At 45.0% G+C, this 129211-nt stretch overlaps 4 protein-coding genes across 6 annotated transcripts; 2 read left to right on the forward strand and 2 right to left on the reverse strand.

Moving 5' to 3' along the window:
• Window positions 1–9408: 9408 nt before the first annotated feature.
• Window positions 9409–33668, forward strand: sgce (sarcoglycan, epsilon). 3 transcript variants are annotated; one of them, XM_079570553.1, is made up of 12 exons: window positions 9409–9562; window positions 17763–17885; window positions 20441–20598; window positions 20995–21067; window positions 22292–22490; window positions 23203–23365; window positions 23979–24193; window positions 25548–25574; window positions 28217–28405; window positions 28496–28539; window positions 32894–32931; window positions 33494–33668. In XM_079570553.1, exons 1-12 carry the CDS (start codon window positions 9523–9525, stop codon window positions 33542–33544), a joined length of 1320 nt encoding a protein of 439 aa, XP_079426679.1. In that variant the 5' UTR covers window positions 9409–9522; the 3' UTR covers window positions 33545–33668. The 3 variants fall into 3 exon arrangements, with proteins under 3 accessions (XP_079426679.1, XP_079426681.1, XP_079426680.1); XM_079570555.1 differs by lacking the exon at window positions 32894–32931; XM_079570554.1 differs by lacking the exon at window positions 25548–25574.
• Window positions 33669–39646: 5978 nt separating this feature from the next.
• Window positions 39647–55277, reverse strand: LOC306973426 (N-acetylneuraminate (7)9-O-acetyltransferase-like; the record flags this gene model as incomplete). Its single annotated transcript, XM_079570349.1, has 23 exons — window positions 39647–39942; window positions 40011–40103; window positions 40180–40257; window positions 40329–40469; window positions 40542–40643; window positions 40715–40794; window positions 40873–41029; window positions 41087–41206; window positions 41282–41371; window positions 41450–41869; window positions 45203–45405; window positions 46796–46919; window positions 46992–47033; window positions 47243–47305; window positions 47382–47429; window positions 47508–47625; window positions 47690–47786; window positions 47865–48138; window positions 52651–52743; window positions 52846–53013; window positions 53104–53191; window positions 53240–53401; window positions 54745–55277. 23 exons carry the CDS (start codon window positions 55275–55277, stop codon window positions 39682–39684), a joined length of 3555 nt encoding a protein of 1184 aa, XP_079426475.1. The 3' UTR covers window positions 39647–39681.
• Window positions 55278–64748: 9471 nt separating this feature from the next.
• LOC306974242 (N-acetylneuraminate (7)9-O-acetyltransferase-like) lies at window positions 64749–70262 on the forward strand. The gene is made up of 18 exons (XM_079571417.1): window positions 64749–64902; window positions 65203–65299; window positions 66005–66122; window positions 66200–66247; window positions 66336–66398; window positions 66465–66506; window positions 66574–66697; window positions 67057–67259; window positions 67761–68180; window positions 68259–68348; window positions 68424–68543; window positions 68601–68757; window positions 68836–68915; window positions 68987–69088; window positions 69161–69301; window positions 69373–69450; window positions 69527–69619; window positions 69688–70262. Exons 1-18 carry the CDS (start codon window positions 64770–64772, stop codon window positions 69946–69948), a joined length of 2370 nt encoding a protein of 789 aa, XP_079427543.1. The 5' UTR covers window positions 64749–64769; the 3' UTR covers window positions 69949–70262.
• A 1388-nt stretch (window positions 70263–71650) lies between these two features.
• Window positions 71651–92768, reverse strand: col1a2 (collagen, type I, alpha 2). Its single transcript, XM_079570667.1, has 47 exons — window positions 92698–92768; window positions 91661–91717; window positions 91530–91574; window positions 91380–91433; window positions 91101–91154; window positions 90822–90875; window positions 90672–90725; window positions 89139–89192; window positions 87032–87076; window positions 86861–86959; window positions 86692–86745; window positions 86254–86352; window positions 86133–86177; window positions 85696–85794; window positions 85573–85626; window positions 85381–85488; window positions 85254–85307; window positions 85066–85164; window positions 84933–84986; window positions 84760–84858; window positions 84638–84691; window positions 84513–84566; window positions 84353–84406; window positions 84139–84192; window positions 84010–84054; window positions 83838–83936; window positions 83662–83769; window positions 83324–83377; window positions 83195–83248; window positions 82145–82198; window positions 81682–81735; window positions 80824–80931; window positions 80098–80151; window positions 79885–79938; window positions 79643–79804; window positions 79380–79487; window positions 79139–79246; window positions 79011–79064; window positions 78822–78929; window positions 78697–78750; window positions 78518–78625; window positions 78376–78429; window positions 77924–78031; window positions 77397–77640; window positions 74552–74736; window positions 73721–73963; window positions 71651–72079 (listed from the first exon to the last, which is right to left on the reverse strand). The coding sequence occupies exons 2-47, from the start codon at window positions 91661–91663 to the stop codon at window positions 71933–71935; spliced, it is 3810 nt and encodes a 1269-aa protein (XP_079426793.1). The 5' UTR covers window positions 91664–91717; window positions 92698–92768; the 3' UTR covers window positions 71651–71932.
• Between the last annotated feature and the right edge of the window lie 36443 nt (window positions 92769–129211).

Raw genomic sequence — 129211 nt, forward strand, 5'->3', positions numbered from 1 at the left:
CATAGAAGACAGTGGTCAGTCAGAAACTCCACATATTTTTCAAAGGTCATTTTCACACCTTCAGGGATCCTAAAAGGGCCTAATGGGGCCGACCAGCTCTCTCCCCATGATTCTGGCCCAAAACATGACTCCGCCCCCTCCTTACTGACGTCACAGCCTTGTTGGGACATTGTGGCCATTCACCAACCATCCACTACTCCATCCATCTGACCATCCAGGGCTACACGGCCTCATCAGTGAACAAGACTGTTTGAAAATGAGTCCTCATGTATTTCTGAGCCACTGCAGCCATTTCTGCTTCAGCTTCAATTAACAGTTCAGGGGAGGCTGGATAGAAGGTTTATGCACAACTGCAGCCTCTGGAGGGTCCTACCCCTTGATGTTCGGGAGACTCCAGAGGCACCAGCAGCTTCAAATACCTGTCTGCTGCTTTGTAGCATCTGTTCTCCTAATCTGATGTGTTTGTCTGGCAGAAACCGTCCATATTGTGCCATTATCTGCACAAAACGGAGTGTGCTCTGAATCATCCACAAATCTCTTATCAGTACGATGATTACGCTTAATCTTTCATGAAATATCGAAGGTTTTCATACCTCGACCAAGGCATTCAACTAGTTCACGCTTTTCATCAGCAGAGAGATCCTTTTTCTTTCCCATATTGCTTGAAAATGATGATCTGCTTAATAAAGTGGAGCGTCCTTTTTCAGTAGTTTTTCCCTTAACTCGGCTTAACCTGAAAACTAATCATCCCAGGTCTCTGAGATTAATGTCAGTGATTCAAAGAGTCCCAAGACATAATACCATCCATGAGTTTTTTTTGACACAAAAATGCAATTTGCATAATAATTTGGAACGCAGTGTATAATCCAGTCCGTGCTTTTTGTATATAAGTGTATATCCTCTGATCTGAATGCCTGGGCTCGGGAAAGGCCTTTCAAACCACAGCTGCTGCTTGTCATAAAGCTTTTCCTCCTCTTTCCAGATAGTGTTTCCGTTTCACTTGTGTCTTTATGATGTAGTAGAGGTGGCTATGTTGCTCCAAATTCAGAGGATCTATACATTTTTCCTGAATGTGTGTTTGGACTCCTGCCTCCTCACACAAGTTCACGCCGCTCTTCCGCATCTGCCTCCACGCACAGTCATCACTTTTGATCGAGTCATAACTGAAAATTTGGTCTGCAAGAAAAAAAAAAAAAGAAACTAAATGGAAAGTTACTACAATTGTCTTCTGTTGTAGCCACGACCATAGAAATCTTTGGAGTGTCAGTGTACTATTGCTGGTTCTGCCCCAGACCCACACGATGCTACTGCCCCCACTTCACTTTACAGACGGTGTTTTCAACTTTACTGTATTCTCTAAATGTGACTGCTATACATGTGTGAATGTCTTTTCTTTTTGACGAGAAAATACCAACTGCAATCTGAGCTTTGGAGAATGATGTACAAAATGTAAATAAATATATCATTATTGGCTTGTAATTTGAATGTGAGTCCTGTTGATAGGAGTTTGAATCACCTGGATGACTGAGAATCAACATCATTTTAGAGCACTGATGATAAGAGCTGTTGGTTTTTGCTGTCAAGATGTGTTACCATTCTGTACAGAACTGCTTTTATCTGGATCATGAGAACTAAACAACACCATTTGTAATTTTGAGTGAATAAACCCACAATTGCACCGGAAAAAATGTATTCCTATATTAGCTTAAATTAAATATATCAGCCGGTCATCTACTCACAAACGTGAATCTTGGGAAACCACAGGGAAACCAGTGTAAGTATAAGCCGAATGCCCATCTCAGGTCGCCCGTTGCATTATGGGTAATGGAACAGTATTGATAGTTAGCGTAAAGCAACGAAGAAAGCTCGGATTTGGACCGTTTTAACCGCTGTAAAGTTGATGATATAAAGTGCTTTTGTCGTCGCCGCGGAGCTTGTTACGATGTTAGCATAAAGTCTATTTTTTACAACCAGGGCTGCTACGGAGAGAGACAGAACCTGAAAGAACTGAACGTCCGTTCATATGTAGAGCTGCTGTCAAAGTGACGACCAGTCCTTGTTCACATAGTTGGAAAAACTATGTGAGAAAAACATTTCTGACCCTTGAAGGCCATTGTTGGACAAAGTGCAAGATCTGAAACTGTGGCCTCAGGTCATCGACATTTAGAACATTTAAACTGGAATGAGAAATAAACACGTAGGCTAGTTCTTTTTCTTTTTTTGTCAACAAGGAGGTGGACAGTATACAAAATCTTTGTTTTTGTTTTTTATTATTGTGACCAAAGAAATCCACGTACACATATAGACTATGCCATCTAAATTGACTTTATTTGTATATTATTTTACGAGTGATCTGATGGTACAACATGGCTAATCGATCGCTAATTTGACAGACGGAAATGTACCCACTATATTTAACATCAACACAGTTTTAAACTTTTCTCTGTGATTTCAAGACAAATTTAAATAATTTAAAAAGTGGTGTCGGGCTGATCCCAGGTCCTGTCGTCCCCCTGTCCGCTATGGTCCACTATGGTCCACTAGGGTCCACTATGGTCCACTATGGTCCACTAGGGTCCACTATGGTCCACTATGGTCCGCTATGGTCCGCTATGGTCCACTCTTCACTTTCAAGATATTAACAACATAAATATTTGCAAGAAATGTCACTTGAGACTTAAAGTCTTTAAACCAATGCCCGTCAGCCTCATGGGTCACGGGTATGGCTCAATATACTTCAGTGTTCACGCTCCGCTACCTGGACTCACTCACACAGTTCAATGGCGGAGTGAAATTAGGAGCGATTGACCCACACATGCACAGTCGAGATGGGCATTCGGCTTATTGTGAGTGTGGACTGCACTTAGAACGGCCCTATCCATGTGTTAGGGACTGAAGGTCAGACAAAAAGACACTTCAAAGCTTGAGGCTTTTATTTAGTCAAAATCAAAAGTTCAAGAATGAACAATAATTGGGACCATAAAAGAGGTCACATCAGTATAATGCTAACAGAAGAAGACTGACTGTAACTCCCAACAAAGCCCCAGACGACTATAGACACACCTGGGACATTAAGGCCAAAAGGGACGACAAGACAAAGCGATGGATATTAAAGTGATGGTCTGTAAGTTTAAATCTTTTACTCATTTAATAGATTGAGGATAATTGAGCACCTGTGTCTGAAATGTAAAATTAATATTAATAATATTACAAAAATAATAATAAACTAGAAATGCAATGGCTGCGCCATTGCGATTGACTGCGGAATTGCGGGAAGCGAATGCAGAAATTGCATAAACTGTTCAAATTGCATAAATTGCTTAATTTGCATAATCTAATTAGCATAAACTGGTAAAATGCATAAAATGTCATGTTGCATAAACTGTATAAACTGCAAAAAGTGGTAAAATGCATGAATGGGTTAATTTGCATAAATTATGTAAATTGCATAAACTCTTTAAAATTCAAAAGTCCTAAATGGCATAAACTCTTAAGTTGCATAAACGCTTTAAAATGCATTAACTGGTTAAATTCCATAAAGTGGTTAATTTGCATAAATTGTTAATATTGCATAAACTTTTATATTCCATAAACTGGTCAAACTGTTGAAATGGCCTCAGTGCTTGATTGGCAGAAGCACAAATGGCTGAAAGGCCTGGAGTCTCCCGATTGGCTGGATTCCCACATACACACCAATGCATAAATTTCAAACTCTCGTATAAAAAAACTGGAAAACTGCAGAAGGCCAATTTTTTCTCAAAACCCACAAGTTGCAGAAGCTGAACATGCACAAAGTGCAGAAATTGCATAAAATGCAGAAAAAAGTGCAGAAAAGCATGGATTTGCGGCAGCCCCATTAGAAGTCAATGGGAAAAATCTCCGACATTTTGGCCGATTGCGGAAAAACCGTAAGTTGCAGAAGTCCCAAAAGTAATAGCACCCTTCTCCTCAACATGCGGAACGTTTTGATGCATAACTTGCATAAATTGCACAAAGCATGAAGGTGCTGAAAGCTGGAGAAAATCGGGAAAAAGATGGAAGAGGAATAATAATAAAGAACATGAAAACCAATAATTGACTGCGGAAGAATTCCGCAGTCAATCAATAAAGTCCTTTGCTGATCTCAGACACCAATCAGAATCCCTGATCTCACACTTTGACCAATGAAACGCAGTATTGTAAAGGAAACTTTTACAATACTGCAATATTGGCTTGGTTATGAGTCTACTAAAAGAATTGGCCACCGTTTTTCCATACTGTGATATGTTGGTAACGCTTTAGAATACAGTCCGTGTTCCAGGTGTAAGTACGGGGTAACAAGAAAGAAATTACACATGTAAGTACAGGTACTCTTACATGTGCAACAAAGGAGAACAATATGTAACAAGGCAGTACAAAGTGTAAAAGGGAGAACAATATGTAACAAGGCAGTACAAAGTGTAAAAGGGGGAACAATGTGTAACACAGTCCCGCAACATTAAAATTAATGCACAATTTATAAAACCACATTCCCTTTTGCCACAACTATGTGTTAGCTCAGCACCATTAATTGCTCTTTGAATATCTGTCAGAAAATTAGGGTTAAAACCTTGGTTTTCCAATTCTGGAGAACGCTTACTTGAAAGAAACGACACAGAGATCAGTACTTTGGTTGGCTTGCAAGGGAGAATAGCAGTTCACCACAGCTACGCAGCGTGGTTCTCCTGCACCCATTCTCAACGAGTTATTTTCTGCACAGCCTTTTATTTAGTTTTTCTATAGCATATAACATACAGAGGTGGAGTTACATTTTACATTGGTAAATGGTAAATGGTCTCAACTTATATAGCGCTTTTCCACCTACATTAGGCACTCAAAGCGCTTTACAGCAAGGATCCACCCACCCATTCATACACCAATGTACGCAGACACTGGGGGCAATGTGGGTGAAGTGTCTTGCCCAAGGACACAACGACAATGTGCACTTTCGGGAGGTGGGATTCGAACCCGCGACCTTCCGATCATGAGACGACCCTCTCTACCATCTGCGCCACTGTCGCCCCCACATTGTCCAATACATCTCAGACACATGAATCACACTATTTTATCTAAGTGGGGAGGCCCGGTGCGTGCAAGGCCATCTGCTCTTAGTGATACACAGTCTAACTGTGCACGCTCCGGGGCCCCACTCAATGTCCTCTCGTCGCCTTGCTGTCTCGCTATTTCTGATAAAACAGTTTCTTACAGATATTACGGGAACAATGTGACACTTATGCTACCCTTGAAGATAATTTCAAATACTTGATTATTGCATCATTCTTATACCAATAATTTTATTGCAGTTAATTCTATATTTACAATTCTATTACAATATCTTCACTGCACCTTGACACGTAGTTACACTTTGTACTGCCTTGTTACACTTTGTACTGCCTTGTTACACTTTGTACTGCCTTGTTATACATTGTTCCCCCTTGTTACACTTTGTTCTGCCTTGTTTCACTTTGTACTGCCTTGTTACATATTGTTCCCCCTTTTACACTTTGTACTGCCTTGTTACACATTGTACTGCCTTGTTACACATTGTTCCCCCTTGTTACACTTTGTACTGCCTTGTTACATATTGTTCCCCCTTTTACACTTTGTTCTGCCTTGTTTCACATTGTACTGCCTTGTTATACATTGTTCCCCCTTGTTACACTTAGTACTGCCTTGTTACATATTGTTCCCCATTTTACACTTTGTTCTGCCTTGTTACACATTGTACTGCCTTGTTACGCATTGTTCCTCCTTTTACACTTTGTTCTGCCTTGTTACACATTGTTCCCCCTTTTACACTTTGTTCCCCCTTGTTACACTTTGCACTGCCTTGTTACGCATTGTTCCCCCTTGTTACACTTTGTTCTGCCTTGTTACGCATTGTTCCCCCTTGTTACACTTTGTGCTGCCTTGTTACACATTGTTCCCCCTTGTTACACTTTGTACTGCCTTGTTACACATTGTTCCCTCTTTTACACTTTGTACTGCCTTGTTACACATTGTTCTGCCTTGTTACACTTTGTACTGCCTTGTTACACATTGTTCTGCCTTGTTACACTTTGTTCTGCCTTGTTACACTTTGCACTGCCTTGTTACACATTGTTCCCCCTTGTTACACTTTGTTCTGCCTTGTTACGCATTGTTCCCCCTTGTTACACTTTGTGCTGCCTTGTTACACATTGTTCCCCCTTGTTACACTTTGTACTGCCTTGTTACACATTGTTCCCTCTTTTACACTTTGTACTGCCTTGTTACACATTGTTCTGCCTTGTTACACTTTGTACTGCCTTGTTACACATTGTTCTGCCTTGTTACACTTTGTTCTGCCTTGTTACACATTGTTCCCCCTTGTTACACTTTGTACTGCCTTGTTACACATTGTTCCCCCTTTTACACTTTGTACTGCCTTGTTACATATTGTTCCCCCTTGTTACACATGTAAGAGTACCTGTACTTACATGTGTAATTACTTTCTTGTTACCCCGCACTTACACCTGGAACACGGGCTGTATTTTAAAGAGTTACCGATATGTTCTTACCTGAGTTTAGACGAGTCTGGTCTTTGTGCCCGTGGAAGAGCGTGGAAGCTTCCAACTTCACCCCCGTTTGGAGCTATAGGAATATACTGGGAGAGGCCAAATGCTAACCACATCTTTGGTCTGTTTGTATGACTGAGGGCATACAGTTCTTCCATACTGTGATATAAGACCAGACAGGTACGCATCAACTCGTCTAAGCTCAGGTAAGAACATATTTCAGTATGGAAAAATGGTGGCCTGTTCCTTTAAAGTCTATCTAATCTGAGTTTTGAATCCCACACCATTTTTCATTTCAACAAAACCAAATCAAATGAAAACAGGAAACCTATGAGCTAATTATTTGTGACCACAAATACAAAGCTCTGATGTTTTAATTTTAAACAGTGAATTAGCAAGTTATGTTGGAGGCAGTGGCGGCCGCTGATGTAAACTCTAGGTGGAGCTGTTACACATCGTGACCTTTTTTCCCCCTTTTTCTTTTTCCCGATCAGATTTACTAAATCACAGGGTTTACAGAGAGAGCAACTTAAGTGAAAGTAAGCGTTTACTGCTCTCTAAAATAAATGAAAACATTTCTTTCTCTGGTCAAAAAATGACAGGAGGGGCTTAGCCCATAGCCCGTCGATACCAGCCGTCTCTGACTGGAGGTAAATAACAAATGTGCATTAAGGATGTTCAAAACGGTGGTGTGAAAGCTTCTTAGTCAAACTTAGAAGGGGAAATGATTTAGGAGGAAATATACGGTCGTGTTGGAGAGCGAGCCCTTGAGCAAGACACCATAATGGCTGATGTGTATAGTGAGTCTGAAGCAGCTGTGGGAGAGGGTCACATTCGAGCAGACTTTCTCCGATTTGAAAAGATACGTGAACAGATGGGAAGACAAAAGACAAAGACTACAGCCACATAAAGACAAAACGGGTAAAGTTTAAAAAACGTTCTCTAAAAACACAGAGCCAGCTCAGTCCACATGAGGCCAGGCCTAACACAGAAGACAGCACAGGGCTGTAGGTAGCACATGCACAGTAAACATTCTGAATGAGAAACAGAATTTCTATTTTTCGCACTCCTCGATGGATTTACGCTCTACAGAAGAGACGAGGAGATGAGTTTATTCTTCAGACGTAACAGGAGCAAAGCAGAAAAACTGTCAGTGACTGGACTTTCTGTGTCAATCCAAAAACACAGACTGAATGGAGGCTAACTCTGCTGTGTGTTTCTCCTTTCGCCGTGGCGCAGAGAAGCAGAGTAAAACTCATAAGGTCAGTAGATTATGGATAACAGTCACAACGCAGGCGCTGTGTCATCGTTTTAGAAAAAGTAACAATGGAGCCACGTAAACGCCGTTTGAGACCTTTCCACTCTGGGACCTGGTTTGGAAAATGTTTGTTTACAAAACACCGGTTTCGGGTGGATGATGCGCTAGATTGATTTAAAGTATTTTTGCGCTTAGTCCTGAGCTTGACTTCGTGTGGACAGGGCCCCAGAAAAGTTTTGCAAAGTGTTTTCTTTTCTCAGTTCTAGAGGCATATTAGTGCCTCTGCCTCAACACGACCAAAAGGGGGAAATCTGTGATGATGTTTGCAGAATGTGTTCAGTTTATCCTTTAACACAGTTATAACTACGGGAGCACAGAGCAGTAAGCCACAAAATGAATACAGTGTATTAATGGAGTGCGTAACAAACAATAATCAGGGAAACCATTTGCAAAATGTTACTGCCCTCTATCGAATTGGGATGTTTGTGTTCAATTTAGAGCAAATGCTTCACCTCAGATTTAGTTACAGCAACTATTTCCATTTGCAGAATGCAGTTCCTCTCTGCAGCCAGCAGGTGGCAGCATTTGTGTAACCATGGAACGGACAGGTTTTGGTTTCTGGTAGGTCTTTCCAATAGAGTGTAGTATATGTACATGGAGATGGTTCAATCAGCAGTGAAAACCTACAAAGAACAACAAACCACATCCTGGATCAGAAACCCTCAAACTGTGAATGAGGCGAGGGGAAGATGAAATGATCTCAAAATAATATGAATGTATAAAGTCTAGAGCACCGCTTTAGGCCCTGCAGAATGACAAGTAGCCTAACAAATGTTTTTCTAGGGCAGCCGAGAGTCTTTCACTTCTAGTTTGAGGGATTTTAGCCCTTTCTTCCAAACAAAAGTCTTACAGAGCAGAGATATTTCTGGGTTGTCTGTCACACACCGCTCTCAGTGATCTCCATGCACAGATCTTCAATGGTGTTTAGGTCACAGCAAAACCTTCAGGCAGCAGCTCTTGATGCCGTCGTGGAGCTGTGTTTATGATCATTACAACTGTAGAAGCCAATTGCTTTTATTCCTTCTGAATTGGTTGGAAATGAATTGAATCCATTCTATGGTCTACCCATGAATTGTTCCCTGTGCCACTGGCTGAAAATACAAACCCAAATAATGATGGACCTGCCCCCAGATTCAACAGTGAGACAGATGTTCTCCTCTGTGTGCCTCTATCTGCGAACTGACCTCACGATCTCTATGGAACTCCTTTATTGTGTCTCTAAAATGCACGACACTAAATGTTCTGCGCAATCCTTGGCATACAGTGTGGAACATTTGTGCCAGAACAGTTCAGAACACGACTACAGTCACAAAGTAGCCTGTTCTCTATTTATATTCTTTCAGCCTATATTTTTACTTTTACAAAATCATCAAAACTGACATGACTGTTTTTCGTGGGTTTATGACTAAAACAACCCCCTTTACTTTCGTCTTCTTTTTACCAGTCCGACCACCATCTTTTTCCAGACAGATGTTGGTCCAATCAGAGCGCGCTCCTGTTTCCACCGCGGAGGGAGGGAGGGATGATGATGATGATGATGATGCTCCTGCTGCCCGCCTTCCTCCGCCTGACTATGGACGCTGTCATGCCCCGACGCCAGGGGGAAAGCCGCGCCTTTGTCTGAAGGAGCGCAGCGGGATTCCGAGAGCCATGACCCCCGCAGCCGCCGCCCTGTGGCTGATGGGCTCCGGTACGTATCTGTCACGGCTCCGTTCGGCTCGGCGCGCTCGGGCTGTCGGGTTAGCAGGCTAGCTAGCACCCTGGCACCGTTACCCAGCCTGTGTTTTGATGAGGTGGTGCCGCGGAAAGATTGGACTGGCGCGGAGCTGAGCTGGAATGATTATTACGCACGGCCTTTCGTTTGTCAGTAGCTCTGGTGTGCGCAGGGGGGGGGGGAGTGTAGGCGCAGGGGGGGGAGTGTAGGCGCTGGGGGGGGAGTGTAGGCGCAGGGGAGCAGGCTGTCACGGTTGGAGCTGCACTTAGAGACACTTAGAATAAACTTACTACTGAACAACACACAATTGCAGAGGAAAAAATCATTAAAGGTCTGCCAACTCAACAGACTATTCTCCTTCCAGACACCAACAAAGCTATGTTCGCTTCGAAATGAAGTATACAGACTGGTTTATACTTCAGCAGCGCACCTGGCAGCCACTCAGGGGCCAAGCACGCGGACCCTGGTTAACGCGCGCGTGGACAAATACGCGGATTGGTTCTGTTTGAGAACTACGTGTTGTGCATTGTCCCCGGCGCGCGGAACGAACACCTCAGCGTGGCGGCTCCAATTCTCCTTTAACCTCTTAACCCCCACCGAGCACATTTAATCCAGTTCGGCATTACCCAAATCTAAAAGCATCAAACAAGTGAAGTGTAAAGAGCCACAAAAAGCGTGATTAAAACTTTAATATTTGGGTAAAGCTGAAAATGCGTTCGGTTAAGGCGGGGGTTAAGGGGTTGACGTGTTTACCAGAGCAGGTCTGCAGTGAGCAGACGTGCACCCAGGGCTGGACCAGCCAGTTTGGTGCCCGAGGCAGGATTGAACTTTTGCGCCCAAAAGGTGACATCACTTTAGGGAAACTGGGGGTGGGAATGTGGACAGTGGCATAGCAAGGGTGCCAACTTAAGGGGCCCCAAGCAAGAATGTCGGTAGGGGGCCCTCTGAGGGCCGCGCGGTGTACAGCGCACTGGGAGAGAGGATGTCATTTGGGCTGGAGTGGGTCACCTGACAACTCCCATAATGCAGTTCTCTGCATAAGTTTCCCTCAGAACAGAAGAATGAGGTTCTTTAGGTCATGAAGAGCGTTACAATAAACTGGTTTCACTATTAGAAATATAATCTGGTGGAGCCGTGAGTAAAAAAGTCTGTCCACTGTGCATTATAAATGAACATTAGGGAACCATGACTCACTAGAGCAGCAGCAGGATGTGGATAAACAGCGCCACGGAGCAGTGGTGGAGAGATGATGTAACTGTATCACCAGAATCATTAGGAAGACTGTGTATATGAGGTGTTTACTGCAGGCTTCTGAACAACAGGTTGGTTCATGGGGGCCCTTGACTATTGGGGGCCCCAGGCAGCTGCCTGCCTTGCCTTATGGCAAGCTACGCCTCTGAATGTGGCGTCGAAGGATGGGTCAAATGCAAAGGACACATTCTGTTGTACAGTTGTTATATAAATAATGACAAAATAAAGCACCTTGACATTAATGTGTAGTAAAATATTTGTCATCTAGAACCAGAAAACTGAATGATAAAAAAAGACTATTTCTTTTAAAGTAGTATCATTTATTTAAGCTGAAACAACCAAGTGACCCTTTAATCCTGTCCCTGGACCAACAGCATAAAAACTTTGATCTCACGCTGTGTTCCAGGCACATGTGTACCTGGCATCTTTCCCTCTTGAAAATTACGACTTCCAACCTCAGTTTAGCATTAAACTACAACGGTTAAATCATACGATGTTAACGTTATATAAACGAAAGGGGGCAGATAAATATAAGAATATTATTCTTCCATCTGCTCCTTTCTGATCATGGAAATGTAAAGAAACACTGAAAGTGAACTGTATGTGGCTTGTACAAATATGCATTTTCATGAAAGGAATAAAAAAAGGAAAAAAGAAAGAAATGATGGACATTCCTCCAAACCAGATATCACTAAAAACACGTGACATAACGTTATGTTGAAAGCTGTGACCAAAAGTAACCTTCACGTCACTGATGCAGTGGTTTTCTTACAGTCTTATCATTGGCTGCTCCTCCACTGGGGGGCGCCGTCATCTGGCATTCGAACTCGTAGCAATCTTGAGGTCTCCGAGTTTACAAGTTGTAATTATCACTTCCAGCAGCTTAAAGGGACTGTACAGAGTTTAAAAATGTTAAAACGAAGTATGTTCCTCCCCCTACATGTTCCAGCTCAGACCTGTTCACCACAACTGCCTCTAAAACCCTGCACTGTCACTCAGAAAGGTGTTAATTCGAGTCTGAAGTGCCGTCATGCACGAGCTTCATTTAAAAGCTGCAGTTACGCGTATGACCTGAGGTGGCAGTAGTGAGTATAAAATGACTAACTTGCATCTAGTCTCTTTAAACTTAAAAAGGTCTTCTGATCTTTCATATGAGGAAAAGTGCTGTCCTGCTAATTAATATTTAATAGGCCCATTAAACAATGTTATTTCTGTTTTAAATATTCCTTGTCTCTCTCAAAAGTAAAACTTCTTAATAAGCCATATTTTTAACCTAGCATTTTAGGTTTATCGTCCCCATGCCTTGAGCTCTGCTGTGAAATATATATATACATATCTCCATGGCAGGGCTCGGTGGTCACATGACCTGACATGACATATGTGCCTTTCTTTGTTATCATTTTGATGATTATGGCTCAGCTTGTAAAAAACCCAAATGAATAATCTCAGAATAGTAGAATATATTAAAAATGGACTGTAAGCCATAATCATCACAATTATAACAAAGGCTTGACATCTGTCACTTTGCATGTAATGAGTCTGTATCATTACTGCACCGCCCATAATGATTCCAGTAGTACCTGTATTTGGATACCATACTGGTGTGGTGTAACGGTACCCAGCCCGACTCACAGTGACTGCATATTACACCTGTGGTCACAGAAATGCCTCCATTTTCCTCAGTGTCTTTGATGAAGGGCTGAATGGCTGAAGAACAGCAGTGAAGTAGTCGGCTTGGTCGTTTCAGCTGAAATAAATGATCCAAAATGATTGATAAGAAATAGTCTTTTATGGAAGAAGTGAACTTTATTGCTCTGTTATCTGGTTCTAGATGACAAATATTTTAGTTTGGGCAAAAGAATACCCTCAGCGGGCAGTGGAGTGGTGTTGCTCTGTGAAGTGCACTCAGGCTGTTTAACCTCTTTCCGCGCCTTAAAGGGGCTGGAAGCAAGTTCGCCATTTTATACTCACTACTGCCACCTCAGGCCATATGTGTAACTGCACCTTCTATATTAAGCTCGTGCATGACGGCAATTCGGGCCGAAGTGACACATTTTTGAGTGACCGTACAGGATTTTAGAGGCAGTTGTGGTGAACAGGTCTGAGCTCATTCTACACATTAGGACATGGCTGGAACATGTAGGGGGAGGAAAATACTTAATTTTAACATTTTTAAACTCCTTATAGTCCCTTTAACCGAGTGCATTTTCTCCAATTCGGCTTTGCCCAAATCTAAAAGCTCCTCGAAAGACCCACAAAACTGATTGTAACTTTTTTGTCTCGTCGTTTTTCGATTTTCGATTTGGGTAAAGCCATGATGTTCTTGGTGGGACTTTAAAGGTTAATGCATGGCTCTGGGTTGTTTAATCCCACAGACTGAAACTGTTGATTGAGGCCTGTTTTTCTAAGTCCTGGGCAGGAGTTATCTCACTGTTTAAGCTGTTTTACCTGAAGCTAGTTGGTAGTTAGTGGAAACATCTGCAGAGGAGTGACATAGAATGTGATTTAACTGTTGCCGGACGCCGGTTAGAAGCTCACTGACCGTGGTGTAATGTGTGTTATCGCCTGCTGCTGTAGCTCTGGTAGTAGAAGCCATTTGGAACACACAGGCCTCAGTGAGTGAGCAGAGGAGACGGGGCCCCTACACAGACGGTGAGTGCACTGGTGTGGCCCCTGTAATGTGTCAGTAACACCGGCTATGCTCCTCCATTAATACTGCAATTAACAACTGCGCGGCAAAAAGGGATGTCTACAAAACTGAAAACTGGTGGTTCATTTCATTTGTTCTGGCAAATTTATATGGAAATAACAAAAATACTCTGGCTCAAAAGAAAGTGTAAATACATCTGAATGAATAATCTCTAATATTTGGCATTTGAACAAGCTCAGGACCAAAACAAGGCTAAAATGGATCCACATGTGTTTTTGCCGTGCAGATGCTCCTGTTGTGATCTGGTTTGGACTGATCCTGTATGACTCTGTAACACACTTTAAAGCAAGATTTTTGACATAGGGCCTCATTTCATAGTTATCCAGAATGTTGTTGCATCCTGGATATTATTATTATGTTTTTAATCATGCAGTCTTTATATTTGAAGAGTTTAGTGGCGCTAGGCTAGTGCATGTCTATGGTAACTAATAGCCTGCATTAAAAACAGTGTGACCCGCTCCACAGAGCACCTGAGGCAAATCACTTATAACACCAGACTAACCATATACATGTCTGTGTCCATAGAATAATTATAATAATTTTGCATTTAAAATAATTTATATTTGCGCAGCATCAGCCTGGTGTTTTGTAAGCTACACAGCGGCGGAGTGATCTGCTAGAAAATAGTCCCTCAAAATGGGGTAATTCATGTGATGCAGGTCAGTTTTCATATTTCAAAAATGATTCAGCCAACAGACATTTCTGTGGTTAGTCTGGTGTTATAAGCACTGTGCTTGCGTCAGACTGTTTTTAATACAGGCTACTAGTTACCATAGACATGCACTAGCCTAGCGCCACTAAACTCTTCAAATATAAGGACATCATGAATTAAAAAAGAATATCTCTCCAGAAATCAACAACACTGGATAACTAGGAAAAGAGGCCCTATGTCCAAAATCCTGAAATATCCCTTTAATAATCACACTGTCAAGCTTATGACTTAACGTTACTTTTCTTTAGATATTATATCTGATTATATATACCTGACATTAAGTAGAGCATATCCGACCATTATGGAGAATCACATGATAGGGCCCTGCAGCATGAATAATGAAGAATTACAAGCATCTCAGATGTTTATGGAAGATGTGGAAGATCTTTCATTGGATCGTTCATTTTCGGTTTGCAATTGCTTTTTTTTTTTTTCTGTCTCTGTATCCTGTGAAACTGTTGTATTTTGAAATTACATTTTTAAAATTTGAAGAATAAGTGGCTCTTTGTTGTGTGAAAGTAGCTCAGCAAGTAAAAAGGAGTGCCTTGATGTTTCACTGCACATTGTCAAAATTAGAAATGAATTTGACACTTCAATAAAGATATATTCAAAATTCTGAAGCAGAATTTAAAGGCCGAAAAACATATTTCAGTGTTTTATATGAAACAAAAAAGTTCACATTTGGATAATAATGGATCTAATCCATATAACTGTATATTCAGCTTGATCTCGGGAACTTGTAATGTTCAAGTGGGACATGACCCAACTCACTTAGTTCTGCCCTAAGTTAACAACAACAGGCAGGAAAAGGTTCTCATGGCGCCAGGGCTGCTGCTGCCATTTTGGTGCCATACACAGAAATGTATGGTGGATAATTGTTAATTGTGTTCAGATGTAATGTTGTGCTCCAGCTCAGACTGGTCTTGTCTCTCTCTGTGCCCACTCTCTTTCTTCTACAATGCCCTTCAGTCATGAAGGCCTCAGTGTGGTGTCCCTCGCAGCACTTGATACCCTACGCACAGCACGTTATGACCGTAGAGCCAACAGCACCACTGCAAGAAGCTTAGGAACAGAGAAGACTCTCTAACCGTAATGACCAGACTCATTTAAAGTCAGTCCTCTCTGACTTTCACTTCCACCAGGGCTGACCATTGGGAGCGCCGGGAGTTTTCCCAGCGGGCCGGTGTACTTTTGGGCCGGTCGGACCAGATGAGTGAACAGGCATGTAAAAATGTATAAAAAAGAGCAGCGCTGCGTCTTTATTTTAATTACAGCTAACATGTCATGTCTCTGGCCTGGAAGGATACTTAAACTAGCATGCATATTAGTTCTATTCGTGATTTCATTTATTCCTGCAAAGTTTTTAGGTTTACTAGGCCTACAGAAGATCAGTGCATCATGATGGACGATGATTTCGGAACAACTCTAATGGATATGGAACATAGCAGCTAACTTCCTGTTTGCCTTTAACAGTTTCCTTGCACTATTAGTTAAAATCTAATCAATATTTTATATAAAACTCAAGCCTTTCTCATGCAGTCGCTTCATTAACATGACTAGATCTGGGACTCTAACAGTAGTTTGGTAAAGGATGCTTTTTCTCGATGTACATACTATCCCTTGTGTTCCATTAGCACTGTCCTTCTCAAATAGTGGGAGCGATGCCAGGGGGGCGTGTACGACCGGGTGTGTTACTGTGTGTAAAACTGTTGGCAGCAGACAGCATGAAGCCAAATAAATGAATGTGTCACTTAAATACATTACAGCCCTGTCACACTGATAAGCCCCTTGAGATTTTCGCCAAAAATGATCCACTTTGTGAAAGTGTAGGTGTAAGTGTGCACGCCTTGTCAGAGCCCAGTGCTTAATTTGTAAATTAGTAGTTTTAGGAACACTTTTGGTCTGATGTGATGGATTCAGGGAACAGGCCAAAACATTTGTCGGAACACTCTCATTTAGCACCATTATATCAGATCAAATCTTTGCCACGTCCTCCTAAATATTTCTCGGATCCTTTACCCTGAAAAGCTGAAAATTGGGGGAATGCGTTCCCCCAAAGGGGAGATCAGATTGAGCACTGTCAGTGCCAGTTGCAGCCTGTGCACCTCAAAGTAGACGGAATCCCCGTAATTTAGAGGAAGTAGTGCACATGAACTATCTGCATTTTACTGTTTAGAGCAGGGGTTCTCAACGTGGGGGTCGGGACCCACTAGGGGGTCGCGAGACAAATTTGGGGGGTCGCCAGAGCATATAGATAAAATATATATTTTAATATTATTATTAAGGTGTCGTAGCATACATGCTCTTTTACCAGGGTGCCATTATTTGTTCTAAATTTAATTCATTTTTGTTTTAGCCATTGTTTTTTCTTTGTTTTTTAAGAGTTGTACAGGTTAACCTCTTAACTCCCGCCTGAACCGAGAGGATCTTTTTCCTCACGTCAACAGATTTTTTGTCCATCATTTTTTTGTTGGGTGTTCAACTCATTTTTGTAACTCTTTCATAATTTTTTGTCCATTTTTTCGGCATTTTTTTGTTGGGTATTCAACTCATTTTTGTAACTTTTTCATCAATTTTTTTGTCATTTTTTGTCACATTTTTGTAAATTTTTTATCACATTTTTGTAATATTTGTGTCACATTTTGTCAAATTTTTGTCATTTTTTTGTCACATTTTGTCAAATTTTTGTCATTTTTTCATCCATTTTTCGTCACTTTTTTCTCACATTTTCATCATTGTTTTCGTCTCAGTTTTGTTGCTATTTTCACAGCTTTTTTCTAGAAGCTTTTGGATTGGGGTAAAGCCAAACTGGAGAAAATGTGCTCGGTTAGGCGGGAGTTAAGGGGTTAATGTCCCCATGGTCTGACCCGGGTGGGGGTCACGATCCTAATTAACAGTTATAATGGGGGTCGCGGCTCTAAAAGGTTGAGAACCACTGGTTTAGAGATACCACAGTGCTGCGTCCTGCCCCTGTGCTCCATATTGGTGTTTATTTGGTGAAGATTGGTCAAATACGTGCGTATGGTCATTTAGCGGCATAGTGCAGGCAGGATTTATATGTTGGCATCCTGTCTCAATCTCGTTCTCCTGGTCACTCCTCTCCCTCGTGGTTAAATACACTGAGGCTGATACATGAAGCGAGAAAAAGGTCAAGAACCTTTGCAATAAAAGTTGGAAAAATGTTAAAGTTGATGTTACAGCGCTCTGTACAACCACAACAGTGTTTCCTTAACTTTGTGAAAGAAGTGAAACAGGGCCCCCAATTTGACCCTGGTGGCCAAAAAGTGTACTGCATCCATATTTACCATTGAGAATGAATGGGAGAAAGTTAGTGTTAACCATAGCAGCGCATAAGTAGGTCACTCTGGCGGGCCAACCGAATTATTTGGCCCGCGGACCCCACTTTGGGCACCCCTGACCTAACTGGAGCCTGTGTGAAGATGCCCTCACATGCAGACTGAACCCTGCACTGCTGAACTGGATTCTTCTGGGTTTGTTTTCAGTGGTGACCATCCTGTCCCGAGCCCACGCTGACCGGAACGTCTACCCCTCTGCCGGAGTGCTGTTTGTGCACGTCCTGGAGAGAGAGTACTTCAAGGGAGAGTTCCCTCCCTACCCCAAGTCAGGTACTCCCTCACCATCACACAGACCCCTTACCTCAAGTCAGGTACTCCCTCACCATCACACAGACCCCTTACTTCAAGTCAGGTACTCCCTCACTATCACACAGACCCCTTACCTCAAGTCAGGTACTCCCTCACTATCACACAGACCCCTTACCTCAAGTCAGGTACTCCCTCACTATCACACAGACCCCTTACCTCAAGTCAGGTACTCCCTCACTATCACACAGACCCCTTACTTCAAGTCAGGTACTCCCTCACCATCATACAGACCCCTTACCTCAAGTCAGGTAATCCCTCACATCACACAGACCCCTTACCTCAAGTCAGGTACTCCCTCACTATCACACAGACCCCTTACTTCAAGTCAGGTACTCCCTCACCATCACACAGACCTCTTACTTCAAGTCAGGTACTCCCTCACTATCACACAGACCCCTTACTTCAAGTCAGGTACTCCCTCACTATCACACAGACCCCTTACTTCAAGTCAGGTACTCCCTCACTATCACACAGACCCCTTACCTCAAGTCAGGTACTCCCTCACTATCACACAGGCCCCTTACTTCAAGTCAGGTACTCCCTCACCATCACACAGACCCCTTACCTCAAGTCAGGTACTCCCTCACTATCACACAGACCCCTTACCTCAAGTCAGGTACTCCCTCACTATCACACAGGCCCCTTACTTCAAGTCAGGTACTCCCTCACTATCACACAGGCCCCTTACCTCAAGTCAGGTACTCCCTCACCATCACACAGACCCCTTACTTCAAGTCAGGTACTCCCTCACTATCACACAGGCCCCTTACTTCAAGTCAGGTACTCCCTCACCATCACACAGACCCCTTACCTCAAGTCAGGTACTCCCTCACTATCACACAGGCCCCTTACTTCAAGTCAGGTACTCCCTCACTATCACACAGGCCCCTTACCTCAAGTCAGGTACTCCCTCACCATCACACAGACCCCTTACTTCAAGTCAGGTACTCCCTCACTATCACACAGGCCCCTTACTTCAAGTCAGGTACTCCCTCACCATCACACAGACCCCTTACCTCAAGTCAGGTACTCCCTCACTATCACACAGACCCCTTACCTCAAGTCAGGTACTCCCTCACTATCACACAGGCCCCTTACCTCAAGTCAGGTACTCCCTCACCATCACACAGACCCCTTACCTCAAGTCAGGTTCTCCCTCACCATCACACAGACCCCTTACTTCAAGTCAGGTTCTCCCTCACTATCACACAGGCCCCTTACTTCAAGTCAGGTTCTCCCTCACTATCACACAGGCCCCTTACTTCAAGTCAGGTACTCCCTCACTATCACACAGACCCCTTACCTCAAGTCAGGTACTCCCTCACTATCACACAGGCCCCTTACTTCAAGTCAGGTTCTCCCTCACTATCACACAGACCCCTTACCTCAAGTCAGGTACTCCCTCACTATCACACAGGCCCCTTACTTCAAGTCAGGTTCTCCCTCACTATCACACAGACCCCTTACCTCAAGTCAGGTTCTCCCTCACTATCACACAGACCCCTTACCCCAAGTCAGGTACTCCCTCACTATCACACAGACCCCTTACCTCAAGTCAGGTACTCCCTCACTATCACACAGGCCCCTTACTTCAAGTCAGGTTCTCCCTCACTATCACACAGACCCCTTACCTCAAGTCAGGTACTCCCTCACTATCACACAGGCCCCTTACTTCAAGTCAGGTTCTCCCTCACTATCACACAGACCCCTTACCTCAAGTCAGGTACTCCCTCACTATCACACAGACCCCTTACCCCAAGTCAGGTACTCCCTCACCATCACACAGACCCCTTACCTCAAGTCAGGTACTCCCTCACTATCACACAGGCCCCTTACTTCAAGTCAGGTTCTCCCTCACTATCACACAGACCCCTTACCTCAAGTCAGGTACTCCCTCACTATCACACAGGCCCCTTACTTCAAGTCAGGTTCTCCCTCACTATCACACAGACCCCTTACCTCAAGTCAGGTACTCCCTCACTATCACACAGACCCCTTACCTCAAGTCAGGTCCTCCCTCACTATCACACAGACCCCTTACTTCAAGTCAGGTACTCCCTCACCATCACACAGACCCCTTACTTCAAGTCAGGTACTCCCTCACCATCACACAGACCCCTTACTTCAAGTCAGGTACTCCCTCACTATCACACAGACCCCTTACCTCAAGTCAGGTACTCCCTCACTATCACACAGACCCCTTACCTCAAGTCAGGTACTCCCTCACCATCACACAGACCCCTTACCTCAAGTCAGGTACTCCCTCACTATCACACAGGCCCCTTACTTCAAGTCAGGTACTCCCTCACTATCACACAGACCCCTTACCTCAAGTCAGGTACTCCCTCACCATCACACAGACCCCTTACCTCAAGTCAGGTACTCCCTCACTATCACACAGGCCCCTTACTTCAAGTCAGGTACTCACTCACCGTCACACAGACCCCTTACCTCAAGTCAGGTACTCCCTCACCATCACACAGACCCCTTACCTTGTCCCTCCCTCTGTCCTCCAGGAGATGCCAGCAATGACCCCATCACGTTCAACACTAACCTGCAGGGGTTCCCTGACCGCCCGGGGTGGCTGCGGTACATCCAGAGGACCCCGCTGAGTGACGGGGTGCTGTACGGCTCCCCCACCGCGGAGCACGTCGGCAAGCCCACGGTCATCGAGGTGAGCAGGAATCAAACCTTTCGATCAAATAAATATGCTCAAACTTCAAAAAATATACACAGGCAAAACAAAAACCTCAGAGTCATCTTCTGTACTCTGCAGTAGATGTGTAGAACGTCTCTCATCCAAAAGGCTTCGTCAGCAACACTAAAGTTTTAGTTCAGCCCGCAGATTAGATATAGACCACAGGGAGTTTAGCTTGGCTCCTTACCCCCCCTTTGGCTCATTTATTCTATTACTACAACTATTAACAATCTTGATACCAGAATGTGTGCTTCAAATTAACTCTGTTTTGACAAACTAAGCTGATTGTGAAATGGCTTTGTATGAAACTGCCCTGCTCCTGATGCTCCTCCACTGACCTCTGACCTCTGACCTCTGACTGTGTGGGTTCAGATCACGGCTTACAACCGCCGCACTTTCGAGACGGCTCGCCACAACCTGGTCATCAACATCATGGCCACCGAAGGTAAGGACAACACCGAGACCGACAGACGTGAGCGCCTTTCTCTCACACCGAGGTCCAGGGGCATGTTCTATCATTAAAAACATGTACAATAGGCCAGGGCAGGTTTGTGATTACGATTGTGGGGCAGCATATGGAGATTTTTGGTGTGTATTATTCACTTCAGGAGAAAGTGGCCCTTGTGTCCAACAAATGAAAGGATTTTAGTTCAAATGACATGATAACTGTAAATGTAATGATTATTAATCCTAACTGACCGTATGACCCTGACACGGCTCTGTGGGGCTTTTAAAAACAGGAAAAGTTATTCAAGGATCTGTGCCAAAAGGAATGTCATTACAGAGCATTACATTGGATTCCAACTCGTCTCGCGTTAAAGGGACTATACAGAGTTTAAAAATGTTAAAACTAAGTATTTTCCTCCCCCTACATGTTTCAACAATGTCCTAATGTGTAGAATGAGCTCAGACCTGTTCACCACAACTGCCTCTGAAATCCTGCACTGTCACTCAGAAAGGTGTTACTTTGGGTCTGAAGTGCCGTCATGCACGAGCTTAATATAGAAGCTGCAGTTACACGTATGACCTGAGGTGGCAGTAGTGAGTATAAAATGGCTAACTTGCATCTAGCCCCTTTAAATCTAGATTCATGTACTGCAAAAAGTAATCAAATCTGCCCATGAGGCAAGTTTTAATTAATATCTACAACATTCCTAGATGTCTTTTTGCAGTTTGGTCAAATAATGATGTGTTTTTACTTTGCAAGTTCATCAAAAATATAAAACATTTTGGTCTAAAACACATCTGCTGTAGTTTTGGCGGAAATTGCACTGCTAAAAAGTTTTCCCATGTGTCCAATTTGCTTTTCAATATCGAAATTCCGATGTCCCGAGAGAAATAGATACAGCCTGTCCCGCTGTGGCCTGGGTCTGCACTCGCTCGGCCCAGACAAAAGCACATGTTTGGTTGATCTTACAGTGCACTCAGCTCAGCGCTAAAGGCTATAGTCTGTGTTTCATTGGTGTGGCCTGTGTGATGTGTGATGATGTTCTGACCTGCCTGTAAATAAAACATTGAGTTTCATTTGCTTACGAGAAAATGAAGCATGGTGCAGTTTTCAGGCCATAGTTAAGTCTTTGTTTTCGTGGAATATTAGGCTAGTGTACAATGTATAGCTATTGGTCAGTTTTAAGTCCATTGTATGACCTGCCTGACCTGTGCTCCTCAGAGTTCCCCCTTCCGTACCAGGCAGAGTTCTACATTAAGAACATGAACGTGGAGGAGATGCTGGCCAGCGAGGTCCTGGGGGACTTCCTGGGAGCAGTGAAAAACGTGTGGCAGCCTGAGCGCCTCAACGCCATCAACATCACGTCTGCGCTGGACCGGGGAGGACGGGTCCCCCTGCCCATCAACAACCTGAAGGAGGGGTCAGTCCTGAACTCTCCAACCTCCAAAACACATACATTTCAACAACCTGCAAACAAATCTTGACTTTATTTCAACAATGGAAGTGTAAGAAAACATTGTAGGTGCTTTGTTTACCTTAACTTATCTCTGCTACCATTTTTACTTCTCTGGTTAGACGTATTTTGCAGAGTTAAACATTTTTAATTCTTGCTGTGCCAATCGTGTCAAACCAACAGGAAATGAGTGAGTCAGAATTGTATGGAATGTTCCCTCTGTCTATGTCATGAATAGAAACATTTACTCGGCACTTTTCTTCATTTAATTGTCAGTGACGTAAAATCACGATCAACACTTGACACGTATAATAACCTTCAGGTACACAATTAAGCTGTAAAGCATAGCATATTCTACATTCTGCTGGAAAGCCACAAACCTGACAACCCTGATTACCTAATTGCTTCATTTTGAAAAATGATCCTAAGAGAGTGCCTCTGGTGGTGACTCTTGATAACACAGGCTTGACATTAATGGGTGGAATAATAAACGCAGTGATTGTTACGTGGCTTTTAGCTCACAGTGTTTGTGTTTCGGTAACATCCTGTTTACACATGAGTTGTTACTACATTCATTCCATTGGACTTTTAAAGCTTCTGTAGAAATGTAGAATGTGGAGAGTTACTCAGACAGGCCTGGAGATGGCCTGGTAACACACTGATGAGCTGTGTCCCTCAGAGTCTACGTGATGGTGGGGGCAGATGTTCCCTTCTCCTCCTGTCTGCGAGAGGTGGAGAGCCCTCACAACCAGCTGCGCTGCAGCCAGGAGATGGAGCCGGCCATCAGCTGTGACAAGAAGTTCAGAGCACAGTTCCACATCGACTGGTGCAAGATCTCCCTGGTGAGGCTCACATGTCTACCACAGCATGGGCAGGGGGGGCATGGAAGGACTTTATATACCTAAAGCCTGGTTCACACGGGAACCTGGAGCTACATGACAGGACTCTGCCATGTTGGTCCCCCTTGCCAACGAGATGTGTCATGTCAAGGGCTTTTCCAATAATAAGTTGAATCCATTTCCAGCTTTTGATCTTTGACAAAATATTCCCTAAATAAACGCGTAGCCTCGTAATTGTTACACTAATCACCAATCACTTTCCTGAGTAGTAACTTTAGCTTAGGCTATTACTTATTCAGCAGCTCAGCCGCAAACTCCTCTTAACTCAATAAATCAATCAAACTTTATTTATAAATCAATCTTAACTCCACCTTTTTCCTTCACTCGCGCTGTGGCCCTTCCCCTTCTGGCTGCTTCAAACATGACCATATTTGGGTGATTCCAGAGACGTCTGTATCTTAAAAAACAAACAGTAGGGCTCTGTTCCAAATGTTGAGGTACATTTGTGTACATTTTGACTTTTAGAACAGGTTAGCTGTGACTTAGCAACATGTAACCTGGAAGTCTCTACCTGTACATCTAAACCACAGGAAAGTCACATGTTGTTTCTGTGCAGGTGGACATCACTAAAGTGGTCCCTGTGTACGTGAGCCGCCCGGATCCTGGCCCGGGGATCCTGCCTGAGTTCGGGGAATACAACCCCCCGTCTGAGGCCCTGAAGAGTCGGGACTACCTGTCGGACTTCGTGGTGACGCTGGCGGTGCCCTCGGCCGTGGCCCTGGTGCTGTTTGTGGTGCTGGGGTATGCCATGTGCTGCCGCAGGGAGGGGGTGTAAGTGCTCTGCCCACACTGCACAATGCACACAAATACACGGCAACACGGACCGGCCTCCTCTACAGGGCCATTGGAAGAACGCAGCCTCCGTCGCCATTATCCCATAATGTACTACATTTTCATACATTCATTATGTGTTTACGTTATGCGTCGTAGTGCAGGGCTGGGCTGAATCAGGCTTTAAACAGTCGGTGTAGGATCTGTTTCCCCAAAATATGTCATAAACATTCTAACTTATTTATAATTGCTAAAACATTTAACACAATGTAAAAGTTGTTTATGTATAAATCCTCGAACTCTGTTCCGTTAGTGTTGCCACTGTTGCATAATTGGATGTACAATATTATAATTCTGTCAGTGTAGTATTTACTCTCCAAGACACTTAAAAAGTAAAAAAATCGCAACTTGCTACGACACCTGCAGTTGCGCTTATGGCCTCTAGGGGCAAGAGTTACGTAGTACTGCTTTAAAACCTTAAGGTGGAATATGGAACGTTTTGTGCTGTATGAATGGTTAGTATGTCGCCATTACTTTCTATCACAGTGGCCTCGACTATGCTCCAGGACCTTTTGTTTTTTGAGTTTCTGGTAGCTTTTCACTGCTAACCAGAAAACCTACAAAACAATATATCCTGGAGCGTTATAGAGGCTGCCATGATCGAAAGTAAACGCACCATGCAAACCACTCATGCAGTCATTAGGTCACAAAAGGGTCAATTATGCACAAGTATCAAGTTTGTTTTTTTCACATGAAAAGTTGCATAATGCACCTTTTAAGAGCAACTAAAGAGTAAATCAACTTTTTTCGGCTGATAAACTGTAATATGATGGTTTTACAGTATTGTTTTGTTTTTTTGTTTTAGTCCCACTGAGGTCGGAATCTCATTTCCAGCAGAGAGCCTATTGTACATATTTTTAGTGGTAGGGGAAAGTGAAGGACCCGAGGAAAACCTACGCAGACTCTGTAGAGCATGCAAGTTCCCAGTTAATTTTCGACATTTTTGTAGTTTCTAGTGTGTTTAGCACTTACATGGTCCAAAACCATCTAAACTCATGTACTGTATGTGCTGCCCCTTCATGGCTAAAAAGTAAATTAAGTGGATTTTCTGTTGGTGGAAATGTCTGTAAAAGTAAAACTCCATGTCATGAACGCGCCTCGATCATTGAAGGACGAAGTGGACGTGTAGCTTTTCTGCATTAGACCCGTGTTGCAGAGCAGGCGTGTGTTCTCTGGCCCAGCCCTGCAGCGTCCTGTGTCTGCACCACATGCCCGTTCACCTCACGCTCTGTCCACATCTCTCTCATGTCTGTCACTGCCGCTGTGTAATTCACCCATTTTGTTTTGTTTCTAGGGTCAAACGAAACATGCAAACTCCAGAGTAAGTCCCACCTCCCTCTGCTCCTCTGCTTTGGTTGTCTTCATGTTCATTCAGCTCCTCCACTCACCAGGCTGCTCTAAACCCAGTGTGTAGACTCTCCCCTCAAGTCTTACCTGCTTTAGGCCACTACAGTCTAAGAGTCTAAGAATGTGCAACAAGGGTCTTCAGATTCTTAAGGTCGACCCTCTTTTTCCTAGTTCATGCTGATATTGTGTCTTTGGGCAAGACACTTCCCCCTCCTTGCCTGTGTGACAATGTGTGGCTGTGAAAGTATTCAAGAAGTCAAATGCCAGGCAAAATAATCATCATTTTGCAGTGAGTGCTGTGTGAAGAAACTCAAACTACAGTGCATCCGGAAAGTATTCACATCCCTGTACTTTTCCCACATGTTACAGCCTTATCCCTCCTCCATTTACACACAATATCCCATAATGACAGAATGAAAAGAGTTTTGTTTTTTTAGAAATGTTAGCAAATTGATCAAAAATAAGATAAAAACCAGAAATATTCATACCCTTCATTCAGTGCTTTGTTGGCAGCGATTACAGCCTCAAGGCTTTTACAGTGGATTACAGACAATCTTGTTTATCTTTTCATAGTTCTTGCCTGATGTTTTGAGAATCCTCCAATTCTCTTTTTCAAAGGGCCAAAGATGTAAAGTTCCATCAGATGGTAGAATGGCTTACTCCAACTTTCTCCAAGTGCACAGGTGCTGGCTGGCAGAACTTGCCAAACTCTGATTACATTTCAACAGACTGGTCATCCAGGATGGTAAAAACATACATTTTTCATACATAGTTGCTCCACGTTTTGAGAATCGAGAATTTTTTTCACTTTGTCTGGACTATTGTGTGTAGTTGATGAGGAAAAATTTGTATTCAAGGTTCCAGGTGAAGGTGCTTTATTTGTCATTGTCACAACTGTACAACAAAATGTGTCCTCTGCATTTGACCCATCCTCTGACGCCGCTGGGACGACCCGCAAGGAGCAGAGCTGCACCGGGGACCCATCTCCAGATGTGGAGCCAGGCTGATGGTCAGAAACACCTGGCTGGAGGACTCTCCCCTGGCATCCAGAATGATCCCCTCTGTGTATTGTATACACGGGGGATTTCAGTCTGAGCGGGAGCTGCTGTCGCTCCTGCCGAACACGAGCGGCTCCGTGCAGTCAGAATGGTTTATTTGCGGTCACGTGTTGTCCGTGAGCAGCGTCACGGGATGAGGAAGTCCCTTCCAGAACAATCTACGGGCGGCGCCGGGGGGGTCGAGTTTTTTTTTTATTATCAGCGGTAAATAACCAAAAACACATCGGCAGTAGGTGAGTTTTGAGATTCATTTTTTGCACAGCAGCTAATAACACCACTGACTGCCCTTCACTGATTGGTCCACTCCGCTTCCTGTTTGCTGGCGTATGTTACGCTGTAGAAATCAAGTTGATGCAGAGTCTTACCAGACCTGCAGTGGTACAGCGGTGAGGCGTCACCTATTGTACATGTTTTTAGTGGTACCAGTGTATCCGGAGGAAACCTACGCAGACATGGGGAGAGCATGTAAACTCCACACAGAAAGGTGGGCATCAAACCTGTGACCTAGCTGTGAAGCACGAGCACTAACCGCTGCGCCACCGTGCCGCCCCAAATAAGGCTGTAACATAAACTGTGACAAGTGAAGGGTGTGAATACATTGTAGATCAACAGTGTGACGATGTTGGATAATTATGTGTCCATCATCAGTTCTGAGATGTGAAGAACTGGAGTCAAAGAAAAGACGGTCGCAGAACTGTTTTCTGTCCCAAAAAACATCCACCTAATGAACGAGTATCTAGCTTAGTCTTTAAATAACTGTAATGGTTAGTTTTCATAAGGCTTTCAGCTTTGATCATTTAATGCTTTTTCAACAATATAGTTTTTTTACATTACTTATACAAATTCAATTCTTGTTTTGGACGTGGCTTTATGCCATACAAGTCCACTGTGTTATATCATAGTTACAAAAAGTCAACATTTTACACTATTATTAGGAGGAAAACATTTTCCTACCCCAAAGGATTTGTGAATAAATGTCCCGAAAATCCAAATGTTTATTACCATGTTGAAATTTTACACAAAGAAGCAATAACTCATGCAGTGGCCACGAAATATAAAGGTAGTGTTGAGGCGGGCAATAAACACATGTGTGCAGTGTGTCTGAGTCCTGATGTGACTTTGCAACACTTGATGTTGTTGATATTGATGTTCAGGGTTAATCAGACGATTAAAAAGTATGTTAACACATTCTGTTGTATGTTAGGGGAAAATACACTACAATCAAATGAGCATAAAATGTAGCATCTGCAGTTTACCAAACTTGTATTTACTGAGGTTTTCTATGATTATTACTGACAAATTAAAAAAAAACATGTTTACAATCACGTGGATATAAAATGTCCCATACAACAACACTAAACCGGAGGTAAACAGTTCATCTATCATTGTTTGGTTAAGTTCCCAATTAATGGATGAATGAAACTGAGCTGAATGTGCGCCCTACTTGACACTGCTGAAGTTTCTCTGGAGACCGGTCATTATGCTTAGGCAGTGGCCTCTCCTGGTCCTGTCACTGATGCTTTTGCTCTTGTGTGTGTATTGACTGTGTGTGCTGCAGTATCCAGCTGGTGCAGCACAACTCCATCCAGAAGTCGTCCAAGGAGCTGCGCAGTCTGTCCAAGAGCCGTGAGATCTCGTGGCCCCTGTCCACTCTGCCTGTCTTCAACCCAGTGAGCGGCGAGGTGGTGCCCCCCCTTCACCCGGACAGCTACGAGACCACCAGCATGCCCCTCATGCAGACACAGACGTAAGCTGTCTGGATCATATATATTATATCTGCATCTTTCCTTACTTTTTAATGATTTTTTAATCTGCATTATTGATTGTTTTGTCTCAGGAACCTGCAGAACCAGATCACCATCCCACAGCAGCGGCCGTCCGGTGAGTCACATGATCCCATAATGAGTTAGACCGCTTTTTTCAATGAAAGGTCCAAAAAAGAATCCATACAAGAAACAATTTACATTTTGTTGGATTGACCTTTGGTTCTGTGCCTGCCATCCCAGTTTCAGACACTGCTGTGCGCATCAATGCTTTCAATCTCTTACCTACCCACTACAGCTTTTGTGTTGCTTTTCCAGCACGATTTTGGTCTCTCTTTTGTTTGTTTTTGTTGTGTTTTCATTCTCGTTTTCGTCAAATTGTAATGATTGAAATTCACATGAGCTGGATGTTCCTAAAGGTTTCACTCACATATTGTCTGTATGACGGTGTGGTGGTTCATCCTCTGCTGCACATGTGTCAGTACTAGGGCTGGGTACCGTTTTTTTCCGATACCACTACTTTAACGATACCTGCTTTTCGGTACCGGTGCCTTAACGGTACTTTTTTAGATACCTATGTTATTTGAATTGAGTTAAAATAATGTGCATAGGAAAGGTATCGTTCAGGAGAAAGTCCAAACACAACACATCAGAAAACACTTTTCTAAACTTTTCTAAACACACTGCGCTGTTCCACGAAGTGAAAGCACCTCACACGTCAAAGATCTGTTACATAGTGAGAGCGCTCACTCTGTCACTAAAAATGCACCATAACTGTTCCAAAAATGGCTAATGCAGAGTGAGCGCTCACCTTTTCCAGAAACAATCTTTGATCCCAAATGCTCCGGTGCAGCTGGAGTTTAAACAACAGCAGTAACTTCAGGCTCTGCGGAGCTAAAGCTAAAGCTAAAGCCGAGCTGTTTCTTGTTGTCACTGCTTTTCTATTTGTCTAAGAGTCTAGTTTCTTATTCAGTCCAGGTTTAGTCCTGTTTTTTAACCAGTTTACTGTAAGTCCAGGTTTAGTCCTGGCTCAGACCTGCCATCTCTGATAATGACTGAAGTGTGAGTAAGTTACAGCTTTGCTTCGCTTCTGCATTTGTGCTGAAGCTGCTCATGAGGTCAGGCTTTAGACTCACTGCGGATCATTTAATGACGTTTGGAGAGAAAAAGTACCGAAAATTAGCACAGGAAAAAAAAAGGTTTTCGATGCCGCCCCCTACCGGAGCTTTTCGGTCGGTACCAAGTAGGTACCGTTTAACGGTACCCAGCCCTAGTCAGTACTAACCCTGTATGATGGTGTGGTGGTTCATCTGCTGCACATGTGTCAGTCCTAACCCTGTATGATGGTGTGGTGGTTCATCTGCTGCACACGTGTCAGTACTAACCCTGTATGATGCTGTGGTGGTTCACCCTCTGCTGCACACGTGTCAGTACTAACCCTGTATGATGGTGTGGTGGTTCAGTACTAACCCTGTATGATGGTGTGGTGGTTCACCTGCTGCACACGTGTCAGTACTAACCCTGTATGATGGTGTGGTGGTTCACCTGCTGCACACGTGTCAGTACTAACCCTGTATGATGGTGTGGTGGTTCATCTGCTGCACATGTGTCAGTACTAACCCTGTATGATGGTGTGGTGGTTCAGTACTAACCCTGTATGATGGTGTGGTGGTTCATCTGCTGCACACGTGTCAGTACTAACCCTGTATGATGGTGTGGGGGTTCATCTGCTGCACACGTGTCAGTACTAACCCTGTATGATGGTGTGGTGGTTCACCTGCTGCACACGTGTCAGTCCTAACCCTGTATGATGGTGTGGTGGTTCATCTGCTGCACACGTGTCAGTACTAACCCTGTATGATGGTGTGGTGGTTCAGTACTAACCCTGTGTGATGGTGTGGTGGTTCAGTACTAACCCTGTATGATGGTGTGGTGGTTCAGTACTAACCCTGTATGATGGTGTGGTGGTTCACCTGCTGCACACGTGTCAGTACTAACCCTGTATGATGGTGTGGTGGTTCAGTACTAACCCTGTATGATGGTGTGGTGGTTCACCTGCTGCACACGTGTCAGTACTAACCCTGTATGATGGTGTGGTGGTTCATCTGCTGCACATGTGTCAGTACTAACCCTGTATGATGGTGTGGGGGTTCATCTGCTGCACATGTGTCAGTACTAACCCTGTATGATGGTGTGGTGGTTCATCTGCTGCACACGTGTCAGTACTAACCCTGTATGATGGTGTGGTGGTTCATCTGCTGCACACGTGTCAGTGCTAACCCTGTATGATGGTGTGGTGGTTCACCTGCTGCACACGTGTCAGTACTAACCCTGTATGATGGTGTGGTGGTTCAGTACTAACCCTGTATGATGGTGTGGTGGTTCAGTACTAACCCTGTATGATGGTGTGGTGGTTCACCTGCTGCACACGTGTCAGTACTAACCCTGTATGATGGTGTGGTGGTTCATCTGCTGCACATGTGTCAGTACTAACCCTGTATGATGGTGTGGTGGTTCATCTGCTGCACACGTGTCAGTACTAACCCTGTATGATGGTGTGGGGGTTCATCTGCTGCACACGTGTCAGTACTAACCCTGTATGATGGTGTGGGGGTTCATCTGCTGCACACGTGTCAGTACTAACCCTGTATGATGGTGTGGTGGTTCAGTACTAACCCTGTATGATGGTGTGGTGGTTCAGTACTAACCCTGTATGATGGTGTGGTGGTTCAGTACTAACCCTGTATGATGGTGTGGTGGTTCACCTGCTGCACACGTGTCAGTACTAACCCTGTATGATGGTGTGGTGGTTCATCTGCTGCACATGTGTCAGTACTAACCCTGTATGATGGTGTGGTGGTTCATCTGCTGCACACGTGTCAGTACTAACCCTGTATGATGGTGTGGGGGTTCATCTGCTGCACACGTGTCAGTACTAACCCTGTATGATGGTGTGGGGGTTCATCTGCTGCACACGTGTCAGTACTAACCCTGTATGATGGTGTGGTGGTTCATCTGCTGCACATGTGTCAGTACTAACCCTGTATGATGGTGTGGTGGTTCATCTGCTGCACATGTGTCAGTGCTAACCCTGTATGATGGTGTGGTGGTTCATCTGCTGCACACGTGTCAGTACTAACCCTGTATGATGGTGTGGTGGTTCAGTACTAACCCTGTGTGATGGTGTGGTGGTTCAGTACTAACCCTGTATGATGGTGTGGTGGTTCAGTACTAACCATGTATGATGGTGTGGTGGTTCAGTACTAACCCTGTGTGATGGTGTGGTGGTTCAGTACTAACCCTGTGTGATGGTGTGGTGGTTCAGTACTAACCCTGTATGATGGTGTGGTGGTTCAGTACTAACCATGTATGATGGTGTGGTGGTTCAGTACTAACCCTGTATGATGGTGTGGTGGTTCAGTACTAACCCTGTATGATGGTGTGGTGGTTCATCTGCTGCACACGTGTCAGTACTAACCCTGTATGATGGTGTGGTGGTTCAGTACTAACCCTGTATGATGGTGTGGTGGTTCAGTACTAACCCTGTATGATGGTGTGGGGGTTCACCCTCTGCTGCACACGTGTCAGTACTAACCCTGTATGATGGTGTGGTGGTTCAGTACTAACCCTGTATGATGGTGTGGTGGTTCAGTACTAACCCTGTATGATGGTGTGGGGGTTCACCCTCTGCTGCACACGTGTCAGTACTAACCCTGTATGATGGTGTGGTGGTTCAGTACTAACCCTGTATGATGGTGTGGTGGTTCAGTACTAACCCTGTATGATGGTGTGGTGGTTCAGTACTAACCCTGTATGATGGTGTGGGGGTTCACCCTCTGCTGCACACGTGTCAGTACTAACCCTGTATGATGGTGTGGTGGTTCAGTACTAACCCTGTATGATGGTGTGGTGGTTCAGTACTAACCCTGTATGATGGTGTGGTGGTTCAGTACTAACCCTGTATGATGGTGTGGTGGTTCAGTACTAACCCTGTATGATGGTGTGGTGGTTCAGTACTAACCCTGTATGATGGTGTGGGGGTTCATCTGCTGCACACGTGTCAGTACTAACCCTGTATGATGGTGTGTATGATGGTGTGTATGATGGTGTGGTGGTTCACCTGCTGCACACGTGTCAGTACTAACCCTGTATGATGGTGTGGTGGTTCACCCTCTGCTGCACACGTGTCAGTGCTAACCCTGTATGATGGTGTGGTGGTTCATCTGCTGCACACGTGTCAGTACTAACCCTGTATGATGGTGTGGTGGTTCATCTGCTGCACACGTGTCAGTACTAACCCTGTATGATGGTGTGGTGGTTCATCTGCTGCACACGTGTCAGTACTAACCCTGTATGATGGTGTGGTGGTTCAGTACTAACCCTGTATGATGGTGTGGTGGTTCAGTACTAACCCTGTGTGATGGTGTGGTGGTTCAGTACTAACCCCCTGCTCTCTGTTACTGCTGGCGAAGGAGACGCGTATGTCATGTCCACATTCAGAAGGATGGAGGTAAGTGTCTGACAGTGGGTGGGCCCGTCTCTGCTATGTTCACCTACAGCAGGGCTCACAAAATTACATTCCGACAAGGTTCGAATTGAATAAAAATTGTCAAGCAAAGGTCCGGAACATACAAGGTTAATTCCCAGTTATATGAGGATTTTTAAGCCTGTATTAAATCTATTACTGTGATTTGAAAATAAGGCAATTAAATGAATCCTGTTATTGTTTTGTTTTTTTGCTCTAAAAATACATCTTGGCTCCTAAATAGCAGAATGCATATAACCTGTATTATACACAATGTTCACATAACATATGACCGTGATATGTTTCTCGGCAGTTCAACACTGGGCCCTGATTAGTCCTGGTTTAGTCCACGTTTAGTTTAGGTTTTGTCCTGGTTCAGATCTGGTTTAGTCCTGGTTTAGTGCATTCCGATCGCGCATGCATATTTACAGTAATGAGTTACTGTAAATATTTTCTCCAAATGTGTTAGGTGGGGGTTAAGAGGTGGTGGAACTGTGATTTGTCTACTCCAATTTTCACCTATCACTCATGAGTGTCTGTGTTGCAGGTAAATGGTATTCCTGAGGAGAGGAAGGTGGCCGAGGCTCTCAACCTGTGACAACCCTCCATCAGGACCAGCGTTTTCAACTTTACATGTCAGCGACCAACGGAGCAGATGAGGACAGCAGCTCAAGTGACCCAAGTGTCTCATCTGTTCCTGAAAGAAGCTGTTAGAAAGACGTGGATGTTTACTTCTGACAGGGGACTGACATTCTTCACGGTTCTTACATAAAGCATTATAAAGCATTTATGCCCAAATACTATATTTTTAATGCCGCAAATGCAAACGTTATGCCCACATTTTATTTCTGATTTACTTCTTAAGGTACCATTCCATGGAACAGATGAGTGAGGGAAAACTTTGAACAAAATAAGTTGGATCCGATCGGCAACTTTTTAAATTGTGTGTTTGTGTTCAGCCAGAACTGCAGCTGAACGTGTTTTGAACTTATGCAGCAAAAAAGCACCGAAATGCATAATAAAGAAGAAAAAACGTATACGTAAGTCGCTGCGGAGATTAAGTTGCACCAGCCTTAGCAACGACCTGGGCCTGGAGGCGTAACTGCACCGTTGACAAGCCTCTCCCGGCAGCACGATGTTCAAGCACCCATTTGCAAACTCGTTCCTCTAGCTGTGACCTTCACACTTTTATCCCCCGATTATCTTTTTTTGTTTTCTTCATTGCAGTAAGAGTAACCTCCGCTTTTCACAAGTTTCTCGCTCACTCCAAACTTTCTTTCTGCTGCTCCATTACATTTTTTAAATTTCCAGTGGTACAAGTTAGCCGATTCTGGTATATACGCCTAGAGCGCCCTCTAGCAGCTGTCAGTGTGAAAGTCTGACATATATATGTGTTTTCCAAGAAAGTTAGATTCAATGCCACTTTGAATTCCAATAAACGCTTTCAATGGCAGGATTTTGCAGGTATTTTTTGTGATTGTTGCGCTTTTGGAAACGTTGCTTGATTTAGCCTTAATAGTTCCTAAATCCTTAAATCCTGGAGGGACTGATTTAAGGCCTTCATTATGGCAGTTTATTCCCTGGGCCCGGGAATACGCTCTGCTGCGTACTATCCATGTTTACGCATGCAGACACAAACGGCAAGCTGAGGGAGAAGTTGTCTCTACTTCACATGAGGCAACTTTCCAATAGGAAATATGAACAACAAAGCCACAAAAATTGGATTTCCCCAAAAATCCAAACCAGGCACTAAGTCCTGCAGTCTGACCATAGCTGTGGATTCTTTTATCAGAGTTTGTCCAATAACCGTGTGCTGTGAGGTTATGAAATAACAAAAAAAGGCAGACCAGATGGGTCTCTTCAGGGCTGGTTCCTTTCCAACATCCCATTCCCTACACCAGGGGTCACCAACGCGGTGCCCGCGGGCACCCAGGGGCCCTTTGGGACATGTCCAGTAGCCCATGGGACTTTTTCTAAAGTGTAAAACACTTCATTTTCTTGAATCTAATTCTTAAAATTACAGTTATTTCAGTTCTTGTGACTCAGTATGAGTTTAAAATAAAGCTATTTTAATATAATATGGGGTCAATACCCTATAAGTGAACAGTGTACATTTAAGTCTTTAGGATTTGTTTTAACTGGTAGCCCTCGAACAACTTAATGCTCTTAAAGTAGCCCTCAGCTGAAATAAGGTTGGTGACCCCTGCCCTACACAATACGTATGTTTTTTTTACACTGTGTTAGTGAAAAAAGAAATTAATATAAATGTTCTGAAATGTCATTATTTTATTGGTGTTGGTTCTAACTACTGGTTTCTATGGTATAATATGCTCAAGTTATTTTGTCTCTTTTACCACCATTGCCATACGCTGTCTCAGAGCCTCCAGAGTTCACAACATATTATTATCCAGACAAAGGTAACCATGTTTCCTGATAATATAGAGTCTGCGCAGTTGTGTGTGGATTCCCATGAAAAAAGGTACAGTATGTGTTCTGGAACCTTGTAGTGACCATGTTATTACAAATGTAGGTGTCATTATAGCAGCTGAGAATAGATCAAGGTGACAGTAGTTTGTTTGCCAGTCACTTGACTAAAATGCCATATTTGATAATGCACATGTCAAGCTGAACTGTAAGGTGTCAGAGGTGACACGAATGACCATAACCTTGGAGTATATAAAATACGGCCACATCTTAAAGCATAAAAAGTGAGTGATTTATAACTGAGTTTGCACCATGGCTTTTTAGCGTAGCCTTTCTGAGACAAAGATCTCAACATGTGGCTGCTTGTTTAGGCACACATTACCTTATCCTAACGTTCTGTAACAAATACAAACAGTACCCAGCCCTAGGGTCCAATGAACTTCACAACTTTGTCATGTGCCAAATGTGTTTGTAAATATGTGTCTTGATAATAAAGAGCTCAAGCTTCAATTGTCCTGTTATTTGTACAGTATATATACAATCATGATCATTTACTATTATAAGCACATAGTACTGCTTGTTTATACATTTATTCAAGTACATGTAGAGATAGTGAAATGGATACCTCGAGGTTTGACCCACATAGGCAGAGACATGTAGTCTGGGAGTGGGCGTGGACATGTAGTTGGAGCACCACCTGATATGACACAGGAACAAGCTGCAGGAAGGGTCGGTGCGGGGACTGCTTCCGTCTCTTGATGTGATGAACTCCCGCCTCCCGGTCTGTGAGTGGACCAACTGGTAAAATCGGGAAATGATAGCGAGCAGCTGCCCGGACATATGCTCACAGATCACTAATGTCTCTCCACTGTGTTCCAAATTATTATGCATTTCATAGTTTCGATACATTTAAAAGGTTGCAATTGACTGAAAATGGTCATTTGTTGAATTTGTAGCATTAGGAGGTCATATTTACTGAAATCAAAAGCTATTTCAATCAAACACATCTTAACAGGTCAAGTTATATTTTAACATAGGAGCCTTTTTTGATAGGAGCTTCAAAATTCTGAAATCCATTAAGCTTGTGAGTTTTTGAGAGTCCTACACCTTGATGTTCAGGAGACTCCAGAGGCACCAGCAGCTTTAAATACCTGTTTGCTGCTTTGTAACAGCTGTTCTCTTAATCTGATGTATTAGATATATAGAGACCGTCCTCATTGTGCCTTTATCTGCACAAACCAGAGTGTGCTTTGAATCATCCACAAATCTCTTATCAGTACGATGATTACGCTTCATCTTTCATGACATATCGAAGGTTTTCATAACAAGACATTCAACTATTTCACGCTTTTCATCAGCAGAGAGATCCTTTTTCTTTCCCATATTGCTTGAAAATGACGGTCTGCTTAATAAAGTGGAATGTCCTTTTTCAGTAGTTTTTCCCTTAGCTGGGTGTACCTGAAAGGTAATTATCACAGGTCTCTGAATCACTGACATTAATCGCAAAGAGCCCTGAGACACAATACCATCCATGAGTTTCATAAAAAAAAAAAAATTGACACAAAAATACAATTAGCATAATAGTTTGGAACGCAGTGTAGAGTGATTTTGTATTCTAATCTGCTTTCTTTCCAGATCAAAGGACTTTTTTTTTGCATCTACAAACATCAGTCCCAAGAACACCTGCATACAGGAGAAAGTTGTTTGATCAGGTAAGGGTGTCTGTACTATATTTATTTGTGCAAGAATAAAGTATATATTTTGACGTTATTCATATTATGTTTTTCAGCTTAATGTGACTGGCAATCCAGAGCTGAATGTTGATGGGAATAGCCAACATGGTAGAGGTGAACATGTACTAATCCAAAAACCAACGAGCAGACTCAGACAAGAGATGGAAGAGGGACATTGTAGAAACCAGAATGAGATAAAGCCATAATTAACACCAACATATAGTGTTGTTGTAATGCAAATTGTTTTATTATTTTTCACAGAATGAAAATGAACCAGTATGCTGGCTCTTCGATTACAAAGGGACAAAGTCTGCTCTTCATCATGTCTTTCATACTTCGTCATAATTTGACTGGAGTAGCTCTTCAAGACCTTCTAAAGCTTTTGAATGAACACATTCCAGGACTGGCTCATACCTGCTTCATAAAAGCCTGTGGTGAGCTCGGAGAGTATCTGCCCCATATTTACTGCACCCACTGTGAAATGGGAAAGGACCGCGCGAGACAGCACCTAAGTTCACCTTTTCATGTAAAGCAGAAATAGACTTTGAGAGGAACATAATGGCTGGATCATTCTTTCTTGCTAAGAATCTGTCCAAGTAAATAGTGGAAATTCTTGATGCATCAAAACTACAATCAATCCATATGTCTGATTTCTGATACACAATGTGGAGCAGAATATCAAAACTAAAAAAATCTAGACAAATGGGACCTGATGATGTATTCCATCACAATTCCATAATAATGATACCAGTTTTTTAATCTTTCATTCCGGAGAATCAGAATAGTGTTTGTCTTTGTTACTGAACAGATGACATATTTATGGTTAGATAGTAAGCACCATAATGAAAACTGGTACATTGGAACAAACGTTAATGAAATAGACAAAGAGCTGCTTGGAATTATGCCACCAGTGGAGGTCACAAGAGTACCAAGATCCATAAACGAGCGAAAATTTTGGAAAGCTTCTGAATGAAGGTCATTTTTACTCTTCTATGCTTTGCAAGTATCTAATTGTATTTAAAAGAAAATGTATATTAATCATCTATTTCTACTGGTATTTGCCATACACACTTTACTTCTGCCATTTCAGTAAAGCACGTTGATGCAGCAGAACTGGCTTTACGTGAATACGCCTTTATGGTGGTGTGAATGTTACTTTCAATGATCAAGCATTCGCAATTGGGGCCCTCTGTGGGCAACATCTACAGTTCCTTTTGAATCATCTAATGGGACATTGCTCACATTTTTCAATGGGACAACACACATTCCGGTTCAACTGTAAAGAGGTTCCTCAGGAGGGTCTTTCCATTAAGGCAAGAACGCCAGTGATAATGTGAAGGACTTTTGTCAAAAACGACAGGGGAGCTTTCATCATGTGACAAGTCAAAGGAATTTCAAACTGGTGTCCGAGGATTTGGCCTCCCCAAAAGACAAAGCACTCCTGTTTTACAGAGAACATTTTACAGGTCTGTCAATTCAGTCTGGTTTATTTTATGATGGTTTTACTTGTGGTGGTGTTCTCTATCATTCATGCAACAACACAACTCTTAAAAAGAGAAATAACTCTGGTATATAGTTAAGTGATGGAAGAAATCTTAACACTACTTGAATACTCATCAGGAAGTAGGGTCTCTAGTGTTTTGGTCAAAGAACTAAGATAATGTTCAGACGTTTTGTTTGGTCGTTTACCATTGTGGGGAAAAGATAGTAGGTTAATGCATTTGTTAGGTGTGGCAATTCTGTACTGGCATACTGGCAGATTGATGAAAAGAGTATAACAATACCATTGAACTACATACATTAATGATGTATTAATGCTAAGTGTATTTTTCACAAGTGTAAGTATAATTGAAAGGAAATGGTGCTTAAGTATACCTTTTAAATACAATTTTAGTTTCATTTTTATTTACCTATATTAAGCGTGAGAGGGTGCAACTTTTGTCGTTTTTATTTTTAATTAAAGATTTGTTTGATTTTACTTGCATGTTTTTAATATATTTATGTTTTAACGTTTTAATGTCTGCATGTTTTGCACGCCTCATATGCTGTATGCCCGAGACCCCGATCATGCAAGACCCAATCCGGAGCGGGCGGGAATCAAGGCACCTGTGGCCAGGGAGGCGTGGAGGACTTAAAAGGGGAGCATACAGAGCAGGAAGAGGCCACGCGGCCGCATGGCCCGTTGCGGCCACCGCCGCAGTCACGGCGGGGAAAGGAGACGTGTTCGAGGGAGACAACTTTGTTATTTTCACCATAAACTGTTCCTTTCATCATCGTCATATCCAAACCCCTCCATAAAACTCACCTCCACCTGTGACATAAGCACACTTTATTGAAATACATTTTAAATGTATTAGAGAAAAACAAGTACACTAATATATTGAAGTATACTTATTTTTTACCTGGGATGACTAAATTCAATAAAATGTTATCCTAGTTACTGAATACCCATAAAACATTCAGTTACAAGCCAAAAGTCCAAGTACAAAAAGAGGAACCAGCTGACTGACAGCATCTTCATATCATTACATCTGCTAGCAGCTGCAGAATAGAGCCCATTAGAGAGAGTGAACAGAGCTCAGGCCCCAGAGGAGGTGTGGCCCCTGACCAGCAGCAGCAGGCTGAGGAGTCCCAGGGCCCCCAGCCTCTTCAGCAGAGCCACAGTGTCTTTAGGAATGAGCAGTTGGGCCAGTACGTTGGTGATGAGGGAAACCTCATGAGCCACACACACAAAGATGAAGCTACTGACCAGGATGTTGAGGGAGGGGTTTCCAGGGATGAGCACTAAGATGCCCTTGGTGTCTGCTGCCAGCCAGATGTGGTACTGGCAGATGAACAGCTGCACACACAGTACAAACTGGGTTAGCATTATTCTTTTTGGAGGACGCTGAGCCTGTTGGATCTTACCTCTAAAGAGATTTTCCCAAACCAGGCAAAGAAGGAGCTGTACATGGAGCGGGCAGAGCCAGGAATGTTTCTGATGAGAATGAAGGCCAGAATCTGAGAAGACACAAGTGTCACACGTTCAGGTCAGAGGATTAGCTCAACAACAGTGTGTAATGTCACATGGCTTTACCGGGACCACAGAGATGTAGGGGTGCATCTCGTTGCACTGGGCTTTGCTTTTACAGTTACTGGCCCACACTGAGTAAGTCTGAAGCAAAGAACGAGACGTTAGGACAGAATGAAGTGAAACAAGTCAACGTTAGGAGTCAAAGAACTTACAATGAAAGACAGCAGAGACAGAAGCAGCAGAGGAATGGACACTTTAGCTGAGAACAGAGTTTCTCCTCTGCCCTCCATCAACACCTGCTTCTTCTGAAGGAGCAGATAGAGGAAGGCAAACAGCATCCCCTCCATCACGGCCTGTACAACACATCAACATCATGTCCACGTGTGTCCCACAGAGACATGTCCTGTGCCAACAAAAGCACTTACAAAACGATCCAGTTTCCAGCGGAACCACCACTCGTGAATGCTGCCGTTGAGCTCAAACAGCGCTGAGAGAGGCCACGCTGTGAAGGTGCTCTCAAACAGGCCCTGCACATGTATTCAGCAGGTTTCAAACACAGTCAGGACAGGCACTGCACAGGGGATTACTGATGTGTTACCTGGGAACTGGCAAAGAAGCAAATGAGCAGCAGGAGGCCCAGTAACTTCAGCAGGATTCCCAAGTGCCACAGGACACTGTCTGTGGACACAAACACACAGCAGTGATGGAGCAGAAGGAAGCACATCCACATGAGAGCTTTCCAACAGTCAAACGTACTGTTGGCCTTCTTCTGCACAATCTGAGGCCACATGGCCAGAGTGCTGTAGATGAGGACGAACCAGAAGGTGACCAGAGGAACAAAGTAGTAGAACTGGTAGGGTCTGTCCATCACCACACACAGCAGCAGCACCAGGAAGTTGAGTCGGAAGAGCACCTGCAGCACAAGCACAGTCACACTACTGCTGTGGAGGCAGAAAGAGCTTTGTCTCACCTGGCACACTCTGTACAGGCCAAAGTCTGCTTTGAGCCAGAAGAAGGACAAGTGTCCGTAGCCTGTTTGGAAGAGATAGGCTGCCACCAGCACACGCACGTGCATGTAGACCGGAATGAACTGAGAGAGAGAGGATGTGAATGAGCTACTGTTTCTATGAAACAAATGTCACAACAGAGCGGCCACAGGACTCACTGCACTGGCTCCTGAAACGTGATAGATGAGAATGACCAACTGCATCCAGCCCTTCCACTCATCGGTCTGTTCTCTGTTCAGCAAACGGTTCTGAAACACACACACACCAGGCCAATGTCAGCAAACAGCATTCAAACAAGCCTGTCCCGTGTAGGAAGCAGAGCGGACCTCTTTGGTGCTCTCACTGCAGAACAGGCCCAGCACAAAGACCATGATGAGGGGGATGAAGAAGGCCGAGTGGCTGTAGTGTTTCTGTTCCTTCTGAAACACATCTGCTCTGTCACACAGGTAGAAGTACACCATGATGAGCCCCATTCTGCACAGGGCCCCGCACACTGCCTCGGCCCCCGGGGGCCCAGCGGCTGTGGCCGGCTTCTTCTCCTCTAGACTCTCCACGTCAGTGGCCGGGGGCCGGCGATGGGACCTTTTTATTAAGAAGTGGAGTATCAGGAACAGCAGAGCCGAGCCCATGAACACACAGAGCGCCATCTTCTGGAGGAAGGTGAGCGGGGGCGTGGTCTGGCAGCACGAGCCATCAATGGGACGAACCAGTTTGTTGCACAGACGGTTCATGAAGACCATGGCCCCCTGAGGACACACAGGGACAGGTTAGTATTTCATTAATCATCAACACAAACTAAACGACTCTTAGAACATTCATCGAAGCAGCACTTCTCCATTGGTGGGTCGAAACAGAAAAATGGGACACAGATATTTTCATAAAGAAGAAAAATGTTTTCACTTCTGTCCTTTATCTCTGAGACAGCGTGGCTCGAGGAGCTGGTGACCTCAGAGAGCCCGAGATTCAATGACGTAGCAAGGGTGTCCTGGGGCCCCAAGTAAAAGTTCACAGGGGGCCCTGTATTATCACATATTAAGGCAGCTGGATACATAATAGAAACCATTAGCACTAGTGAGATTAGAAGCCTCAAAACATGTGAAATCCTTTGAATTGAAATCAGAAGCAAAATACGTAGAAAAACAGCGCCTTGTCATCTATCAGTGCACGCACTGGGAGAGCAGATGAAGGCAGAATGCAGTTCTCTGCATAAGTTTCATTCAGAGTAGGTTCTTAGGTCATGATTGGAGGCACGGTGGCACAGCAGTTAGCACAGCTAGAAGGTCCTGGGTTTGATTCCCACCTCAACGGGGCCTTTCAGTGTGGAGTTTGCATGTTCTCCCCGTGTCTGTGTAGGTTTCCACTGTCTCGACTAAATAAAACGATGGATGTTACAATAAACTGGTTTCACTTTTAATGGCAGATATAAAATTGTGGAGCCATGTGTAAAAAGTATGTCCACTTCTCATTCTAAGTTAATTTTAAAAGGCTTGATGCAAGTTAGTCATTTTATGCTCACTACTGCCACCTCAGGTCTTATGCGTAACTGCAGTTTCTATATTAAGCTCGTGCATGACGGCACTTCTGACCCAAAGTAACAAGTTTCTGAGTGACAGTGCAGGATTTTAGAGGCAGTTGTGGTGAACAGGTCTGAGCTCATTCTACACATTAGGACAAGGCTGGAACATGTAGGGGGAGGAACATACATACTGAGTTTTAACATTTTTAAACTCCGTATAATCCCTTTAAAGGGGGGGTATTATGCAAAATCGACTTTTTCAAGCTTTACATCATGTTATTAAGTCATTCCCTCATTAAAACCATGCCTGAAGTGTTGCCTTGGCACATTCACGTATTTTCGAGTAATCTGTAAAAACTCTGATGGCGGCCATTTTAGGGATAAAACGCCTGATTCCTTCAGGGAACGCCCTCGACCTCCAGGATACGCCTCCGACCTTTCGTCACCAGCCGAGTAACCAACCACTGCTCCTCAGCAGAACCCCCTCCCCGCAGTGTCTAGCCCTAAGATGTAAACAGAGTCATCATGGAGGATTAGCTTCATGTGTTGTGAACCGGAGCCACAGCAGACTTTTACAAAGACACACATCAGTGTTTCTGTTACCGAAACACCCAGGATTAAAACCGGTGACAAGAACACTTATTTTAGTGTCTGGTTCTGCGCTGGGCCTTGATGATGCACAGAGCCTCCGGAGAAAGCTAATGCTAAGCTAAACCTCGAGTCATCACGTGAAAACGAGAAATATGCACACATAAAGTCAATAAAACCACCACACACATAAAGAACCGTTTAACAATGATCACACACGGAGCCTGGAAGTTTATTGCTCACATTTCATCTACAATGGGTCATAGCCGAGTGTCTTTCTCCTGGAGCTAACAAGCTAGCCGCGACAAGCTAACGGGAAAATTCACTGAATACAAGCAGCATATTATGCATTGAAAACTTCACTAAACAGGCAACTGCTTGAAGCAGCCTTTATGATGATCACACACGGAGCCAGGCTTGTTGATTTCGTAGTTTATTGCTCACATTTCATCTACAGTGAGTCGTAGCCGAGTGGTTTTCTCTTGGAGCTAAGGCACTATTAGCCGCGACAAGCTAACAACCTTCACCTTCACAACATTCATTGAAAACAGGCAGCATATTATGCACAAATAACGTCAATAAAGCAGCAACTACTCGAAGCAGCCTTTACGATGATCACACAATGAGCCTGGCTTTACACATGTGTGGTTTATTGCAGACTTTTCATCAACAATGAGCTGTAGTCGATTATAACAAGCTAACGGGGTAACCTCGAAAAACCATTGTCCACCTGCACAGATAATGTCCGTCTTTGAATCGTATGGGCTCCTGCAGATCCTGGTGTCGTCCATGGGGGTACAGTTAGAGATCCATAGGGCATGGCAGATGCAAAGAGAGAGCCTCCAAACAGCAGTTATTTTTCAGGCAAGAGCCCCTTCCAAGCGTCCGGTGTGGAAGGTTCGTCTCCAAATAATATCCTGTGTGGCCATTGTTCACAAAGTGATAAACAGTAGCTCCTTTCCAACAATAAAAATTAAAATGTACCGATCGTAGTTTCAATACTGTTAAGACAACGAGCGCAGTGTTGTTGTGATGCCACAGACAGCGTGTGGAGGGGGCGTGTCGGAAAGGGTCAGAGGTTCTTAAAGAGACAGGGGCCTATTTCAAGTCATTCGCTACCGCCATTTTGAAAGAGCAATTTTATACAAGGCAGTTCTTCTAATTTACTGCATTGACAGACCAACAGAAGGTTTCGTCATCATTGTAGTGTGCTATAGACTGGTGCTATGTGGCTGAAAAAAGCATAATACCCCCTCTTTAAGAAGTCATGATAGCACGAGTGGTGATATAGTGTAGCTGCAGCACCACTGTCATCAGGAAAACTCTATCAAGTGAGTATTCATTGTAAGTCCGTGACTAATGAGCCCGCTCGCAGGCCCAAGCGGCTGTCTGCCTTGTCTAATGAAAAGATCGCCAGGCCTGCCAAACTACATGTTTTTTCAAATATGTTTTTTCAAAGACATGTAGTCTGGGAGTGAGCGTGATCTTAACGATTTCCCGGTGGGCGTGATCGACTGACGACATCAACCAATTAGAGCAACGGTGCATATGGCGCCGGAGCAAGTGGCAAGAAGCCTTTACAAAGAGAGTGCAGTGACGGCTTCCGTCTCTTGGTCTGTGATTGGCCCGATAGTGGTAAAATCGTGAAATGATTGGCAGCTCAGACAGTTGTTCTTTTGAACAGAAATGAGGAGTGTCTGGCTGGCCAGGCTAATGGCAAACTTCGCTCCTGACAGAATTAAAATAACCTCAGGGAACTCTGGTCTGGGACAGTGCAGCAAGAGCAGCATGTGGCCCAAAGGTTCTCTGCTTCTCGGATTACAGCAGCCAAACTTTTGCAGAGATTGTGTGGGATAAAAAAATTTAGTTTGAAGTAAATATTTGTACATTCATACGGTTTGTTGATTTAATTGAGTGTTTGGTGTGACACACAGACTCTGCACAAACTCGTAGTTAAAGACAGTATTGTGCTCACCAGGTCCCTGACTCTGGGCGGCATGTGCAGACCATCAGCTATTTCAGCCATGCTCTCCAGACCTGCCCGACGGGACACTTCAAAGGCCTTGATCCTGGAGGAGCCGATGTTCAGAGCTTCTGTTGCTGCCTTGTTGTACAGGTCAATCTGCTCGTTTGTGATATTCTTCTGGAATGGCTTTAAAGCTGACCACCTCACCGGCTCTGGAGGGAACAGGCTTAATGAGTTGGCTGTCGAGGAGGATTTAGCACATAAGTCTCAGTGTGTTATAGTCAAACCCAGGGCCAGCCCTGGGCATAGGTGACCCCGGGGACCGAATAGGGCGGCATCAGCTGGAAGGGGTGCCCAATTGTGCTGTAACTTACCGCCACGGAGTATGGAGTGAATGTACAATTGTCTCATGTAAAGCGCTGTATGTCTGTGAAAGGCGCTATATAAATAAAGATCTTCTTCTTCTAACTTTTGAACCCCATGAGGTCCATGCTCACACCATCTACAACATCGCCGAATTTCAGACATAACTTTGGACCAGAAAGGGATAGAGACTTGCAAATGTTCATGTTTTCAAAGACCCCTCCCTGGTCCCTCTGCCGTGTAACATTGCGGTTAAAAATGTGTACATTAATTTCAGAAGGAGAGGTACCGCCTCCAATATAACCGTTGTTTGCATCTTTCCAGATTGCACATGTTCAAATGATTTTAAATGAATAGATATTCATTTAATAAAACAATGACAATCATAATAAAATAAAATAAAACTAGTCTTTTCCATATCCAAAGAGTGTCCAAAAGGATTGGAATAGGAAAACACAGCAAAAAACCCTGTGTAGTTTTGGGAGACTTATAGATTTAGTTTGAACGCTATATTCTCTTATTACTTATAAATAGAGCTTTTAAGTGATTGCTTTCTAATTAAACTGCAACACCGTTGAGACAGGGGTCCACTGAAAGGTCCGGGAGTTCACAAGAAAAAAAAGTCTGGGACCGAGAATGAGTCAAAGAGACAAACTATATTTGGTCAGTAGGAATGGTGCTGTCTCCGTTTGTTAGCAGGAAAAGTCATTCTGAACAATCACATGTTCAGGACCGGCACATGGTTAGACCAGTCTTTTACCACAGTAAATGAATATCAACAAGAGAATGAATGTTTAGAAAGCTTGAGGTAGCTGAAGTTGTTTTTCACTAATGCTAACAGGGATCATGATAAACATACATGAAATATATGTGATCCTTGTATTAGTGAAGCAGTTCATATTTCAGCCGTTCCTCAAAGGTCAAACTTCTTTAGTTCTGGTGTTGGCTACTACTACTTCAAAATCTTTTCCTTCAAATGGAAGCTGTGACCTGTATTTGATTTCACAATTAAACTCAAAGATCATTCTCAGAAAAAATGGAATACAATGTTATTGGAAGATTGTCTTTGTCAAAAGACAAAGTTTTGGAAAACAATCAAAGTTGTAGTTGTCATTGGAGTGTTGTTGTTAAGAAACACCTCAGGAAGCTCACAGTCCAATATACAGGAAGCACGTTCCAAAAACATCACTGGGAACATATAGTAAGACCTATTATTATTGTCATGATATATGGTCTGACCTTGAATGTGCCAGTAGATGTCTCCATCCTGAGCCAGCCTCTCCAGAGCTCCAGCCATGGACATCAGGTTGTCCTTGTACTGGCGCAGCCCCTCTGCACTTCCTTTGGTGCCTTCGATCACCCTCTGGTGAAATGAGCACATGAGCCAGTTAGAAACAGTTAGAGACTTACACATGCAGCAGTTTGTCAGACTTACTGCTGCTACTCCGATAAGGATAGCATCAGGCTTCACTGGCGCCTGCAACAACAATGATCAATCATAGGAAGATGTGAGAAGGCGCACGACTGCTAACCGAAAAAACACAACAATTTAACACAAGTACAAAGGTAAAGCAGTTAAAAGGAAATCTTATTTCTATCAAGCTATCCACAAGCTTCACTTTGTATCTTTTTTGTCCTGGCCTCCAAACCCTCAGGTGCTTTTTCTGATGAAGTCATTCTTCTCACCTGGGTCAGTGATGCTAAACGCTGCTTCATATCAGCGTTTGGCTTTGGGTTCCAAAGAAAGTTCTGTGCAAAAACAGAATGTTCTCACTTCATTCTTCTTGGTTCTGTGTTAGAAGGCAAAACCTCAGAAACAACTCACCACTTGAGTTGTAGAGTCGCTGATTTTGTAATGGATATCCACATGTCTCTATCAATAAACATGAGACATGACAGGTTTACACAGACTGAGCTCCACATCATATAGTTTTGAACCTAGTCCTCTTACCCAGGCGGGAGTATATTTGGTAGCAGTCAATATTCTGATGAAAGAGATAAACAGATGCCAAATCCGTGAGTCTCCAATAAAGGCAACTTGTTTTCCAGCCAGACAGGCCTTGGCTTCTCTGTTGGGGACCAGAGATTAGACAGTGTTCATTCAGTTTGTGTGAGGTTGAGTACAGCACTCACGTGCTGCTGTAGCTGTGCATCGTGCAGCCATCAGGCTGCCACACATTGTTGTCCAGGAAGCGTCCTGTGGACAGCAGCCACTGACAGGAGTCTGAGCCTGTGAAACAGAGCAGAGAGAACACTGGGAAGTGTCCAGGCTTTTATAAAAGGCTCTGCTAAAGGCTGACACACTGACCTCTATAGTAACGAGAAGCCGAGTGACACACCAAGAGCAGGCTCACTAACACTAAAGATATGACTTTAGCTTTGTCAGTGGTGCAATACTGTCTGCCATGGCTGTACGCCGCTCCCACAGTTTGGGCTCCTCTGTGACACCAGGCAGGCAGACCAGGCAGATAGGCTTTGGGACAGCCCCATGAAGCTGAGTCACTGGGCTCCACTGAGGGGGGAGACTCCGCATCTCCACCAGTGCAGAGGGGCTCTTCTCCTGCACAAACCCCTGCTACAGCCTGCTCACAAGAGGACACAAAACAATGCTCTGAAATAAGGTCTGTTTGTTCAGCTGCTTAAGTTCTGTTGACTCTGGTGTCTTTTCACATTTAAAAAAAGCACATTTTGTCTAAAGGGCAATCACTTAATAACAGGCCAAGTCAGGAAGTCATATGAAGTCATAATGTACACAGTTTATTTGACTTAGCAAAGTCAAATAAACTGTAAACTGCAATAATGCCGTTTACAGGGAGCTGTGACGACGGTGGAACAGAGTTGCTTTCTACGTGTTACGAGTTGGACACAGTTGTGTCCACGGTGAGAGATAGAGCAGGTCACAGCACCATATTGTCACTTTTAGCTGTGGAGTGAGGTCATGTTCAGAGAGTACACACTTTCATAACACCAATAAAAGCTGATTGTCTATGGGCCAGGGGTGCACAACATGGGTTTTCTTGTGCACTTGTAGAATCCCTGAAATGGAAAGAATATGTGCCCCGTCACGAGAACCAGGGACACAAGTCAGCTGACTCAGTTTCCCACAAATAGAGAAAGAGTATTTTTGGAAAATTGGTATACAATGGAATGCAAAACTATAGACCCCCTTTAACTTTTTAAACCATAAACAGAAACATATTTAGTTAAAATCTTATGTGAAAGACACACACTTTTTTTTTTATAAATAAAAAACTGAAAAGTATGATGTGCATCTCAAAGTACAGTTAAATCCACCATCCAGGAATGGAAAGAGTCTGGCATCACTGGAAACCTACCAAGAACCGGCCGTCCTCCTAAACTTACTGACCAAACAAGGACAGCACTGACCAGAGCTGTTACCAAGAAGCCTATGATGACCCTGGATGAACTGCAGAGAGCTACAGCTCAGGTGGAGGAAACTGTCCATAGAAAAACTATTACTCGTACTCTGCACAAATCTGGCCTTTATGACCTTCATATATAAAAGCGTGAAATCTCAGGGTAAAAAAGTAGGAGTAATGGCACACGGCGTGGGTGCGTGTCATTGATGCAACGCTTTTCCGTGTGTACAACACAGGCCGGTGTTCCGGTTCTCGCTGTGACGATGTGATGTTTACATTTTGCGCTAGCTCGGCACATGGATCTTTCATAAAAGGCTGGTACTATCGTAGCCAGCTGTGCACTATCATGGTCAATTGGCTGTTGTGGACCTGTTGTCTCCCCCTGAAGTCGACAGGAACAGGAAATGATTGCTATGAAAGTTGTTTGTGATGTTCATGATACTGTACTGACCTGAGATAAAAGGCAATAAAGGCTTCAGTCTTACCATATGAGTGCTTTGGCGTCTTTTACACTTCACGCAAAAAATAATAATGAAAAGAAAAATCACTCTCCCAACCAGTCTGGAACCCACCCCACTTGTTCGAGAAGGTGTGGTTTAGGACACTTGCGCTAACCCCTACACTACAATACCGAACCTCTACCTGTCTCAACGCTTGAATTTATCAGATACTTTGTACTCATCACAGTAAGCCATGCCATTCCAACGGCCATGTCAAAATGTGACAGTCACCAATTGACATAGCCTATATTAACTGTACGACGAGGCTGCGTCCTTTCCTCATCCTGTTAATAATACATGTGCACATGATATCGCTGTGACACTGTTAGCAGCAGTTGGCTGTCCGGAGAGACTTTACGATCTAAAAGCCACAAAATAGCATAAACTCCAGTCAACGCGGTGGCCTATACATTTGACCACAGCATGTCGCTGTTGGGATTTTGACCGAGCAGAGTTGAAAAGACTGTGCCATAAATGCAGAGCTGAACTTTACGCCTATTAAGGATTCCTCTTAATAGGTTTGATGTTAATGGCAAAGAGACGATGCTTGCCCCTCCCGGAACCGCCACCTTACGTGGATGGATGGATGGATGGGGTCTCTGGCTAAAAAGTCATCTGCACAAATAACTTAAATTCCAGTGGTGTTTGTTGTACAACAGCGACACGCTGAGGTCAAATGTATAGGCCACCATGTTGACTGGAGTTTATGCTATTTTGTGGCTTTGGCTTTGGCTCTCCGGACAGCCAACTGCTGCAAACAGTGTCACAGCGATATCATGTGCACATGTAGCATTAACAGGATGAGGAAAGGACGCAGCCTCGTCGTACAGTTAATATAGGCTATGTCAATTGGTGACTGTTATATTTTGACATGGTCACATGGAATGGCATGGCTTACTGTGATGAGTACAAAGTATCTGATAAATACAAGCGTTGAGACAGATATTGGTGTGGTATTGTAGTGTAGGGGTTAGCGCAAGTGTCCTAAACCACACCTTTTCGAACAAGTGGGGTGGGTTCCAGACTGGTTGAGAGAATGATTTTTCTATTTATTATTAAAGCACTCATATGGTAAGACTGAAGCCTTTATTGCCTTTTATCTCAGGTCAGTACAGTATCATGAACATCACACACAACTTTCATAGCAATCCTTTCCTGTTCCTGTCGACTTCAGGGGGAGACGGCAGGTCCACAACAGCCAATTGACCATGATAGCGTACAGCTGGCTGCGATAGTACCAGCCTTTTATGAAAGATCCATGTGCCGAGCTAGAGCAAAATGTAAACATCGCATCGTCACATGGTCACGCTGAGAACCGGAACACCGGTTGCTGCTAACGCTCTGAATAGCCAATTGCTAATGCTGGAATACTACTGCAGAAGTTCGTTTTTCAGCATGAAGCCAGTGAACTTTTCCAGGCTATTTTTCCCAGTGCGACTGATGATGCCCTGGCTGCAGAGCCGGTGCTGGCCCTTCTTCATCCCATGGTTATTCGATGAAGAGCGAATCCATTTACGGCCGAAAACCGTTCCGCTGTGCAGTAGGGCAGGGCAGAAGGGGATCATAATGACCTCAATTCAGGCCCTTTGGTGTTATATGTGGCAAAGTAGGCAGAGAGTGAGTGAGTGCTGTGATAGATCCTGTCCCCGTAACAACGCGTTGATTAATCAGTGAAACAACACTGTAGTTTGACTGAGATGCGGGGCCCTATTATTTATTCATATAACCCTGTTTGCAAACCTTTTTTTTTTTCTTTGATGGTACATTTTTCTTGCTTTTTGCCTTTTCTCCCCCCTGTGCTTTTCGGGGGGAGTGGGTATGGCTTATCTAAATGAGATGTAAATGAGCCCTATTGTCACGAGCAGCAGAGAGGTGAGAACTGCCCAAAACTTTGAAGGCCTCTTTCTGCCGTTTGGGCTTTTTTGATTCAAATCGCTGCTGCGTGTCCAAATATGATCAGATTTCCATGTGTTACACATTGTTGGAAAGCTTCGAGGCCACACTTTAACAATCTGTGAAAAGCTCCAAATGCCCCAGAACCGACTTGTGTCCCTGATTCCTGTGACTGAGTACGTGAAAATAACACAGCAGTTCTTTCCCTTTGCCGATGTGATAGGGATAGGGAGTAGGGATAACAGTGTAATAATTCATTTTCCACCACTGTGTTATAAAAACATTTAAAAAGCGCATCATCAAAGGTAGTTCTTCAGAGTTAACATCCTTATCATTCCTGAAATGGGAAGTGTATGTATGAAAAGAACACAGACATCTCTTTCTGCCGTTGTGATCTTTAAATCATAAATTGTCTGTAACATTTCCATGTTGGCCTGCAGCACCGCTGTAGTACCTGCTGACTCAATACACTGCTGTAAATGAGTATTGCGCTGAAAGACTATTAGAAGAAAATAAACAGTGTTTTTACTCACCATCAGAGTTCCCACACAGCAGAATGTTCTTCTTACAGAGTGCGTTCCCAAAAGGCTCTGAAATGTTTCGTTTTCATTTGATTCCAACTTCAGAGTCCTTTAGATAAAAGGCAGAAGAGCAAGTTCAGGCTGTTCATTTGTGTGTGCTGATTATGGACAATGACGTGCTGAATCGGTCATGGTTGTGGTGGAGTGAAGAAAATAAAACGCAAGCTACGTATGTAACTATGGTTCTATGAATCCCGAATGACCGCCAGAGGCGGTGCTTCAAGCACTGAATGATCATTCTTGAGCATGCCCAGGTCGAGAAAATAATAACAACACAGTCACCTGTGACATCCGGTGACCTACGTGAGTCTATAAAGTCAAGTGAAACACAGTCCCGCAATCTTCTCGCACAACGAGAGGATTCCGAGGGACTGAACGCTCTGGCGGTCATTCGGGATTCATAGAACCATAGTTACATAGGTAACTTGCGTTCTATTTCATCCCTTCTGACCGGCAGAGGCGGTGCTTCAAGCACTGAATGACTAATGTCAACAAGGTCCCGAGGAATCCACGGACCCAAAAAAACCTCCTTCAAGAGCAGTGTTGGAAGTGGAGACGCCCCTGGTGGAATGACACCTCACTCCTGCAGGCAGTGGCCAACCACACTTTGCATAAGCCTCCGCAATAACACCGACGACCCATTGTGACAAACGTTGTTTAGACAGCGGATGACCCACTCTGGGGCCCGCAAAGCACACAAACAGTTGATCAGACTTACGTATTGCCGCGGTCGCCCTCACGTAAGCAGTCAGTGAGCGGACAGGGCACAGATGCTCGGAGTCGGACTCAAAACAGGTGAGTTTCAAGGGCCCGACAGGAGTTGCAGAGGGCACCTTGGGAACAAAAGAAGGATTAGGCCAAAGAGTAACCCCCGAACCATCCGGGTTCCATTGGCAGCAGGAGTCCTCAATAGAGAAGGCCTGCAATTCACCCACCCGCTTTGCTGAGACCATCGCCAAGAGGAACGCAGTCTTCATGGACAACCACTTAAGGCTCACCTCTGACAATGGTTCAAACGGCGCAGACCGTAGGGCCTTGAGTACCACGTCCAGGTCCCACGAAGGCACCACGTGGCGTCTGGGGGGATGCAATCTCCGAGCGCCCTTCAAAAACAAGGAGATTGCTTTATGACTGCCGTAGACAGTCGCACCGTCTACGTCAATGTGCCAACATGAAATAGCCGCCACATATACCTTCTGGGTAGAAGGAGACCACCCTTTATCGAGCAGGTCCTGCAGGAATAAAAGGATGTCCGGGACAGGACAGCGTACAGGGTCCAGCCTACGGTCACAACACCATTCGTCAAACAGTTTCCACCTGTTGGCGTACAACAAGCGCGTGGACGGCGCCCGGGCGTGGCACATAGTGTGACCGACTGCACCCTCGAACATGGAAAAGTCTATTCCGGGCCTAGTAGTGGCCAGACCCAGAGCTGGAGGCGAGCGGGATCGGGGTGTAACACCTGGCCCCATTTGGGACGACAGGTCCGCCCTGCAAGGGAGACGCATTGGCAAGGCGCAACAAAGCCTGCACAGCAGCGGAAATGGAGCCACCAGGAGGAGCCGGTGTCCCTCCTGAAGGACCCGGAGAAGCGCTGGGAAAACGAGCGGCAGCAGTAGGAAAGGCGTACAGCAGCACTTTCAGCCTGTCGTGTGTCAGCGCGTCCTGGCCCATCGGACAGGAGGCATCCGCCAGAGAGAACCAGAGTGGGCAATGGTTCGCCTCTCTCGAGGCGAAGAGATCCACCTCATATCATGCTCATCACCTCAGGATGGAGCATCCAATGGCGGAACAGGAAATCGGCCACATGATTTTGCGGTCCCGGTATATGGGTTGCACGCAATCTCGCCAATCGAGGCCAAGCCCACCTGAGTAGCTGACCCGTCACCTGCGTCAACCTGACTGATCTGGTTCCCCCCATGTGGTTGATGTGGTAGACCACCGACGTGTTGTCTGACTGTATTAAAACATGTCGGCCCCGCAGATACGGCAGGAAATTACGAAGTGCTAAATGCACCTCAAGCAGCTCCAAGACATTTATGTGTTCCCGGCACATTTATGTGTTCCCGCCTCAACTGAGGGGATCACGCACCCTGCGCTATCCGGCCATGCCACGTTGCACCCCAGCCTGTGGACGACGCATCTGTACACACAACTTCCCGCCGAGACGGACAATCCTCCAGTTGGACGCCGTGTTTGAGCCAAAGCCTGCCCCTCCATGGAGCCAGAGCCGCCAGACATTGATGAGACACCAGCAACGGCACACGCCGGTGTGAAAGCCGCGACGGATCCAGACGTCGTTCAGCCATATATTTGCAGGGGGCGCAGACGGAGCAGTCCCAATGGAACCACACTGGAAACCGACACTAGCTTGCCTAAGAGCCGCAGGAATTTGATAAAAGGCAACCTGCTGGTCCCTCAAACGCAGAGAGGGCCTCTATGATGCTGTCGACTTTCAGAGGGGAGGGTCGAGTGGTCATTGAGACCGTGTCGAGAGCAATCCCCAGAAAAAACGTGGCCTGGGTCGGAACCAAGTTGCTCTTGGGGAGATTCACCCTGAGCCCCAACTGGCGTGCGCAAGGACAGTCTCCGTGTCCCGAATAGCCTGTGCATGGGAGGGTGCACAAACCAACCAATCTTCTATGTAGGGAAGTATCTTCAAACCCTGCGCCTGTAATGGTCCAACGGCGCTGCCACAAATCTCGTGTGGCAGCGCACACACACGGGGGGACAGCGAGAGACCAAATGGGAGAACCCTGAACTGATAATGGCGGCCTTGAAATGCGAAGCGCAGAAACCTCCAATGAGGAGGAACGATCGGGACGTGAAAATACGCATCCTTCAGATCGATGCTGGTGAACCATTCGCCCCTCGCTATAGTGCGAAGCACTTCCGTGGTGCGCAACATGTGGAATGGGAAGACCTTTAAAAACATGTTGAGACCTCTCAGGTCCAACATGGGACGCAGATCCACGATCTTTTTCGGGACCAGAAAGTAGCGTGAATAAAACCCCCCTGGATCCTGCAGGGGATCCACAGGCACAATTGCACCCTTGTCCAGCAAGGTCCCAATTTCCCGTTGTAGTGTCTGGGCTTTGGCCAGGTCGTGGATGTGAGTGACCCGGACCGGGACAGAAACCGGAGGCCGGCGGCGGAGCTGTAGCCTGTGACCCCCGGATAATGTGGGCAACACCCAGGCGTCCCGGGTGTGAGCAGCCCAGTAACGGAGTTGTTCCGGGGTGAAATGACCGACCGCCGGCCTGCGGGTCTCACTGTCGACCCCCACGGCCCCTAGTGGACCGGGAGGGTTGCCGAGACTGTTGCCCCGTGCGGGGCAGACGAGAAGCCTGCGTCCTAGGTCGATCATCGCAAAACCGGTTAGATCTCGGAAACGGCCTCTGAGGAACGACAAAGGGGTCCTGCGAAGGAGGGAATGCCCTCCGAGACGGACCAGGTGCAGACTTACGTGGAGGAACACGCCGGTGAAGGCCTGCCAACTGCTGACGCGTCTGGGTGGCCTGCGCAGTCCGCTGTAGAGCCTCCAGTGCAGCTGAACCAAAGAGTTCCCCCGGACAGACCGGGAGACTCCGCAGAGTCCTCCTAGACGACTCAACCAGAGGAGACGGGGCTAACCAGACCTGCCTGGAGACTGGAGAGCAGGCGGCCGAGTTCCCTGGACATGAAGGCAAAGGCCTGCAAGGATGTGTCCACCAGGCCTTGGTGAGCCCAGCATGTCTCCGAGCCAATGCGGCCGTAAACGGCACTCACGACCCATGAAAATAAATAAATAAACAAATGAATACCACACAAGCGAGTACGCAGGTGACAAACCACTGCCGATAAATAGATCACGAAGACAAACAAAAACAGGACAGCCGAACACGGCAGTGCCGTTCCGAAAGGAAAACAAGCCACAAAAGCGGCCGCAGTATAATTAAACGTCCCGCCGAAAATGGCACCAGACACACAAAACACAGCCCAAACCGTAAACGGCAACAGGGATACTCACCGGGACGCACACCACGCGGCGACAATAGTCCACGCAGCCCAGGAGGGCGAGACATGCTCGCAGCTCCCACCACGGTTAACGGGCCGAAAAACAGCAGTGGAGTCAGAAAAAAAGCAGCAGTGGAGTCCGTCAATCCGATAGCACTCGACCATGTGCGAGAACAATGAAAGGGACTGTGTTTCCGGTGTCACGTGACTTTATAGACTCACGTAGGTCACCGGATGTCACAGGTGACTGTGTTGTTATTATTTTCTCGACCTGGGCATGCTCAAGAATGATCATTCAGTGCTTGAAGCACCGCCTCTGGCGGTCAGAAGGGATGAAATAGAACCCAAAATGCAGGACTGCAACAAAACTGGTGATGTTTAATGAAGGACGAAAACCAAACTAACAAAATCCAGAGAAAACGAAAAACCTGGGTCTGACGAAGGCAATGACGCGACAAAGGACAAGAGAAACACAGGGGTATAAATACACGAGGAAACGGGGCACAGGTGAAACACATCAGGGCGGGGCAGCCAGGTAAGAAGGGAAGTAAAGCAAAATCACAAGGACAGAACACACGTCAAAATAAAACACAGGACGAGACCAAAGAATAACCAAACATACAAAAACAGGGGAACAAAAGACAAATCATGACAGAATCCGAAAATCACATTGCTTTTCCTCAGGTCCATTTTATGCTATACAAGTTTTGCCGATGGGATCCTCTGTCCGGTCCTGTCCTGTTGGTTTAACATCATTTGCATTTGTGCAAATATTTATTTCATATGAAAACTACTCAAAAAAAAGCAACCCCAGATGTGGGTTCAGCCAGAATATCAGTTTCAGTTTGACATAAATGATGAGAAACAAAACATAGAATAATCTGAAAATCCCCTAAAAACATAAAAAGGAATCAATATGAAGAATCAACTCACACATCTTAAATGCATCTATTTTATGCCTCAAAATTCATACTTTCAGATTTACTCACAGTGGCACGAGTGGCTATTTTTCTTACTCAAGATTACAGATACTTCTTATTAACATTAGTAAAAAGTACTGTATGAATAAACGACTTGCAGAAGAACAGTTAGTTAAGTACATGTAACTGAGCAACCCTCAGTATAAAAAGTATATCCGACTTAGTGGAAAAACCTTTTGTTTAATCCACTCACTACAAAAACTTGACCTGATACAGAAAAAGTAAAAAATGTTAACACCTCCCAAATAGTATATTTTGTAACCCAGTGTAAAGCAAAGAAGCCTCTAATCTTTATTTTTATAACATTTGCAACAATGTAATGTTACTGATGTACTGGTGCATGTTTTTAGTGGGAGGGCAAGCCCACACAAAATGGTGAGAACATGAAAGCTCCACAGTTTGAAGTGAGAGCACTGACCACTGACTCCATGTTGGAGTAACGGGACTTCACAGGTCAAATAAAAACATGACATATCTTTGACTGTGACCAGAGCGCCTCAGTTTATTCTAATGGAAAAAGTTCAAAAGCATGACTTTTCTCTCTCCTTTTCCCTCCGTTTATCCCAGTAGCTCAAATATGGTTCCAATCAAGTGTAGAATCCAAAGTTATCAGAAGGATTTGGTTTATTAGTGAGATTTGGACATAGTGGACATATCCACTTGCTGAAGTATGTGAGAGGGCGTGGCAAGAGGAGGTGACTGCTTCTTTACATGCCTTGTGTTCTTCCTTAAGCATGACAGGCTGTCACAGGTCAAACTAAAAACTTTAGTAACCCATCGTGAGCTAAACAATGAGAAAGAGCTCCAGCCGCCCCGCTGTGGCGCGGATCGGCCCTCGCTTGGTTGTAAATGCAAACAAAACAAATGCACATGTTCACAAATTTAAAAACACATGGTTTCAGTTCAGACTTGTCCATAAGAAAGTTTCATACAGGAGCACTGAGGCACAAGCACTCGAGAGCATATGAACTCAATATAATATTATTACTCTATGGCGAAGTCGTAAAGTAATGATATCATAATCACTGTACTTCCGGGTCCAGTGGAGCTCCAGCCTTAGGCGTCTCACTATAATGGCATTTGAACCTGCTGATCAGGGCGTTACAGGACCTGGACTTCTCACATGTGTTATATTTGTCATGGGTCATGAGGTCATAGGGCTGCTGAGGTTTAAGCAGCTCGTGCACGCAGGACTGGGGGTGGTAGAGGGTACTGGGGGGCCTCAAAAGTGCTGCCATAAAAACGGTCTTTATTGCACTTTCTAAACTTCCTCATAGTTGAAATAACAACTGAACACAACCAGGCTGAAAGACAACGGTTGCCAGACAGAATTTTGCATAAACAATGATGAATGATATCTCAGAATGTGGTGCTACACCTCCGGCCATGGACAGTAAACGCATCACTACAATAACCGTGGACTGGACTTTGTCTCATCACAAATAATATAAAACGCCTCACTCCACCATGTGTCTGACTTGTGCTCTATAAATAAACATGCCTGGCTTTACAGGATGGGATTGTGCACTTTATTTTACTTAGTGACAATAACGATCAATAATTGAACCTTGACCCTGGACTGATAGCACAAAGATGAGCTTCCTGAATGTCACTGTACACACATCAGTAAAGTTCAGCTGCTCTGGGCCACCATGTAAGTTAGCTCACTGTCATTTGCCTTGCCAACTGTTTCTGGCGTTTGTTGAAGAGATAGATGGACCAAACCTGACTCCGGAGAACAGCCACCACAGTTTGTCACGTCACTCGGTCAGCCGGGCCATTGCTGGAAAGTGAGCACCTCCACAGTGAGCTCAGCCTCTCCTCCTGTGGGACTTAATGATTAACTTGGCACGTTCACAGTCGCTCCAAAAAATGTGCACTGAGTGTAAGTGTCAGTGTAATCCTTTCCCTGGACTAACGGCATGTTTTGCATTGACCGCTGCCCAAGTATTTATTTTTGGTTGTGCTTTAGTTTCTTTATTTCTTATTATTATTATTGAAATATATAATATATATATATATATATATACATATATATATATATATTATATATATATATATACATATATATATATATATATATATATATATATATATATATATATATATATATATATATATATATATACACTGCTCACAAAAACGTAGGGCACACTCAAAAAACACAATGTAACTCCAAGTCAGTCAAATTTCTGGGATATCAGACTGTCCAGTTAATAAGCCACGCTTATTGTGAATCAATTTCACTTGGTGTTGTGGAAATTAAACAGACACAGGTGGAAATGAGAGGCAATTAGCAAGATCACTCCAAAAGAGGAATGGTTTTGCAGGTGGTGACCACAGACCATTTCCCTGTCTTCATCCTTTGTACCGTGTTTTTGGAACACTTTTGCATTTGTCCAGTGTTCTCACCACTAGAGGCATCATGAGGAGCATCTACAACCCACAGAAGCTGCTCAGGGAGTGATGCTCATCCAAAATGGCACGTCCATTCGTGCTGTGGCAAGAAGGTTTGCTGTGTCTCCCAGCGCAGTGTCCAGAGCATGGAGGAGATACCAGGAGACAGGCCAGTACACCAGGAGACCTGGGGGGGCCGACCGAGGTCAACAACCCAGCAGCAGGACCGCTATCTGCTCATTTGTGCACGGAGACACAGGAGAAGCACTGCCCGAGCCCTACAAAATGACCTCCAGAGGGCCACAAATGTGCATGTTGGTCCTCAAACGGTCAGAATGAGGGTGGTATGAGGGCCCGACGTCCACAAGTTGGGCCGGTGCTTACTGCCCAACACCGTGCAGCCCGATTGGCATTTGCCCGAGAACACAGCGATTGGCAGATTGGCCAATGGTGCCCTGTGCTCTTCACGGATGAGAGCAGGTTCACCCTGAGCACATGTGACAGACGTGACAGAGTCTGGAGACGCCCTGGAGAACGTTCTGCTGCTGCAACATCATCCAGCATGACCGGTTTGGTGGTGGGTCAGTGATGGTCTGGGGAGGCATTTCATTGGAGGCCGCACAGCCCTCCATGTGCGAGCCAGAGGTTCCCTGACTGGCATTGGGGACCGGGATGAGATCCTCAGACCTATTGTAAGACCATATGCTGGTGCTGTGGGCCCTGGGTTCCTTCTGATGCCTGATAATGCCAGGCCACATGTGGCAAGAGTGTGTCAGCAGGTCCTGCATGATGAAGGTATTGATGTTCTGGACTGGCCTGCCCGTTCCCCAGACTTAAATCCAATAGAGCACATCTGGGACATCATGTCTCGGTCCATCCATCAACGCCACGTCGCACCACAGTGTCTAGCCCTAAGTCAGAGTCATCATGGAGGATTACCTTCATGTGTTGTGAACCGGAGCTACAGCAGCTCTGAGACTTTTACAAAGACACATCAGTGTTTCTGTTACCGAAACACCAAGGATTAAACCCGCTGACAAGAACACTTATTTCAGTGTCTGGTTCTGCGCTGGGCCTTGATGATGCACAGAGCCTCCGGTGAAAGCTAATGCTAAGCTAAACCTCGAGTCATCACGTGAAAACGAGAAATATGCACAAATAAAGTCAATAAAACCACCACACACATAAAGAACCGTTTAACAATGATCACACACGGAGTCTGGCTTGTTGATTTGGAAGTTTATTGCTCACATTTCATCTACAATGGGTCATAGCCGAGTGGCTTTCTCCCGGAGCTAACAAGCTAGCCGCGACGGCTAGGTCGGAAAATACAAGCAGCATATTATGCACTAAAACGTCACTAAAACAGGCAACTGCTTGAAGCAGCCTTTATGATGATCACACACGGAGCCTGGCTTGTTGATTTCGTAGTTTGTTGCTCACATTTCATCTACAGTGAGTCGTAGCCGAGTGGTTTCTCCCGGAGCTAAGGCACTATTAGCCGCGACAAGCTAACAACCTTCACCTTCACAACATTCATTGAAACAGGCAGCATATTATGCACAAATAACGTCAACAAAGCAGGCACACTTTTCACACTTTTCAGATCTTTATCCATAATAAAAAAATCATGTATAGATTTAGTTTAACTTCACGATTGTGTGTCACTAAAGTGTGTGTCTTTCACATACAATTTCAGTGCATGGTCCATAGCGTGGCAAAATGTTGAAAAGTAAAGGGGGGCCGATACTGATGCAACCCACTGTACACATCAGTCCTGTAATGCTCTTTGATGGACAGGCTATTTTAGGACTTTTAAATTATTATTATAGAATATTTTGTAATGAATTGTAAGGCCATGTTTTCAGCCACAGCCCAGTTAAGTGAAGAGAATGAAATGAGGGAGACAAATGGTGGTGAAAGTCTGTGTAGGGGCACTGCTAAGACACTTGTGGCCTGGGGCAGATGCAAAATAGCAGAAGATACTGCTAAAAAAATCGTAGGCTATTGATAAAATGAAATAATAATAGCAGTTGGCTTTCCCCAAATCTATATTTTCAGCTCCTACAGCTCCTTTTACTTTTCTATAAAATGAATAAATCAATAACAAAATGGATTCGAAATAAATGTGATTCGAATTTACGAGGAGCGGGCACGGTGAGTCAGTCAGGGGTCGCGGGGCCTGCCTCTCTGTGGCTCTCTGCACGGCCCAGGAGAGAGGCCCCCAGTCCCAACAAGTTTATGAATGATACAGTATACAGTATATTCCCTGTTTACTCAGACTACAGCTGCTTAAATACATTGGCTCATTCAATAAAATCGGGCAGACGAACGAGAGCGGTGCACAGGCACATGTGACGCAGGGCGGCCCAGCACGTCTGACTGGGAAGAATGACAGCAGCACCGAGCCCGAAAGAGAGGACAGATCGGAGTTTACTGTATGCTTTCAAAGTATTTCATAAAAATGTATTTTCATTGTGCCAGCTCTGAATTTGGGCATATACTCGTGGCTGTGCCAGTGGGACAAAGAGCCACTCCAAGGAGGCTGAAGAGCCGTATGCCGCTCCGGAGCCGCAGGTTGCCGACCCCTGCCCTAAGTCGACTGTAGGGTAAACTGTGAGAACCTCAGGGAGTGGTCTGCTGCTGGTCTCAAGTCGACCCAGGTCTAACAGTGAGGCTGCGTTTCAGTTTTATGCAGCTAAACTCGTCCTATTTATTCATTTTTTAATTACCTTTTTATATACTTTTTCTGTATGCTATTAGTTTTGCAGTTTGTTTGTAGTATTAGCCTTTTCTCGTATATATTCCAGCCCTATAAGGCCCTTGAAATTCTTTGTGCCTTGCGTTTCTTCACACCAGCCTTCACTTAGCGGGGAATATACAGAAATGTCGCCCCCTGCTGGTGTCTGTTGGTATGGCAGCTTGCTTTAAAAAGTGAAAAGTGAAAGTTTATTTTTATCAGATACCTTAAGTACAAGGAACCCAAAGCAATGAAAGAAGTTTTGCCTTAGCACCCTCTCCACTGAACAAGAAATGCTAATCTACATTTAAAAACATCAGGAGAGCTGAGCTTTTTTAATTGCACAGCTGATGTGAAGGGCTATAATTGGACGTCTGTGATGTCCAGCAATGACATCACAGACGTCCAATTATAGCCCTTGAGTGCCTGACGAATTTGTGTCCAATCAGCTCTCTGCTTCAAATCAAGATAAGACAAGATATTCTGAGAATTTTTATACAATCGTCACTTCCATATTGACTTGTTTGATGCCTGGTCGACGGCGCTGTATTGCACACAAAGGAAAACATACATTGCCTTGTATTACCTCGGACTTTACAAGGCTAAAAGCATCAAAGCAGCACATTGGTCAAACTTTAAAACATCAAAGTGTGAACATGAACTAAATGCTTTTAGAAATTCGGGCTGAGATAACTCATATTATACACAGCAAGCTCAGAAATTGGCAACGAGTTATTCACCAATACATACCAATATACACTGCTCACAAAAACTTAGGGCACACTCAAAAAACACATCCTAGATGTCAATCAATTCGATTTTTCGGATGAAAATCTTTATTCATAGTGTAGGGCAATGTGTTGAGAACAAAATAACATAAGAATGATAAATGGAAATCAGATTCTCAGCCCCTGGAGGTCTGGATCCAAAATTATAGTCAAAATCAAAGTGACAAATCAGGTCACTGGTTGATCCAAATTCTGTAGAAATTCCTCCAAACGAGTGTGTATCATCCTCAGTCGTGTGTGTGGCCTCCACGTGCCTGAATGCACTCCCTACAACGCCTGGGCAGCTCCTGATGAGACCACGGATGTCCTCCTGAGGGATCTCCTCCCAGACCTGGATTAGAGCATCAGTCAGCTCCTGGACAGTCTGTGGTGCGACGTGGCGTTGATGGATGGACCGAGACATGATGTCCCAGATGTCTCTATTGGATTTAAGTCTGGGGAACGGGCAGGCCAGTCCAGAACATCAATACCTTCATCATGCAGGACCTGCTGACACACTCTTGCACATGTGGCCTGGCATTATCAGGCATCAGAAGGAACCCAGGGCCCACAGCACCAGCATATGGTCTTACAATAGGTCTGAGGATCTCATCCCGGTCCCCAATGCCAGTCAGGGAACCTCTGGCTCGCACATGGAGGGCTGTGCGGCCTCCAGTGAAATGCCTCCCCAGACCATCACTGACCCACCACCAAACCGGTCATGCTGGATGATGTTGCAGCAGCAGAACGTTCTCCAGGGCGTCTCCAGACTCTGTCACGTCTGTCACATGTGCTCAGGGTGAACCTGCTCTCATTCGTGAAGAGCACAGGGCATCATTGGCCAATCTGCCAATCGCTGTGTTCTCGGGCAAATGCCCAATCGGGCTGCACGGTGTTGGGCAGTAAGCACCGGCCCAACTTGTGGACGTCGGGCCCTCGTACCACCCTCATGGAGTCGGTTTCTGACCGTTTGAGGACCAACATGCACATTTGTGGCCCTCTGGAGGTCATTTTGTAGGGCTCGGGCAGTGCTTCTCCTGTGTCTCCGTGCACAAATGAGCAGATAGCGGTCCTGCTGCTGGGTTGTTGGCCTCGGTCGGCCCCCCCAGGTCTCCTGGTGCACTGGCCTGTCTCCTGGTATCTCCTCCATGCCCTGGACACTGCGCTGGGAGACACAGCAAACCTTCTTGCCACAGCACGAATGGACGTGCCATTTTGGATGAGCATCACTCCCTGAGCAGCTTCTGTGGGTTGTAAATGCTCCTCATGATGCCTCTAGTGGTGAGAACACTGGACAAATGCAAAAGTGTTCCAAAAATACGGTACAAAGGATGAAGACAGGGAAATGGTCTGTGGTCACAACCTGCAAAACCATTCCTCTTTTGGAGTGATCTTGCTAATTGCCGCTCATTTCCACCTGTGTCTGTTTAATTTCCACAACACCAAGTGAAACTGATTCACAATAAGCGTGGCTTATTAACTGGACAGTCTGATATCCCAGAAATGTGACTGAATTGGAGTTACATTGTGTTTTTTGTTTTTGTGAGCAGTGTATATATATATATATATATATATATATATATATATATATATATATATATATATATATATATATATATATTTATATATATATTTATATATATATATATATATATATATATATATATATATATATATATATATATATATATATATATAAATATATATGTATATATATATATATATATATATATAAATATATATGTATATATATATATATAAATATATATATATATATATATATATATATATATATATATATATATATATATATATAAATATATATGTATATATATATATAAATATATAAATATATGTGACATAATATGTTGTTTGCGGTAAATTAAATAAATAAATAAATGGGCGGAGCCTCTCTGCATCCGCGTGCGTCACTGCTCACGCCTCTGCGTCAGTCTGCTTGTTGTCATGGAGGAGCAAAGATGGCGGGCCTGGCTTATAGCCTGGGCAAACGCGAAATAAATCAATATTTTACCGTAAACAATGCTAAATTAATATCACTTTTTCTTGTTCTCGTGCTTTTTTTGCTTCATTCAACCTCGCGCATTTTTGGCGGTAAGTGCTTTCTTGATTTTACTCGGCAATTTGAAAAAAAGGACAATACACTTGCTAAAGAAGCTAAATTAGCTTGGTTAGAATATGTGTGATCTGCATCAGGCGCACGTGAGAGCGTAGACCGTGTTATCTGTCGTCAAAGGAGAGTTTAGGCCTGTAGTCTTCACAGCAGACAGATGGTTGAACGCTGTCCATCTGTGCTGCTGCTGAAATGTCAGGTTTCTGACAGTGCCAGATTAGCCACTTAGCTTGTAGCTGATGCAGGCTAACGCAGCAGTAATGATGACTCCTGTTTCACAGGCGCAGACTCCTGTCAGTGGCTGCTGTCCACAGGACACTTCCTGGGGAACAATGTGTGGCAGCCTGATGGCTGCATGATGCACAATTACAGCAGCACGTAAGCATTTACCGAACATTACAACGAGAATGAAGTAGGATCTCCAACCGTAGCTCTCCACACCTTTGTCAGTGTCTTTTTAAGTACTAGTAGTTTTTTTCTTTGCACGTATAGAGTTCGGGAAATTCCACAGTTACCATGGAGATCCGCCATCTTTGCAGCTGTTAGACTAACAGTAGACTAAAGCCATAGACTAACAGTAGCTAAAAACAGTGTAAAACGTGGAGAAAAAAGCTGTGGAACAGCTCGTTAGCTGCTGAGTTACTGCTGGTGAATACATCTAACACACTGTGGTTTCCAAGTCTTTTAATGTGAACAATAACTCCAATATTTTAACTTTTAAAATCTCCATTAGTTTATAATTGCTGCTAAACCCATAATGCTTAGCGATATGACGTCACATTCCCGAACTTCATAGAGGTTATGCAGGTTCCATTTCTATTCAAATCTTAATAGAAATGGAACGTCAAATGAACGGACAAATAAAGCAATAACAATAAGATGGAATGTCAAATTGAGGGACCAGACATTGGTGAAATAGCCACTCAATTTTGTTTTATTTTTAAGTTTGATTTAATTTTTCTGTGTTCAGCATGTCATTAACCAGTTAGTTTGCAATAACCAGTGCTCTGGTATTTTTGTGGTGTGTGAGTAGCTTATGGGAGAAGGTTGGAGACCCCTGGTCTAACCGCAGTTCTCTTACAGGGAAGCCAAGGCATGTCTTAATGGAAAACAAGTTGTATTTATTGGAGACTCAAGAATCCGAGCTCTGTTTGTCTCCTTTATTAATATAATAGCATCTCAAAAACAGTCTCCGGTCAAGGTAAGACATTAAAGATTCAACTGCATTTGATTGATCTGCAGTCTGTGTAAACGTGGGCTCCTTGTGTTTATTGTTAGAGACATGCAGATATTTATTTTAGAGACAACAGCTCCACAGCTCAAGTGGTGAGTGTTTCCATTTCAGCGTCACTTCATTTGGTCTTACTCTTCTGTAAAACATCAGAAAACATGCAAACATTTTTGTGCCTGGCAGACTTTTGTGTGGAGTCCTGTGACTAATAACTCGATGAAGGAGCGTCTATTACTTCTGCCTCGGGTGAGTATGCTCTGTCTGCTACAATGTACAAATGAAGACTCCTCCTCACTTTTGTGTTTGTTCCAGGCGCCGGTAAAACCTGATGCTGTCCTTGTTGGCGCTGCCACAGTAAGTCTGACAAACTGCTGTTGAGATTGACTTTGTGGACTAATGGCTCTTGTGTTTATTTCACCAGTGGATCATCAGAGACAACCAGGCAAGTGCAGAGGGGCTGCGCCAGTACAAAGCCAACCTGACGTCCATGGCTGAGGCTCTGGAGAGGCTGGCTCAGTATGGAGATGTTTATTGGCACATTCAAGGTCAGTCATAGGATCGTGACCTCACGTCATTCTGAGTCACATGTGGAGTAAGGCACGGACAGCGTGTTTCCGACAACTGTGCAACGCTTTGACACAGCTCCTTGAAGAGACAAGGCCTTGTAACGTTATACGCCTTAATTGCTGCTTTATTCACCTTTGGTCCTTTGGAGGCACCTGCCTTTTAGTCAGATCAGAGGAATTTGCATCCATTTTGCATAGATTTGCTGCAGATACATGGACTGCCATAGAGAGAATACCCTAGTATAGTTTAGTATATAGAGAGGTCTGACTGGCCCAGCTGAGTAGGAAGTGGGAAAAACTTTGTGTTGTAAGTGTATTTTTTGCCTGTTTCCATGCAGAGCCAGTGAAGTGGAAAGCATTAACCCACAACAGGAAGATGATCACTGATCAACAGATCAACTTGTATAATGAAGGAGCAGCACAAGCTCTAAACATCGGAGCCTCGCTGATCCAGCCCTTTGGAGCATCCCGCCTCGTGGCTCTGGAAACACTCAACCAGTCCACAGATGGGCTGCACATGCCTGAGAGCAGTGTGGACGTGGTGAGCACAGAGAAAGGCTTTTTCTAAGACCATGCTGTCAGTTACAACATCCACATACATATTAAGGATTCATTTATCACTGCAAAATGAGTAACTCATGTTGTTATGTGCTCGATCTGGAATATTCAGACTCTGAAAGACTAAACCGGTCAAAGAGATAATACTTTGAAATAATACCAAAAATAGTCTGTCTTTTCAAAATCTTGTCCTCTGGACTAAGTTATTCAGAGATGGTCTCTCATCATGAGACTTTAGCTCATGATCTGAAAAACGGATAAACTACAACAATCTTTTGAATTAATTAAATGAGTTTATGGATTTGTCAAACCTATAAATCAATTTTTACTAAACAGCCTCAACACTGACGGCCTTGTGTGCGTGCTGCTGCGGGCCCCTGCGGGCCCCAGTGTATACAGTGTAACTGAGGAGTGGTCTTATAGTTATAGTAGTGATGACTAACGCAGTGGTATGAGCCTCTAACCTGTCCCTGTGTGTCCTCAGGGGGCCATGGTCTTCATGAACCGTCTGTGCAACAAACTGGTTCGTCCCATTGATGGCTCGTGCTGCCAGACCACGCCCCCGCTCACCTTCCTCCAGAAGATGGCGCTCTGTGTGTTCATGGGCTCGGCTCTGCTGTTCCTGATACTCCACTTCTTAATAAAAAGGTCCCATCGCCGGCCCCCGGCCACTGACGTGGAGAGTCTAGAGGAGAAGAAGCCAGCCACAGCCGCTGGGCCCCCGGGGGCCGAGGCAGTGTGCGGGGCCCTGTGCAGAATGGGGCTCATCATGGTGTACTTCTACCTGTGTGACAGAGCAGATGTGTTTCAGAAGGAACAGAAACACTACAGCCACTCGGCCTTCTTCATCCCCCTCATCATGGTGTTTGTGCTGGGCCTGTTCTGCAGTGAGAGCACCAAAGAGGTCCGCTCTGCTTCCTACACGGGACAGGCTTGTTTGAATGCTGTTTGCTGACATTGGCCTGGTGTGTGTGTGTTTCAGAACCGTTTGCTGAACAGAGAACAGACCGATGAGTGGAAGGGCTGGATGCAGTTGGTCATTCTCATCTATCACGTTTCAGGAGCCAGTGCAGTGAGTCCTGTGGCCGCTCTGTTGTGACATTTGTTTCATAGAAACAGTAGCTCATTCACATCCTCTCTCTCTCAGTTCATTCCGGTCTACATGCACGTGCGTGTGCTGGTGGCAGCCTATCTCTTCCAAACAGGCTACGGACACTTGTCCTTCTTCTGGCTCAAAGCAGACTTTGGCCTGTACAGAGTGTGCCAGGTGAGACAAAGCTCTTTCTGCCTCCACAGCAGTAGTGTGACTGTGCTTGTGCTGCAGGTGCTCTTCCGACTCAACTTCCTGGTGCTGCTGCTGTGTGTGGTGATGGACAGACCCTACCAGTTCTACTACTTTGTTCCTCTGGTCACTTTCTGGTTCGTCCTCATCTACAGCACTCTGGCCATGTGGCCTCAGATTGTGCAGAAGAAGGCCAACAGTACGTTTGACTGTTGGAAAGCTCTCATGTGGATGTGCTTCCTTCTGCTCCATCACTGCTGTGTGTTTGTGTCCACAGACAGTGTCCTGTGGCACTTGGGAATCCTGCTGAAGTTACTGGGCCTCCTGCTGCTCATTTGCTTCTTTGCCAGTTCCCAGGTAACACATCAGTAATCCCCTGTGCAGTGCCTGTCCTGACTGTGTTTGAAACCTGCTGAATACATGTGCAGGGCCTGTTTGAGAGCACCTTCACAGCGTGGCCTCTCTCAGCGCTGTTTGAGCTCAACGGCAGCATTCACGAGTGGTGGTTCCGCTGGAAACTGGATCGTTTTGTAAGTGCTTTTGTTGGCACAGGACATGTCTCTGTGGGACACACGTGGACATGATGTTGATGTGTTGTACAGGCCGTGATGGAGGGGATGCTGTTTGCCTTCCTCTATCTGCTCCTTCAGAAGAAGCAGGTGTTGATGGAGGGCAGAGGAGAAACTCTGTTCTCAGCTAAAGTGTCCATTCCTCTGCTGCTTCTGTCTCTGCTGTCTTTCATTGTAAGTTCTTTGACTCCTAACGTTGACTTGTTTCACTTCATTCTGTCCTAACGTCTCGTTCTTTGCTTCAGACTTACTCAGTGTGGGCCAGTAACTGTAAAAGCAAAGCCCAGTGCAACGAGATGCACCCCTACATCTCTGTGGTCCCGGTAAAGCCATGTGACATTACACACTGTTGTTGAGCTAATCCTCTGACCTGAACGTGTGACACTTGTGTCTTCTCAGATTCTGGCCTTCATTCTCATCAGAAACATTCCTGGCTCTGCCCGCTCCATGTACAGCTCCTTCTTTGCCTGGTTTGGGAAAATCTCTTTAGAGGTAAGATCCAACAGGCTCAGCGTCCTCCAAAAAGAATAATGCTAACCCAGTTTGTACTGTGTGTGCAGCTGTTCATCTGCCAGTACCACATCTGGCTGGCAGCAGACACCAAGGGCATCTTAGTGCTCATCCCTGGAAACCCCTCCCTCAACATCCTGGTCAGTAGCTTCATCTTTGTGTGTGTGGCTCATGAGGTTTCCCTCATCACCAACGTACTGGCCCAACTGCTCATTCCTAAAGACACTGTGGCTCTGCTGAAGAGGCTGGGGGCCCTGGGACTCCTCAGCCTGCTGCTGCTGGTCAGGGGCCACACCTCCTCTGGGGCCTGAGCTCTGTTCACTCTCTCTAATGGGCTCTATTCTGCTGCTTCCGAAGTGGTACACTGAAGGAAACCATACCAACCTTTGCAAAGCCGAGTCTGGCGATGTGATCAGGACAGTGGAGCAGATTCATAGAATTGCTGGACTTTCTCCGAAGACTTTTGCGAAGTTGTATTTTACCTGGGACATGTTTTTTACTGTGGTAACCTCCGTCCATCAGCACTGACGCAGTTAAAACTTGATCGTGTATGTAGTTGTTATGGGCTCCACACATGGGAGACGATGTTGCTGCTCCTCTTCAATTCATTTCCAATGGAGCTAGTGCGTCCACGTGGGTTTGCGACGCGATACAATAAAGTTGAGAAATGTTAAAATGTTGTCGCTGGAGGGTTTAATTGACTGAAAAACGTTATAAGAGGGCAAGACTTTTCTAAATTCTCCAACATTAGTCTGTTACAGGGCGATTTGGCTGGACATGGTTTTCTAGTTGTTTTAAACAAGGACGATATTCAATCATTCATCAAATCTGTGTAAATGTGTGATCCGTGAGGGAGCACAGCGCGATGTGTTGCTTCCGTTAACCACTGTTTCGCCAGTCGCTGTGGTTTGTCGCCTCCTGTGTGTCGAGCCCATTACGCAGATGTTTCTAATGAAAGACACAAAGACTAAACAACACAGTCCTTTTGTTTGCCGGTGTCAGAGCCGCTACTGTCCAAGCATTTTAAAGACCACACAGACTTATAAATTGAACTTCTAATGATTGTGTGCAATTGATATATCGTAGTCTCTGATATGTAATGTTCATTGTTTACTGTGAGAGGTATTTAAAATGATTATTTAATTATTATGTAAATCATTTTATAAAATATTGTCTTTTTATGTTGGATTCTGTTTGACGGCTGTTTCTTTTTGCGACTTCTTCAGCTCCGGCTTGTGTACCGTGTGTAAAGCTCGTCTGAATGCATCACTACCACCCAAGACCAGGTCCAAACCACAGACATTTATTTGTTTGCAGAAGCCAGAATGTCCAAGAAAAGAGGAGAAACGTGATATTTACATAAAGCAGGTTATTTATCACACATTAGCACAGTGTCAACAGTGGTGGACTGTACATGAATTTAGTTCGACCAAATAGTGTCCAGGAGTCTCTTAACTGCACTTCCAGAACAAGGAAGATGTATGAATTATCAGGGTCAACTGTGGCCACAACATGAAAGCACTTAGACCGCTGAAGGTGGGGTTTGGAACATTGGACATGCTTTATTTCAGAAACTTTTCACAATTTATTTAAACATCTCACATATACAAAATAGGTACAATAGTCTTTGCTGTTTGAAAGAGAGAGCGGTCAGATAAAACCATTTTGAGTTTGATGTGTCGTCGTTGTGGGAATCCCAAAAAAAAACGAAGTGTTTTAGAACAAGAACAAACAATTTTAAAACAAAACCTTCAAGACAAAACAGTTTGGGAAGTTCCACCTGCTGAAGAGGGGTCTATCTGGAGTGAATGCAAAAGGTCAACACAATGAATACAGTGACAGTGGTTTGCTCCAAGGCTGTGTTTTAGCACCATAGATCTGAGCACCTCCTGACGTCGACACTTTGACCACACACTTGGTTTTTTTTTTAGTCTACGGGCGTGAGGTAGTTCAAACCGTTATCATATCACCCCTCTTTGGGAAGATATACAAAGACCACAGAGTAATGCTTACTTTTTATTACACTTTTATTTTTGTACAAAAGGATGACATGTACGTCCCAGAACAAGCTGTTTTCCCGCGTCCCTCAGGTTGGCCGTATTCATTTGCATAGCACGAACGTTCCGCTCTGTCCCGTTTAGTCCTCTCTCAGATAGTGGTCCGTCTTAAGCAGGTGGAAGTGCGGCGAGAGAATCAGCATTTTTGGAACAAAAACAAAATAAACAAATGGAAGAGCAGGGAGGGGCTTTTGTCGTTCTCTCTTTTTGGGGTGATGTTAAGTTATCATGAGTCTATTTATTTGAAACAGACTGGGCCAATGTCCAAGCCAAACTCCTGATCAGCGCCACCAATGTCCGAAAGTGCAATGTCGAGGATGGGCAGGCGAGATGGTTTGTTCGTTCTGTACTCGATCACACTCTTGCTCCATTCACCAGTGTGTCTCTGCGGGGGGGGGAGACAAAACAAGCGTTAGAGGCCAAAGCGCACTGGAAACATGGACAGCTTAAAGCCAGGTTTGGTTTTGATGATGAAATTCACATGTTTGTTTTGGCTCGTGAACATATAGTCCCAGCAGAAAGCAGAACGAGCCCCACACTTTGAGTGGCCAGATCCAATGGCAAGTTTACAGTAAGCCAATACCAACAGTTCAGCACCTGTCCCCAAACAAGTTCTAATACGTGCTAGTGCAGCCTCCTGTAGTCAAAGCTCAGTGACTCAATTCTGTTCACACACTTATAGTAATTGTGTCTAAGCAGCCACATGCGTCACAGATTACATTGTGATTGCAGTACCTTATAAACAGGGGGGTAACTTGAGCCAAGAAGTATAACAGTGCTTTGAGAAAATGCCACTTGAGTGTAAAAGCCGGATTTATGTTTCATAATGTTTCATCAGTGGTAAAACATATAAAACAAGAATGTGAAAATCTGGATGTTTCCAAAGAAATGCCACAAGAATATACAAATAACTACTGTTTTATATTTCACACGAAGCTTCTGAGTTTTTTTTTTTACTGATACTTCATTATACTGTAACTCAATTATAAATAATGAAGCGCTAGATGACATAATTACTCCACTAAGAGCACACACTACACACTGCCCAGGCCCTGCACCACACAGTTTAAATGGCAAGTTGTGTCCAAAACTCATGTCTGACTTTCCCGACACATTTCATCGCAGTTCATCTCAGGGATGAGTTTCTAGGAGGGGAGAAACAACGAGCTGCTCGTTCTCCATCAACAAAACTTTAGCCTTAGAATCAGATTCACAGCACAGACATGCGCTTTTACAGAATACTGTGGCTCAAAACAAATGTAATTCCACACCCAGGAAAAGAGGCAGCGTGGGAACAGTGGACTGCATGTGCGTATGCGGATAGTCACACTGTTTTACATCGTCCACAGTCACAATATTTATTTTAACTGGAGCCATTTTATATCAATTACACTCTTGCTTTAAAATATAACTGTAAAGTTCAGAAAAGTTGAATTTGCTCATCCCACTGCTGGGAGGGATAAGAAAAGCCACAATCAATCCCATTAAAAAACTATTATTATTCAAGCACCTTAACCCTCAGAGCCTCAGAGCCTTTTGAGGTAATGAGAGAAGGTCACTTTTAAAATATTAATATTTCATCACTGGGGCTGGTGACCATCCTCATGTCTAAATATGAAGACACGAGTTTGGCACAAGGTTGCTATGTGCTAAACTACACACAAAAACATGATAGCCCTGTATTATTTGGCGTTGTATTATGGCTCATCTCTACTCCACTTTGTGTTACTGATGGCCCAAGCTAAATAAAGTAAAGTCTGATGAAAAAAATTGGGAGGCTGGAGTGCTACATGGATGTAAAAAAAAGTTGTATAAACTTGGTCTTTTGGGTGCTCTTCAGTGTAGGGATCCGTTTCAGCAAAAAATCAAACAAACTGAGGCACTCCAAAAGTAGAGATATTAAAAAGCCTTTTTTTAAACATGGCTAGATAATTTTAATATCTCTACTTTTGGAGTGCCCCAGTTTGTTTGATTTTTGAAAGAAAAGTGTGATGGTGTTCTGTGCGGCAGAGCGAGCAGTACTCACAGTGCATCCGTCCTCCAGCACAGAGAAGGTGAAGCGGCTGTTGCCCTCTGCCCGGAGCTCCACGTCGTTGGAGCCCTGCAGCACCACGGCCTTCTTCAGGCTGCCGCTGTCGGCCTCCAGGAAGGCCACGCTGTTCCGGCAGTGGTATGTGATGTTCTGGCTGGCCTGGTTGGACAGCAGGCGCATGAAGGCCAGCTGGGTGGCCATGCTCTGGGGGCTCAGGGTCTCATCATTGTAGGCGAACTGCAGAAAAAAGGTCACTCGTTATAATCACCAATAAAGTGGACTCGTATTTGTGGAAAGCTTATGAATGAATGAATGCTACTAAGTGCTTCAATGTAAACAAGGGGCTGCCTCTCATTGACTATTCTCTCTGTATAAATAAAGGATGTATAAAAAGGTTGTTTACAGAAACATCTATACTTTCAGTCGACACATTTTTTTGTTTTAAGTCTAATTTGTTGAGGTTTTAACCCAAGAACAAATTGAATTTGTACCAGTTTTAGTATTTTCCCAGTAATCATTTTCCCCAAGGAACTAAATAACACTAAATAAGAATCATCTTTTTTATAAAAAAAAAAAAAAGAAAAAAAAGCCATATTTCTATATTATGTAAAACACAGTTTCAGAGGGTCATTGCTAAATTATTATTATTAATTATTTTCCTGTTTTTCGCATTCACTGTAAATGACATTAAATCTATTATGCATTAATAAAGAAATAAAACACCCCTACAATAAGATTTTGATAAGGATTTAACATGGTTCCAAAGCAGAAAATGACCATTTGGCATGTGACCTTTCTAATGAGTGGTGTGTGAGTGAGCTGTACCTCTGTGCCTCCGTTGATGGTCTCGCCGAACCACACGTGCTTCTTGCCCTCGGTGCTGCGGTACCAGTTCTTGCGGGCGATGCTTCCTGGGTGTGCGTGGATGCAGGTCTCGCGGGTGTCGAAGTTGCAGAACACGCGGATGGCGTCGTTGATGCAGCCCTGGTTGGGGTCGATCCAGTAGAAGCCTGAAGGACGAGCACAGGCATGGGGTTCAGAAAGTGTCCAAACAACATTCAAGTCACACTGCGGAAACATTCAGGTGATACTGTGTGCAACAGTGTGTACTGCTCCTCTCAGAGGCTGTAGTGAGCATATATGTAACAGTGTGTACTGCTCCTCTCAGGGGGCTATAGTGAGCATATATGTAACAGTGTGTACTGCTCCTCTCAGAGGCTGTAATGAGCATCTATGTAACTGTGTGTACTGCTCCTCTCAGGGGGCTACAGTGAGCATATATGTAACTGTGTGTACTGCTCCTCTCAGAGGCTGTAGTGAGCATATATGTAACTGTGTGTACTGCTCCTCTCGGGGGGCTACAGTGAGCATATATGTAACAGTGTGTACTGCTCCTCTCAGAGGCTGTAGTGAGCATATATGTAACAGTGTGTACTGCTCCTCTCGGGGGGCTACAGTGAGCATATATGTAACAGTGTGTACTGCTCCTCTCGGGGGGCTACAGTGAGCATATATGTAACAGTGTGTACTGCTCCTCTCGGGGGGCTACAGTGAGCATATATGTAACAGTGTGTACTGCTCCTCTCGGGGGCTATAGTGAGCATATATGTAACAGTGTGTACTGCTCCTCTCAGGGGCTGTAGTGAGCATATATGTAACAGTGTGTACTGCTCCTCTCGGGGGCTAAAGTGAGCATATATGTAACAGTGTGTACTGCTCCTCTCAGAGGCTGTAGTGAGCATATATGTAACAGTGTGTACTGCTCCTCTCGGGGGCAATAGTGAGCATATATGTAACAGTGTGTACTGCTCCTCTCGGGGGCAATAGTGAGCATATATGTAACAGTGTGTACTGCTCCTCTCGGGGGGCTGTAGTGAGCATATATGTAACAGTGTGTACTGCTCCTCTTAGAGGCTATAGTGAGCATATATGTAACAGTGTGTACTGCTCCTCTCGGGGGCAATAGTGAGCATATATGTAACAGTGTGTACTGCTCCTCTCAGAGGCTAGAGTGAGCATATATGTAACAGTGTGTACTGCTCCTCTCGGGGGGCTATAGTGAGCATATATGTAACAGTGTGTACTGCTCCTCTCGGGGGGCTGTAGTGAGCATATATGTAACAGTGTGTACTGCTCCTCTCAGGGGGCTATAGTGAGCATATATGTAACAGTGTGTACTGCTCCTCTCGGGGGGCTATAGTGAGCATATATGTAACAGTGTGTACTGCTCCTCTCAGAGGCTGTAGTGAGCATATATGTAACAGTGTGTACTGCTCCTCTCAGAGGCTGTAGTGAGCATCTATGTAACAGTGTGTACTGCTCCTCTCAGGGGGCTATAGTGAGCATATATGTAACAGTGTGTACTGCTCCTCTCGGGGGCAATAGTGAGCATATATGTAACAGTGTGTACTGCTCCTCTCGGGGGCAATAGTGAGCATATATGTAACAGTGTGTACTGCTCCTCTCGGGGGGCTATAGTGAGCATCTATGTAACAGTGTGTACTGCTCCTCTCGGGGGCAATAGTGAGCATATATGTAACTGTGTGTACTGCTCCTCTCGGGGGCTGTAGTGAGCATATATGTAACTGTGTGTACTACTCCTCTCGGGGGGCTATAGTGAGCATATATGTAACAGTGTGTACTGCTCCTCTCAGGGGGCTATAGTGAGCATATATGTAACAGTGTGTACTGCTCCTCTCAGAGGCTGTAGTGAGCATATATGTAACAGTGTGTACTGCTCCTCTCAGGGGGCTATAGTGAGCATATATGTAACAGTGTGTACTGCTCCTCTCAGAGGCTGTAGTGAGCATATATGTAACAGTGTGTACTGCTCCTCTCAGGGGGCTATAGTGAGCATATATGTAACAGTGTGTAATGCTAATCTCAGAGGCTGTAGTGAGCATATATGTAACAGTGTGTAATGCTAATCTCAGAGGCTGTAGTGAGCATATATGTAACAGTGTGTAATGCTAATCTCAGAGGCTGTAGTGAGCATATATGTAACAGTGTGTAATGCTAATCTCAGAGGCTGTAGTGAGCATATATGTAACAGTGTGTACTGCTCCTCTCGGGGGGCTATAGTGAGCATATATGTAACAGTGTGTACTGCTCCTCTCAGGGGGCTATAGTGAGCATATATGTAACAGTGTGTACTGCTCCTCTCAGGGGGCTACAGTGAGCATATATGTAACAGTGTGTACTGCTCCTCTCAGAGGCTATAGTGAGCATATATGTAACAGTGTGTACTGCTCCTCTCAGGGGGCTATAGTGAGCATATATGTAACTGTGTGTACTGCTCCTCTCAGAGGCTATAGTGAGCATATATGTAACAGTGTGTACTGCTCCTCTCAGAGGCTGTAGTGAGCATATATGTAACAGTGTGTACTGCTCCTCTCAGGGGCTATAGTGAGCATATATGTAACAGTGTGTACTGCTCCTCTCAGAGGCTGTAGTGAGCATATATGTAACAGTGTGTACTGCTCCTCTCAGGGGGCTATAGTGAGCATATATGTAACAGTGTGTACTGCTCCTCTCAGAGGCTGTAGTGAGCATATATGTAACAGTGTGTACTGCTCCTCTCAGAGGCTGTAGTGAGCATATATGTAACAGTGTGTACTGCTCCTCTCAGGGGGCTATAGTGAGCATATATGTAACAGTGTGTAATGCGTACCGCTGCTCCACTCGGGGTGGCTCAGCCGGATGTCTCTGCAGGTGCGGGCAGGGTTCTTCCTGGAGCCCTCGGGGGTCAGCAGGTTGTCGATCTGGGTGTTCAGGGACTTGATGGTGGCATCCACCTCGTAGTCCTTAGCTCTAAGAGCAGGCTGGTCAGCTCTGTATTCATCGTATCCAGAGACATCATATCCACCACCGCTAGGGCCTGCAGGTCCGGGCAGACCAGGAGCTCCAGGGGGGCCCTTGTGTGAAGAGAGGAGTGTGAGGAATAGCTCATTTGTGATATACTGCTACATAAGACTATTTTAGGACATTGACACTGTCATCCTGAAGCCTTATCTCAGTAAGTACAGTTTTCTAAATGGACTTAACCGTGTGTTAAATATAACTCATGAGCAGCAATGAGCCTGAAGCACAGTTTTCTTTAACTAAAACAGCATTTGAATGTACTACAGCAGCAGGTTAGTACCTAATGAATCACTGAAGTATTCCTATTCATCATACAGTGTATATGGTGATACTTACAGCAGGTCCGACGTATCCGGGAGGTCCGCGAGCACCAGGGGCACCCACATTGCCAGAAGGACCAGCTCTGCCATCTTTACCGGCAGGGCCGTGGGGTCCAGAGGGGCCCTGCATAAGAACAGGCATCAGGTGTAGAACGTACAGTACTTCAGTCTGACATGACATTAACAGTACTCTGACATGACATTAACAGTACTCTGACATGACATTAACAGTACTCTGACATGACATTAGCAGTACTCTGACATGACATTAACACTACTCTGACATGACATTAACAGTACTCTGACATGACATTAGCAGTACTCTGACATGACATTAACACTACTCTGACATGACATTAACAGTACTCTGACATGACATTAACAGTACTCTGACATGACATTAACAGTACTCTGACATGAGTAAAACGTTTGGCTGCTCTGCTCGTGACTGTTGTGTCCAGTTCTTACCCGGGGTCCAGATGCTCCAGAGGGTCCAGCAGAACCAGAGTCACCAGAGGGTCCCTTTAAAACATGACCAAATCAAATCAGACTCACGACTAATAACCAGAAACACATAACGTTTTTTCCAGTTCTCAAAGAGGCCACTCACAGATGGTCCGGGCATGCCCTGAAGACCAGGATGTCCGCGCAGACCCTTCATGCCTCTCTCTCCCTTCTCACCGGCTCCACCCTTCTCTCCTCTCACACCAGCGGGTCCCTGCAAAAGCACAGGTTGTTTTCTGATCTTGGGTAAAACGTGACAGACGAACAGAGACGTGGCGCACTTACAGCAGCTCCTCTAGCTCCAGCGGGTCCTACAGCTCCGGAGGGTCCAGCAGCACCCTGAGGAGACAGTATGGATGAGCGGAGGACACAACTGAAACCAGACAACAGAGGTATGAGCTGAAACATACAGACTCTCCGCGGTTTCCAGGGCGACCAGAAGCTCCAGTGGGTCCTGCGGGTCCAGGGGCTCCAGCCAGTCCCAGGGGTCCAGGGGATCCAGGCTCACCACGGTCTCCCTGAGCAAGGCCAGAGCAAGAAGTTCAGAGTGGAGCAACGTAATGTGTCATGCAGAAGCATTCGGACAAAAGAAGCAGTACCTTGAAACCAGGGGCACCAGGGCGACCAGGGGGTCCGTCGTTTCCAGGGTTACCCTACACATGGACACAGTATGAGTTAGGGGTTTATCGTCAGAATGTGAAGGTTTAGAGATGTCTCCGAAGCTCACCTCACGACCGGCCTCTCCCTGAGGTCCAGTCATACCAGGCAGACCAATGTTTCCAGGGGCTCCACGGGCTCCAGGGGGACCAGCGGGGCCAACTCTTCCAGGCTCTCCCTGAGGGAGGCACACAACACAACCGCTTTTAAACAACACTCAGACAACAGTGTCCACCGTCCAACACTTCAGAATGTTCATGAAGGAAATCGACTTGGGCAATTGTGAAAGGAGGCTGACAAAGAGTACTCACCAGAGCTCCAGCACCACCGGGGGTTCCGCGGTCTCCTCTAGATCCAGGCAGACCAACGAATCCCTGCAGTCCCAGAGGGCCAGAGGTTCCAGGAGCACCAGGAGGACCCTACAACACGGCCACATGTAAGTGCACAAATCCCATCAAACATTCAGCTGTGGCATGCTGGGTAATTGGGAGAGTCGGAGTGTTTACATTACAGCTGAGACGTTCATAAAGTAACACAAAGCTCGCCACTGACATTCTGTCCCCTCTCCACTTACAGCAGGGCCAGACTCTCCAGAAGATCCCTTCTCTCCAGATGGACCTGGGGGGCCAACCATACCGGGCTCTCCGGAAGGACCAGTGGGGCCAGAGTCACCACGAGCACCACGAGGACCATCTTTACCAGAGGGACCGGCTTGGCCAGGGGGTCCGACAATACCCTGTGAGCCAGACGGGAGATTTTCACTTCATGTGTCATTATGAAATACATTGTTCTTTATAGATCTGTTCAAATACTCACAGCGGGTCCAGGAGCGCCTACTCTACCAGCGGCACCAGGGAATCCAGTCAGGCCCTTCAAACAGATGACACCCAGAGTCAGAATAGCTGACAGGACTGCTAAAACCTTTCACATTATGGGGCTACGCTATGTGATCATTAAAATGCCGCATTTGGGGGAAAAATGAGCCCTATGTCGTAACAATGTGTGTCCGTGTGATGTGTGTTTACTCACAGGGGGACCGTTCTCTCCACGTGCACCAGCGGCTCCGGCGGGTCCAGAAGCGCCCTGAAGTCATAAAACAAGTGAATATAACAAAGGGTTTTCACACCCGAGAGAGGAGCTGCTAGCAATGTGGAAGATGTCCATTTTAAGTTTTAAAAGGTGCTGTACCCAATGTCTCAAACCCATTTGTATTCATAGTAAGGTGGCCAGATCTTTGCTCTTAAAAACTGGGACATCGTTAGTGACCTGCACCAATCAGAACTGAGATGATAGATTGGAAGTTTTCTGAATTGATTAAATCCTTGTAATTGACATTAACACGACCCAAAGGTCACACAAAGTGTGTTTGCTTTGGAATCATATGGGCCCAATCCGGGACATCTGGGACAGAGCCTGTGTAAAAGTGGGACAAAGTACTGAAATCCACGGGGCCTCAAAACTGGGACTGTCCTGGGAAAACTGGGACATCTGGTCACCCTAATCCATAGTCCATTCACAGTGGAATGTGCTAATCACAGGTGCTAATCACTCGCTAGCATTTCAGGCAAAATACATAACATTGCTATGGTCATGTTTTGGGCGCTACACCCTATTAGCAGGAAGGTGCAATATGGCAAAAGTTACTGCCATGACTATTTTTCTGACAGAAAGTTTTTACATCATGTCAAAAAAAAAAGCTATTATTATTATTATTATTATTATTATTATTATTATTAATATTTATTTTGTACTCACAGCAGGTCCAGATTGTCCGGCAGGTCCAGCGGGTCCAGAAGGTCCCACCTCACCCTTTCCTCCAGCAGGTCCCTTCTCTCCGCGAGCTCCGGGCTGACCGTCGGCGCCCTGTGAGTGGCGAGGGAAAGGAAAGTCAGTTAGTGACCAGAGGGGAGTCGGTAAGGCTCATGGACTAGACTGTGATGACGTCCAAATCTCACACAGACCGTGGTGGAAAGTAACAAACAAAACTTTTAACCTTGCTATAAACTTGTTCCTGCACTGCAATCACACAGTTCTGAGCATGCATGTTCCCTTTGACAGCTCCAATCCGTACTTCGTGGATTTTGTTACGTTATAAGTGAAAGACATTTTCAAAGTCCATAATCCATCACCAGGCCTGTTCTGCCCTCAAAGCATCTTCATCACAGCTTCATTGATTAGCCAACAGTCAAAACTTGTTCTCACAGTTTTATCACGTGCAATTCCCACCGCTGCCTGCATGAGCGCATGTGCTCTCAGTGCTTATGTCTTTTACAGGCCTTAAACATAACGCAGTAATAATGCTGCTTCGTCCTCCAAGTGATTATACTAATGAAACTTGCTGTCTGGTGCGTCATTTTGAAATATTGATTTATTCACTAGACATATGCTAGACTGTCAATAGGCTTAAACAGAAACCGGAAAGATGATAACACTCGAGGATGAAAAGGGCCTGTAGAAAGGCTGCCGAGTTGGTGAATCTGTTGTAATAATTTGCAATAGATCTACAATACTTCACATGTCCATAATAAAAACATGGTTCAAAGCTGAAAACCGTTCATTCCGAATACTGTGATGTTGTGTTCCGCATGCTTGGCGTTACAGGGCAGGACTTACAGGGGGTCCAGCGAAGCCAGGGGAACCGGCGGGTCCCACCTCTCCACGCTCGCCCTGTTCAAGAGGAAAACTCCAGTTAGCACTGTCTTAACTTTGGGCTTGGGGCAAATTATTGCGGCCAAAGGTTCACAGTGAAGAATGGTTTCTTTTATAGTTTGTAAATTATAATAGTTGCACAACCCCCTAAATAAACTCAAGATTACACTCATATTGTGGAGAAAAGAAGATGTCGTACAATGGCCCATCATGTGAGTTTTTTTTTTTACTTCACAGTACAACACAAAGAAACATTTCAACTTCATCTCCCAAAGGGTATGCAAGTTTTAGTCATAAATAGGAAATGTTCAATAAACCCGCCAATTTTTTTGATATCTCTAAATTTACCTGCAGCATCTGATTGAAAAAAAAAAAAAAAAAAAGAATGAATAAGATCTTCACTGTGAATTGGAAACAAAAGACTTACAGAGGGTCCACGGGCTCCAGCGGGGCCAGCAGGTCCAAAAGATCCAGCCTCTCCCTGAGCAACAGAAAACACAATGATTCACTCAGAGAACAAGCTCCAGTCGCACTCGGGACAAAACAGAGAGGTCTGTGAGGGGCCACACGGGGAGGCTTTGTCTGGGCTTGGAACTGGCCTCATGACGTGACATTTGTTTCGGGTTATAAAGTTTTGGATGAATCTTCCAGTTCACAGTATGTGTTATAAGCGTGTGAGTCTGCAAACGTACAGGGTTTCAGAATTAAAAGATAAACCAACGTGTTCAAATGAAGGCCTTAATCTTAATTTCTTTGAAAATAATGGCATTGCTCAACTATTTTTAACACGGAAGATCATCGTACTATAATTTTATGTTTACAAATTACAATGAATTGGTGGTGCCCCATCCTTCGCGATGCCAGGTAATAGATGCAAAGTAAAGTGGATACTAAATGGCTGCGATCCATGAAATAAATGTATACTGTTAAATATCATTTCTGCCTCAGCCTCAATCAACGAACCAGTGTGCTTTAGGCCCTAACTTAAACGTAGGTGGCATTGTCTGGTTTAAATGTCAGTGAGTTGTAAGTTATCCTAAACCCTGACATAATCACAAACAGCTGGAGAAGTGGGCAGGATTATTCATGTATTTTTCCCGATTCAAATCTTGCCTCTTGCGATACATGGGCGCACACCAACAGGGGGCAGTGTTTGGAATCTTTACACACAATGAAACACTTCTAATTCTAATCGCTTGATAAACTAAGGGAATAGCTGGTGACGGGATTCCCCACAAGACGTTGACGTTGGTCAGTGCACAGGTGTTCAAAATAACTCACAGTCACCTGCCACTGAGCCAAATTTTACATTCGAATCAAATCTTGTGCTGAAATAAGAAAAGTGGGATCAACAGGAACAGCAGGGCAGCTCTTGATTCAGACGGCCGACGCTTCGTGTTTAACGGTATCCCGTCTCTGGGGCTAAAATATCTATATCAATGTTAACCATTTGAATCTCTTAATATACACCACTGACCTTATCTCCATTGGCTCCAGTGGGTCCGGGGGGTCCAGCTGGTCCGGGCATGCCCTACACGAGGACAAACAGAGTGAGTGCAGGATCTAGAATGGTGATGTTGTGAGAATGAGATAAAGGTGGACGTACGCGAGCGCCGTCTCTGCCGGCATTTCCGTCAGGTCCTCTGTGGCCGCCCTCGCCCTGAAACACACACACATTCAGGACATCATGGACCAGGACCGGGACGTTGATATTTAGATTGTGCTTTAAGTTTGTGCTGTGGCTCGTAACTCTTTTACTCTACTAGACCCTTTTAGCGTTTAGTGCTTAACCCTAATGGACTTAAGGCCAGAACTTGTGCCTTCCCACACACTGACTTTAAATGAAATCATGGTGTGAAGAGAGACCATGTGAACCCTCTTCTGCTAGGTTTGATAGATGTACCAGTCCTGAAACGACCTGAGGTCTTTAAAAAGTGACTTTACCTTCTCTCCTTTGCCGCCGGGTGTTCCAGCTGCGCCGCGCTCTCCGGGCATACCGCCGGGGCCCTGGTGTCCAGGAGCTCCCGCAGCTCCAGCGGGGCCAGGCTCTCCCTGAGGGCAGTGTCAGCATTAAACACGTGCACAAGAGCAATAACACTCTGACGTCTGAAAGTCTTTACCTTGCCACCATCAGTACCAGGGGCTCCAGCAGGTCCTCGGGGTCCAATAGGGCCCTGAGCTCCAGCAGATCCAGCAGCTCCGGGGTTTCCGCGCTCTCCCTACACCAGCATTTCAATGTTAGAGTCATATGTGCACCTGCGAGAACATCTAACACTCTGCACATGGACTTACCTTACCACCAGCAGGTCCTGAGGCTCCCTGGTCTCCTGGGATTCCCTACAGCGAACACAAAACACAAGCTCCAAACTGTCCTTCACCAAAGCATTAACATCATGTTCCTACGCAGCCAGCGGTACTCACTCTGTCTCCGGGTTTACCAGCCTCTCCAGCAGAGCCAGCGGGGCCAGGCAGACCCTGTCAATCCAATCACATGACAGACATTAATCACATGACAGACATTAATCACATGACAGACATTAATCACATGACAGACATTAATCACATGACAGACATTAATCACATGACAGACATTAGCATGGGCTCAGACATGAACATGATCAGAGGGAAATGTTACCTGGAAGCCAGGAGCTCCAGAGGGTCCTTGCTCTCCCTTCTCACCAGGTCCTCCCTAGAACAGAGACCAGTTAGAAGAGTCCAGAGGGACATGTAAGGGACATGTAGGGGACATGTGGGGGACATGTGGGGGACATGTGGGGGACATGCGAGAGGCTTACCGCGAGACCCATGGGGCCAGCAGCTCCGTTGTTTCCATCAGGTCCAGGGGGCCCCTGTGGAGCAGCACATGGGTCAGTGTGTGAGCGCTTCAGTGTGAGTGACGTTGGTGATTGTGGGCACTTACTCTCAGACCGGTGGGGCCAGAGGATCCCTTCTCTCCAGGTTTACCAGGCTCACCCTGTGGGAGACACACAGCTCAGACACAGCTCTGTCACGCTTTGATCTGAACGTAGCCCTTCTACTCACGCCAGGTCCCTTGGGGCCGGGGAAGCCGATGTTTCCGGGCTGGCCTCGAGCACCAGTTGGTCCAGGTGCACCAGTGCGTCCATCTTGTCCAGCAGGACCCTGCGCAGGACAGTGGCAGTGATCAGTCTGTTTCCTGACTGTTAGCACTATAGCACTGAGGCTGGGGTACTCACCGAAGGTCCCTCCTTCCCGGGGGGTCCGGAGCTGCCGGGGCTTCCTGGGAGTCCCTGGACACGGAACACACTTCGGTTACACCCTGAGTTTGTATGTTTAATATTTTATCCAGAGCAGCTTCAATGAACTCACTCTGAGACCAGCGGGACCAGGCTCTCCAGCGCGACCGGCATCTCCTGGGGGTCCACGGGGGCCAGAGGCTCCAGAGGATCCACGGGCTCCGGGCATGCCCTGCGTATTCATACACACAGTGAAGATGAGCGTGAGGAGCAGTGAAGATGAGAGTGAGGAGCAAGTGCAGTGAGCAGACAGGTACTTACAATAGGTCCACCTCGTCCATCAGCACCAGGCAGACCGCGACTGCCGGGAGAGCCCTGCACACCCACACACATTAGTCCAGGACACAGTACACACACACACACACACATGTCACAGAAGTCTACTCACTCTCGCTCCTCGCAGACCAGCGGGGCCAGTGGCTCCCAGCTCACCAGTGGGTCCTCTCTTTCCCTCCTCTCCCTGACTTCCAGGGGTTCCCTGAGGTCCAGAGTTTCCCTGAGGGGCCACAGTCAATAAACAGGTAAGTCATGCCTGTCATGGGCAGGAACAGCAGAAACCACCAAGAAAGGTCGGACTTACAGGCTCTCCTTTGGGACCAGAGTCTCCCTTCACACCTTGGGTTCCTGGGTCTCCCTGAAACACATTCACATTTCAATACAGAGATCCATCTGTGCAGCTTGATCCAAGCGCAGCAGCACTCACAGGCAGTCCTCGGGTGCCAGCGGGGCCCTGAGCTCCCTGGGGTCCGGGGCCTCCTCTGGGTCCAGGGAAACCAGGAGCTCCAGAAACACCTGCGGCTCCCTGAAGGCAGCAAGGACACAGAGGAGGAGACTTAATATCCAAGTCTGCAGTAGCTTGGAGGAGACGGTGAACTAGCTGCTAGTTAGTAGAAGGCTTTACATCATTCTCCTGTAAGTTCTGAAACGCTTATGAACTCATTCTGGAAGAACCAGGATGTTTGGAATGTGTGAGGAAAGTTGGGGATGAGTTTGTACTAGCTAGTGTTTATTTCCAAAGCTACAATATTGAATGAATGAACTGTTTATTTTGGTTGACCCAGCCGCTGGGTCACCACAAGGTCACAAGAAAAACAGGTATAGAGCCTTTAAGCTCCAGTATTGGTCTGGAGTTTTACTTACAGCAGCTCCTTTAGCTCCATTCAGGCCGTTAGCACCGGGGTTACCCTGGACAGAGAGATACAAAACCTGGTCAGACACTGTGCAGATACACCCAGAGCCCAGGCGGATGTGCAAAACTTACAGGGGGGCCGACGGGGCCGCCAGCACCGTTGGGACCTGGTTCTCCTCTTGATCCCTGAGGTCCACTTGGGCCAGAAGAACCAGCAGGTCCGATCTCTCCCTGAGAAACAAGGCAAATGTTTGAACATGGAAAGGTGATGACTTACGAGAAAGAAATACACATGAAACTGTTGTTGTCCTGATTTTGACACATCTTCATATCTAACATTTTGATGTACACAAAAAACTGTATTGATCTAAAACGCCATATTCAAAGTTTCAGTCGGCTCTGCTTCCATTCGACATGCGTTCCACGATATGTTTTTGAAGGGGAATGACAATGTAATGAAGAAAGCTCTGAAAGTGCTAATATCAACACTGTGTTCATTGGTTTATGTGACAGCTGATGCCAATGTGCATCTAAAAGAACATCATTGACTGAAAATGATGTCAGACGTACCTTAGGACCAGGACCACCGGGGAAACCTGGGGGACCAGCAGCACCAAGGGGGCCCTAAAAGACAAAGGTCACAGAAAGGTCAGAGGGATTTTGCAATGTCAAATGTTACCGTTGTCTGTTGTCGGACTGAGAAAATGGAGACACAATTATGAGCTCATCAAACACTTACAGCAGGGCCAGCGGGTCCAGTGTTGCCATCAGCACCACGAGCTCCAGCAGGACCAGCGGGGCCACCGCGACCTCTCTCACCGGGCAGACCTCGGGGGCCCTGCGAGAAATCAACTCATCATCACACCACAGTCGTGTCATTGGCACATTCAAGACTGAAATATGGACTTACAGCCAGACCAGGACTTCCAGGTGATCCATGGGCTCCATTCTCTCCCTGCAGAGAACAAACACAGGTTACTACTATGCACTGGACCTTCAGAACCATGCTGACCTCTTGGTCACATCTACTGGACCTTCAGGGCCATGCTGACCTCTGGGTCACATCTACTGGACCTTCAGGACCATGCTGACCTCTGGGTCACATCTACTGGACCTTCAGGGCCATGCTGACCTCTGTGTCACATCGACTGGACCTTCAGGACGATGCTGACCACTGGGTTACATATAAAGGACCTTCACAGGACCATGCTGACCTCAGGGTTACATATAAAGGACCTTCACAGGACCATGCTGACCTCAGGGTTACATCTAAAGGACCTTTACAGGACCATGCTGACCTCAGGGTTACATCTAAAGGACCTTCACAGGACCATGCTGACCCCAGGGTTACATCTAAAGGACCTTTACAGGACCATGCTGACCTCAGGGTTACATCTAAAGGACCTTTGCAGAACCATGCTGACCACTGGGTTACATCTAAAGGACTTTCACAGGACAATGCTGACCTCAGGGTTACATCTAAAGGACCTTTACAGGACCATGCTGACCTCAGGGTTACATCTAAAGGACCTTCGCAGGACCATGCTGACCACTGGGTTACATCTAAAGGACCTTCGCAGGACCATGCTGACCTCAGGGTTACATCTAAAGGACCTTTGCAGGACCATGCTGACCTCTGGGTTACATCTAAAAGACCTTCACAGGACCATGCTGACCACTGGGTTACATCTAAAGGACCTTTACAGGACCATGCTGACCTCTAGGTTACATCTAAAGGACCTTCACAGGACCATGCTGACCTCTAGGTTACATCTAAAGGACCTTCGCAGGACCATGCTGACCTCAGGGTTACATCTAAAGGACCTTCACAGGACCATGCTGACCACTGGGTGACATCTACTGGATGTAGCCCAGTAGATGTGTTCAGAGTTAGACTAAACTTTAAAAACAGAGGTATATATTTCAACACCAACTTTTATAAAAACTGATGGTCCAGTTTTCTAGTTCCTCCTCACATCTCTCCTGCAGTGTGTCACTGTAAGTGTATCTCACAAAGCTGAATGACACATACAGAGGTGAATCTCTACAGGCCACTTCAGAGCAGCCTCTTCCAAAGGGAGGAATTATGGATTTGGCATTTTATTTGATGTTATTGTAGGCATTTGGACAATGGCCTGGGAATGGTGAAGAGCAAAGGACTCCAACAGAGCCCTGCTGCCATGGCTTATAGTCTAGTCTTCACAGGACCATGCTGACCACTGGGTTACAGCTACAGGACCTTCACAGGACCATGCTGACCACTGGGTTACAGCTACAGGACCTTCACAGGACCATGCTGACCACTGGGTTACATCTAAAGGACCTTCAAAGGACCATACTGGCCTCTGCTTTACATCTACAAACATGACCTTCACATGACCTTCACAGGACCATGCTGACCTCTGAGTTACATTTACAGGACCATACTGACCACTGGGTTACATCTACAAACATGACCTTCACAGGACTATGCTGACCTCAGGGTTACATCTACAAACATGACCTTCACAGGACTATGCTCACCTCTGGGTTACATCTAAAGGACCTTCACAGGACCATGCTGACCTCTGGGTTACATCTAAAGGACCTTCACAGGACCATGCTGACCTCAGGGTTACATCTAAAGGACCTTCACAGGACCATGCTGACCTCTGGGTTACATCTAAAGGACCTTCACAGGACCATGCTGACCTCAGGGCTACATCTGCATACATGACCTTCATGCTCACCTCTGGGTTACATCTAAAGGACTTTCACAGGACCATGCTGACCTCTGGGTTACATCTAAAGGACCTTCACAGGACTATTCTGACCTCAGGGTTACATCTACATACATGACCTTCACAGGACCATGCTGACCTCTGGGTTACATCTACATACATGACCTTCACAGGACTATGCTGACCTCAGGGTTACATCTGCATACATGACCTTCATGCTGACCTCTGGGTTACATCTAAAGGACCTTCACAGGACCATGCTGACCTTGGGTTACTTCTGAGTTTGAGTGAGCTCACCTTAGCACCAGCAGCACCAGGCTCTCCCTTACGTCCATCCAGACCGTTGTATCCCTGAGGAACAGAGGAGAGGAGCGTGAGACAAACACATCCGTATGAAACATGACGGTTACAGTTCAACTAAAGGAGAGTGTGTCGGCTCTCAGTCGTCCATAGCAGAAAGGGTTTCAAGAAGTGGACTAAGTTCCCCTTTTTATTCACTTTTGAAAATGACCTAGTCTAGTCGAGTAATTCATTCGCATACTTCGAATAAATGGAGTTTGCCAGAAAAGACATGTTGACATTAATGCTTTTACCTGAATTACAAAAATTATATATATATATATATATATTTTAAACCTTGGGATCTGAAACAAACGATTGTTTTGGTATTTGGTTCAACAGTGAATTGTATTTCTGGTGAATTATCAGACAGCAAAGCATCTGAATTATGGTGAAGCATTACATTCTGTCGGCTGAAGACAACCTCAACATGCATTTCTCTGAATGATCAGACGGGATAAGGCTTTATGATGCTACTTCTACACAGTCCCAGAAGTGCATTGGCAGATATACGTTTATCGTTATATCTGTGTAATCCAGGGAACAATTACTAAGTCAGTTATCCATTACTTCCAGATTTGATTATTTCCCATTCTTTGTTGCACAGTCTTTGGTCAGACTAAGCAACAGACTGATCCAGTTTCTTTTATTTTTGAACAATTCGCGCTCAACTTGATCTTTAAAGTCTATTTATGTTCCTTATGGGATCACAACAGCTTGGTATTAGTGCATGATTAGAGCCAAAGGTCATCATAATTTCCATGTGAATAGGTCATAGGTCAATAAGTCACACCTGCAGCAAATAGTTCCCATCCACAAGGGGGCACTCTGCTGTAACTTTATCTGGATTTACTGCCTCTGAATCAGAGCTGCAGTGATAAAGAATGGCTGGAAAATGGTGTCATTTTAAAAATTGCCCTTATTTATCTCGCCCAGCAAAACCGGCTGTCTCTGCGAATGTTTCACTGTGTTGGAAGCAGGTAAAACGCCTGTCATAATGCATCATGTGTGTTTATTTGGATTGAAAAATGAGATTGATGAATGGACCATCAGCAAATGATCGTAATATTAAATGAAATCCTCACATCTTTGTCAAACAAAAGTTCAGTTTATGAAGACTTTGATTTGACACAATTTACTGAAAAAAACAATTTGCTCATGTTTTTTGTTTGTTTGAAATATAATGGAACGGACAGTGTTGTGATGGATTCATAATGTATCGCAATCACAATATTAAAAACAACTATAGGATATAGCACTTTCTTTTTTCTCTGAAAGTGCAGACTTAAATACAGGTCAGAATTGTCAAAACGTGGATGTTAGGACCTTATGGATAATATACTATTTTCTCATAACAGTGTCCATAACTGTCGACATTATACAAAACATTGACATGTCTTTGGAGGGTTTAAGGCAGTTTCAGCCTCAATCATGTAACGATACGGGACATCATGACATCATCTATTCCCTTAAATCAGGAGCTCTACTTACTCTGTGTCCTTTCATTCCGGGAAGTCCGGGGGTTCCGGGGAATCCGCGAGCGCCCTACGCACACAGACAACATGGCAGTGACAGTTAAAGCCTCTGGATCGTATGCACGGTGCATGATGAGGGGGGGGGGGGGGGGGCTGCGGATCTCACCTGGGAACCGGCTGCTCCTCTGTCTCCGGGCTTTCCAGGTCTGCCGTTGTTGCCCTGCACAGGGAAATATATGCTTTGAATTTAGACCAACAGAGGAAGGTCACAATCGGCTTTTTCTTTAGATTTGAGGAAGAATCAATGGCATAAAAATCAGATTATGGGAAAAGCCATAGTTCACACATCATCTAAAGACCAAACAAAATCTAGAGGAAAATGGTTGAACTGGTTGTAAACTGTATCCATGTGTGACAGTGATATAATAACTGCGAGTGCACATACGTCTTCTCCAGATTTGCCAGGGGGTCCAGGGGGTCCTCGGGGGCCAACAGGTCCCTGCAGACAAAGACATGGGCGTGTGAACATTATGTAGATCAAATCATTTAAAAGAACTATCAAAGTGTGGGAGTCATGAAGTAATGAAAAGTAGTGAAATCCTGTCGAGCTCACAGGGGGATTTCAGTTTTCATTGTTTCTGGACTTAAATGGATGTTGGCCTTTTCTGTTCGGAAATCTGACTATAATCACAAATGAAATATAGAATATGAAACATGATCTTACAGCTTGACCGGGCTCTCCAGGCTCACCAGGGTGTCCAGTGTGTCCCTGAGGTCCCTATGAAGAGAAAAGACAAAATGTCTCATCAGAAAAGCACTGACCCAAATGGACACCAGTGGCTGTGCCTGTGAGGTGTGACTGCGGGGCACTTACAGGGGGGCCAGGGGGTCCAGGGGGGCCTCTTGAACCCATCATACCCTGGAGAGAGAGAGGGAGAGTGACCACAGGTTATTACAGTGGCTGCCACACACACGAGAGAGTGATGCCCAAGAGCGGGCACCTACCATGGGTCCGGGGCCGGGGTCAGGGGCCTTCGCACCATCGTACTGGGCAGCAAAGTTCTGCGGGAACAACAGATTATGTTCAGAGTTTGGTTTTGATATTCATATATTTTGACTAATATATTTTGGATTCATTCACTGTGTTTTCTGAGATTATTATCTATCAGCATCATTTCTGCTCAACTTTCCATTTTCATATCCATCATATTGTTTGATAATTCACTTGAGTCTCAAGACTCTATCCCAGCAGCTTTGGATAGTGGCCTGGTAGTCACACTCAAAGTCAATCTGTAGCACTTATAGGAGCCACAGCTGCCTCCACAAGCTCAAAATATCATTCCAAGACAAATGCGCATGAGCCGAGTCTGAATTTAGAAAAAAAGAAGAAGCTTCTCTGTTGTTGGTTTTCAGACCATTTCAGACAAGGCCAAAAGCACAGGAGATGATAATGTTTAGGAGAAACAGATACATTGACTTCAAATATGTCAATAACAGACGTGGTCACACATTTGCTTCCTGTTTTAGGGGTCAACAGGAAGAAGACATGGGGTCATAAGGTTCAAGCGGTCAAGGTCCGATGCACCAAAGACAAATCAAACATTTTACAAAGCGCTTCAGTCATTTAGTCTCAGTTGAATATGAACGTGTCACTTCAGTCTAGGGCTACTGCAGTCATGGCAGTCGACACTGGCCTGCAGCATTACTCCTTTGAAGTAATGCTGCAGTATATGCACAATTTAGGGAAAATACATACGTGAGATTTTTCTTACATTAATGTGGTTTCATTCACAATTACTTATCAAATCCAGATCAAGACACTGGACAGGTGACTGGGAAAGGACTTTTTCAAGAATCAACATCCCAAATGACCTTGGGGATCTGCCAGTTGTGACCATTTAAACTACTCACTACTGGCTCACAGGCTTCATTAGACAAGTGCTTATATCTTAAGAACCTTGTATCAAGATCCAGCTATTATATCTTATACAGTATCTCCACATTTTCATGCACACAGGGGCGAATGTCAGGCCTGCACTTACTCCGCCTCCAAGTCCAGGGGGTCCGGGAGGGCCAGCGGGGCCAGGGAGTCCAGGTTTACCATCTTTACCATCGGGGCCACGGGGACCCTGCACAAAACAGCAGCAGTTAGCACCGTTTGAGCAGATCACGTTCTGTAACTGACTTGAGGACATGAAGGTGTTTATCTCTGTAGTGTCACTGTGTTGCTCTCTTTGTCCACAGAGTTTGACACTTGGCTCAAAGCACGGTCATTATCTCCACCGTCGTAAGTAGCAATTGAAAGGTTTTCTTAAACCTACTTTGACTAAATGACCTACAATTGCTTTAAATAAGAGACTTGTCTGACTAAGCTTGAGTTGGAGAAGGTTTGGAGAAGCTTCAAACAAGAATGAAAAGTATTATTGCCAGGAGAACAAGCCATTTTTGAATCCTCATTTTAAGCAAACAAACTCTTTTTAAGTGTAAGAAGTTGAGTTCTCGACACTTCACATCACTTCTCTTAATCCCAGCCATTTAAGTCATTTATTGAAAACCTAAAAGTGTCCTTTTTGATTGACATAAACCTGTTGGGCATTGGTCACTGATCTCACTACAAAATGATGACCTCACAACTGGCATTAAAAATGACTGACCTGAACCTATGATCAGAGCGGATGTAAACAAAGAGGCGTGGCCTGTGGGCTTATTAGGTCACGTGTCATTATTAGGCCATGTGACATAAACAGTCGCCTATATATACGGCGTCTGTTATGAGTCTAGTGCAGCTATCGCGACGCAAAGGCAGCGAGAATCACAGTGTGTAACGTGAGACGGCGGAGCTTACCCGGTCACCTCGAGGTCCCTTCTCTCCTCTGAGTCCCTGCCGCACAAACAACAAAAAACAGCCAGTCAGCGCAAACGCAGATGTCTCGGGCAAAACATGCACAAGAGGCGTGTGATGACGAGGCGATATCCTCAGAATGTGACATTGTGCACAGAGGCCACAGCTTTAGCAGCCATTGCAAACAGTTTCTGTCCAGAGCTTCCACCTTTACCATAACTCCGGGGCACTGCCTGTTATTCGGAAAGTGAAACTCTCGGAAACACGACTTCAAACTGACAATGGCTGAAAAATATTAGGTTTCCTTCAATGTATCTTTATAATTCGAAATAATCCAGTTATAATAGGAAGCCGTGCAAAGTGCTTGTGTGCCCCTAGTGGTCCCTGTACCCCTGGTTGGGAAACACCATATGTCCAACTCATCCCGCCGCAGACGTGGAGAGAACTGTGGAGGTTTTCAATGGATAAGACTGTTCATTTCCTGACATAAACCAGATCCCACTCATTGACAACAATGCTTTTAGATTTCTAATGGTTTCTAACTATAATTCCTCCATGTTTTGAGCCTGCCCTGTGATGAGAGGCCAGTCTTCCTCATCACAGGTGTGTGTCGGCCCGAGCAGCAGCAGCAGCAGCAGCATCCACAGCAGGGACAGCCCTCTCTGAAGCCCACTCAAAGGGCCCATTGTCCTGGAGGCCCCTGGATGCCCCTGCCCATACAGCGGCCGCCGGTTTCAGTTACAATCACAGCAGCTTCGGACCAATCGGACCCTCACCCACACTGCTAACCCAGAGCTTCTTCCCCCTGGTCTTCCCTCCGCACTCGGCTGGGAAGGATTGGCTGCAGTGTGCCTTCTGCTGCGGCTGCGGCTGCTGCTGCTGCTGTGGAGGGATGAGCCGGACTGCGGGGTAAGTGTGATACAGGTGTGGGTGCGTGTGTGGGGTACTAACCGAGGCTGGGGTGTCCAAAAGGAGGGGTGCACAAGAAGGCGAGGAGACGAGATGAGGAAGCAAAAGAGGACACTGGTTAGAACATGAACAGAGGCATGTATCCTTCATTATTCCAGACTAAACATCATTAGGCCTGTAGCCTACTTCATATAGCCTACTTCACATAGCCTACTTCATATAGCCTACTTCCATATAGCCTACTTCACATAGCCTACTTGCTTACTACCTGCTTACTATTTGCTGTTCTTGGAAACTTGTCAACAAATTGTCCTGTGCCATAGTTGTATCACCGTTAGCCAGTAGAACCCTGCATTTTTTGCCTCACTTTTAGTGTAGCCCCGAGGCCCGTGGAGCCATGCCTCTGCTCCCTCTCCGCTCTGTGCGGAGAGAGTGTGGAGCGCGGTGCATTCCAGAGCGAGGCCGAGGCCGGTGCACTGCAGGCCGGGACACGTCTGCTGCTCCAGGCCCCGGGGAGATGGAGCTCGGTGTAGGGGCGGTCGGACAACGGGGGTATGCGCGGCGCGTGATTAATGACGGGCCTATAGTTCGGGAGATCGAATGAGTGTCAAGCATGTTTTTAAAAAGGATGAATATTGGAGAGTTTCCACACAGCGCCTGAAGAGTCAGTGCATCTTCCACGTTTGTGTGTGTGTTTGTCTAAAATGTCTCCATGATCTGCCCCTCGGGCTGCAGGAGCAGGCCTGTGTGTGTGGAGGACCAGCTGAGGACAGAGCTGGGTCACTTCCAAGAGAGACCTCCGCGTGACCCCATGCCACGTCCTGAACAGACCCGGCCACGAGAGGGCGCGCGCGCACCGACGTCCTGAGAGACAGATGTGAGCGCACAGCTGCACCGCGCGTCATCGGCCGAAAAGAGGGTATAACCTTGCTTCTTTTGTTTTTTTTGTCGTTAATTTAGGCTTTTCTTGAAGCACTTCTAATGAAATGACAATGAAGATCCCTCATTGATTGAAATGGTTGATAAAAATGTATTGAACAACTTTAAATCCCGTTTTAGGAGATCTCGAAGTTGGTTCAAAAGCAACAGAAAAGGCCTATTTTTCCTTCTGATTCCCAGTTCCTGCTAAACTCCAGCTGATGCCAAGGCTTTGCTCCCTCACAGACAGCCGCTAGGGGGCGCGCTGTAAGTTTCCAGTCTCCCCCATTCTCCATCTGGATCTGTGTGGAACAATGCGTCCAACGCCCCAGACATTTTTTTTTTTTCCATCTAAGGAAAAAAAAAAAAAAGTAACTTTCCTCATGACTTTTGCAAACTCTCGCACTTTGATTGCTACTGTCTTTTTTCTTTTCCTTTTCTTTTTTTTTTTTAGATGATCTTGTCTGTCTTTGACCCAGCACAACTTTTCATAACTCCTCAATTTTTCTACCAAATAAACCCCGGGGTGTCCGTCGGGGATGAGAGAAAAAACAAAAACAAAAAAAGGCGATAGAATCCTCGGCTTTATCCCGCTGAAGACAACTATACAGGTCCTCTGGGTCACTGGAGTCCGTCCCAAACGCAGAAGGCAGGACTGCAGCAGTAAACATCCCAACAACAAAAGAGACTTACACTGACATGTTGTTAGGTATGACGTTACTGCGAGCAGCAACAGAATCCGGGTATCCACAAAGCTGAGCATGTCTACACCGACATGCAGACTCCTTGTGCCGCTCTTGCCCTGGTCGTGTGCGCACTCAGACACACATACAGTACAGCGGGGGGACTGGGTAACTCCAAAACCGAGCGGAAAGCTGCAGCCGTGATGCTGAGAGGCGCAGGGCGCGTGGGGCCTCTTTATACGGCAGGAGGGTCCCAGCTCCGGCCCGTCACTCAGCGCGCTCTCCGCCAATGGGCGCGCGGGAACGGCGGCTCGTCCACGCACCGGGCCGGCCCCCCCTCCTCCTGCTCAGGCCAGGATGATGACGAACACAAGCGTCTAATTAGATCCATTCTTTTTGAGGACGTGGACAGAGACGAGCTTTAAAAAGAGATACTTTTTTTTTTTCGTTCTTTCTCTCTCCTCCCTCCTCTTCTTTTGCTGCGTGAGAATGCGCGCTGGGCAGGGACAGACAGGGACGGGGGATGCTGGTGTCTATACGTGGTTGTCCTGTGCGTTCTGCCCGGACGAGGCTATACTTTTCCTGAGGCTACAGGCGGAATGTAGAGAGTGAACGTGTGCGCGCGGGTGCTTTCTCCATCTTTGACTTGATTGTGCTTTGCTACAATGGCGAGCTTTAAAAGTGGCGTCTTTTATTTCAAATGACATGAGTGAACACATTTGACCCTTCAGCGTCCTCCATAAGCGCACCACGGGTCCAGGGCTCGCTCTTGTTCCCACTGTGCGCCGTGGAATGCGCGCACGCACACGCCGACACCAGGTGTAGAGGAGCTTTCTCTGTCAGAGCGCTCTCACCTGCGGCAGGACCTGACACGTCCTGTAACAGTGTGTGTGTGTGTGTGTCTCCCCTGCCCCACGCACACACGCACACACACACGCACTGGCCACGCGCGCACACGTTGGCAGTAAAGTTCAGACCGGTTCAGTGCCCATGAATATTGTGCGTAAAAGTATTTCCTCTGCTGAAATGGCCTGGGTGGCGGCAGGTTCAATTGCCCCCCAATTAGTGCGCACACCTCCACGTGGAGCCGCCCCGTGCACGTGCACGGTGACGCGCGCGCTCAGACCTGGGTCGTGTTTGGCACATGGCGCATCCAGCGGCTGCGCTTCTTCTGCCGAGGAGGAGGAGGAGCGAAGAAGCGCCACAAAGCTCCACATCATCAGCCTGTGCAGAGTTCACAGCAGACAGAGCAGGGGGAGAAAAATGCAAGAGAAGAAGCAGTTTGGAGTTTGACATGAAGCGGAGTTAAGTCAGGTGAACAGAACACTCTTTTTGTCCCAGGAGGAATTTGTCCAGAACCACAGTGTCTCAGGGGCCCATCTCCATCTGGATCCAGGGTCTTGGACAGGGGAATGTGGGAAATGAGCCTATTGTGCATGTTTGGATGGGGGACACTGGGGACAGTCTAGTCCTCTCAGACATGGGGAGAACATGCTCCACACAGAGAGGCCCATGTGACCCGGGAATCAAACCCATGATCTTTCCTTTCTGCTCAAGAGGCAAGAGCACATCACAGTGCTGCTTTATGCGTATGCGTTTTTAGGCGTACTAAAACATGTACAATAGGCCTGGATCAATGATGGTGGTCAACGGGACTGTTGGCGCAGATGTGTGCAGTTATGACAGTGCTTCTGTCAGTCTCTCCAAGGGGAAACTGAAGCTACATGGAGCTTACCACCACAGAGTGGACTTAATGTGAAATGGTCTCATGTAAAGCACTTTGTGACCATGTCTGTGAGGCGCTATATAAATAAAGCTCTTCTTCTAGGTGCTATATAACAGTACCCAGCTCTACTAAAAACAAATGGTCAAATAAACTCTTTGTCAAACGTGCTAAATGTGCTTCTGGAGCCGGTTTAGGGCACCATGACATTGTTTTTCGATACCGATACTTTAAAGGGACTAAACTGAGTTTAAATGATGTATTTTCCTCCTGCTTGTTCCAGCCATGTCCTAATGTGTAGAAAGAGCTCAGACCTGTTCACCACAACTGCCTCTAAAATCCTCAAGTCACTCAAAAAGTTGTTCAATCGGGTCCGAAGTGCCGTCATGCACGAGCTTTATATAGAACCTGCAGCTAAGTGTCAGACCTGAGGTGGCAGTAGCGAGTATAAAAATGTCAACTTCCATCCAGTCCCTTAAATGACACTTGGTTTTCGATACACATACCTGAACGAGACTTTTTCCAAATCTGCTGCTTCTTACTTTTGACTTTTAAGCTCTTTTGTGACAAACTACAAACTAGATTTATTCCACTGTGAGTTAAACACTGTCCGCCCTCTCTGGTGCTGCCACTTACTCTGTCAAGTCTGAAGGAAACATTTTCACAGAGCGCCCTCCGTTAGTCTACAGTCTGTGTTTGCAAACACAAGATTGGGCCCTTTATTTCTCGGTGGCCAGAGAACAACACAGAATCCCCCCGAAGAAGCTGGAGGAAATGGGCACATGGAGAGGGAAGCCTGGGCATCTCTGCTCAGAGCGCTGCCCCCGCCCATGGCCCGGATAAAGCAGAAGAAAATGGATGGATGATTAATTTGTGTTTTTGCCATTACTGGATCTGAGTCCCCAACTCAGATCCGATCCACACCAGCCAGCTATAAGTACAGTTACTATATATAAATGCACTATTCCAGAGCTTTGTCTTTGTCCTGCTCCTCCTTTGCTGTGGCCTAATGAGCCGAGGTTATAACACTTATGCTTTGTTGGGACCATGCTCAACATTTCTGATGCTTCTACACGGGATACTTTCATGGCGCATGTATAGACCTACAATAAAAACATACAAGCTACTAGTCAAACTCCTGCCGTAGATGCCAGTAAGAGGTTTCGCTCGGCCCACACTGTTCCCTTACTGCTCCGCCAAAGACTTCAAGAGGAAAGTGAGCTTTTGTTTCTTTCCACTGAAACTAAATGCATATACTTTGAACTTGTGTTTGGTTCCTGAAGCTCATGCTCCATTTTTCTCGTCCCTCTCTCTCTCCTGTCTCAGACCCAGAAGTGCTGCTCTGTGATTGGTCCGTCTGATGTGAAAGAGGAGCCCCTGGGTAAGACTCTCCACGCACATAACATACACGGAAATCTTCTTTTGTGAACTTCAATGCACCACTAATATGGTCCCATATCAGTCCTACTGTCTTCTTCAGACGCTATTAAGGAACTGGACCAGGACTGGACCAGGACTGGACCTCTGAACCTCTGACTGACTGATGGGCACATGTGTGGAGTTTGAATGTCCTCCCAGTGCCTTGTTTCCTCTACCATGATAATATTGTTATAATAGAACATGTCCAGTAGGTTCCTCTCATAAATTGAGATTCTGAATCCTTCAGGGACTTTCTTGGTGTAAATATAAAGAATGATGGAGATGTCAGTGCTTGGTGTGGGGGAAGCTGATGCCGAGGCAGAGAAGGGACGTCTGATCCATGTGTTCCTCTGTGATCACTGGGTGCAGAGCAGACACAGGGCACTTGAGGTTTCCTGCCCTCGGTCTCTGACCTGGCTCCACGTTCAAATGTTTCTGTTTCTCCAGGGGAGGCTTTTCGGAAAAGACCTGTTTTAATGTTAGCACTTTACCTCTGGTGCAACAGTGCGGCGCTCCATATTTGTCCACACTGCAGTTTAAGGAGAAATACTTCTGTAACTATGCCTGTACTTATATCTGTAACTATACCGATAGTTGTATCTGAAACTATACCTATAGTTGTATCTGAAACTATACCTATAGTTGTATCTGAAACTATACCTATAGTTGTATCTGAAACTATACCTATAGTTGTATCTGAAACTATACCTATAGTTGTATCTGAAACTATACCTATAGTTCCAGGATATAACTTCATGTATACTTACAGTATACCAAACATTTATTTATATTTATTTGTTATTGATTGACTGCGGAATTCTTCCGCAGTCAATTATTGGTTTTCATGTTCTTTATTATTATTCCTCTTCCATCTTTTTCCCGATTTTCTCCAGCTTTCAGCACCTTCATGCTTTGTGCAATTTATGCAAGTTATGCATCAAAATGTTCCGCATGTTGAGGAGAAGGGTGCTATTACTTTTGGGACTTCTGCAACTTATGGTTTTTCCGCAATCGGCCAAAATGTCGCAAATCCATGCTTTTCTGCACTTTTTTCTGCATTTTATGCATGTTCTGCACTTGGTGCATGTTCAGCTTCTGCAACTTGTGGGTTTTGAGAAAAAATTGGCCTTCTGCAGTTTTCCAGTTTTTTTATACGGGAGTTTGAAATTTTTGCATTAGTGTGTATGGGGGAATCCAGCCAATGGGGAGACTCCAGGCCTTTCAGCCATTTGTGCAGCTTCTGCCAATCAAGCACTGAGGCCATTTCAACAGTTTGATCAGTTTATGGAATATAAAAGTTTATGCAATATTAACAATTTATGCAAATTAACCACTTTATGGGATTTAACCAGTTTATGCATTTTAAAGCGTTTATGCAATTTACACAATTTATGCAAATTAACCCATTCATGCATTTTACCACTTTATGCAGTTTATACAGTTTATGCAACATGACATTTTATGCTTTTTACCAGTTAATGCAAATTTGATTATGCAATTTGAAGAGTTTATGCAATTTCTGCATTCGCTTCCCGCATTTCCGCAGTCAATCGCAATGGCGCAGCCATTGCATTTCTAGTTATATTTATAATGGCCATCACATGTAAACATTCACAGGACGGTGTGGAAAAAGTAAGTGAACCCAGGAATCTCGCTGAGTTTAGTAAAGAGAAATGGTCCACGATTCATCCTGATCGTTGTGAGCGTCTGATCTGCAACTACAGGAAAGCAGTTATTGCTGAAAAAGAAGGATCAGCAGATATTTAATACAGGGGTTCACTTACTAATTCACATGCTGATGTGAATGTCTCAGATTTTTCTGAAAAATATCTTGATAAACTTATGAATTCATTTTTACATTGATGATGTCACGTTGTCCAGGCCCTGAGGAAACAAACCAGCCTCACATGATTCTCCTGCTCCAGACTTCACAGTGAGGAGAGGGATTTGATGTTGGTGCTGTTCCGTTTGTCCTCCACATATGACGTTGTGTGTTCCTCCCAAACCATTCAACTTTTTCCCAGTAGTGCTGTGGAGCATCCAAGAGCTTTCACAAACCAAAGTTGAATAGTTTGGGAGGAACACACAACATCATGTGTGGCGGAAAAATGGAACAGCACATCAACATCATGAAGCTCCAACAAGGACCGGAAGTTCTGCGATCTTGGCCCGTCTGCTCGGGACTCCCGTCAGCCCTGGGTCTATAGCCTGTCCGTCCATGGGAGTGGATCTCTCCTTCTGTGGTTCTCCCTGAGGTTTCTCTTTTCTCCTGCTGGGTTTTTGAGTTTTTCCTCGCCGTGCTGGAGAGACTAAGGACGGAGGACACCCACGCGGCTCGTCACCACTTGCTGCTGACGATTGATTGATTGATTGATTGATCATGCTGCCTCAGGGCCTGGACAACTTGCTTAGAACTACACCTATAGCCATATCAGGAACTATACCTATAGTCATATCTGGAACTATACCTATAGTTATATCTGGAACTATGGCATAGTCATATCTGGAACTATAGCATAGTCATATGTGGAACTATAGCATAGTCATATCTGGAACTATACCTATAGTTATATCTGGAACTGTACCTATAGTTATATCTGGAACTATAGCATAGTCATATCTGGAACTATAGCATAGTCATATCTGGAACTATACCTATAGTTATATCTGGAACTATAGCATAGTCATATCTGAAACTATGCTTCTAGTCATATCTGGAACTGTACCTATATTTATATCAGGAACTGTACCTATAGTTATATCAGGAACTGTCCTATAGTTATATCTGGAACTGTACCTATAGTTATATCAGGAACTATCCTATAGTTATATCTGGAACTGTACCTATAGTCATATCAGGAACTATCCTATAGTTATATCTGGAACTGTACCTATAGTCATATCTGGAACTATACCTATAGTCATATCTGGAACTATACCTATAGTCATATCTGGAACTATACTTATAGTCATCTTTGGAACTGTACCTATAGTCATATCTGGAACTATACCTATAGTCATATCTGGAACTATACCTATAGTTATATCAGGAACTATCCTATAGTCATATCTGGAACTATACCTATAGTCATATCTGGAACTATACCTATAGTCATATCTGGAACTGTACCTATAGTTATATCTGGAACTATACCTATAGTCATATCTGGAACTATACCTATAGTCATATCTGGAACTATACCTATAGTTATATCTGGAACTATACCTATAGTCATATCTGGAACTATCCTATAGTTATATCTGGAACTGTACCTATAGTTATATCAGGAACTATCCTATAGTCATATCTGGAACTATCCTATAGTTATATCTGGAACTATACCTATAGTCATATCTGGAACTATACCTATAGTCATATCTGGAACTGTACCTATAGTCATATCTGGAACTATCCTATAGTTATATCTGGAACTGTACCTATAGTCATATCTGGAACTATAGCATAGTCATATCTGGAACTATAGCATAGTCATATCTGGAACTATACCTATAGTTATATCTGGAACTATAGCATAGTCATATCTGAAACTATGCTTCTAGTCATATCTGGAACTGTACCTATATTTATATCAGGAACTGTACCTATAGTTATATCAGGAACTGTCCTATAGTTATATCTGGAACTGTACCTATAGTTATATCAGGAACTATCCTATAGTTATATCTGGAACTGTACCTATAGTCATATCAGGAACTATCCTATAGTTATATCTGGAACTGTACCTATAGTCATATCTGGAACTATACCTATAGTCATATCTGGAACTATACCTATAGTCATATCTGGAACTATACTTATAGTCATCTTTGGAACTGTACCTATAGTCATATCTGGAACTATACCTATAGTTATATCAGGAACTATCCTATAGTCATATCTGGAACTATACCTATAGTCATATCTGGAACTATACCTATAGTCATATCTGGAACTGTACCTATAGTTATATCTGGAACTATACCTATAGTCATATCTGGAACTATACCTATAGTCATATCTGGAACTATACCTATAGTCATATCTGGAACTATCCTATAGTTATATCTGGAACTATACCTATAGTTATATCTGGAACTATACCTATAGTTATATCTGGAACTATCCTATAGTTATATCTGGAACTGTACCTATAGTTATATCAGGAACTATCCTATAGTCATATCTGGAACTATCCTATAGTTATATCTGGAACTATACCTATAGTCATATCTGGAACTATACCTATAGTCATATCTGGAACTATCCTATAGTTATATCTGGAACTATACCTATAGTTATATCTGGAACTATACCTATAGTTATATCTGGAACTATCCTATAGTTATATCTGGAACTATACCTATAGTTATATCTGGAACTATCCTATAGTTATATCTGGAACTATACCTATAGTCATATCTGGAACTATACCTATAGTCATATCTGGAACTATACCTATAGTTATATCTGGAACTATACCTATAGTCATATCTGGAACTATACCTATAGTCATATCTGGAACTATACCTATAGTTATATCTGGAACTATACCTATAGTCATATCTGGAACTATCCTATAGTTATATCTGGAACTGTACCTATAGTTATATCAGGAACTATCCTATAGTCATATCTGGAACTATCCTATAGTTATATCTGGAACTATACCTATAGTTATATCTGGAACTATACCTATAGTTATATCTGGAACTATCCTATAGTTATATCTGGAACTATACCTATAGTTATATCTGGAACTATCCTATAGTTATATCTGGAACTATACCTATAGTCATATCTGGAACTATACCTATAGTTATATCTGGAACTGTACCTATAGTTATATCTGGAACTATCCTATAGTTATATCTGGAACTATACCTATTCTGCTGGCCATATCAATCAGGGCTGAACCAGGACTAAAGTAGGAATAAACCAGGACTAAATCAGGATTAGTCTTGGTCTAAACTGGGACTAAAGTAGGACTAAACCTGGGCTAAACCTGGACTAAACCTGGACTAAAACTGGACTAAACCTGGGCTAAACCTGGGCTAAACCTGGATTAAACCTGGGCTAAACCTGGGATAAACCTGGGCTAAACCTGGGCTAAACCTGGACTAAAACTGGACTAAACCTGGGCTAAACCTGGGCTAAACCTGGATTAAACCGGGTCAGAGTTTGCCTGGTGTGTCTCTGTGCTTCCTGAATCTGCAGCTCTCACATCTGTACAGCTGTGAGGGGCGTGAGGAGGCGCGTTAGGAGGCGTGGCCTCTCGAGGAGGCATCATGGCGGAGAGGATGACTCACAGGAAAAGTGTCTGCAGAGGCTCTCTCTGCTCTCTCTGTGGTTTAGCCTTCTTTCCAAAGAGCAGCATTTACCAGGAGCCTTTAAAGGTCCTGATCAACTGCCTCTTTAGACCTGGTGTAGTCCTGGTTTAGTCCTGGTTCAGTCCTGGTTCAGTCCTGGTGTAGTCGTGGTGGAGTCCTGGTGTAGTCCTGGTTTAGTCCTGGTTTAGTCCTGGTTCAGTCCTGGTGTAGTCCTGGTTTAGTCCAGGTTTAGTCCTGGTGTAGTCCTGGTTCAGTCCTGGTTTAGTCCAGGTTTAGTCCTGGTTTAGTCCTGGTTTAGTCCTGGTGTAGTCCTGGTTCAGTCCTGGTGTAGTCCTGGTTTAGTCCTGGTTTAGTCCAGGTTTAGTCCAGGTTTAGTCCTGGTGTAGTCCTGGTTTAGTCCTGGTTTAGTCCTGGTTCAGTCCTGGTGTAGTCCTGGTTTAGTCCTGGTTTAGTCCAGGTTTAGTCCAGGTTTAGTCCTGGTGTAGTCCTGGTTCAGTCCTGGTGTAGTCCTGGTTTAGTCCTGGTTTAGTCCAGGTTTAGTCCAGGTTTAGTCCTGGTGTAGTCCTGGTGTAGTCCTGGTTTAGTCCTGGTTCAGTCCTGGTGTAGTCCTGGTTTAGTCCAGGTTTAGTCCTGGTTTAGTCCAGGTTTAGTCCTGGTGTAGTCCTGGTTTAGTCCTGGTTTAGTCCAGGTTTAGTCCTGGTGTAGTCCTGGTTTAGTCCTGGTTTAGTCCTGGTTCAGTCCTGGTGTAGTCCTGGTTTAGTCCTGGTTTAGTCCAGGTTTAGTCCTGGTGTAGTCCTGGTTTAGTCCTGGTGTAGTCCTGGTTTAGTCCTGGTTCAGTCCTGGTGTAGTCCTGGTGTAGTCCTGGTTTAGTCCTGGTTCAGTCCTGGTGTAGTCCTGGTGTAGTCCTGGTTTAGTCCTGGTTTAGTCCAGGTTTAGTCCTGGTGTAGTCCTGGTTTAGTCCTGGTTTAGTCCTGGTTTAGTCCAGGTTTAGTCCTGGTGTAGTCCTGGTTTAGTCCTGGTGTAGTCCTGGTTTAGTCCTGGTTCAGTCCTGGTGTAGTCCTGGTGTAGTCCTGGTTTAGTCCTGGTTTAGTCCAGGTTTAGTCCTGGTGTAGTCCTGGTTTAGTCCTGGTTTAGTCCAGGTTTAGTCCTGGTGTAGTCCTGGTTCAGTCCTGGTTTAGTCCAGGTTTAGTCCTGGTTTAGTCCTGGTTTAGTCCTGGTGTAGTCCTGGTTTAGTCCTGGTTTAGTCCTGGTTTAGTCCAGGTTTAGTCCTGGTTCAGTCCTGGTTTAGTCCTGGTGTAGTCCTGGTACAGTCCTGGTTCAGTCCTGGTGTAGTCCTGGTTCAGTCCTGGTTCAGTCCTAGTGTAGTCCTGGTTCAGTCCTGGTTCAGTCCTGGTGCAGTCCAGGTTTAGTCCTGGTTCAGTCCTGGTTTAGTCCTGGTGTAGTCCTGGTACAGTCCTGGTGCAGTCCTGGTTTAGTCCTGGTTCAGTCCTGGTTCGGCCCAGGTTCAGCCTGAGTTCCAGACACATAGAGCTGAGGTCTAATACTCAGAGAGGAAGTTGGAGAATCAGATGAAGTGTTCTGGGCTGTAATTATTGCCTCTCCTTTGGTCACGATCACAGCTCTGACTGAAGCTGCTGACGGGGCTGGAGGAAACATGAAAGATCATTTATGTGAATATATTTGTGTACGATACATAAGAATAAAACAATACACACTTTATTGTTAACTAACTACATATCCAAAGAGGTCTTATGTCATACACTTTCCCTGGTTACAGAATTACTTACTAAGTTGTAAATCTAAATTTTACAATCCATATGCCTATCTATTATTTATAACAAAAAAAGAAATACAAATGTACGTTCAATAACATCCTCCTCCTCCTCCTCCTCCTTCTCCTCCTCCTCCTCCTCCTCCTCCTCCTCCTCCTCCTCCTCCTTCTCCTCCTCCTCCTCCTCCTCCTCCTGCCAGGACAGCCAGGAAGAAACCTGCGTCTGGGCCCGAAACTTTAACGCGTGTTAAAAGTCCTCACTTAAACCCTGTATAAATTTCTAAACCGAAATGCATCCATTATCGAAATGAAATGTACGATCTGATACTAGAGCGGGTCGTCTCATGATCAGGAGGTTGGAGGTTTGAATCCCGCAGGTGCACACTGTCGTCGTGTCCTTGGGCAAGACACTTCCCCCATGTTGCCTCCAGTGTCTGCGTACACTGGGGAATGAGTGAGAGACTGGTTCCTTTCTGTAAAGCGCTTTGAGCCTATTGAAGGTAGAAAAGCAACTGTAGAATTTAAAGGAACAGGCCACCGTTTTTACATACTGAGATATGTTCTTACCTTAGCTTTGACGAGTTCTTTAGGACCTGTCTGATCTTCACCCGTGCCTTCAGTCACGTAAACACAGCGCAGACGGCGTTAGCATTTAGCCTCTCCCTAGTAATCCAAATCCACACAGTAATCTTCACTTTACTGTGCGGATGCCAAATTACTCCTGGTATTATTACGCCTTACAATATAGTTCCCCCTTTTATCCGCTTAGAAAATCCACATTGTTTAATTTTGTGTAATTATACTTTGTAGTGGAACACTTCATGTAACCATATTTTAATAGGGAAAATGTGGAAGAGCTTGGTAGCTTCTATCTTGACCTGTTTTGGAGCTATAGAGGAGAGAGGGAGAGGCTAAATGCTAACGCCGTCTGCACTGTGTTTACGTGACTGAAGGCACGGGTGAAGATCAGACAGGTCCTAAAGAACTCGTCAAAGCTAAGGTAAGAACATATCTCAGTATGTAAAAACGGTGGCCTATTCCTTTAACATGAAGCTAACATTAGCTTAGCAGCCCATACATTCCTATGGCTTAGCTTAGCCACTCCTGTTTGTTTACACATATCAGTTAGCATTGGCTAAGTCGTTTTTCTCTTAAAGGAATAGGCCACGGTTCTTTACATATTGAGATATGTTCTTACCTGAGCTTAGACGAGTTGATATGTACCTGTTTGTCTTTGTGCGCACGCTCAATCACGCAAATGTTGTTAGCATTCAGCCTCTCCTAGCAAAGATATAGCTCCAAACTGGGGTGAGTTAGAAGCTATCAAGCTGTTCCATGTTTCCCCTATTTTAATACAGTTACGTGAGGCAATACAGTTAGACACAGATAAATACAGTTAGACATCATCCAAGTCTAGTTCCACAAAATTATATAAACATGTCGATTTTCTAAGTGGATATAAAGGGGAACTTTATTGTGAGGCGTAAGAACACCTGGAGTAGTTCGACATCCGCGCTGTGATATCGTCAAAGTACTCCAGGTGTTATTACCCCTCACAATATAGAGCCACACAAAGACCAGCTACACATCAACTCGTCTAAGCTAAGGTAAGAACATATCTCAAGATGTAAAAAGGGCGGCCTATTCCTTTAAAACTCTCAAACAAAATGAAATGGAAATGATTACATGTTTACTGTTTGGACTCATGAATATGTTTTAACATTGTTTGTGCTTTGAATGAATGATGAAGGCAACAGACAGTGTTTAAACAGAATGAGCCAAATCCAGTCTGTAGATCGTTTATATTATTGTGTTTACAGCCTCGTGTAAGTTTAGCCTTTGACCATGAATATTGCAAACTCCTCTTTAGAGAGAACAAATTAAAGAGACCTTTTTACAATGATTTTTGATAAAAGCAAATACACTAATATGGTGTTGAGTGTTCTGTAATGTAGAGAAAAAGAGATAAACGCAAATAGGCATATAGGCATATATTTTAGCAGCGGTATGGAAATGGGTTTGGAGAATCGACTTTTGAAATGTTAGTATTGTGACTAAAGGGAGCTAGATAAGACCCACTCTTCCTCTGACTCAGTGAAGCACAGAGTGGAGCTAACTTCACCTTTCAGACTGGTCCCTCCCTTGGCCCTGCTCCTCCGGTGTCCACATGAGTCAGTCTGGTCAGCAGGGCCATAATAAACGCTCCAAAATATCCCTGCCCCGCTCGGCGCTGTAATTACGGCGTGCAGCTGAGGTCGGACACAAAGGAAGGAGCAGATTTCTTTTTCTCTCCCTTTTTGAAGCCTGGAAATAGTGGGAAAAGTATGCAATGAAAGAGTTTTCTCTTCTGGGGCACTGACATTGTTAAGGACCATTTGCATAAAAAAATGGTCTTTAGCTTCAGCATTTTACTGCAACGAAATAAAAAGATCCTAGTTTTATAAGTATTTTGAAGTAGTATTCACTCGGGCTGCACGATCAATCGCCTAATGTTATTGTGATGTTTGGTGACTCGGGCTGGGTGCCGTTAAACCATACTGGTATGGTGTCAGAAAAATAAAAGTATAAAATAAAATGACATCCTTAGATCCAAGTTTTGTGCTGTTGGTCCAGGGACAGAACTAAAGGAAGTGCCTTAGTTGTTTCAGCTCAAATAAATGATTTCCCCCCAAATGATTCCCCATTTTCCACACATTTCCTGATGTTGGAGATGAACCCGATGTTGTAAATGTGCAGCTCTTCCAACATTATTGTTCTGTTTTCTGGCTCTGGATGACAAATATTTAGGTGTCAGAATAAGTTCAAGCATCGGTATTAACAAAACAAGTATCAAAATATATGTCGCGGTCCCCAGCTCTAATGGTGACACAATCTCCATACAGCACTTCACTAAAGCTTTAGATTTAGTTTTGAACAGCAAATGTGAACATGCATACACAAGTTTTACTCATGATTTTCCTTATTTAGCTCCATTTTATCCTGGTTTTGGTCCAGATTTAGTAATGGAACGTACTCGTTTGAAATACAGTGCCTAATACACCTTGAACTTTTGCACATTTTGTCACGTTTACAACCATAAACATTAAGATTTTATTTTTATTTTTTTACTGAACGTTCACACACAAGTAACCGACAACTGTGAAGTGAAAGCTAAATGATACATGATTCTGTTATTTAAAAAAAATAGAAAACCGAAAAGTGGGACGTGCATAAGTATTCATACAGCATGATTTAATACTTTGTGGAACCCCCTTTTGTCTTTTGGGATTTGACTCTACAAGATTTGCACATGTAGAGACTGACATTTGAGCCCATTCCTCTTTACAAAACAACTCAAGCTCAGTCACATTAGAAGGAGAGCGTTTGTGAACAGCAGTTTTCAGATCTTTCCTCAGATTTTCAATAGGATTTAGGTCAGGACTTTGCCTGGGCCATTCTAACACATTAATATGTTTTTATTGAACCATTCTATTGTAGATTTATCTTTGTGTTTAGGGTCATTGTCCTGCTGAAGGTGAATCTCCGCCCCAGCCTCAGTTCTCTTTCTGACTCCAGCAGGTTTTCCTCCAAAATGTCCCTGTATTTGGCTCCATCCATCTTCACAACTATTCTTACAATCTCCCCAGTCCCGCTGAGGAAAAGCAGCCCCACAGCATGATGCCCCCCCCTATATATTTGACACTGGGGATGGTGCATTCGGGACCATGAGCAGTGTCAGGTTTGCTCCACACAAAACGTTTTACATTTGGGCCAAAAAGTTCAATTTTTGTCTCATCTGACCAAAGCTCCTTCTTCCACATGGAGCTGTGTCCTCCATATGACTTCTAGCAAACTTCAAACAGGATTTCTTATGGCCTCCTTTCAATAATGGCTTTCTTCTTCCACTCGTCCATGAAGGCCAGATTTGTGTAGATACGACTTATAGTTGTCCCATGTACAGATTCCCCCAGCTCAGCGGCAGGACTTCACAGCTCCTCCAGAGTTATCTTGGGGCACTTGGTTGTATTTCTTACCAGTGCTCTCCTTGTTCGGTCTGATATTTTAGATGGACGACCGTGTCTTGGTAAGTCTGCAGTGGTGCTATACTCTTTACATTTCTGAATGATGGATTGAACAGTCGCTCCGTGAGATGTTTAAATCTTGGGAAATCTTTGTATAACTTAAGGCTGCTTTAAACTTCTCCACAGCTTTATCCCTGACCTCTCTGGTGCTTCTTGGCCTTCATGATGTTGTTTAGTGACCAATACACTCCGACCACAGCTCTGAGGGCCTAAAAGAACAGCTGAAATTATACTGAGAGTAGATTACACACAGGTGGCCTCTATTTAACCGTTAGGCCAAGGTGTGAACATTCTGCAGTCATTAGGGATGTTATAAAGGCAACTCAGAAAAATGCTGTATGAATACTTATGCACGCCCCACGTTTCACTTTTCATTTTGCTTTCACTTCACAGTTGTCTGTTACTTGTGTGTGAACTTTCAATAAAAAAATCATAACAAAATCGTTATGTTTATGGTTGTAAACATGACAAAATGTGCAAAGGTTGAAGGTGTATTAGTACTTTCGAGAGACACTGTAAGTACTTCTGTCCTTGATTCGAGTCTAATTTCAGTTAATAGTGGTTACACCTAGATTAAGATAAAACAATAGATTTTTCATCTAGTTGTGAGTGCAGTGATTTCTTTCATCTTAATTTAAGAGAAATCGTTTTGCCCCATTGACAGTTTTCTTGAAATTAGACTCTCAAATCCAGGACAAAAGTACTTATTTCAAGATTACTTTTTGCAATGTGTAATATTATATTTATCCAAAGTCAATTTTCTCCATTGTCTAGAATTGACTTGGACTTCCTCTTAAGCCTGAACCAATTCCAAGTAGCTTGTGTCAAACGCTAGTTCACAAACGTCCCCCGGGTTGGGAACCCCTCCAGTAAAAGCCTAAAGACACAGAGCGTTTGCTGAGGTTGGATCAGTCTGCTGTAGTGGGGTATGAGGAGGTTTGCTCCGAGCTGGGAGCTCAGGGGTTAAGATGGAGCGTGGAGCCACACTCGTGCACACATACAGGCTCGTGCACACACACAGGCTCGTGCACACACACAGGCTCGTGCACACACACAGGCTCGTGCACACCCAACACACACGAGGGCTCCTTCAGCTGCTGCCTGCCGCGGTGGTTCTGGGCTGTAGATCATGAGCACATCTGGGAAAGTGCGGCAGACACAGGCTGAGGAAACTCTGAAACAAAGAGAGGGGGAACTTTAGTCTGCACAGGCAGAGGAGAGAAAGTCTCTAAGTTCCTTTTGTCAGGCGGCTTTGAGAGCTGCCATTATCACCGTTACTGTAATGCTCCTGATCATGTCCTTCATGTCATGGTGAATGTGTTGTGGACGTGTGAGGGGAATAGCAGCAGTATTGTTTCATGTACAGCACAGGTCAGAAGTTTGGAAACACTTTTTATGTTTTGGCTTTTCTTCATTTTCAACACAAGACATTGAACTATGAATGAACTCATGGGATTATGGAGGAAATAACTAAAATATGTTTTATATTTTAAATTCCCTTTTCTCCATGAGCTTCATAAGGTCCTTGTCCCTGAACTGGTTTAACAGTCTTTGGAGTCAGAACCATTTCTGTGACGACGTTGTGAAGCTCACTGAGGAACGGTCCAAAGTGCAAAGCAGTGATCAAAGCAAAAGACGGCGAAAAAAACTTTTTTTGTTTTGTTTAAAACATTATTCCATATGAGTTCAGTCAGAAATAAACGCCTTTAGTGAGAATCTGCAATAGAAATAGTCTTTAAATAAAAGAACAAAATACACAATAAAAAGCTTTTCCAAACAGTACCAGGGGCTAAGTAGAGGTGGGCAATACTATCACTGATCTTCCATCAGTCTACCCCAGGGCAGCCATGGCTACATACAACACTCTCTGGAGCAGTGCCTCTTTAGATGACACCTAAACCCATCACACGTTGTCCAGCAGGATCCTGGTTTGCAGGAGCCGGCCCCTCCGCTCTCTGAAGCCTGGTTTACGTCTCCTGATGGATGCGGGCTGTGGAGTGGGAGGAGGATCTTGTGTTTTTTTCTCCAAGTGGAAAGAGTGTGGAGCCCGGCGCACATACCACAGCCCTCTGCCTGCTCTATCTGCTGCTCTGCTCAGACCAGGAGTGGCCCCTGGTAAAGGCCCCCACGGTGGACACCACTGACCCGCAGGAGTTACTGTCCAAAGGGCAGAGGGCAGCTGTGACCTTCCACCCCCCTGTGTCCAGTAAACCAGCCCAGATCAATCTCTCCCACAGTTTCTAAACACATATAAGAGTGTTTTTGACGGTGAACTGGATAGTTGCGCGATGCAGTGTCGTCGCTGCTCTGGTGAATCCCGTTGGCGCTGACTGCTTCTGCTTTCCCTGCTGAAACGTGACGACCAGGAAGAGGAGCGTGTCCAGACTCTGCTCTGAGTGATTCCACAGATGGGAAAGGAAGAAAACACTCACAGCTCCCTCGCTCCTTTTTCACCAAAACCGAGCTTTCACACTGTTTGGGTTCTAGTTATGTCTCCAAAAAAAGTCTCCATGAGGCACACTTCAAACTACGTGACTGATATTCTTCAACAATGCAGTGCTAGAATCAATGTAATTATCAAAAAATCATGTTATAACCTTTGCTTCTTATGAACTCAAAGTTGTTTCACCATTGAGTGCCATCACCCTGTCCACCACCAGCCCACCACTCACACTCCTTCAGACGAGGTGGTTCTGTTCCAAAGGACCGTCTGGAACTTCGCTAACAGCCAATCAAATCTCCAAAAGATTTATATCGATCCAATCACAGGGCGCTTTGTCATGACAGGATCTGGATTAACCACTGGCAGAACATTTTCCTGAGTGTACGTGTAGGCTCTCAGTCGTACAGGAGTTGTCTTGAGTCGTTGAAGTTGAATGTTTCGCCTCTTCACCCAAAAGGCTTTGTCAGCAACCCTAAAGTTCAAACTCAGCCCGCAGACTAGATAAAGGCCACTGGGCGGAGTTTAGACTGAAACTCAGGTGTGAGTTCAGTTGTTGGGACTTAGAACTACAAAGATTTACCCACAGGTGAGAGTAACCGTTAATAGAGGGGAGGGACAGAGCCCGGCTAAACTCTACAACTAAACTCTCTATACATGCCTTTCAGTCATGTGACTTTTGTTGTTATGGTGGCCATTTTGAATACCGAAGTAGAATTGTGCAGTACTACAAGAAGTATAACTTAACTTAACCTATGTAACAATATCTCTGCTCAAAATGAAAAACAACTGGTTGACAGTGACATTTATATTTAAGGGTAATCATTGCTCAAGAAGATAACAGTTAAAACACGACTCCAGAGACGCACGTTTATTTGAAGAAACCAGTGAGTCAGTGTTTAAGCTGCTCAAGACGTTAGCATGCTACTGGTTAGCATTTAGCTTCAACAGCTCAGCTCTGACCTCTCCAAGAGAAAGCCGTGAACCACAAACATCTAGCCTTAGATACAATATGTATCTAATATGTATTTCCTCAGTGTTCATAGATGAGAACCACATGTGTTTATTGTGTTGAAGTTGATTGAATCAACTGTCAATGGTTGAAGCTAGTTGTTAACCGGTAGCATGCTAACGTCTTGAGCAGCTTAAAAAACAGACTCTGACTGAGACTCTGTTGACATGACAAACTGTAATAATCACAGAGAAAGGTTTTCTGTTCTCTCTTTGATGGGTTAATTTAGTCTTCAGAGTGAAGCAGATCTTTAGTAAATCCTGCTGTTGCTCAACAATGTCTTTGCCACATTTGCTGAGTAGAGATATTGTTACATGTTGCAGTACTGCATAATTCTACTTTGGTATTCAAAATGGCCGCCGGAACTATGTGTGATGTCATTCGAAACGCATGTATACTCGTATAATTAAAAACGTACATTTATTGAAACATTTGTTGAGCATTTGTGTTGAATTCTCCCATTTAAAATCTGAACAGTTATTGTGGTAATGCAAAATACTGTCAATATTATCGAGGTTGATGGAATGAATTACTGCTCATAGCTTAGATCAGTGATTCTAAACTGGAGGGCCGGGGCCCAAAAGTGGGTCACAAGCCTGTTCCAGAGTACATTTCTTTCAGTGTTAAGTTAGTTAAGTGAAAGGCTTTAGTTGTTATTGTACAGTTGGACAACAATTGTGTTCAGGTGTCGGGTCTGTCCTGAGCAGCATATTTATGGAGGTCGGGGAAACTCCTCTGACACGGTCGCCTGCTGGGTGTGTCCCTGTTTCAGAGCGTGGTGTCCTGCACTGGTCAGCTCTTCCACCTCCTCCTTCATCTTCCTCCTGAAGCTCCCTCTGCTCCACAACAGTCTTTCAACATCTTCTCCTCATTTGAGCCTCCTGGGACGCCTCCACTGTGCTGCAGCTGTGGAGGGCTCTTGGTGCCTCTTCAGTGTTTCATAACAAGAAATGTGTAGGTCTTAAATGTCTTTAAACTAGCTGTGTGTTTCCTTAAAAAACAACAACATTCAATTAATGTACAGCAAAAAAAAAGAAATGCTGTGACATCCTTTGATTATACTGGGTCCTGACGGCATTCCAGTTGAGAACCACTGGCGGGGCCTTTTCAAATCAAGGGGCCAAACTCAGACTCTTGTGTGTATTGTTTTGGGGCATATCCACCCTCAAACCTGTGGCTTTGTTTGGAATAAACATAAACATGGCTGTATAACTGTTGAAGTCCAGAGGTCCAAACCCCTGTCCCGCTGAACCATGGCCGGTCTAATCCCTCACTGACGCCCCATGTGTCCACAGGGCTCTGGCCGGCTCACGCGCCTGAGGGGAAGTGTGTCCTAAAGACCTCACCTGCTGCTGCACACCTGGACAAGGAGAGAGTCTGCCCCTCCCCCTGACCGAGGCCATGACCCTCCCACCCCTCAGGTGAGAAAAGTGTGTTGTGACCAAGGACGTTCAAGACCAAGTCAGATTGTTGAAATGCGCAAACACCAGTCTAATCCTCTGTCAGTCTTTAGGCCCAATAAACACATAGGGCCAGTCAGTAATGAGTGTTATCCATACGACCAGAAGGCCCAGTGTAATGTTGATATGAGGTAGTGAGATATAGAGCAATATTCATCACAGATTGCAGATCGCTGTAGTTCTCAGCTATATTTTTGGAGTAAGTGCTGTAGTACTTCTATCACATAGCACTTTCTTTAATCCTTCTCTCCATGAGCTTCATAAGGTCCTTGTCTCTGAAATGGTTTAACCGAAGTCCAAACCATGTCTGTGACGACATCGTGAAGCTCACTGAGAACATGTCCCAAGTGCAGAAAGCAGCAAACAAAGCAAAAGGCGGATATTTGAAGAATCTGTTTCATCCTTTTGTAGTTGTTGCTGAACGCCTTCAGTGAGAAACTACAATTTAAATAGTCTTGAACTGAAAGAAAAAGCAATACATAAACAATATTGTATATACATATACTGTATGTAAAAAAGGTTCAGATTGTATGGCTTGCATTTAAGATAATTTTGTCCAATTTGAATATTCAGACCCACATAGTTACTCAGTATTTCAAAAGTATTTCCACAACATAGTGTTTGGCTCTGAGGAGAGAGCAGGGCATACAGTCACGCTGCTCTTCTTCTTCTTTATGACATGAATATGAACTATTTTGATCAAGGCTTAGCTGAAACAGAAAAGTTGATAGCAATTAGAAGGCGATAAACACAGAATGCATTGTCATTTTTTTCAAAGTACAGATGAGAAAATGAGATGCAGATGTTTGACCTGGATGTGAGTTTCTTACAACGCTGAATCAGACCTGAGGGTTTATTCATAAAGCCACATTTCTGCTTTTCTTCCTGATTTTTGTGCTGAAAACACAGCCATAACTCTAGCTGCTCCTCTGAACTAACCCCAGCCCGAAAGGTCAGCATTGCAGTTGCTTGTATCTGCTCTTTATTACCTGAAAGAGTCAAACTGAACTTTCCCCAAAGTGAAAACGTGTGCCCCAGCCTGTTGTCTCCAAACTGCGTTCTTTATGATGTGGCAAAATAAAATGGCTTCTCCCAAACTAAATGTGTGTCTGGAGTCTACCTCTAACATTAGTCGGCTGCTGCTGTGTCATTTTTTCCAGCCTCTGGGCCCAGGGAGAGAGGGGGGTGATGGGGGCGGGGCTAGTGTAATGAGGAGAGTTGCGGAGGCGGGACAGAAGAGCGGGAGGAAAAGTGAGATGGACATGGTTTGGTGTCAGCAGAAGAACGCCCCTGTCGGCAGAAGCATGATGCGTCTGAATGTATAAGTTCTGCTCTCCGGGAATGAGATCATCAGTTGTCATTTGCAGAATGTCAGTCATTCACTTCAGTCTTTGCCGTCCCTCCATCATCCAGGAACACGAGCAGAAACCCACGTTTGGCAGGACTGCCTTCAAAGGGTCACGAGCAAAAGATTCCCCTCATCCAAAACACACACACCTATTCTACTGATGAATACCTTTGATCTGCATATTCTAACAGGTGATTATTTACTGATCCCCATTAACACAGACGCACTGTCACTATTCTTCCTTGTGTCCCAATAAGAATACATTCAAATAGAGAAAGACACATATCAACATACGATACTGTCATCAATATACGAGTTATGAAGGTTTATTTCGGTAACAAACATGGAACAAATAATATACAGCACATGGCTGAAGCTCATTCTGCTTACCCTGGTTACAGCACAACACCTCCCATCAAAGGTGAAACTAAAACTTAATCTAGAATTACAATTACAGATATAGTTATAGACTTGTCATACAACTAAAATGGATAAAACCTCATTTTATTTAAAGGGGGGGTATTATGCAAAATGGACTTTTTCAAGCTTTACATCATGTCATTATGTCACTCCCTCATTAAAAACATGCCTGAAGTGTTGCCTTGGCACATTTACGTATTTCTGAGTAATCTGTAAAAACTCTGATGGCGGCCATTTTAGGGATAGGTTTGCCTGAGTCCTCCTAGGAACGCCCCCACCTCCTGGAGACGCCTCCGAGCTTTCGTCACCAGCCGAGTAACCAACCACTGCTCCTCAGCAGAACCCCCTCCCCACTGATGCCACAGACAGCGTGTGGAGGGGGCGTGTCGGAGGTTCTTAAAGAGACAGAGGCCTATTTCAAGACATTCACTACAGCCATTTTGAGAGAGACATTTTATACAAGGCAGTTATTCTAATTTACTGCATTTACAGACCAACAGAAGGTTTGTCATCATTGTAGTGTGATATAGACTGGTGCTATGGGACTGAAAAAAAGCAGAATACCCCCTCTTTAAAAGAAAATGTTGTTTTATTATTCTGTGTGAGAACCAAGCACGTTCAGAGAACTAGAGTTACTGAAAGTAACTGTGCCCATGAGAACAGTGTGGATTCCACTCCCCTTTGAGACATATACAGTATGTATGTTTTTTGTTTCTCTTCTACTCGCCAAACTACTGTCCTGATACTCTGCTAGAGACAACAAGATAGTTTAAATGAGTGGCCGATGCAGCCCGAGTCCGAGCCGACAGAACATGAGACGAGCAGCGAGTCCACGTGTGGACTAAACACAGACAGCTTTGCATCTCCTTCACCAAAATGAAGAGAAGTTATGCCTCTGGCAGCAAAAATGAGGAAGGAGAGCGAGACATCAGTAATAAGTTGTAAGCTGTAGTTGTATTTCTCTGAAGTGTCTGCATGCAAATATCATCACCAACGAATGAAAATAACCAGTGATTCTGGATCGATCATGCTGGTCTCTTGTGAAGCAGAGCAAATGGAGCTCTCCTGTCTCCCAGCTGGGCCAGTCCACATCAGCAGTGCTCTGACGAGGCCGGCGCAGAGCTAATGTTAGGGTGAGCGTCCAGGGAAAACACAGCCGACCGCACAAAGGAGCTGGAACTCGCTCACCCATCAGCCACTCCTTTTTCAGCAGAGGAGGTGCTCTCAAGCGTATGGTGCCATGTAGGCCAGGACACCAGCTCCAGCAAGGTCCTCCTGATGATATAATCAATATCATATCAATAAAGGACTTTCAGGCTGCATTCAGACTGAGGCTGAAGAGACCCCAATTCTGATTTTCCTTTGCCCCTCTTCGACCTGTAACTGATCTTTTCATGACAGTCTGAACGACACAGATCTGATGTTTTTAAATACAACCCAGGCCACTTGGACGTGTCCTAAATCTTTTGCAATGCGACTTCAGTCTGAACGTCCATGACGCGTTTATCTGACCTACACGTCATCGATGCTCTACAGATTTCATTCTGCATTGAAGTGGATGGGAGCGCACAGGAAAAGCACACGTGCACTTGTTTTGAATGAAGTCAGCGCCTCAGACTTCTTGCTTTCTTGCCTTCACAGTTAAGGCATGGTTTCAGCGAGCTTGTTTCTGCTCTAGCACATTGACAGTGGGTGAGTTTCGTGATTCATAATCCCCTTTGAATATTAATGTAGAACCGCTAATACCCCTGCAACAACACCATGCCTTAGATTGTTTTACTGTACTTTACGCTTCCTGTTTGCTCACATATGTTCTGCTCTAGAAGTGTGGTCGATGCCACAGTCAGCAGACTCAATCGCTGGTACAGCTGTGACTCTAGATTTTTCCAACAGTTTCACCCCTCGTGTGGAAACACAAAAATGTTTCCTCTTACTTTGCACCGTCACTACTTTGAAATGCAGTTTTCCTCCTCTCTTATACCCTCCTTCCTGAGGTGAATTGTTGCTTCTTGCCCAGTCTGATGTTAGTCATTTGGACTGGACCAAATCTGTGGCATAAATGCTTGTGTCCTCCAGAGTGTCCCTCTCCCCCTGCGCTCCGTCAGGTGAGCTGCTGGAGGCAAACAGCTGATCAGGCCTTTATAGACTCTGAGGAGAGTGGTTCTCCCCAGGTGACTCCCCACAGGCCACCCACACTTTACGAGAACACTACCCCCACCCCGGGGTGCACTCGCTGAGGCTAAGGGCTAAGGCTTAAATAAGTCTGACTTACTGTATAATAAACCTGCGCCCAGCAGGAGCCTCTGTGTTTCCTCCTCAGACGTGTTAAACAGTCATTAGCTCAAAGCAGGAAGTGCACACGGATCGAGTCGACACTAAGGAACAGGACTCACAGCAGCACTGTGTGTTCAACATAGAACTATATAAACTTTGAACAAAACACAACACTGAACCAACAAACTACTGAATAGTGATGGTCCATGTGTGGCAAAAAGCATTCAGATGACCTGTCAGCAGGTCAAAACATTCAAATCCGTCTCCACTTTAGCTGCTCCTACACCACAACACACGTTCTTCCAAAATGTTTGTGTGTTTTTGTTTAAGGGACTTTTAAAGAGGGGGTATTGTGCTTTTTTCAGTCCCATAGCACCAGTCTATATCACACTACAATGATGAGCAAACCTTCTGTTGGTCTGTAAATGCAGTAAATTAGAATAACTGCCTTGTATAAAATGTCTCTCTCAAAATGGCTGTAGTGAATGTCTTGAAATAGGCCTCTGTCTCTTTAAGAACCTCTGAGCCTTTAGACACGCCCCCTCCACACGCTGTCTGTGGCATCAGTGGGGAGGGGGTTCTGCTGAGAAGCAGTGGTTGGTTACTCGGCTGGTGACCAAAGCTCGGAGGCGTCTCCAGGAGGTGGGGGCGTTCCTAGGAGGACTCAGGCAAACCTATCCCTAAAATGGCCGCCATCAGAGTTTTTACAGATTACTCAAAAATATGTGAATGAGCCAAGGCAACACTTCAGGCATGTTTTTAATGAGGGAATGACAGAATAACATGATGGAAAGCTTGAAAAAGTCCATTTTGCATAACACCCCCCTTTAAATATGAATGGCTGAACTAGGTCAGATGAGTTGAACACATTTCACCGCTTTTCTCAGAGGTTTTTTTCTCACTCAGAGGAGAAGCCCTCTGACCTCAATCGGCCCAGTCCGGTCAAAAAATGTGGAAAATCTCCAGATCATAACCATCGTGGCGTGGGCAAGGCATAGAAATACAAAGGAGAAGCGATGTTCGATCCTAACGTATGCGGACAGTTTGCGAGTCGGCTAGCCCGTTAGCCTGCACTGTATTTTTCCTATAGTCGTTAGCATTAGCCGGCAAACTTAGCACATGATGAACGATCCAGATGTTTTCAGCTGTTGTTGATCCATTGGCCACATTTAGGTCAAAGCCTCATTAGAAATCATTAATGAATGTACCAAACTTTGGAGATTTTACTTTAGATACAAATTAGCACGTGTCTCTGAGCTAAATGCTAGCTCAAATTCAGGTATGTTTCTGCTTTTTGTGGCTGGGATACACATCCAATATTGTCTTTTAAGATGTTAATGAGAATAAGAAACCACATAAATTATATAAATGCCATGAAATGGACAAAACATACCTCGCCATAGTTTAGTATAGCGCCTGGCTTACCTATTAATAGATAGAACATTCAATCTAAATAGGGTCCGGGATACAACGGCTCACAAAATGTGCAAAGGTATTTCAGTGATTTCTATGCAAGGCAAAGGTATTCAATACAACTCTAGATCAGATGTGGTGCTCGTTAACGGGGCAAGCGTGGCGGCCATCTTGTGACTGGCCAGCGAGCCTGACCCCATAGCAACTAATGCAAAACCCGGAGCAACATTTTCATTGATCTCATGGTTTGTGATGGTTTATTGCTTCTAAGTCTCGTATCTCAGTATCTCAGTCAGGATCAGCTCTTTCTTTGAAACGCTGTGTTGTTTTAGTCCTGTTGTTTAGCCGTATTAGCTTAGTTTTCTTTATTCTTTCACAGAGTTCAGTGGTTAGCACTCACTGTATCGCTGTGCCATGTTCAATAAATATTGGTGGCGGTAAAAAAGGTTTTAAAGTAGGAAACAAATGTTATTTTTGATATAAATACAAGTGAATGATTTGAAGAGGAAATTAAATGAACAAATGGAGTTAAAGTCTAACCGTCCGATAACATTTGACAAACTGATCAAGCGTTATTTTCTTGTCAGATATGACATAAGGTCAGTCACAATGATTATAGAGTCATGAATTAACTCAAAATAGATCAAAACAGTATGAAGGAAATAAGTGGTGTTTCCATTTAATCACTGGGTTAGATGTCACAAGATGGCCGCCTGAACTGCCATTTGTTCCAACGTATTCCCATGGCCATGTCCTAACTAGAGTTATATTAAGGATCGTTGGTGCTAAGCCTCTAATGCACCAGCTGGAAACGTCCACTGTTTCATAGACGGCAGTGGCACCTCTCTAACAGAGTCCCGGGACATACGTGACCACTTGTCCGGATGTAAAAACAAGAGCAGCACCACTTGGCTTGACCCTGAGCGCTGCGCCCTCTGCCCATCGCCGTGACGACGGCACAGGGGCTGCGAGCGTGTAAACACAGTGCACATGTGGAGCAGCTAAGCCCCGCCCCCCCTCCACATCTGGAACACATCAGCTCGTCTGCGGGCCCCCGCCGGAGCCGAGCAGGGCCCGCTCTCTTAAAGTCACAGGGGCCCGGCTTTCCCACATTACAGTCATTAGTGAAGGGAGCCCCCCCGCCGGCCGCAGAGTGGACCGCTCCACTGACATCACGCTGCCCCTGCCAGCTTTACTTCACTGACGGCAAGAGAGGGGGAGACACTCAGCAAACTGTTAAAGCAGGGGACTGAAGTAACCTGAGGAACATTTGGAAAGAGCTGTACTTTTTAAAGGAACAGTTGATGTGTACCTGTCTGGTCTTTGTGTGTGCCCTCAGTCGCGCAAAACGACCAGAGATGTTGTTAGCATGTGGCCTCTCCCAATCTATACCTATAGCAATAGAAGCGACCAAGCTCTTCCACGGGCACAAAGACCTGACAGGTACGCATCAGCTCGTCTAAGCTCAGGTAAGAACATATCTCAGTGTGGGAATACGGGGGCCTGTTCCTTTAATGCAGTACTTCAACATCCACTTGAGTATTTTCTTTTGCTCGAGTCCCTCTCTTTGCTACTTTCAGACGCTAATCAGAATCCCAGGTACCATCACTTTGACCAATGAGACGAGCGGAGCGGCCTGTCAGGACCAATCAGGAAGAAGGGGGAGGGGCTTGTTCACACAGGAGGGAAACGGGGAACTTTATTGTTTGCTTCAAATTTCACTCTCACTCTCTCCTCGGATCACCATCTTACAGACTATCACTTTAAGCAGCTTCATGTGACAAATAAAATAGATGCAGTTTGTTCTTCAGAATCATTACCCTGTACTCTCTATGTTGTACTCTTACTGCAGTATTTTGGCTGTTTGGCCTCTCTGATCATGATGCCGCGGTCCAGCCTGTGGTTGTGCTTAGTCTTGGGGAACACTGAAGGGTCTGGGCTCGTCACTAAACATAGTCACGACGTCCATGACCATTTTTGTGCTTATAAATGAATAAGAAGTGCTTCATAGACAGTGAATTCAAACTGCACGACCTCAATTATCTTGTTTTCAAAACAGAGAAAGTCAAATCTCTGAGCTGATTGTCTGGTGGGTCGGGACCTAAAAGTGTGTTTTTTTCCCCCCAATATTTTCCATCTGAAACTTCATGGAAACACCACCAGAGTCTGTTAATATGTCACTGGGTTGTTTCTCTCATAATTTCGGTCTTAAAGGCAGATCTACAGCTTGTTCAGTTGTTTATGTTTTGGTCCGGTCAAGAGACATGACATGAGGGGGAAGAGCACCCCCTTTATAGGCCCATACATGAGGCCCATACATGAGGCCCATGCATGAGGCCCATACATGAGGCCCATACATGAGGCCCATACGTGAGGCCCATACATGAGGCCCATGCATGAGGCCCATGCATGAGGCCCATACATGAGGCCCATACATGAGGCCCATACGTGAGGCCCACACGTGAGGCCCACACGTGAGGCCCATACGTGAGGCCCATACGTGAGGCCCATACATGAGGCCCACACGTGAGGCCCATACGTGAGGCCCATACATGAGGCCCATACATGAGGCCCATACATGAGGCCCATGCATGAGGCCCATACATGAGGCCCATACATGAGGCCCACACAGCTAAGAACCAAAGGAAAGGAGATCTCTCAGAACTGTGTGGATGAGGGCACTAGTCCAGGTCGAGGGCTGGGCAATAGTTTTTTTTACATTTGTATCATTTGAGGTGAAACAACCAAGAAACGTTCCTTAACTACAAAAGGGAAGAAAAAAACACAATCTGGTTTGGTTTCATGGTTCCCAGCTCGATCCAGGTCTGACGGTTGTAACATTGCGCGCTGTGTAAAATTGTCTGGAGGTTCATTGGTCTCTTTGGATCCAGACGGTTTCTGAGCCCTGTTCCTCTGACTCTCCTCTCCAGCTTAAGGCCGCTCTCTGAGTGGGCGTGCTGACCTCCTCCTCTCTCTTCTCTCGGAGCCTTGGACAGTGAACGAATAAATTCCATTGTGGAATTACACATGGTTTGGTTTTTCCGTTTGGTCTGGGCCCCGCCCCCTCGCTGCTCTCCCCTCCGACCGACGGCGAGCTGGAAAATCGCTTTCTTTAGCTGTGCAGCCCACCTCTCCGGGCCATCATCATCATCATCATCACTGGAGGAGGGTCAGAGCGCTGTCACTTCCAAACAGTACTGCTCCAGTGAAAGTAAGAAGTACTGTGTGATAAAGGCCGGTGTGGAGGAGCAGAGGACCGAGGAGGAGGAGGTCAGAGGAGTTCTCCACGCTGGGGGAGGAGCCCATAGCTGGAGCATGAGTGCATTTCTGCAGAGTGACGTCCTCCATGAACTCCACATCTGGACAACTCACTTCTCTCTCTCTCTGCCCCACTCTCTCTCCCGCCTTCTCTCTCCCCTCTCTCTCTCCCCCCCTCTCTCTCTCCTTCTCTCTCCCCTCTCTCTCTCCCCCACTCTCTCTCGCCTTCTCTCCCCTCTCTCTCTCCCCCCTCTCTCTCTCCTTCTCTCTCCCCTCTCTCTCTCTCCCTCTCTCTTTCCCTCTCTCTCCCCTCTCTCTCTCCTCCACTCTCTCCCACCTTCTCTCTCCCCTCTCTCTCTCTCCCCCTCTCTCTCCTTGTCCCCCTCTCTCTCTCCTCCACTCTCTCCCACCTTCTCTCTCCCCTCTCTCTCTCTCCCCCTCTCTCTCCTTGTCCCCCTCTCTCTCTCCTCCACTCTCTCCCACCTTCTCTCTCCCCTCTCTCTCTCCCCCTCTCTCTCCTTGTCCCCCTCTCTCTCTCCTCCACTCTCTCCCACCTTCTCTCTCCCCTCTCTCTCTCTCCCCCTCTCTCTCTCTCTCCCCCTCTCTCTCCTTCTCTCCCCCTCTCTCTCTCCCCCTCTCTCTCCTTCTCTCCCCCTCTCTCTCTCCCCCACTCTCTCTCGCCTTCTCTCTCCCCCACTCTCTCTCTCGCCTTCTCTCCCCTCTCTCTCCCCCCTGTCTCTCTCCTTCTCTCTCCCCTCTCTCTCTCCCCCACTCTCTCTCGCCTTCTCTCCCCCTCTCTCTCTCCTCCACTCTCTCCCACCTTCTCTCTCCCCTCTCTCTCTCTCCCCCTCTCTCTCCTTCTCCCCCTCTCTCTCTCCTCCACTCTCTCCCACCTTCTCTCTCCCCTCTCTCTCTCTCCCCCTCACTCTCCCTCTCTCTCCCCTCTCTCTCTCCCCCTCTCTCTCCTTCTCTCCCCCCTCTCTCTCTCCCCCACTCTCTCTCGCCTTCTCTCTCCCCACTCTCTCTCTCTCGCCTTCTCTCCCCTCTCTCCCCCTCTCTCTCTCCTTCTCTCTCCCCTCTCTCTCTCCCCCACTCTCTCTCTCCTTCTCTCCCCTCTCTCTCCTTCTCTCCCCTCTCTCTCTCTCCCCCACTCTCTCCCTCTCTCTCTCTCCCCCTCTCTCTCGCTCTCCCCCTCACTCTCTCTCTCTCTCCCCCTCTCTCCTCCCCCCTCTCTCTCTCCCCCTCTCTCTCGCCTTCTCTCTCCCCTCTCTCTCCCCCCTCTCTCTCGTCTTCTCTCTCCCCTCTCTCTCCCCTCTCTCTCTCCCCCCTCTCACTCTCCTTCTCTCCCCCCTCTCTCTCTCCCCTCACTCTCCCCCCCTCTCTCTCACCTTCTCTCTCTCCCCCCTCTCCCTCTCCCTCTCTCTCTCTCTCTCTCTCTCTCTCTCTCTCCTTCTCTCCCCTCTCCCTCTCTCTCTCTCTCTCTCCCCCTCATTCTCCCTCTCTCTCCCCCCCCTCCTCTCTCTCTCTCCCCCTCTCTCTCCTCCCTCCCTCTCTCTCCCCGCGTGTCTCTGCTCCTGGTCTAAAGCACCTCCTGTCTTTCTTGAGTTTGTATTTTGTTTTTGTCCTAGTGCTTTTTATGGTCGTGCTCCATCTCTAAAGTTGCTCATGAAACCCAGAGCAGGAGTTGTGCGTCTTTTCATTCATTGTTGCAGTAGCAAGGGCGCCCTGGGGCACCAAGCAAAACTTCACAAGGGGCCCTGAATGTTACAGCAAACAACAGACTAGAAACCAATTCCATTCTAAATCTGTGCTTTAATACTATCGATGCTGTGAAGCAACTGCTCGAAATCAGAGTGAAAACATTGCAAAGTCATCTTGCATTTGACAAATCAGTAGGTCCCTGTACACAGATGATACGAGCTACAGAACACAGGCCTAAAGCCGCATGTTTCTGCTGAATTCAAGCTAACGGCACTCACTGCATTCATCTTTTAGCTGACAATGTGTTGAAGCGTATGTGAGATTACAAAGCAATCTTACAATCTTGTGCGCTCGGTCAAAGAGTTTCCATTTGCGACAGAAAACTCCACAAGACCACAAAGTGTTGCACTAATGAAATGTCAAAACGGAGTCACAGAGGTGTAGAGTGAGAATAGAAGTCCCCCAAAACAGTTTCAATCCTGTCAATGGGAACCACAAGACAGATGCATCCAAAACAGCATCTTCATCCATCCATGCACCGGGAGAGAGGGCGTCAGCACCACAGGACATTTTTATTTCTGCTGACAGTGGCCACTCTGCTGTTCTGGTGCTGCTGGACTTGACGGCCGCTTTGGACACTGTGGACCATGGGATCCTCCTCTCTCGGCTGGAACATTGGGTTCAGCCCTGCAGTGGTTCCAGTCATACCTGGCCGATAGACATTTTTGTGTCAGTTTGGGAGATTTTGTCTCCTCTTTGGCGACACTGACATCTGGAGTTCCTCAAGGGTCAATCCTTGGCCCTTTATTGTTCTCACTATATATTGATAGGATCCCTTGGATCCATCTAAAGAAAGCATGGTGTTGGTGTAGGCGCATTGAGTTGCCTTGTGTACGAAATGCGCGGTATAAATAAAGTTGCCTTGCCTTTCCATTTTTACGCTGATGATTTGCCGCTGAAGAAACATGACCCACAAGCTGCTACCTCTCTCCTGGACTGTTTCAAGGGTTTGAAATGGTGGATGTCTTTAAAGTTTAAACTCTCTGAATTTTAACCAAGAGAAATCAGAAGTGATGTTTTTTAGCCCAAGTAGCTCTGGCCACACCCCTTCAGTTGACCTGGGTGTCAAAATGGACAAAACTTTTTCAAAACGAAAAGTTGTCAAATCAAGCTTTTTTCAGTTAAGGAAACTTGCAAAAATGAAGCCTATTTCAACGCAGCAGCACTTTGAGACTGTATGCTTCTGTACGACACAGCTGGATTATTGCAATGCACTTTATTGTGGGGTGAGCCAACATGCACTTTCTCAGCTGCAGCTCGTCCAAAATTCTGCAGCTCGATTTTTGGTATATTGTGAAATGTGAACTTAGTAAAATATTCTCCATTCTTACTAGTGCAATCCACTGACATGTTACTTGGTGTAACAGATGTCACTATCACTGGGAAGTATGGGAGGCAACTTCACAGGATGCTTACATTTTGTGCAAGGAATTGTATCCTTCTCAACTGGATTACAGATAAAGCACCCTGCAAAAGTCAATGGCATCGTACCATGCTTGAATATGTGTCCTTGGATTTTTTAACCAGCAAATTGCACTGTAGAGACGATGTGTTTCACAAAACATGGGACCCTTTTAAGATAAGATAAAAAACATCGGTTGTACATCAGTATGGACATATCATCTATACTTCATAGAGGCATAATGTGAACTTACATGGCATTGTTAGTGGACACACTGACAGACTTTGAGATTCCCACTTGTCTTTGAATTGAGCTGGAGTGTCCTGTTCTGTTTATTTATTTTATTAAAAAAAAAAAAATTCAGACAAGGATGTCAGAATATCCTTGTTGATGCTCCGAAGGTTCCCAATAGGACTGAGGTCAGGGGAGGAGGGGGTCCACATCATGAGTTTCTCTCCTTTTATGCCCATAGCAGCCAGTGATGCAGAGGTATTCTTTACAGCAGGACATGGTGCGTTGTCATGCATGAAGATGATTTTGTTCGGGAAAACACGGCTCTTCTTTTTGTAGCATAGCAGACAGTGGTCACTCAGAAACTCCTTCAGGGAGCCTAAAAGGGCCTAAAGGGGCCGACCAGCTCTCTCACCATGATTCTGGCCCAAAACATGACTCCGCCCCCTCCTTACTGACGTCACAGCCTTGTTGGGACATGGTGGCCATTCACCAGCCATCCACCACTCCATCCATCTGACCATCCAGGGTCACACGGCCTCATCAGTGAACAAGACTGTTTGAAAATGAGTCTTCATGTATTTCTGAGCCACTGCAGCCGTTTCTGTTCATCAGCTTCAATGAATCGTTTAGGGGGGGCCGGATAGAAGGTTTATGCACAACTGCAGCCTCTGGAGGGTCCTACATCGTGATGTTCTGGAGACTTCAGCGGCACCAGCAGCTTCAAATACTTGTCTGCTGCTTTGTAGCAGCTGTTCCATTCATCTGGTGTATTTGTCTGGCAGAAACCGTCCTCAATGTGCCTTTATCTGCACAAACACGAGAGTGCTCTGAATGAGCCACAAATCTCTTATCAGTATGATAAGATAAGATAAGATAATCCTTTATTGATCTCACAAAGGAGAAATTCACTTGTTACAGTCGGCATTCAAGAAGATCACTCAGAGTTAATAAAGTGCAGCTGATACAGAGAGAAGCAGTATGTCGATTAAACTTAATCTTTCATGAAATATCGAAGATTTTCATACCTAGACCAAGGCATTCAACTATTTCACGCTTTTCATCAGCAGAGAGATCCTTTTTCTTTCCCATATTACATGAAAATGATGATCTGCTTAATAAAGTGGAACATCCTTTTTCAGTAGTTTTCCCCTCAACCTAACCTGAAAACTAATCATCCCAGGTCTCTGAGATTAATGTCAGAGATTCAAAGAGCCCTGAGACACAACACCATCCATGAGTTTCATTGAAAAACTTTTTTTTAACCTTTTTGACACAACAATACAATTTGCATAATAATTTGGAACGTGTAGTCATAAGTAATGCTATATCAAGTGAGTGTTTACAGTAAAACTTAGCAAAATGTGTTTGCAGGCGTAACTTGCCTAGAGGGGCCCTTGATAATAGCCCCCAATTATCAAGGCCCCCCACGTGCAAGTTACGCCTCTGCATGCTCAGATAATCACTACAGCTACTATAAGTCACTAAACTCAGGGAAAAGGAAGAGGAAGTTATTTAACAGCTCAAGCTAAAGGTTAGCAGCTAATGTTGGCAACTTTTCACCATAAAAATGTATATTCAAAACGGCTGTTTTGATTCACTCGTGTTGTGTCGCTGGGTTCTCCCCCAACAAATGACATTAACCTCTGGAGCTCTTTTTCTCACAGAAAACATGGACATATCGTCCAAATGGCGATGACATGAGATAAACTCTATCCGACGTAATCACTGTCAGAATGTAAATGTGTATGTCACACTTCCATAGACACCGGGAAGACGTTCAATTCCACCAGCACCGCCCCAACCCGGGAACCGCGGTTTATATAAGATAAAGGGACGTCCTCTTTGTCCAATTCTTGACAATGAACTCCATCTTCACCAAG

Source organism: Gobius niger (assembly GCF_951799975.1).
Source record: "Gobius niger genome assembly, chromosome: 14".
In the NCBI taxonomy this organism is placed as follows: domain Eukaryota; kingdom Metazoa; phylum Chordata; class Actinopteri; order Gobiiformes; family Gobiidae; genus Gobius; species Gobius niger.

What these genes read in the sequence shown, in the direction of transcription:
- sgce (XM_079570553.1), top strand. Translation starts at nt 9,523, where the DNA reads ATGACCCCCGCAGCCGCCGCCCTGTGGCTGATGGGCTCCG. An exon ending in CAACATCATGGCCACCGAAG is followed by an intron (nt 21,068 to 22,291) that starts GTAAGGACAACA and finishes TGTGCTCCTCAG; the next exon opens with AGTTCCCCCTTCCGTACCAG. An exon ending in CCCACAGCAGCGGCCGTCCG is followed by an intron (nt 28,540 to 32,893) that starts GTGAGTCACATG and finishes CTGCTGGCGAAG; the next exon opens with GAGACGCGTATGTCATGTCC.
- col1a2 (XM_079570667.1), bottom strand. An exon ending in CTGGTCCCGCTGGTCTCAGA is followed by an intron (nt 84,987 to 85,065) that starts GTGAGTTCATTG and finishes TTCCGTGTCCAG; the next exon opens with GGACTCCCAGGAAGCCCCGG. An exon ending in CCGGCAGAGACGGCGCTCGC is followed by an intron (nt 83,249 to 83,323) that starts GTACGTCCACCT and finishes GTCCTCGTGTAG; the next exon opens with GGCATGCCCGGACCAGCTGG.
- LOC306974242 (XM_079571417.1), top strand. Translation starts at nt 64,770, where the DNA reads ATGGCGGGCCTGGCTTATAGCCTGGGCAAACGCGAAATAAATCAATAT. An exon ending in CTGAGAGCAGTGTGGACGTG is followed by an intron (nt 67,260 to 67,760) that starts GTGAGCACAGAG and finishes GTGTGTCCTCAG; the next exon opens with GGGGCCATGGTCTTCATGAA. An exon ending in TTGGGAAAATCTCTTTAGAG is followed by an intron (nt 69,620 to 69,687) that starts GTAAGATCCAAC and finishes CTGTGTGTGCAG; the next exon opens with CTGTTCATCTGCCAGTACCA.